Source organism: Phascolarctos cinereus, unplaced genomic scaffold (assembly GCF_003287225.1).
Source record: "Phascolarctos cinereus isolate Bilbo 61053 unplaced genomic scaffold, phaCin_HiC Scaffold_7;HRSCAF=346, whole genome shotgun sequence".
Taxonomy (NCBI): domain Eukaryota; kingdom Metazoa; phylum Chordata; class Mammalia; order Diprotodontia; family Phascolarctidae; genus Phascolarctos; species Phascolarctos cinereus.
In genome coordinates, this window is record NW_027556180.1 from 160,907,693 (window position 1) to 161,051,871 (window position 144,179).

Below are 144,179 nucleotides of genomic sequence, written 5' to 3' on the forward strand. Positions count from 1 at the left end.
GGTCTATTTTCCCCTTTGCCAAAAGGAAGCAGGGGCTTCCAGTGTCCACCTCCCCACAATCTGGCTATGGAAACTTTTGGCTGATAAATTGTTGGGACCATCAGCCAGTTCAAGAAGGCAACTAAGCCCAGGATGATGACGGCTCCTTTCACTTAGCTCTTTACAGAGCTGGCCTGTGAGCAAGTTGGCATAGCACACTCCAAACAGGGCTAAATAGCCAAGTATTCGAAAAGAGACAGCAGTTAACAAAGTTACAAGTCACAGAAAGGACAAGTTACAAGAAAATAAAAATAGAGCAGAAAGGAAGCAATTGGGAAGGGGAGGGAGAGGGAAAGTAGCAGAAATAGTAAGACAGCACTGAAGAGCCTAGCCAGTCATATCTTTTGCCTTGGGGGGACAGGTAGTCCGTGTGAAAAGGTATGAAAGATAAGTTGGAATCTACTTTTTCTATAAATGCTTGAATCTCAGTCAGTGGGGCTACCCAGATTGATTTTATACACACACATACATATGTGTATAAACAAACATGTATACATATATATGCATATACATACATGTGCTTATCTATGTTACATATGCCTCAGATGTGATGAGTCTGATGATTCACAATTTAAGACTGGAAACAAAAATTTATTTCAGTTAAAAGTGATTTGCTGCGGTTTTTTTGTACCTGTATATGTGCAACCCATCAGCAGTACCCATGATTCTTCCCTGCTTTCTTTGTGTGTTTGTTGCCTCAGAGACCTGGTCTTTATGTTTCTAAAGTCCTCTTTTCTTTCTCAGAGCATGGTCTCAGAGTGTGGGAAGTGTTCACACCACTTTTTATTAATTTACAATGGAAGCGAGAGGTAATCCACATGATTCCAAAGAGAAAAACAGCGATTTCTTGCAGGTGTGTGGGCAGAACTCACAGGTGCTGTTGGAAATCTAATCTGGGCACAAGGGTTTACCCTTGTTGGCACATAAAAGGCATATAATCCTTCAAGGGGTTCTTCACCTGATATCGCATTTGTTAACATTGCAAGAAACTGTTTGGCCCTTGGTATGAGGCTTGGCCAGGGCATAGTAACAATGCGAGATTATTTTACATTAGGGAAATCACTTTGATTACAATTACGGATGCATAATCTTAATAACATTGTGGAAGCCACTGCCCTATGAAAATATGTACTGAAACATAATGCTCCTGATCCAACATAAAAGAAGCTTTCACAGCCATTCACACACCTCTCTAGGTAGTTCCTCTTTCAAACTGTTTACAGTGATGAAACTAAGTAGGTTTGAGTCATTTACCTCAGTAGTCATGGCTAAATTAAAAGCAGTTTTTTCAGAAAATGGTGGTTTGCAAATTGTCCATCTGATCACGCTGATCAGATTCACTGTGGAATGATTCCATTATTCTTATGCCACATAGCATGAGGGTTACTAAGTGAAGAGTAAAACAAGCAAAAAAATTAATAAGAACCTCACCACTATACAAAGTTTTACGGTTTAGAGAATGCTTTCCCCACTACAACTCTGTATAAGGTAGCTTGCTAGTGCAAGTATGGAAGAACTGAGTTCCAGAGAAGTTAAGTGATTTGCCTCATGTAACATAATGAGTCAATGACAGAGCCAGGATTCAAACCCAGGTCTTTCTACTCCAAATACAATGTTCTTTCTATCACTCACACTCTATTGAACTGAGACATTTTGAGTTTTTGAAGTCAAGCATTTTCACAACATATTTTACCTTTTAAAGGGATGTATGACATGAAAAATCTAAATTCTTTAAACCTGCAGATCTTTTAGATGCCTACATATTTCAGACTCCCACATATTCATTTCCATTATGCATATACATATATTACATGTATATATATAGTTATGCTACAGTTTCAGCTATTCTAAATACAGTATAAATTTGCTGAAATACTGTAACGATGGCACCAATATATAGCATTTCTTTCAGTCAATTAAAAGAGTTTTGTGTTTACTTGATTCGTTTTTAAATTGTTCTAACATGAACACTTAGTCTAGAAAATAAATATAATTTAATAGAAGGAAATAACTTTCCCCAAGATTTAAAAAATAAAACAAAACAGAATTATCTAATATTTGGTATATTCCCAGGTTTTCTCTGAGTCAAAATTCTAAAATATTTTTTCACTGAAAGGTATTATATTCAGATTTTTTATCAAAATCACATTGTAAACATGGTATCACTATACTGGACTATTTGGCATGTATAAGCTTCTTTCCAGCTCTAAAATTTTATGATTTGATGGCTCTGGGGAAGAAAACTTATTCCAAGGTGACTTACTTACCAACATTCCAAAAGATTATCCTTATCACCTATAATCACAGAAACCCAGAGATGGAGGGACATTACAGTTAGCAACATTCCAGAAGATTATCCTTATCACTTATAAGGCACAGCAGAATCACAGAAACTCAGGGATGCGAGAATGTTCTAATTGATATCTGAACAGGAATCATCTCTGCAACATTCTAGATAATTTGTCATCCAGTCCTTACTTAAGTATCTCTATTAAAATATATCTCACTCCCTACTAAGTTAGCCCATTACACTTAGAAGACTGCCCTAATAGTTTTGAAGTTTGTTTCGTTTTGTTTTGTTTTTCCATCAAGCCAAATTCTTCTCCTCTGAAATACTGGATTCAGTGCTCCTGGTTCTTTCTTCTGGGACCAAGAACAAATCTAAATTCTCTTCCATATGCCAGCCTTTTATTTTAGTTTATATTATTGCGGACTTGACAAAATCATAAAATTAATATTTTCTCATATAAAGAACAGAAGGGGGAATTGTACAGGAAACTGTGAACCTATAATCTCTATAGCTTAATTTTTAAATATGCATTAAGCTAAACAAAGTGGTTCCAGCACTTCCTTGTTTGATTCCCCTTCTGGACTTCCTTCTGTTTTCTTCCATTTATTTTAATGTTTTAGTGATGTTCTTTTCTTCTTTTTTTATTAGCATTATCACCATTTCTCCATTCTCCCCTCATAACTCTACCAACCTCCCCCCCCCAAAAAAAAGACCTCCCTTATACCCAATAAGTATAATCAAGCAAAGTAAATCTGCTGGCCATGCATGACATCCTTTCCAGTGTTTGAATACAGTTTACATAAATGCTTATTCCCAAGGAAACAAGCATTTATTAAGCCCCTACTATATCAGGAATCAAGATTTACGATTATTCTACTTTTTCTGTGGAAAAATATTCCCAGTTTCTGTATCCCCAGTTTCCCTTTATGACATTCTTTCCAATTCCTTCACTCTCCTGGTTGTCCTCCTTTGGACACACTTAAGTTTCTTGATATGTTGTACTTAAAGGAGAACATAATTCTAGATAGAACTATGGCATTCCTCTCTTAATGTAGTCTAAGATCACAACAGCCTCTTTGGCTGTCGACTCACTGTTGAATCACGGAGCTCTATACTTTTCCCTATTAAATTAGATTTTATTAGGTTTGGCTGATCGTTCTAGCTCATCGAGATTTTTCTTTTTTATCCAGACTCTTTAATCCTTCCCAGATTCATGTTATCTGCAAATTTGACAAGCAGACCATCTAGGCCTTCATCCAAGTCATTCATAAAAATGTTAAACAGTTTTAGGCTGAGCACACATTCCCTGGGGCTACCTTTTTCCAAATTAATTTCAATAAAGGTAACTAGGTGAAGCCACCAGGTCAGAACAGCAAGACTTCAGTTCAAATCTGGAGTCAGACACTAGCTATGAGACTCTGAGCATGCCACTTAACCTCTGTTTGCCTCAGTTTCCTCATCTGTAAATTGGGAAAAATAGTAGCCTTACTTCCCAGGGCTGCTGTGAGAACCAAATGAGATAATAATTGTAAAGTGCTTAGCACAGTGCCAGACACATAATAGGTACCATATAAATGTTAACTATCATCATCATTGTTAATTTCTTTGAGTCTGGTCATCCAACCATTTCTCAATTCATCTAATTGCATTCTCATCCAACTCACATCTCTCCATTTGTCCTCAAAGTTAGCTTTAGATGTTTTATTAAATTACCTTAGTTACGATAGGCAAGAATGGAATTCCCTTGTCAGTTTTAAGTCAGGTTTTCCATTGTGCAGAATCTGCAGCAGTATTTCCCTAGTTGTTTATCACTGTAATGGACACTCACTTTGGATGCAAATTTATTTTGTTTTCTTGTGCCAATGAAGAAAAGTTAAGACAAGCAAATTTACACACAAATATCCTCTGTCTGGTTTCATTTGATCGAATAGGAGCTGATTATTTTACTTTAGGCTATGAAAGACAAAGCAAAGAAGAAGTGCAATGTGAGCATTAAAAAAAAGTTATAATACTAACAAGAGGACAGAATTAGAGTTAAATTTTTAGGATAAGAAAAGATAGAGATAGGGAGTCGACTTGTGGCTTCATTGATGTAATGAACTCCATAATTACAATGACCAAGTTTGTTAAAGGAAAGGTGTGAAATTGTGTCTTCTTCATCTTTGCCAAGGTAAAAGACTATGAGTGTAGAAGATTGCATATACTATCAGCCTTAGTTAATGAAGTGGTTAGTGTTGCTGAACTGTTTTTTTCCCCCTTCTCTTTCTCTGCCTTATTTTATTGTTGTTAAAAATAATAGCTACCATTTATATAGCACTTTAAGGTTTATAAAGTGTTTACATATATTATCTCATTTGATTCTCACAATGACCTTATTATCCATGCTATCTATAACTAGAAAATCTGAATAACTTGAGGGGAAAAAAAACAACCTAGAAAAATTGTTTCTATCAGCCTCCTCAGACCTCATTGCCCTGGGTAGGTAATTGTGTTTGGGAAAAGAGAAAGTGGGAAATGGCTAGTAGTTAATACTTTATCATTCAGAGAGGGCTTTTTCCTGTTTCCATATGAAAATATTTTAATTTAAAAATAATTCTTCTTTCATTCTTCCAATTATGTTGGCTTAGAACAGATGATCATTACTTTTTCTTCTTTGTTTTTCATTCCTTGTATACCAGCCCAATTTTTTCACCATGCTTCCAGTCTTTATTGCCAAACTGCTCACCTCTGTATTATGAGTTCTTTTGATATTCAGTGACGACTCTCCAACTTTTCCTTCCTTTCCTTCTGTCTCCTCTAAAGTTTATAACCAGCCACGCTGACGCTTCAGTCATGGGAATGATCCCATACAGTTTGGTTAACTCCACTTGCTTGTTAACACCCACATGGCTTGTTATAAGCAAACTATACCTCCATTCAATTCTTGCTGAACAAGAAGAGCTTGGATCTAGTCATTTTAGCATATGAATCATCTTTTTTAGTCATTTATTATTATTTTTTTTTAACAATAATTGCATCCTTCTTAATTTTTACTTTGGAAATGTCTCCAGAAGCTGGGGTATTTAGTGGTGATTTGTTTGGCCATCAACCCAGCACACTGGACAGGTCTTCTGAGAATGATGTATGAAAGGACATGAATAAGAAGAGAAAGCATGGATGGGTTGTCATCTGCACCAGTAAAGGGAGGGTCCATACTATTGAAATCGTGGATCCATTGAAGTATTATACTATAGTATTTTAACATATTATCAACAACTTCAACCCATATTAATGAATCACTCTGAAAAGAGCATGAAGAGAACTCTGTGTGCTCTTCTCTTTGTAGTTTCTCCAAATCTTACAAGTTTTATATAAAGTAAATTAATATTCTAATTATTTAATAAATATCATATATTCCTTTTTCATCATAGAAAATATTTATTTTACTGTTTCTTGAGCTTCAAAATAAGATAGTCTTCTTCAATTCATTTATTCATGGCTTGACCAAATAATTCTTTGCTCTACTTCATTTGGCACAAGAAAAAGATGAGAGAACATTAATATTTACCTACTCTGTGTCTCCCAAAATTATCTGAGTTGCAAATAATCTTAAAACAACTTTCAAATACTTTGTCCTCATTTGAACAGTTCTGGGCAAGGTGCTACATAACACCAGTTAAACAGTGATGTTTTTCCTATTTGTACCTGTTTTTTGGCACTTATTAGTGTTATTTGTTTTTAAGTGGACTTTTTCATAGAATATGTCCAGACTAGATATGAATGTGCTAATTGAAGTATATCAAAATGGGTTAAATTTGTCAACTGTATTCTTTGTTTGATTATGTTTTCCTTACCAAAAATGGATTTTTTAAAAATGTTGTCAGGAATGAAAATAGTAAAGAAAAAGAAATCATTGGCTACATATGGAAATGTATGTCACATCCCATTCCTGCAGTCCACCAACATCTGATAGGAGGCAAGCTTCATTATCAAATCCTCTGAAGTCACAACTGGTGTCTTACAATGTTGTTTTCCTTTTCCTTTTTATGGTCAACATGTAAAATGTCATTCTTGAATTACAGATATAGATGCTTTGCTTTTCACCAATTCATACAAACCTTTCCGAGTTTCTCTGAATTCTTCATGCTCATCATTTCTTACAGCATTATATTCATGTACCATAATTTGTCCAGACATTATACAATCAATGGGTACCCATTGATCAGAACTTGAAGGAATTTCAGCTCTTCGTTATAACAAAAAGTACTGCTATAAGTATTTTTTTATATATTGGATTTTTCCCTCTGTTTTTTGCCTCCTTGGAGTAAATGCCTGGTAGCTTTGTTTCCCAGGTAAAAAGTATGTATCATATTGTAACTTTTTCAGCATAATTCCAAGTTGTTTTCCAGAACAATAAGACCAATTCATAGCTCTCCCAATACCACATCAGTGTTTCTGTGTTCCCATAGCCCCTCTAACAATAATTTTTGTCTTTTACCATCCTTACCAATCTTGTTGGTGCTTGAGAAAAAATTCAGAGTTGTTTTAATTTGTATTTCTCTATTATTGGTGTTTTAGAGCTTTGTTTCATATGGTCTTTTTATACTTTATACTTTTTATACTTTTATACTTTAAAGCTTTTGAAAATTACCTATTGCCTATCTTTTGACCAGTTATCATTGGAGAATGGCTCTTATTCTTGTATATTTTCATCAATTCCATATATATCTATATGTCCATATGTAGATGTGTATCTATATATCTATCTGTGTGTATATAAATATATATGTATATAGATAAATAGATATCAGACCTTTATCAGAGATGCTTTCTGCAAATATAGAAGTATATATATGTATATATGTATGTATGTATATGCGTGTGTGTATGTATTTTTTTTTAACCAGGTAATTGCTTCTTTCCAAATCTGGCTGCATTGCTTTTGTCCATGCAAAATCTTTTCAAATTTGTGTAATCAAAATTGTCCATTTTATCTTCATTTATCTACTTTCTACCTATCTTATTTGATTAAAATTCTTCCTCTAGCCACAGTTGTGTGAGGTTACTTGCTCCATTCTCTAATTCACTTATGACATAATCATTTAAATTTAGATCATATATCCATAGTTAATTGTGGCATATGGTATGCAATGTTGATCTAAACCTAATTTTTAACAAATTGCTTTCTAGACTCCCCAACAGTTTTTGTTAAACAGTCTTTACTGCAGTAGTTGGTGCTCTTGGGTTTATCAAACATAAGACCAGAGGTGGGGAACCTACAGCCTCGAGGCCACATGTGACCTTCTAGGCTCTCAAATGTGGTTCTTTGATATTTGGATTCAATCCAAAGGCCACATTCAAGGACCTAGAGGGCCACATGTGGCCTCGAGGCCTCAGGTTCCCCACTCCTGCACTAGACTCCTACGGTTGTTGCTTCTTAGTCATGCTTACCTAATCTGTTCCCTTGATTGACATCTATTTTTTAATCAATATCATATAGTTTTGATGATTATTGATATGCAATATAGTTTGAAATCTGGTCACTTTGGGCCCCCTTATTTCTACATTTAAAAAATCATTTTCTTCAAGGTTCTTGACCTTTTGTTTTTCTACACAATTTTTTTTTAGTTTTATGAAGTAATCCTTTTGTCATTTTTATTTCATTATCATACTAAATCTATAAATTAATGTAGGTAGTATCATAATTTTTGTTTTACTGGTGTGATCTAACCATGAACATTGAATATCTTTCCCCATATTCATTTTTTAAAATTTTGACTTCAATATTTTCTAAATTCTTGCTATATATGGAGTACTATGTTAAGCAAAAATAAAACAAAGAAATAAGACCCTCACATTTCCCTTTTGGAGTTTACTATTTGGAAAGGAAGTATAACCCATAGACAAATAGCTAGGATACATAATAAGCGCATAAGAGAAGTACAATCTAAAAACTATATGAGGTCCAAGATGGGGAAGTTCATGACCAATTGAGAGGATAAATAAAGTCTTCAGGATGTTGGTGTCATTTGAGCTAGGCCTCAAAGAACAGGTAGAATTTTAAGAAACAGCTATAAAGGGAAGAGGACATTCTGGATTAAGAATAAAGAGACTTAAGGAATAATACCAAAAAAAAAAAGAGGCAAGAAAACCAGTATGTGAGGGAAAGGGGATGAGTAGTACAGTTTGACTGAAACATAAAGTATGTACAAAGGAGAACTGTGTTGAGAAGCTTAGAAAAAGTAGGGTGGTATTAGATTATAGAACTCTGAATGATAGTCTGAGTTTATTCACTAGAAAGACGGTGAGTGGTTTGAAACAAAACACTGGCGTGACCAGACCTATCCATAGAGAAGATTAAGGTGGGGACAGTACGAAGGACAGAAGGAATGTCTTACTAAAAATTAATGAATTTTTTTTAATTGAATTGTGTGGCATTTAGAGGGTGAGGGGAGAGAAAGATCTGAATAGGGGACTATTGAAATAGAGTGATATCTGAGAATACAAATTAGGGGGCAGATTTAAGAAATCTTGGGGAGGTAGAATCAATAAAACTTGATACCTTTATACTAAAAGTTGGGAATGAGAGACTTGGAAAAGTCAAAGGTAATACTGAGGTTTCAAACATGAGTAACTCTACCTACAAAAATAAACAAGTTTAGAAAAGAGAGCAAATTTTGAGGAAAAGAAAATAACTTTGGTTTGATACATTGTTGAGTTTAAGATACTGGTGGGACACCCAGGTAGAGATGCCCTATAAGAAGCATGAGGTGCCAATTTTAATATTTTTCTCTCATTTTTACTACTTTTGCTATTTCTGCCATTATCCCTAAAGCAGAGAGGCAGACTGACATAGTGGATAGATGGCTGCCTTAGACTCCTGAAGACCTAGGTTCAAACACCCCCCCTCTATATTACATGCTATATGCCTGGGTTAATTCATGTGATATCTCAGTGTCCCAGGCAACTCCGTAAGATTTGCAGAGAAGGTGCCAACTTACATTACGAGGGTTAGTTTCCTCATCTGGGTGTCTCCTATGTCAATGTAGTCACAGGTATAGTCCTTAATCCCTTCCCTTTCCCCACTTTAAAGTATTGGGATTTGTCAGGGCTAGAATATAAAAATGAGAAGCACAGGACATAAAAGCATCATTGATACCATGTAATAAATAAAACATTGGAATTAGAGTATTATAGCTTTGAGAAAGAAATGGTGCCTGTTTCTTCTGATGTACCTTATTTCTTATCTTACTTTACATTTCCTTCCAGGACTCCTTTTGCTTTATTTTAGCACATAATATTTCTTTTCAGGCATAGCTTCCTTTGTTCTACTATCTCTAAATTTCATTCTGGGACATGGAAAGCGAAGGATGGGTCTGGCCAGGACCGGGAAGGAGTGCAGCCAGATAAGAGTGGGGCTGACAGATAATGTAAATCAGTTAGGCCAGCAGTGACATCCAGAGAGATCAGTTAAGTCAGGAATCAGGTGGGTTCTGTGGATTAAGGTAGGCCAGATGTAGTTTAGATGAACACTTTCTCAAACTATAATAGTGCTGATCATACATTTACTGAGAATCATCAAAGGAGACAGAGATTGAGAGACATAATGAAAAATCGGATCCAGTAACATTCTGAGTCTAGATAACAGGTATCCTTGTAGATAATGAGGATCTTCCCAGGTCAGAGGACAGAGAACATCTTATTCCTCCCTGCCTCATTGCTTTTATCTTCAAAAGCTGAATGCTTCATTATTCTAGGGGGCTTTGAGACAATTGTCAAAACAGAGTATATGTGCTTTTTGTGCTAATTTCTAGATATTGCCACCACCACTCTATTTTGCAAACTTTTTTTTAATTCCCTCCTCATTTTCCTACTCCAATTCAAGTGCTTCTTCATTATAGAGCCTCGTACAGTAATAGGTACTTAGTGGAAGGTGAGGATGAGGTATGCCTCACAGTATGCCTGGGTAAGCCCACTCTACAAGAACGGCAAGTTGAGGAAATTCAGCAAAGCAGGGATACGGTACCAAGCAAGAGGCTTGGACTGGTACGAATCTTGGGTAACAGACATGGGTGGTCCAGCAAGAAAAATAGAGCTTCTTACTGACACAAGGGGGTTTGTAGGATGGAGATTTCTTATATGCTATCTGACTAGGAGAGGATGTGGTCTCCAATTGTGTTCCAAGTCCTGAGCCCTCAGTTGAAGGCAAATAAATTCTCTTGACTCAAGCAGAGGAATGAGAAGGTGGTGAACAAGTCAGTTTTTAAAATCTCTCTGCCTTACTTCTCCCTAATTTGGGTAGATACAGCCCGACTTCACAGAGCCATCAGATTAAATAAAGAACATAGGATAGGAGAGTTAGAGTTGAGCTTGACTTCAGAGATCATCTTTCGTGTAGCAGGGATAGCTAACAGGACAGTTTCAACTGGAATGGACAGCGTATGATAAGGAGCAATAGGAAATAAGACAGGCAAAGTAGGTAGGAATCAGGTTGTGGTCTGTAAATGTCAAGCTGAAGGCGATGTATTCTATCTTAGAGGCAATAGGGAACCAGATGTTTCCATTTTTCTCTTTGAATTAATCATGAAGCATTTATTAAATAGACACTATATATCTAGTGTTATTACACTAAGCTCTGTGGAAGACAAGAGAGAGGATACCGTCCTGGGCTTACTGTCTATGTAGGAAGACAAAACATATTGTAGCAGCTGCTCCAGGAGTATTTTCCCAACATTCACTTGTGCTTGAAGATTGTTGGGTCCCCAGAGAATGGCAATTACTTTCTGGTTAAAGCAACAGCCTGTGGGTACTCACTCTAAAAGTACAGCTCTTGAGGTTCCACTCTTGTGCTTAGCTCCTAGCAAAGGCATTTACCAAGATGTCATTTTAAGAATGTTAGCTACAAAACATTTCCCCCACAAATCTGGGGTACACACTTCCAAAAAATTGTAGCTGTTGCTCAGTTGTTTTGTTCATGTCTGACTCTTTGTAAAGAGTCCCATTTGGGGTTTTTTTGGCAGATTACTAGAGTGGTTTTCCATTTACTTTTTTAGCTCATTTTAAAAATAAGGAAACTGAGGCAAACAGGGTTGAGTGACTTGCCCAGGGTCACACAGCTAATAAATGTCTGAGGCCAGATTTGAACTCAGGAAGATGATTCTTCCTGACTTCAGACCCAGAACTCTATCCACTGCACCACCTAGCTGCCCTCAAAAAAACAAAACAAAACAAAACACATGTGTATGTATATATATATTTGAAGTACAATTGTAGTGAGGCACAATCCATAGAAAACACATGGTAGCCAGGTCCACTCAATGCCTTGTACTGCTCAGTGTTAGAATCTTTCCTCTTTGTGGAGTCCTCATCATTTTAACCAAGGATAGCTATTTTTGAGTCCACATTAACATCTCATCATCTGTGATTATATTTACTATTGGGGTGGGGGGAGAGGCCAAGGGAGAACACAGTGACAGACTAAGTTCCCGCCCTATACTATATTTCTATAAAACAATTAGGAAATCATACAAAAAGTATACGCCAAAGTGTTGAATTGAATGGGCTGAATAAAAAGTAATGTTTCAGAGAAGGGAATGGTCATTGTAGACTGTGTAAAGTAAGTAAGGTTTCATGGAGGAGGTGGGGATTAAAGATATGTATAAAATAAGGGTTAATCATTTTGACGCTATGAAATCTGCTTGTCATCTAATAGGGTTGGATGTGTGAATTTAGCCATAGACAGGTTTTTTTATTTCTCTCTAACCACTGTGTCTAAAATTCCAGTTGCTTATTACCAGATAAATAATGGCAACATGGACTCAGAAAACAGATTTTCCTTAGATGTATATAACTGATATTCACCTATACTTCTATACTTATACATTATAACCTATACATTTATATTAGTTGGAATTTTTCTGTGGAAAAAATATTTAATGAAATAGCACAAGTATTTGATTACCATATTTTGCTAGGTATGTACCAATTTAAAGATACAATATGGAGCAAGATTTAAAGATATGCCACCACTTAGGGACAAGTTAAGGATCTTCTCCCAGCAGATTTAACTACTTTAATCACTGCTTAATTTAACTCTGATATTCTTCCAGACCTACAGCAAAAACCTTGCTCTCCCCTTTCTTCCCAGAATCTTGAGTTTCTGGTGTAGTTTTGTAGATTTTTCCAGGTTCTGTACTTAAAGACTCCTGTAGATCTTTAACTATCTGTTTGTTCTTATCAGAGCAGAGATTTCAGTTTTCCTCTTTATTTCTGTTAATTAGCTCTGAAACCCAGAGGAGACTATCAGTCTACTACTTTTATGGCCAACAAAGAAACATCTCCCTGTGAGATCTTCCTTTATGGCTCAAGCCGAAAATAGAACCCCTAGTATATGGACTCAAATACGAGAAATGATTTTTTTCTGCGATGACTGGCTACATAACAATTAGGAAGAGGTTATCCATGGGAATCAGGTCAAAGGACCCTTTGCTTTCCTGTCCTAGTTAAGCTGTACAGCTTGAACACTGAGGTAATTTTGCATAGAGAACACTTCCTTCATCTAACCTAGCAATGCCGGGTCTGGCCTTCCGCAAGTTTTCGCATGCCAACATGTATGTGAACATCATGTAACACAGTGGGAATAAATATTTTTAAGCAAAATTATGTAGTTGTTTCCTTGCAGAAGTACACAACAAAAATGAAGTAGTAGGGGGAAAAATAACATGGTTGGGAGCTTGAAGCTTCTCATTTGCAAACAGCATGGATGCGCCGTAGTACAGAGAATAGAGACCTGGCTTTATAGTCAGAAAGATTTGGTTAAGAAGCTGCCTCTGACTCATGCTGGCTGCGGGATGAAAGGCAAATTACTCAACCTTTCAATGCCCCAAGCAGCACTTTAGACTTTGAGATGCTCATATGTATCAGTGGAGGGAGTTTCTACAAGGGTAGAAGAAATCACAGGTGAGCACTACAAAAAGAAGGTTGTCATGCTTTTATTGAGTTAAGAAATCAACAACCGCTCTTACAAAGAAATAACTTCTGCCCACTCCCAGTCTCAATCTTTTGTGTCAGAATGTTTTGTCAATCAATGTCTGCATCTGCCTCAGTTATAAAACCTTTGAGTCCATGAACTAGCTCAACAAACGCATTCCAGGGGAAGATTAACTGTCTGCTAGCAAAATGTACACAAATTGGGCACATGTAAAGGTTAAACTTCTGCCCTTGCTTACTAGTTTTAAAAATATGTGGATATATTCATCCTTCTATAATGCTTATCACCTTGATCCAATAATAAAGAGGACGAAGTTAGTCTTCAGTGCCTATCCCTCCTTTCAGCTTCTTGTACACTTCCACACCCCTTCATAGTATGTTTCTGTCCCCACTTCTGGGACTCGATGACCTCATGATATTTCAAACTGCCTAACAGGGGTGGGGAACCCCATCCCTGGTAGTACCTCAATACCAGTAGTATACTGATAGTACCTGAAGACCTCTACCAATCCTGAAAGTCCTCTCAAAACTCCAAAGCTCTCTATAAAAAACACTTATCATGCCATTTCTTATTCCCACAGGACCTTACCCTCCTTAGTAAACAAAAATAGTATTTAATATGTTAGTAAAATGACTGTTTTCTGTTAATTTGATGATTAACTAATATGCTTCTCCTATCCTAGTTAAAATGCATGACTCTTTTAAAAGGTCTTTAAGACATGGTGGTAATTCCAGGAACTTTGAACTCTGTCAGCCTGTTAAAAGGGATATTTTTTGATGGATGAATGGCTTTATATGCTTACTCAAACACTCACGGCCAGGTAACCAAGAACCTTACTGATGTTTAAGGCCAACTCATACCCTAGAATACTTCGTTTGGCTCCCATGTGTCCTGGTGCTCTGTGGGTGCTCTTGCCAGCCACTTCTCTATGCCTTGACCCAAACCTCTAGCTAGGTGATATGCTTGGAACATCTCTGCATGTACTTCTATGTATATCATTCTAGGTACAGTGTTGGAATAGCAGGAGCAATTAGTAGATATTAAATATCATAATAGTAGTAGTCATAAAATCACATTGCTCTTTGTATACTTCTTTATGCTGTTGTTGTTGCCAGGTTTATTATTTTAAAGAATAAACCTGAAAAACCAGTTCTAACTTTGAGCCTAAGCTAACAGTATTTTAGTATCAAGTACAAATTGGAGCCAATGATAAATCCAAAGAGGTGAATTTTCTCCCTTCTATGTTTTAAAAGAAAAGACAATTTTTTCCATTACTTTTTTGAATATACATGCAGTCTTGTTCTGTTTAGTTCAATACAGTGCAATGTATTCTTATATTAATTGGATTATCATTAAAATATAAATTTGTTTTTTAAACTTCTCGATAATTTTATTTTTTTTATTATCAACTTAAAAATCACCAACAAATACAAACTTTCTATATATAAAGAACCAGAAAGAGAATTACACATGAAACCATAAGTTTCTGTTAAGGAGGGATTTTTTAAAAGTGTATATTAAATTTAACAAGGTTGTCCTGTTTGTGAACCCTTCTGAACTTCTAAAAGATGTCTTGGTTATGAAAGTATATAGGCTTAGACAAGTTGATGGGGAAGGACAAAATGTGTCCACAAATAAAAGTATTGGTGTCAATTATTTGAAGCATTAGATTAGATTAGATAATGCACTTATAAAATGCTAACTAAATGCCAGACACCTTGCTAAGCCCTGGGAATACAAATACAAGTAAGAAGAAAGGCCAGCCCTGCCTTCAAGGAGCTTCCATTCTAGTATGAAAGGGAGTTGAAAAGCTGGGAAGGAGGGGCAAGAGGGAGAAGAGGTATCATCCACATTGGAGGAAAGAGAAAAAGTCCGGAGAGTCAGAAGCTGAGCCAAATTAGAAATGAGCATGGCTAGCATGGGTTATTCCCTCAAATGGAGGTTCCAGGGAGGGACTCACCATTCAGAAGAGGAGACCACAGGAGAGGAAGTATTTCCAGTGTGAGAAAGGAACTGGGCCATTTGTGGAAAAGTCTGGAGAGTCAGGAGCCAAGCAGGGTCAGGAGTAAACCCTAAATTACAGCTCATAAAAGAGTTAGCAAGAACCCTGTATTTGAAGTCATAGGATTCTAGATTTAGATCGGGAAGGGACCTCAGAGATCATCTCATCCTGTCCAATCATTTTATAGATGAGATCAACTTAAACCTTGTTGGTCAGTCATTTCAATCATGTCCAATTCTCCATGAACCACTTGGAGTTTTCTTGGCAAAGATACTGGAGTGGTTTGCCATTTCTTTCTCCAGCTCATTTTCCAGATGAGGAGACTGAGGCAAACATGGTTAAGTGACTAGCCCAAGGTCACCCAGCTAGTAAGTATCTGAGGCCAGATTTGAGTCTTCCTAACTTCATGCCCAGCACTCTGAAGCTTACAGGGATTTAATGACTTACGTCATATTCCTTTTACATGCCAGAGTTAGGGTTTGAAACCGTATCTTCTGATTCTGTATTCATCCTAGGGCTTGCTATGTGTCTCAGGAAAGCTGGGTTCAAATTCCAGCTCTGAGACTTATTACCTTTGTAACTTTGGGCAAGCTCTTTAATCTCTTTGGCACTGGTTTCCTCATCTTTAAAATGATTGGGTTAGATGAGATTATTCCATAAGGACCCTTCCAGCTTCAATTCTTCTGTATAAATTGCCATATGGCCACAAAATGGCATATATGAATTATCTCATTTTATCCTAATAAGAACAATATGAGGTAGGTAGGACCGATACCACTATTCCAGCTCTATAGTTGGAGAAACAGGGGTGACTGTCCTGCGTGAAACTGCTAATAAATAACTGAACTTGGATTCCAACCCAGGTCTGTTGACTCCAAGTCTAATGCTCTTTCCACTACTGTATGCTGTTTCTCTATTGAAGACGGGTGTTTAGAAACTGTGGATATGGTTTTGTATGTTTTGAAAGAATGTTTTACTTAACCAGTCTTTCTACACTAGAGACCAATAAAACACCTCTTAAGCGAGGTGGAGAGAGTATGAGCAACACTGCCATTGGTAGCATACCATCTGCTTCCTGACAGAGTGAAAAGTTTCATTGGGGGTGGTACCCATTGCCTTCTCTTGTAACATGAGCTTTTTCTGGTGTGTGTGTATGTGTGTGCATGTGTGTATGTTTAGTCAGGCTTGGTTTAAATCTCCCATAGTTCACATACACAGAACACATTTCTCTGGGAGCTCTTTTTCTGGCTTTGAAATTACCCAGAAAGAAGGAAAAGTTTAAAAGAAAATGAATGGGTATCATTTTTCTTCTTGGCTATCACTATTAGCTATTGATTATATGTGTGCAGAAATAATTAAAAGTCTATGCCCAGTTTCTCCATTCCTATTAGAGGAATGAGACCATAGCATAAGGGAGAAGGAAGACAAAAGAAAAATAAAGTATCCTTACCTTTAATCTTCATGAACTCTACAACAGAAACAGCATACATATAACAACATTGTGTTTTGAGGTATCTGAAAAGTATTTCCTATCTTTGAATAATTCTGATGTTGGCCTGAGGTGACTTGAAATTCTAGTGGGTAAAGGTAATAGAGGCACTCTCAGTTTACACTCAGAAGATTCCAATAAATATGTACTAGCATCTTTTTTATGATTCCCCCCAAAAGTAAATATACATATACATAGTACCTGGACCATATTAAGCATTTAATAAATGTTTTGGGGGGGTTTTTCCTCTTAGCAAATGCTTGTTTGCAAAACCATCTTGGAAACAGACTTTAGAAATCATTAGGTATACACACATCAGATTTATTCTGCAAATTTTATATTGGCCCACCTCAATTATCATATATAGCCTCTCTGTTAATAGGAGGAGCCTGATACACAATTGTGAAGTAGGCAAAGATTGTCTTTAAGCCCTTCTACCCCTTTTGTTAGCTTTTTTCCTCTTTTTGTATGAACCTTACCACAGACACTCAGTAACATCCCCCACCCCAACATATACATCACATGTGCTGGAACTGTACCACCCTTCTTCCTCCATTAAAACTTACCTATCCTTATTCCTCCAGGGTGCTATAGGTAATTTGTGGGGGGGGAGGACAAAGTTATATACACACACCTAATTCATGATATGGTATTAATTGATGATAAATAACTTGTCTCAGGTATATTTTTTATTTTAACAAGGGACTTCTTTTATTTTGCCCACAATCAATGCTCAACAAAGAATAAGAATAAGAATCAATATCTGTTGAATTTATTACCTGAATGTGACACAAAAGTAGTCAAAGAATATTAAGTAGAATAAAGTATAAAAGTAGTGCAAAGAATATTCCACTTACCATAAAGGAAAGTTGTTATTGTTGTTGTCCAGTCATATCTGGCTCTCTGTGACCCCATTTTGGGGTTTTCTTGGCAAAGATAGTGGAGTGGTTTGCCATTTCCTTCTCTAGCTCATTTTACAGGTGAGGAAACTGAGGCAAGCAGCGTGAAGTGACTTGCCCAGGGTCACACAACTAGTAAGTGTCTGAGGCCAGATTTGAACTCATGAAGAAGAGTCTTCTTGATTCTCAGCCAAGTATTCTTTCCACTGAGCTACTTAGGTGCCCAATAAGGAGAGTCTTGGGTTCGAATCTGATCCCTGACTCTTGCTCGCTGTGTGACTATGGGTAAGGTACTTCCTTGAAACTAAGTTTCCTCATCTATAAAATAGAGATCATAATACCTGTTGTAGTGGGCCTTTTTTGTGATGATGAATGGGAATGTCATAAAGCGCTTTGTAAACCTTTAAGTGCCATACAAATGTCTATTATTATTATTGCCTTACACGTGTATGTTTTACATTTCTCCAAATGTTAAGCACTCTCATGTTCATTACGTCATTTGATCCTTTATCTTCTTACACTAAAGGCAAGAATTCCTGATGATATAATTTCAGACATTGCTGCAGACCTGTGGAAGTGTTTGTTTTTGTTGTTACTTTATTAATTATTAACAAATTTGTTGTTGTTAATTATTTTGGGAGGAAGTTGTCCTTTGGTAGTGTCCACCAAATCATACCACATAGGCTATATACACACTGAACCTCCCCACACATATGTCACTGCTCCCATATTGCGATGTATAAAACGTTTGAGAATCATAATTTCTGAGTAATTGTTTATTTTATTAATTATGGATAGCAAGTAATTAATAAAAGGATTGGTCATCTGGCCATCTCTTGTGAGCCAAAGACAGATCATGGTGGTCTACTGACATTTATATGCCTTTGGAAGAGTGGGTGTCCTTGACAGATGGCAGTCCACTCTGATTGCTTAACAATTAATTAGAGCATGAATATTATAAATCAAGGTGGATCTATTTTAACGAGGGGTTGTTGGGTGACATGACTTTATGTCAGTCTACTCCCAGACTACTCTCAGGCCCTGGTAATCTAGACAAAGGCTATCCACCCTACTCCCATCCCTCAAGCCTGAGTAGCTTTATCTGTTGATCAGATCAGATCAGGTGAGTGGGGTCTGGACCATATTGAGGAGAACGTTAATCCAATCTGCCCTACTCTTCAGGGGGCTGATTTGACCTAGTAGAGAATGAGGAACTAGGAACCGGGAAAAAGTTAGAGCTCTCCCTCAGTAACAAATGGTTATTAATATAAGAGAGAAATAATAATTTCTCTCAATTTCATTAGATACAGGGAAGTATAAAGGAGGCAAAGACTGTCCTCGAGCTCTTCCACCTCTTTTACAGTGACCCTTCTTACTCTACATGATGAGAAAAGAAATAAGCCATGGGGCAGCTAGATGGCACAGCAAATAGAACTCTGGCCTTGGAGTCAGGAGGACCTGAGTTCAAATCCAGCCTCAGATACTTAACACTTACTAGCTGTGTGACCCTGGGCAAGTCACTTAAACCCAATCGCCTCACCAAAAAGCAAAAAAAAAAAAAAAAAAAAAAGAAATAAGCCACAGAACCTATACTGAAATCTCATTTTAGAATGGTTGCCTAATTCTTATTAGACCCTGTTTTTTGTTTTGTTTTGTTTTTGTTTTTTTTTAACTTTCTAAACACCAGGGAATATTTGCATGGTATAGGTAAGGTCGTCTTAAAAACTTCTAGCAAGAAATAACTTCTTTAGAGAAACTGGTCAATTGCTTCGTTAGCTTGGCTGCTACTACTTCCAAAATATTTACCTTAAACCTACTTCCTAACGCTTGAACCTATTTTTCCTTAATCTGCTGCATAGTCTCAATAGTAATAAAAATGGCAGCCTTCCCACATAGGTTAACTCAGGGCCCAGAGCCCAAAGTCCAGGAAAAGAAATGTCTCAATGGGGACTAGTTAGCTTAAAGCCTAAAAGTCAGGGTTTGGGGAATGGAATGCCTAGAAGGGATACATCTCCCAGAGCCTAGCATACAATAGCAGAGGATGGATCTCTGATATATAGGAATCCTGCTCAGTGGATTGCCTTTCATTATTATGGCATCATAGATTTAGAGTTGGAAGAAACCCTAAAAGTAATTGAGTCTAACTCCCTTATTTGCCCAGGATCCCTCTACCAGTAAGTGCCTGGATTTGAACCCTGGCTTTCAATACCTATTGTTTTTGGTACTATCCCATTATATCCTTTATATTTATATTATTAATATTTATGCTATATTCTTTATATTATACCCCACTATAACCTTTGATATTTGATTGTCGGCAGCACTTTTTCAGGACAACAGTACGAGATGGCAGACTTTGAATCACATCAGCTATTGCAATCTACAACAGAGAAAACTCCAATTTTAGTATCATACATAAAAACAAATTGGATTCCTACTTGAAAGATTTTTTAACAAAAAAACTTTTGGATGTAGAAACTTCAGAGAACTGGTCATTTTTAATGTATGTGATTTGTGTCTAATTCCTGGAGCTTGTAAAAAAAAATTCAGTGTACTGTGTTCATCCTGATCACTGTCCTTTAAGCATAATAGATGCTTTCAGCTTCTGGAGATAAGATGCCCCATGATATTTTCCCCTTTTCATTACCACTTACCTCTGTTGGATTCAGAGCACACCACAGGGTTGAAAAAGCAACTATGGTTTGTTTGATTTGGTAACAAATGCAAGGTACTGATAGACATACCAGAAGGATTATGGAAATGGGGTGAGACAAGAATTGAGTATTCATAGTCAAGCCCAGGGGTAGGGAGCCTGTGTCCTCAAGGCCACTTGTGGCCCACTAGGTCCGCAAGGCCACTTGTGGCCCTTTGACTGAATCCATACCTCACAGGATTCAGTCAAAAAGCTAGAAGGCCACGTTCAGCTTTGAGGGTACAGGGTCCCCACCGCTGGAAGTCAATTCAAGTCAATAAGCATTTATTAAGAAGCTACATGCCAGGCACTATACTAAGTTCTGAGGATCTTCTTAAAAAGGCAAAATAAACAAGAGAGAACAATCCTCATGATAGTCCCTGTTTTCAAGGAGCTCAATCCAATGGGGGAGAGAACATGGAAACACCTAGATATAAATGAGAGAAATATAGAATGGCCTGGAGGTCATTCAAGAGAGAAGACATCAACATTAAAGGTTACAGAAGCTATTAGCATTAAGGATCATTTCACCTCATTTTACAGATGAAAGACTGAGATTAAATAACTTTTGCAAGTTCACAGAGCTAGCAAAGGCATGATTCAAACCCAGGTCCTTGGCCTCAAATTCTAGTACTATATTCTAGTACTATATTTAATAATAGTAGAATAGTAGTAGAATCATAGCTAGCAATTCTTATTCCCAAGACAAATGTCACAAAAGATGGGGGAGACTTTATAGAGAGCCCTCAGCCCCCCATACTTAAGGAGCCTTTTAGTCAGCTCCAACCAACTTTTGAGAGCTGATTGTTAAAATTTCAGTGTGGGTATTTATACCTCAGAAATAGGCAAATGTTACACAATAAACCTTGACTTCTTGTTTGTTGATTGTCTAGACTTAAGAAAGTGATTGAGAAAGTATTAACTATGCAGATTAGACTTGTGTCTTACGCATACTTTTTCCCCTGCCAGAGAGGCAATTATTAAATATTTCTCAACACACTCCTAATGACCCAAGAAACTGCTAAGCTGCTCACAAAGGAGAGAGAATACAGAATAGAACCAGGTTGGGGAGGAGCCCGACCTAGAGTGTGGCTGCTAAGGAGAGAAAGTGCTAAGAATCTGGTTGCTTTCTATTTTAACTATTGTTTTTTAACCAGACCTATGATTTCATTAATATAGGAAACTTCTAACAAATAAATGCCATCTCCCAGGGCAGATCAACACCTGCTCTGCAACTTGTATTCTTAGGGAGTTGCTTAGGACACTGAAAGGTTAAGTGACTTGCTGTTCTATCATCCTTCTTGACTGAGTTTCAGCATAGCAGAAGAAAGGCAGTCCAAAGAAAGAAGGTAAAGCAAGAAACTTTTATTGAGGAGAAAAAACTCACAATACAAGGAAGGATGGAACTCAGTCAGGTCCACTGGCATGCCTGAGAGTATCAAGTGCCCAAACTTGTAAAAGCTCGCTGGGTTTTTATAAGGTTCTCATTTGGGTCCAGCAAAATCATACATTGCATGGAAGGAGTGGAGAACCTGGACCTGGTTCGAAGGTCAGAGTTCAGGGATTATAACTGATTCATGCTGGTGGGAACTGAGAAGACAGCTGATATACATACTCCTTGCTGGTAGAAAAGAGGCTTTCAGTTCAGACCTTACTTTGGCTAGATGCACTTAAAGATTTTGGGTTTCCCCCAGCTTTTTTTTTTTTTAAGCAAGGAGGTGAGGCTACCCAAAGTCCTTGAATTTGCCCAGGTCACATAGGTAGTATGTGTCAGAGAGGGCTTGAATGCAAGCCTTTCTGACTCTGAGGCCTGTTCTAGCCCTACTATCTCAAATTACTACTCGTTTATACTAATTATTCTTGCTGATTAGGTGGTAGGCTTAGTGTTTTCCACCTGATGAAGAAATATAAATAGTCGGTGCTTGCTAAATTTTGGTGACTAAAGCAAAAGTCCCAATTGCTCTACCCTAGGTATGGTCCTGACATTAATGTCAAAGAGAGAAAGAGAAAGAGAATGGTATAAAGAGTTGCAGAAAACTCATGGCAAACTGAAACTTCTTAAGTTCCCCAGCAGAGGCGACACAGAATTGGGAACAAAGATGTCAGTGCTAACTATTGTCTCAAAGTCCTTGACAAATATGTACAAGATTGTCAAGGAATTAGGTGTTAAGTATTGAAACTAAGAAACTCGTCAAGAGACTTACTAGTATGGAGGGATGGTCCACTGTGGAAGTAGCATGCAAAGGGTTTTTATTTAAAGCCATAAAAAAAAAACCCCAGGCAATCTTATTAAATACAGCCATGCTCTTTAAACATGCCTTAATCATTGCTGTAATCATAATACCTGCTTGTCTAGCAATCCTATTTTTAAATAATATTGCCATATTTCAAACACTTTTCTGGAAGCCATTCTTAATGTAAGCATAAACGCTTCTCTTAAAAGTAATACATGGGGGATGAAAAGCCATATGATTTTAATACATCCTCTTGTATGTCCTTGAGGTGGTGGTGACTCAAGGGTAAAATACGTACCTCCAGGTTAGTTTTTAGGGTGCAAGGTATGTTGGTAGTCCAGTTGCCACAGCTGCCTCTCCTCCTGTTGTTAATGATCATGGTACATACGAGTTTATAAGTTCTGCTAATGCTTTGTAATATAAAGAATGAATGTTTACCACATCTTGCAATTCTCAGCAGGCAGGCCCCTATCACCACAGTGTGGTGAGATGCCACTATAGGACCATCTCTGTATATTATCCACCACCTAACTCAGTACCACAGATCTTCCCCTTTAAGCAGGGATTAGTGTCTATATCATGCACAGAAGTAATTTTTAAAAAGCCAATGTGTGACTGTTACACACAATATGAACTTTCTAACCCACACGTTCCTGGAAACTAGAATGTACTGGTGTTTTCCTGAGAATCAGCCAAAAGCATGGGGAACAAAAAATACTTGGGTAAGTAAAATTCTTATGAACACAGTCCTCATTATTATTCTTTCAAATATTTAAGGGGGGTAGGAAGAGACCCTCATGCCCCTATTCCCTTTATTTTAAAGGATTTTAGCTGAGAAGGAAGTCAAGAGGGAAATGTCCCCTGTTTCTGTTGGAGAAGCTGCCTGTTAGTCTGAAACTTTCACACCACACGTAGTCATGTAGATCACATTGGCCAGTGTCCCAGGTACCCAGACTTCATTTTCCCCCCTGTTTTTAAGCCCAGTGCAAGCTGCCATAAGCATGCATGAAAGTTTCTGCAATTCTTTCCTCGGAACTATCTTGAAGAAAACTACCAATTATAGCCAAGAAGCAGTCTTTCAAACACACATACACATAGAAATGTGGGCAGGAAACCAATTGCAAACTTCTTGATTCTACCCTTTAAGGCCAGAGGCAGTCACTTAAGGCAAACTACCAAGGCATTTCAAAGAACAGATAGACTAAAATTAGCTTCCTAAGCAGCTTGTTGGCATATTTGTAAAGCAATGTAAAAAATGTCCTGATGCTCAGTCACTGAGGAACGGGTAGATGGGTGGAATGTGCAAGACTATTCTTAGTGTAAATACTTTTTTTAAAAGGTACTCAAGGAATATACAGAATGACAACAATTGCATTATTTATTTCCCTTCAGAAGGGATTCTTGGAGTGGTAATAGCAATAACTCATATTTCTATAGCTTACTTCTATTTCTTATAAGCTCCATTCAAAGCTGAGCTCAAATGTGCCCTTCCTCAAGAAGACCTTCCCTGAGCCCTATGTTTATTATAGTTTTACAATCCCTAACACCACCACCCTCCCCCCGCCAAAACTTTATATTTTATACGTACTTTATATATTTGCTTTATATTTATATGCATATACTATATACACTTAATTTACACATATTTTGTTTTTGCTTGTTGTGTATTTGTTATTTCCCCAGTAGACTGTAAATTCCATGAGAGGAGAGACTGTTTTGCTAACATTATGCAGAATACCAAAAGCACTATGCTTGGCACATTGCTGTTCAGTCTTTTTTCAGTTGTGTCTTGACTCTTTGTGACACCATTTGGGGTTTCCTTGGCAAAGATACTGCAGTGGTTGCATTTCCTTCTCCAGCTCATTTTACAGATGAGGAAACTGAGGCAAACCAGGTTAAGTGACCTGCCCAGGGTCACACAGCCATATTTGAACTCAGAGTCTTCCTGACTCCAGGCCCAGCACTCTATCTACTATGTCACCAGCTGCCCCACTTGGCACACAGTAGGCCCTTAATAAATGCTCATTGAATTATAATGATTGAATTGAATTTGTCTATGAAACGCTTTCCTCTCAATAGCCCTGTGATGAAGGTTGTATGAATATAATTCAGTTCAGCTAAATTAATTTCTTTTCAGCTCAAGTCAGTTCAGTTTAGTTCCTTTCAATTAACACACATTTATAAATCATCTGTAATCAGATCACTGAAGTAGGGCCTAGGGAAGATACTGAGTTTGGATGGAAGCTATAGTTTATTGATTTTTATTTTTCAGTTTGCATACTATCAATGTATACATACCAATACTTATCCTCAATTAGTTGTTGTTATTGTTTTGTTTTGCTAGGCAATCGGGTTAAGTGACTTGCCCAGGGTCACCCAGCTAATAAGTGTCAAGTGTCTGAGGCCACATTTGAACTCAGGGCCTCCTGGCTCCAACGCTGGTGCTCTATCCACTGTGCCACCCAGCTACCACCTAGCTGCCTCCTCAATTAGTCTTCAACAGATCTGTTAGCCTGCCAGACTGAAAGTGACAAGACAGAGCGATGGAATCTTTGTGGGTCCTGGAATATTAGTCCAGAACTAGCAAAGCCCAGATGTGCCTAGGCTTTGCCCTCTGACCTTTAACATCTTCTCTCTATTAGGGGCTTCTGAGCCACAGACATGATGCTTTTTGTTTTGGTTTGCTTTATGCCACTGAATTCAATGCATATCATTGAATTATACCTTAGGAATTCTTCTTAGCAAATGGCCAGCTCAAGGCCCCTGAGAAGATCTGTGACTTGCCCTCCATCACGCAATGAAAAGCTCCAAATTCAGGAAGCTGACCTATTCTCTTGTATGTTTCCTTTCACATTGTAAATTATGCTTCATTTAAAACATGCAAAAGAAACCAAACAGCATTGACACGTTCAATCAAAACAATAAAATTCTGATTTTGTAGGTTTGGAAAACATATTGTTTCTTGAGTCTACTAATTAAATATTGTTAAATAGAATGTTCAATTAGCCAGGTGGTAAAGGGCTGGACAGGATTAAATACTTAGAGGGGCTGAATGAAAGTTCATTGTGAATTTTTTTTTTTAGCTTTCATGATGGAATGTATGACTCAACAACATAACATAATATTACTCAGGAAGCTAAGAGGTATAGTGGCTAGAGTATCAGACCTGGAATCAGGAAGACCTGGGGTTTGAATCTAACCCAGACACTTAGTAGCTGTGTGACCCTGGACAAGTTGTTTAACCTCTATTTGCCTCAGTTTCCTCATCTGTAAAATAAGGATAATTATAGCATCTACCTCCCAGGGTTGCTGTGATGGAAAAGTGAGATTTACAAAGAAGCGCTTTGCAAACTATAACGTTATTATTGTATTTAAATATTTTTCTCTTACTTAAACATGGGCAAATTAGGTTTGCAGGAACTGAGAACAAAATGAAACTGGGGCACAATCCTTGTTACTCTAAAAATCAACATTCTACATCTCAAGCTTTTTTTTTTAAGATAAAATTTGCAATTAAAAAAAAAGTAGCCTAGTTCACTTACATACAGTAATAGATATATCCTGATGACGTTGACTACTTTGTCAGACACCCTGTGATCAGGGTTTGAAATAATATAAAATGAATTCCAAGACATCAGATAAGCAGGTCATGTTATGAAAAATCATTAAGCACTGACTAAAATAACATCAAGTGTGCCAGAATACATAATGTATTTATCTATGAGTTTTGAGGTAGAAGGAATAAAGAAAGAATAAAGATTGGGTTAAAGTTATGGGAGTTTCATCTGTGCTCACACAAGACTATTATACAATAGTTAGATGGAGGGGATCCGACGGCAAGATGACTTTGGCTAAGTCAAGGTAGGTAGATTCCAGGTTTGGGGAGAAAATAGTAATGAAGTAACAGGAGTCTTTCCATTCTCAACAGCTCCTAAAATTATACCTTGAGGTAGCTTAGGCAGGCCATTTTCCCACCAGAGTAAGAGGCTGGATGGCACCTTAGAGAGCAACTAGTCTAAATGCTCCCTTTGCAGATTGTTTAAGTAGGGGCCCAAAGACAACTGTGACCAGAGAGAAGGCTGTCTGAGGGACAAATTACAGGCTCTTCTTATTAGGTTCCTTATATTAGGTCTTGTATCCTCGGTCCCCATGTAACTAACTGATGGATTCCTGAAATCCCTGGGAGAAAAGCCTTTTCATTTAACAACTGGATATTATAGATTCTGAAGTGGGAATCTCAGTGGCACCTGACTGGAAAAAAAAAAAATCCCTTCTACAATGTGCCCAACAGATGATCCCAAGCTTACAACAGAATATTGGATTGAGGCAACCACTCACTTTAGTCTGAATGATTTTCAGTTAAAATCAATTCAATCAAGCAACAAATATAAATGACTAGTGAAACAGCTTACCCTGTTTGGATAGAGGTAGGGGGTAAACACAAGTAAGATAGACACTTCAGCCAGCTGAATACAGTGAGGCAGGGCAAGAAGGAAGCTAGGGACAAAAGCGAAGTTTGCAGATTTCATCACTTTGCCTAAAGTATGAGCCTGTTAATCTTCAGCTAGGGTAGACCAGGGCAAATAGGAGCTGTGCCCTGAGTAAGGTACTTTTGGCACGCAGCTGTAAAAGCAAGCAGCTTTGTTTTACAAGGTGTTTGGTTTGGTTTGGTTTGGTGGTTGTTTTTAAATGAGGCTGACTTCACATAAAGGAGCTTTCTCCCCCCCCAGGGGGTTCATTAATTGAGGCATTACTATACTGGAATAAGAAAATTCTGTAGCTAACTTATACCTGTAGCCTTTCAATTATAGTTAAATGTATTTGACCATAGCAATAATAATAAAAAAAAAAGACAACCAGAATGATTCTACCATCTAAATGAATGCAATAATGTATTATGAATAGATGCATTCTTTTTCTCCCCAGAATTGGTGGTGGAGAATCTAACTGGAATAAATGACTAGAGAAAAGTAGGGTTATTGTATTGCTTCTACAATCATATACTCCAGATCTGGCTCTCAAGTGGAGTTTATGACAAGTTATTAAAGCAAATATCAGAAACAAAATTCCAAAAAGTACTTTAAAACATCAAGTGCAATACTCTACATTTTTTGGTATAGTTATATCTATGGCTCAGAAATGTGGCTCCACATGAGCTTTTTGCAGGATTCAGAAGTTGAAAACATACCATTAAGCCAATGAACCACACAGTGCTATTCTACTGACTTCCACTCTGACCCCACCCCTGCTCCCCCATTTTTATGCTTAACTTCTTACTGAGCTTTTTTAAAAGCTTGGAAGGACAGCTAATCTGCAAAAAAAAAACAAAACAAAAAACAAAAAGCAAAAAACAAAAAAAACCCAAACCCAAGTCTTCATAGGAGTTTTGAAAAGTTGAATATACCTATGACTGACCAGCTGAGCCAGATACAGTATAGTGATGTTTAAAAAAGGGGTGGGCTGAGAGGGATGGTGTTCTCTAAAGTTTCACATGGAAGTGTCAGCACTTTGTTATCCCTCCTGTGACAAGGCACTTCTTCTCTTATTCTATGATCAACTCCTACTGTCCAGAATTTACGTGGAAACCATCAATTCCTCAAGGACTTATGCTTTCATTGCTAAGGAATCTCTTCTCCTGGGGCAGATCACAATTTATAACTCATTTGTGCCAAAGAAATTGTCTGAGGCTCAGGGGGACTAAATGACTTGCTTGTGGTCAGATAGTGTCTGAGGCAAGATTTTAACATGAGTTTTTCTGATTTTAACCCAGTAGCCTATTCATGATGCTTTACTGGCTGGTGTTTAGATGGACAACTGGAAGTCTTGATTTTACTTCCTATTTAATTAAACCCATCAACTTTAACTCATATTGGGAAACTTGGTTTCAAACTGAGTGTTGAAAGTATGGACTAGGTGGCTATTAGCAGTAAGGATATCTGGTACTTACAGTAAATAGTACTTTAAGGTTTGTAATTGATAGGATTGTAGAGGAAAGGAAGGTCAGAGGCCAAGTAATCCAACCCTTAGTTTTACAGAAAAGGACACTGAGGATCAGGGGAGTTGTGATTTACCCAGGACCCTACAGGTAGTATGTGTCAGTGGTGGGATTTGTACTCGGATCTTCTGACCTCAGAGCTCTTTGAACTATACACCATGTTGCCCTTTTACGCACAATACCTCATTTGATCCTCGAGGACATGGTGAGGTAGGTGCTGTTATCCCCATTTATAGACAGAAATTAGGTGACACATGCCAAGAGTCTTAAAGCTAATGTCAGTCAGGATTTGAACCTAGATATTCCTAACTCGAAGTGTATTGTTTCATCCACTACCCCATGCAATCCCTGATCCCAGCAATGAAGTGAAACTAGAAAGCACAATCAATAGCAATACTCCTGTCTTGTTCTTTTCTCTTTTTTCCCCTAGGGAGCCAGAACTTCTTGACAAGAAGTGATCTCAGAGATCACCTAATCCAACATCCATTTTTCATTAGAGTCCCAGGGAAGTTAAGTGATTAGTCCAAGGTCAACAGGCATATCGAGGTCCTCCTGACTCCCAAGGCACTGCTCTTTCTACTACACAATGCTACCATTGTTCAGCCACAGATGATAGCCATAGGCCAGGGCCAGCTGATTTGATTATGAGAGAAGCCTGAGAGAAAAAAAAATGCCAATCCATCACCACTGCTGGAAAACCAACTAGAACATTCCCCTAATGATGGTAGTTAGTTGCATTTACTCCAAATGTACTAGGCCTTGGGTTTTCCTAAGGAAATATGGCCTACACCAAAAGCAACTTAAGTGAACTAAAGAGGGTTACTTTCTGTAGTTACACGATGGCTTTCCCAGCAAGTAAGAAGCTGACGTGGAGGCAATGTGAGTAAAGCCAGTTAAACTCATCGCCAGCCTCCAAGCTTACCTCAAGTCGAGTATCAATAAATGTGCCTCAACAACCCGGTCTTCACCTGTAGGTTTACTCTTTGCCAGCATTAACTTGTCAGTCATTCCTCCCTAGGTTATTCAAAAAAGACAAATAATTTGACAAACGGGAATTACACAGCAAGGGCTGTGCTTAATAAGCAGTCTTTCCCAAGTGTAAACTCTAAGACAATTCAGAAGCAAAGTTAGGATGACTAAATTATCTCTCCCCTCCTTTCCCAGCACATTCCCATCTCCCCCCTCCCCCCCCCCCAGCAAAGCGCAGTGTCTTTGTGAATGATTATTCAAATAATGCACTTCTAATTAAACTATGGAACATTTTCAGAATGACTGGGTTTTAGAAAACTGAAAATCTAAAATTATTTTTTAAATGTGTGGCTAGTTGTTTCAGGAAATGGTTGTGAGTTCCTGACTGTGTTGCTGATACTGAGGGCGACGTAATGTACATGCCCTGCTTTGAAAAGTTTGTGCATACATATCTCCACAGAGAATGCTAACTGGTAAAATGACTAGCAATTACAGAGGAACAGACTAGGGTAAAAGAAAAGAAAAGAACCAAAGAAAAGAAAAGGAAAAAAAGAGGAAAGGAAAATACTTTGAAGGCACTTTTTCCATAGGAAAAAAATATTTTATTTTTTAAGAACAAATTCAGTTTGAAACAGACGTGGAATGTGATTTTTCACGGATTTTTCATTTTCCGGGGTGGGGTGGGGTGAGGATGGGGTGGGGGAAGGACTAACTGCGATGTGGAACTAAAGCAGATTTAAAAACCTATGACAGGCTATTAAAAAAAAAAAACAAAGAAAGAAAAAAATATTTATAACTCAAGCATAATACTGTGTTACTTACAAATTGGACAACAAAATTTTAAATAAATATTCATGGTACACAATTACGGCACAAATATGCAGCAATTTGGCAACCTTTTAAACCATTTTTCTTCCTCATTACAGTGCAAAGGGGAAAGACACTGCCTTTAAACAAGCTGTAGCTAAATACATTGCAAAATTCAAATTTTATACAAAACATCTTGCTTAGACTTTATAAAAAACCAACATTGCTCTATGTACACAATCTGGTTAAGAAAAGCCATTTCTGTCTTGTTTTCATGTGTATTTTATTAAAAAGGTGAATAAGGCTACTGTAACACCCCGAATCCATATACAGTATATCTGAACCTATTTACAGCATCTTCACTTTAACATGATGGTGCAAATTCCAAAGTCAGGTGACTAGGGATGATAATACAAGCAAGGCATTTACAGTAACTTTCCAAAGCTGAACCAACTTCAAATAAAGGAACAGTTGGTAGATTGTCATATTCTGCACCAGACACAAAACAGACACACAGTACACATTTTTCAATTGGTTGCAGGTAACTCTTCATCGATTCATCTGATTTTTCACAGTTTAGTACATGACCAAAACGTAGCCAACTGATGATACATAAAATTCGATTTCATTAAAATCAGACTCACTATTCCCAGGTTCCCCCTTCTCTTCCCTCTCCCCACCCTGAAAATAAAATTTTAATGGCTTACAAGAAAATCTTGTATGGATTCACATACGGAAGAAAAGGGTTGGGGGTGATGGAAAGAATTACATATGTACTGTGGTTAGTCACCATGGTAACATTCCACAGACCTATGATTATAGATATATATAATATATACTGCAGATATATATTATACATATATGTACACACACACCACACACCCATTCTCTCACACAAACACGCATTTTGGACCAACATCATTTTTCAGGTTCAGGAAATAGAGAGAATTACCATTTCTGTGACAGTTCATTTTTGCAGGTACTCACAGGAGGTTTGAGAACCTTAAAATGCTGTTGCTACATTTTTTTCCTTCCAATTCAGAAAGCAAAGTGTTACCATAGTAACAGGACCATATTAAAGATGTCTGTTTTGCATAGCACATAAAAAGTAGGTTTCGTGTTTACTTTTTTTTTCTTTTTTTCCTTCAGAAGGGAGGGCAGGGGAGAAGGAGGGGAGGGAAGGTGGGGGTGCAAAAGCTAAACTTTTAACTGGAACCCCCTCAATGTGACCTGCTGGATTCTAGCAAACACTTCAGCCATAAGGCAAGGGAAAACACAACACAGAAAATAAATGCCGGAACATCTTGTCATTGTTAAATATATGATGCAGCAACATCGATTTCCTGGTATTTTGGGGCTTGTATTTCCTAGTCTACTGTTCCATGAGATGCCTTCAGAGGACTTCTGTTATTTTTGTATTTGCTCTCATTATTGTTATTTTTGGAATGAAGTTGTTTTTCCCAGAAGTAGCTGTCCAATTTAAAAAAAAATTTCTTCTTCTTTTTTTAAAGCACTGAGAGGGCAGACCATTTAATTGCCACAAATGAATTTCACATCTTCTGGTGTGCACTCTGTGCAATCTTAAAATATATATTAGTAATAATCTTTCATTTTATATCCCTTGTGTTCTATACACCTATTATAAATAAGTCATATCTTCCTCCTCCCCCTCGACATCATAATTTATTTCAGTCTTGTGGACTCTTAAGAGGTTTGCCATATGTGCTTTACTTTTAAACAGAGCACCGGGTGAACTGCTGTGTCAAGTCACAGTACCTAGACTTCACCATGCAGCAGGGACAGCACCGCCATAAACCAAAGTGTCATAAGGCTCAATCTGGGTCTCTGTGTATGGGATGGGGGAGGGGGAGGGATCTGACCTACCTTTTATATATGAGAATTCTTTAATAATGTCAATGATGATGGAAATTACAGCCCATCTGACCTTTGGCTTTTGAACTTCTAGGTCAGATTTGGCTCTCTGCTATTCTCCTAAATGCTTTCCCTGTGTTTCATAAAATGTGATAAGTATAGCAGCTGAGTCTGCTTTAAAAACCATCCCAAAGCAGACTAAGACTTTCCTACAGCTTCAGAGCTGTGTCTCTTATTGCCAGTACCACAACAGTCCTGCCCTAATATTATCATCAGCGGCCTACTATTGTCTTTCCCTCCAAGCTTGTTCATTTACTAACAATACCCCCCTTTGTTCTATTGAACCAAAAGGTACTATTTTTTTTCCCCTCTCTGAACATTGCTATTTGATAACAGTGAATTCCTTCAAATGCAGCCCTAATCCACTGCGTGTGGTGTTGTGTCTCCTACTTGCCTCTTAAAACTTATCAAACCAAAGTGCTGTGCTACCTAAAAATGTTTTGTTTGTTTGTTTGTTTGCTTCCAGCTTCATGTTTCAGAGGCAGCAGCATTGAACTGCGATTGCAGTCAGCCCTTTCCCCCGCCCCACCCCCATCCACGAACTCCTAGTCTTATTCGGCGGACCTGGCCTAACTTCTGGCTGGAAGGCTCCTTATTAGCAAACACAATTTCTAGAAAATGTATTACCCATTCAACTATAGCTGCTGTAGCAAATGGAAGGAGCAAAGAACTCCCAACAACATTAACGTTCCATTAGTGATGCCGGATGTGGAGTGAAAGGAAATCTCGTGTGAAGAAGAATGGCAGGGCCCTGGATACGACAGAAGTGAATGGAACAGGGTTGAACTAAAAGCAAGTGAACTTTTAAGAGTCTTACTTAGCCACAGAGGTCTGTGGGACACATCCAGTGTGCGCTGAGAGAGAGATACACACACCGAGGCGGGAGGCCGCATTGCAAGCTTGAGATCCTAGAACACCTTCCCAGCACATCTAGAACTAGAATTGTCCACAAATCACTCCTTCTTCCCTTGGCTTTTTATACATGCCTGAATGCCTGCAGCATCACATGGCTTAGAGGATGATGAATGTAACAAGAGTACAGCAATCAGAATGGGTATCTTCTATATAAAGTCTTCCAGCTTCTAGTGAACATGTATTCACCAAGACAGAAATTCTACAGACTAGGTAAGCTGTCCCAGCTCAAGAAGGCTCTCTGCGAAGGGGCTTGGTGCCTTTCCCCCCCCACTGTGCTCTAGTCAATCCTAATGCACAATGTGTCATTAAAAACCCTCAACTGAAAGCATCTGACCAGTAAATTTCCTCTGGGAAATCAAAAGGTACCACCAGAGAGTTCTTTCAGACCTTGTAGTAAATGTTTGCCGGACTCTGTGGAGGCATTTCTTGGACTATGTACACTGGATGCCCATAATCTCCGCTGACTTTTTCATAGTGAGGGCAGAAAACACTGTCTGCAGTCCTTAATGGGATAATAATGTCACTGGGCTCAGAGCCATTGTTGTTGCCACTTCGCTTGGGGGTGGCTAACGTACTGAGGGACAGTGTCGTAGTGTGCTGGGGTGAATGCTTCCTGTGTCTTCTCCGGTACTTTAGTAAAAGAACCACTAGGGTGATGATGATGACAATGAAGATGATGCATCCTGAAGCAATCCCTGCAAATAAGGCCACTTCGGAACCAAGGATATTGTTCCCCGAATGTCCAGCACTGTTGCCATCTGTGCTAGAACCTAGAGAGAATCAAACAGAAAGAAAAACGGAATTTATCACGGCCCTGGATGCTGACAGGCCATTTCTGTGGCCCTTTAAAAAAATGTGAAAACTAAGCAGAACAAAAGAATTCACTGGCAGCTAAACTTTGACAAACCAATTACCCCGTTCGACAGCTGAATGCAAACAGCAGAAGTCAGCAATCAATAGGAAACAAGACTTTGTGTCTCTGGGTCTTACTTTTATGCTGCTTTCAAACCACAGTGTTTTCTTTTTATACATCACCATCCATCAGCAGCAAGGACTGGCAGTGACAGCCAGCTCTTGATTCATGCCTCATCTTTTAACCGAAGTTAGCTAGCCTGAGGCAGCAACGGGGGTGGGGGGGGGAGAAGAAAAAGAAAACGGCCAGTTCTCAGCTCAGGTTTTACTGTGCACATTGTCTTGCCCTGACGCCTTCCTTTAAGGGTGGTGGTTTCGTGGGAGTCTTCAAAATAGCTGGCTTCTAAGGAAATGCCCCGCCTACCGGTAGAACAGCCTTAGAATGTGAAAAGAATGATGAGAACCAGGAAAGCTTTCCACTCGTAACCCATTTTTATTTTTTGATTTGCACTTAAAATACAGTTGGAAGGCAGGAGAAACTCTCACATTGAACAGACTGCCAACCCAAATGTTAAGAGCTAAAAAAAATTGCCTGGCATCATTATATTATCCATTTATCAGTTTGTCACAAGAATTTGACACATCTTGTCATAGAAAGTTAGAAATAACAACTTCCCTCCTTGACGCTTGATAAGAGATAGGATATTGCTGTAGATGCTAAATTCACACGACTGCCCACTAGGCACACAGATCCCAGAGCACAAAATTGCTGACGTCCGCTCAGCAAGTGCTATGTTAAAAAATTCATTAGCGTGGCAACAAATATATAGCTATTGCTAGAAGAAGACTGTTGAGAAAATGAAGTCAAATGACAATCAGGTTTGCCTGGCAGTATTCTAAATCTGTCAGTGATCTGTTTGATTTTTATATAAATTTAAGATGCAAAATATTTTTTAAAGTGCTCTATTAAAAAGAAAAAACAAAAAGACCGAGCCTAGAAAGTAATCTTTTAAAACCCAACTATCTGAAATGTACAAAAGGATCAATTAGGCTCTTTGTGGGCTAGATATAATTAGATGAGAGATTAGAGCATTAATTATATATACATTAATGTAAGATTCAAACTGATGTGGAAAACCAGCTTGATAATGCATTAGGAAGGAAAAGAGAAAGACCGAAAATTACTCTGGGCTCTGCCAGGCTAGTGTTATAGACTAGCTCTCACAGCAGCTAAATAAAGCTATTTTGAGATGTGCATACAGCCCAAACTTCCTTGGAAAGAGATTTTATTCTTATTAGATGCAACTAATTCTAAATTTAACCAGGTGGAGGAGTGTGCTGGAGGAGAGATTATTTGTTTGTTTGACTGCTTGAAAAGCCTTTGATGGGGAGGGGGTAAAAAAAATATTTCTATTCCTAAAAGACTGCCTTCAGCTGATTACAGATGACAATATTTTCAATAAAACAATCAGCCAAACAGAAAACCTAATAATCCTCGGGTAACCGGGGGGAGGGGGAGGGGGAAGAGAAGTGGTCATGACACTAGAAAGTACCACCCCATAAGAGAATCATGCTTATCTACCTGGATTTGGTTTTACAAAAGGACTCGTTGTGGAACTTCTTCCGTTTGTGCCAGCTTCCAGTTCTGGACGTCTTGTTGGGTCATTATTCCTGGCTGACCCAGAAGAACTGGCATCTATATGAAAAACAAATGATTAATTACGGCTTAGACATCTAATGATATTAAGCTTTAGGAGCTGGATATAGATCTCATGAGGCATGAATAGCTCTGAACAGAAGATTCTTTATGCAAAGTACTGTGAGATACAAGAATGTAATTTTCCTTTTAAAGCAAAATGGTTATACTAGTGATTTCAGAGGTTTAGATTGTGAGGCCATCTGTGGAAACTATAGGGATTCTCGCATTTGGCAAGCAAAGCTTTGCAGATGACATTTCAATTTAACTGAGCAAGTTGACTGACTACTATACCAATTTCTAATTAGAAGAATAATTCTTTCTTTCTGTACAATAGGTTATCTATCTATGAAAAGACACCATGAACAAAAACCTCTTCTGTAGTCAGAATTCAGGAACGAGCAAAACTGTAGAAACATTAGTTTTCATTTGGTATCATGTAATTTTGAACCGTGGAGATATTTTGCTTTTGAAGAAAGAAAACAAAAATGTTGAAATGCTGGCTTCCTGGCTAGCCTTTCCTTTTAGAGAGATCTCCAATAAAAGATTCTTATTACATCGATTTGAGGAAATCTGTCAGTAGCTCATAGTACAGTAAAATAGGCTTTGCTTTCAAAACTCGGGAAGAATGAGTGAACTAGACTCTGTTGGCACACACTGGTCCACCCTATTATAAGAAGCCTGAACTCTAAGTGTGGGGACTGAAACAGATCAAAGGGATTTCATGAAGCAGCAGATGGTCTTTACCTTGTCCAACTTTCATGAGGATCTTCATGGCTTTTGTCTGGCACACCCCTCCCTCCTGGTTATCCAGGCCCTCCAAAGACCCATTTGATGTAGCTGATTAAAAATAAAATGAACAAAAAAAATAAAGAAAGAAAAATCAGGAAATCAATAAGCCAAGTTTACATGAACATGAAATGTCTGAAAACAATTTTAAAAAATAAGAATTCGCTCTTAGTCAGTCAAGTTTTCCAAAAGGGTTTGTTCCCCAAAAGGCATGAAATGCTCAAAGTCAAAAAGCAAAAGAAAACAAAAGAAAACCAAAAAAACCACAAAAAATAAAAATAAAAATGAACAAATCGGCAGGTTGTATATTTTACATAAACAGTGGTGTATGTATGTTATTAGGCTTCATATTTACTTAAGTACTTTCTTCTTCCTTGACAATTGACTGCCTAAGTACTATTATTCTAGATAAAAGTGATACTGCCTTCCAACCAATCAACGATTTCAGGGATAAGCTCAAAAGAGCAAGGTACTTAATACCGTAATTTTTTAAAGTGACAATCACCAAACAACACCTGCTTCCTCCACTACAGATTTCCTGTTGAAAGAACAATTAGCTTGATTCTCCTCCCCGCACTAGGGAATATAAATTTTCTAAGTGAAATACAGAGAAGGACCCCTTTTTGTCCCTCCCCTCAACCTCTCCTTACCCTTTCTTTTCCCTGGCTCCTGTACTGTATCTCAAAAGAGATTTATTCTCCTGTAAGCACAGTTACGGGTCCTGATGTCATTCTTTAAATAGAGACATCTACTTTAAAAATAGAAAATGGGGTTTCCTGCTAGTATGCTTTCAGAGATTCATAGCCTAGGCTATATCCTTCATAATAAGAGTCAGGTTTTGGGAAACATTCGCACCCACAACACTAACTATTCTATTTGCTCTAAAATACTGGAAGGAATGAGTGACTTCTATTTTAGATACAACCTGCCTCATATTCATCAATCTGGTGCATATGGGTAGAGAGTCCTATTCAAAGGTCATGGTACAGGTAGGTAGGTAGGTGGGTGTAGGCTTCTTCATTGTAGTCCATCTCCCCCCCCCCCCCGCCCCGAACCAATACTGTTCAAAGATGGGGGACTGACTAGACACTTGCAGTAGAAGGGGGAAAGGAGAGAATGTGGACACTGTGATGCCAGTTTAAATATTCTTTTAACTCTGTTAAAATGTAATGGCGGGTCCAGATGAGCCCTGTAGCTGAAGGTAAGCAGTTAGAAGCCTGGCTAGTAGGGAAAGATTGTATTTAAATAACTGGATTAGTAATATCAATTCCAGCCTCTGAGGACTAGAATCTGCCAGAAGTTGGAGGTTCAGAAGGAGAATTGTGTTTCTTTCTTCTAACTGCAGAGGGCAAGGAATGGAGTGTTTCATATGACAGTGGATTTTTTTTTTTGTAATTAAAAAAAAGGTCTCTGAAAATCAAGAGAACTTGACATAGAAAATAGCTTACGCACTTTTGTGCAGGTAATGGGATGTCAGGATTTTTCCTGGCATAAATGCAAAGAGCATTCTCCAATGGGGATACAAGAGTATGTTCCCTAACTATGGTGTCCAAGAATTAAATTCTACCTGATACTCATATGTGCAACTAGTCCTTAAACACTGAAAGCTAATACTTTTATGCACCAGGAAACAGCATATTTACTACCTTTGCTTTCTCGAATTCTCAGGATTCATTCTGCTTTCTGCCTAAGAAGATAAACAGGTGTTTCCCCTGTGTTCATATTGTTTTTTGCTTTTCCCAAAGCACATTCTGTCCCCCCCCCCCAATTCAATAAACTCCAGTGGCTCCCTATTACGCCAGTGACTCACTCTCTAACGTTCTAATATAAACTCTTCTGTCTGGCATATTAAGTTTGTCACAACTTTATTTCGTCTTTCTAGTTTTCTTACAATTTACTCCCTTCCACACACTCTGTGGCCCAACCATACTGGTCTACTTGCTGTTCCTCACATACAATGCTAAATATCTAGCCTCCCAACCTTTACACTAGTGGGCCCCATGATTGGAATCCATACCCTCTTCACTGCCAACTCTTAGAATCCCTGATTTCCTTCAGGACTCAGCTCAAGTGACACCTCTAAAGCCTTTCCCAAGCCCCACAGCTTCTGATCCCCTCCTTCCCAAACCTACTTTGCATGCATTTTGTATATATTCTGTATATATTTATACATGCTCACGTTGTCTCCCCTGCTAGAATGTAAGCACTTTGGGGACAAGGATAGCTTCACTTTTATCTCTTAGCCCCTGAGCTTATCACATTGCCTGACAATAATAATAATGCTTATGGATCAACTGATTGATGTTTATAATTCACTCCAAGTTGTAAGCTTTCTTGCTATAGCTAGTATTGAATTTTCATTTAACAGTCCTTAGGAAACTAAGTTAAATTCTAAGCTTAAAATAACTTTATTGTAACGATTTCCTTTTACCCAAAGCTCACATAAGACCACAGATGTAGAACTGGATAGGACCTTAGGCTGTGTTGTTCAACAGATGAGGAAACTGAGACCTGGAGAGATTAAGACTGGGCAGATAATGAGTGGCAGAACTGGGATCTGAACTGAGGTTCTCTAACTTAAAAAAAAGAAAAAAGTATTCTTACCCCTGAACCAAACATAGTCTCTCAGCTTGAAGGTCTACCGATAATATTTCTAATTGCATTATTTTAGTGATGTACCTGGACTCTCCACGTATTCTGAAGAAATAAGCAAATTATTTGCCATACTACTTAACAGCAACAACCCAATACTTAACAGTTTGAATGAACCTAAGCAATAAACTGAATCTTCATAGCTTGCAAGAATCCAAGTTTCATGAGTCCTTAGTTTTTCCCTTTTTCCTCTCCCTTCATCAAATTAAACCACAGATTTCAGATCTTCTCTATTTCTAATCTACCAATCAGTTCATCCATTAAAAAAAAAAAAGCAAACAAACTAGAAAACCATGTATTTTCTAAGTGGACTCCCATCATCTCTGAACATAGATTTAACAAGGTCCTCCTACATACATGGTTCAGTTCTTGATCCAAAGCTCTTTCCCCTTTTGACTAACTTTTTTTCCCAAATATAAGAGGTATCTGCACACTAAGGATGAAATGGAGAACTGTGACTCATGCTTAGATGATGACTTCACTTATCTATGTGCATTCCTCAATGCTTTACATTCATTGGACCGACTCTGAATTTTTTTTCTTCGCCCTATCTTACATTTCTACTTCTGTTATTGGCTAATAAGTAGTCTTTCAATATGTCTTATTCTGTGCTATAGAGATATATATGTATCCTTATTTACAGTAGTACCAAGCCCCACGAAATGAGTGCACTAAAGAAAAATTCGGTGCTCACGGTATTGCATGATCAAAACAAGATTTGAAGCATGCTTCCATGGTTTCCCCCAAAATAATGAGAAGAAATGTTTGCCTTTTTTACATCTGGGGGGGGGAGAAGGGAGAAATTCTGCATCTAAAATCAACCATGCGGGTGCCAAAAGGTTCTTTTTATGTACCAAAATGTGCCAAACTTTATATACCTTGTGCCAAAATTCAAGGATAAGGGGAAGGTAGAAAGGAAAGATGCAATGAGAAATAGAAATAATATTTTTTTAAAAAGTTAAACAGACATGTAGGTGATGGATTCTTAATCTTTTTCGTGTGTATCATGATTCACCTTCACAGCCTGGCCTATGGATCTCTTCTCAGCATACACTTTTAAATGCATAAAAATAAAATACATAGGTTTACAAATGATATCAATTACATTGAAGTAAAAGCTATAAAAAATCATTTAAAATAAGTTTGTAGACTCGTAGTTAAGAATCTCTAGTTTAGATAGTCACTCCTGATTACACCTGATTTGTGACTGCCTTAGGTTGCCAATATTTGGGTCATTTTAAAATTTCTTGTCTCCTGAATGACATTTCTGATATGTTGGGAACAACTGGATTTAGCCTAAACTGCAGTCAAACCAAACTCTCTCACTCACAAAATTTAAAACAAAACAAAACACAACAAATAAAACTAGTACCAATTACAGAGGTAACTTGAGTTAACACTTCAAGGGCAAAAGAAGACGATGGTGTGAGGAAAGCAGATCTATCTCGGCAGTGTTAACTATGTGAGATGGACCAAAACTACAATGAAGTTGATGTATGTTTATGTGTTTTTAATGAAGTCAAACAGGGTGTGTGTGTGTGTGTGTGTGTGTGTGTGTGTGTGTGTGTGTTAAACTTCTGCTAAGGACAGCTTTTGAAGCATTGATATTGGATGGATGAATGAACCTTCAATAGAATCCACTTTTCCTGCCTTCCAATGGTTCTTCTGAAGACACAGGATATTGCTTAGAGCCAGGGACTGGCTGCATACTCTGAGAAATGACTTTCAGAAAAGTTCTCGGCTCCGCTCCTCCCTTTAATTAAACTGATAATTAGCCAAGGTTACTTGAAGAAATTATTTCAAAAAATGTCATTAAGACTGTCAAAATATCACCTGATGTATTTGGCTATGGGGCTGTTTGGGTGGGGGTAGCTGAAACCCACTCTTCTAGGCTTCACAGTGATGAAGGACTTTTATTTTAGAAGGGAGGAATCATCTCCGATGTCAAAGAAAACACTGTTTCAAGATGTTAATACTTGCTGAAAGCTCAGTGCACAAAAGTCAAACATAATACCAAGTGCAAAATATTCCTTAATGTTTGCAGCTGGTTTTTACATTTGATCCTAGATGCAAATTACATCTACCTTGATCCAATCCTCCCTGTCCCCAACCTATCATATGCTCGTCTGGGGAAGGAGAGGGGATAACCATAATCTTGTCACCCTCTTACATTGGCTTTGACCACAGCAAAGATTTTCCTGTTAACACATTTTTTTCACTTTGTGGCTTTTGGTTTTTTGGTCATTATTGGTAGGGTTTTTTTTTTCAATGATAGTTTCAGCTGAAGGCTATGAAGAATTAAGAAATCATGAAATTAATGTCTGCATTTGAAAAGTGAAATACTCTCAGTCTTGTCTTCACAGCAACAACCACCAAGAAACCTTTAAAACAGTGTGATTTGAAAAAAAAAAGACATTACCCAATGCTTAGGAATAAAGCTTAGTAATAAAATTTTAGGAGCAAATCATCCAATGATTTTAGCATTTGCTTTATTTTTTAATTATTCTCATAAGAAAGCAAAAATACATTTATTCATTAATCCTCAATTAAATAATGGCACCAGAAATGGCAAGTATTTTTAGATTGTATTCTTCATTATAATCTACTGAAGCTACAAACATAAGACTGCTAAATGGATGAAACTATATTTACTCAATTAAATAGTTTTTTTTAAAAAAGTTTGATTTTGCCATAGCTTAGCTTCTGGTGAATGGCAAATCACTATGGGCTCCAAGAAAAAAAAAATATCCAATGGAAAGTTGCCACAAACAGTTTTCCAGGCAGATCTCAAAGTCTGATTTGCAGTTAAGTAAAGATCATTATTTAATCAAAGGTATCCAGAGTCCATGTTGTTTAACTGTCCCCAAATGTTTCTGAAAACTACACTGATCAGATTTTGAGTTTTCACAGTTCTCTTCTTTTACACTTACTTGCAGCCCTTGCTAACTATGTGTGTACTGCCCTGGCTATCTGTACAAAAAAAAGGCAACCCGAGAAAACCAGAATAAGCAGACGAGTATTTCTGGCTATGATTTTTATACAGTCCCCATGGAGAGGAAGTAATATTACATTTTAATATGTCTTCATTTGATTGTTATTACTCGGCTTCCCAGGAGGCTAAGCTGCTGCATGGATCTTGGCTGTGTCCAGCCCATCACGTTGGTAACATTGCTCTAATCAGATGGAGAATTAAGCTGCTGGATTTGTGCCTATATGTGGCTTTCCATTCACAAAGAGATTAGAAATGATGGCAAGAATGCAAAATCAAGGTTGTTTCACTCTACAAACTAAAAGAAAAACCCCTACTACCTTCATTATTTTTTTAAAAAATATTTAAACTATAACACTCATGAATATTCAAGCCTGGCCTATACACTAAGCCCTAGTATAGATGGGCAGAAGGGGAGAACTGAAACAGTTTGGTACCCTAAATTCAATAAAAGTATTCCTCAAAACAGAAAAGGTCAGTTAGAGAGAGAGAGAGGAACTGAGTAACAGTTGAAACGTTTTCTAGAGAAGTAAAAACTTGAACTTTGTGAAAAGCAAACATTGTTATCATTGAAATAATAAAATCCCATGGGATTGCTATAATAAATGATATAATAATCCCAAATCTCATTTAAGCAAATTCATTACTAAGTACAGGACTAGTGATTTCTTTGGTACAGGGAAGAAAGTCCTGGGTGAAGAAATGCCTTCTACCAACGTAGGCCAGCATCTTCTCTGTGACTTAAAGCCTTAGAAAGTTGCCTAAAGCACAGAGAGGCTAAGGTTAAGTGGCTTGCCCTAGATCACACAGCCTAGCTTCAAGGCTAGCTCATCCACTATTCTGCCTCTACATACTTAAAACAACAACAATTAACAAAGTAAATCCCATATGAATAGTCTCTTCCATGCACGTGCTTCTCTTCCACTATGCCATCATGTACAATCCATGAGAGCCTGAGGTTTCTTAGGTCCATCCCATCTCTATACAGAAATAGAGACTTTCAAGACAGATTTCTGACATTTCAATAAAGGGAAAAGGAATAAGCATTTAATAGTGCCTTTTATGTGCTAGATACTGTGCTAAGTGCTTTTTACAAATACCATCTCATTTGATCATATCAGAAGACTTCTATGTCAGAAAATGAAGAAATTAACACAATATAATCTATAAAAAAAAGTAAGGCAAAGTGATTGTTAAAAATGCAGATGAAATATGAACTAGATTATGTTTTTCCTTTTTACAAATCTTTGGATTTTCACTAGAAACAAAAAATGGAATGAGTTATGCCAGCCAAGGAGTACGTAGGTGGATAGATGTTAGGTTACTTAATATGAAAAGTATTGTGCAGCAAAATCAGGATACATCTATCTTAACTCACTGTCACCAAATGTTAACACATTCAAAAATATACTTCAAGAGATAAGGACCAGAAAAAGAATCAACTTCTAGGCATCAAAATGAAGGTTTGATGCCTCATTCAGCATTAACAACACATGGCTATCCTTTTAAGAAAGAGATAGTGGGGTAATAGAGACAGCCTTGTGGTGAAGCCAGACCTGAGTTCAAGTCTATACTCTTAACACATGCTGACTGTGTGATACAAGTCCACGCTTCTCAGCTCTAGTAAACTCTTTTAAGACTCCTCTGGGGAGAAGGTATCAACTTGAATGTCATGACAGGTGGAATTTCCTCACCTGGGAGTTTCCTATACCAATGAAAACACAGGTCTACTTCCTATTCCATCCTTTCAAGGCAGCTAAGGACTAAACATGGTCATGACAGTATTCAGGTAAAGACAAGCACTACTTTTGCTTTGTAGCCAATTGAATTCCAGGGAAAGCTTGGGACAAGGAAACAGGTGCACAAGCAGCAAAGAGCTTTCTAGGAGCTTTCGGAAAATGCCTTGAATGAAAAGCACAGCATAGCATGACTTTCCAAGAGGGCTGCTAGACGAATCTGTCAGTAAGAGCAAGAGTCATCAGCATCCTTTCAAAACTCTACCTAGGAACTTCTTCCCATGAAAGCAAATTTCACTCTCTTTTGAAGCAAACATTGTGGATGCTTCCATGTATTTTCCCTTTGCAGTTGTAAAGTATCAACTGATACAAGAATGAACCACTCCATTAGGAAACATGTAATTCAGCATTTCTTACCACTCCTTGATTTTTTTTAATCTCCCATCCATATTTTATTGGTTTTTCTTTACTAACATGAATAGGTTATTTCCACTTGTAAAACACTGTACTATGTTTGTGATTTTTGTATCAATGAAAATCTCATACAACATCCAAGTGTCAAGTGATTATTTCTGAAAGCATGAATTAAAAAAAAGTGTTCTAGCCATTTTAGACTAAAAATTCAAAATGCTAAGTTACTTTTTTGAGAGGTAAAAGTAAATCATATAAAAAACTAATTTAGATGGGATTATACTTCACACATGAAAGGACCTTCAGGGTCTTGTTTTAAAGATGGGAACTTGCCCAATGTCACCCAGATGGTAAGCATTATAGGCAGCATTTGAGCCCAGGTCTCTGACTCCAAGGTCCGCCTCTGTCTACTGTATCAAAGTGCTCTAGAGTAGCACATTACAGTTTAATCTTTTGGACCAGTTTAGCATTTCCCACAAACACCAAAAGGCTATTGCAGATACATTAGTTCTGAAATAAAAGATAATATGTAATGACCTACTTTCTCTTCTAGTTTGTGATATGTATTACGTATAATAATCTATCTACAAATATATTGGAAAGGGGAAGAAGGGGAATTTAGAGGTTTAAATTTTTTTTTAAAAGATACTTTTATTTGAACATTAACTCAGATGTTTTCATGACACCTATTGCTCCAGCCATTCTCAGGTGAGAAAAAAGGAAGAAATGCACAACTGAGTCAAGGAGCGAATACAATGCATGCGTCTTACCTATACATCCCTAGGTGTCAAACTCAAAAGTGCAGGTAATAGTAACAATTAAGAAACAGTAAATACATAGGATTCAGAAAACAACAAATTCCACCTCATCTTACTCACAGACCTGTCACAGTCTTTTAAATCCATACAGAATACTTACAGCTTAGACTACTTAATTTAATCAAATTGAGTACCAGAGGCCATCATTAACTTTGTTTAAAAGACAAACCTAGACTGTCACTTCCTAGTCCCTAGAGCAAAAACAATAGAGAATAACAAAGTGCAAAGTACCTTCCCAAGTGCCCTCCAACAAATCTTACTTTTCTCAGGAAGATCAAATAGTCCTGGCCATAATAAATTGTCTGCCTTTCTTCAACTAGAAGTTTGCTAAAATGCATGAAAGTTAGTATGGTGTAGTTTACTTTATTCTCTTCTATCAAACACTCTCCCCACCTCCAACCCTTCAAACCCCCCCCCAAAAAAACCCAACAAACTCTCTAGCTAGATCCACCACTGTATTTCCTGTATAATTAAGTTCTAAGAAATCAATTGTACTAGGGTGGAGAATCCTTTAACAAGCCCCAAATTCTATTGCTAAAAAGTTATAAAGACTCATGCTGGTGGAATATCTCATTAGGATAAGTTCTGAAATGACTTGGTAAAAAAGCTGCTCATCGGCACACTTTAAGAGATCTTGTCTTATTACCACAGTGATTCAAACAGGGTAAATTTACCGAGAGCTTGAATGTCAATAGTATAAAGAGATTTTGTCATTATACATGTGAGAGGAAATTTTATTATCGACAAAAAGCCATTAATTAAGATGAGCCGGAGTTGACTTAAGAAGGTAACTAAATGATCAGTTTCAACTGAAGTCAGTAAACATTATACCCAGTTGGCCTTCTAGAGACAGTGAGAAGAGCTTCATTATACACAAACAAATATAAATAGAGGGAAATGCTTCCCTATTGCCATGATGAGGTCTGCTTAACAAAACTAATGGAATTGGTTAACATCCAAGTGACTGCTATTTTCTCTACTGGCAGTTTTGGAAGGAAAAAAAAAGGAATCCATGGTATATATTATCTGAGGAAGCATTTTTTGTACCCTACCCTTCCCACACAGAAAACCCAAACTTCTTTTCTGACTGAATCTGCTGTTTAAAAAAATAAATTTTTTTTCTCGGCTTTTGTATAATGATGGAAGTGTCTGGTTAAGAAAGGGTTATAGTAAAAACTTCATAATGATAGAAAAAACCCAACAACCAACAAACTCACGAACCTCTTGCTCATTCTACTGTCACTAATTGCATGCAATGATATTAATGACCCAGTAATTGCCAGACGAGTGGCACTGAAGTGGAAAACATCATTTTGAGGCAGAGTTCATCTCTAGGTGGTAGGACATCACCACTGACTGAGTTAATGTCTACTGACAGTTTAGAATATAACACTAGAGATGAGAAAATGTGCCCCTCTGATGGTATAATAGTTTAGATGGACATGACATTATTTGCTTTGACCATCTAGAGACCAGCAGTAACCCCAATAAAGTGCTACTGTCTGAGTTTGCCCTATAGATGAACCTCATTTCTTTCAGGGGAGATGTTCTATACTATAACAATCTAAGCAATTTTCCACATGTTTGCTTCGATAAAAGAATACCTTCATCTCCTGATTTTACATCAGGCACAACAAAACTGGGCTTCATTGCAAACACAAAAAGCTATTTACAATCACATAACTATCCTTCAGTAACACATAGTTTAGCACCTCTGTAATTTGATCAATTATGATACTACCGGGGATTTGCCAAAAACAGTAGCACTTTTACTTGGCTAAGCTAGTCAGAAGTTTAATACATGTGTGAATATGCATGTGCATTTAGGGGTTGCTATTAAGGTAGACGGAGATGGTGTTTGTATAAGAATTCTATTCTACAGCATCTTTCATTGCAGGGTTTCACAAACTTATCTTATAACAGCATAGGTCTCCTGAAGAAATGGAGGTGTAGACGATTAAGTCACATGGCTGAGCTCCCCAAAGTGGTTACTAGGATGACTGTGAAAATCCAGATCTAACGAACTGCTGACAAAATCACAATAACATGTACTTTCTTGCATCTTTCTCCATCATTTTAAAGTAATAGTTTATTTAATTTATCTTTTGTGGGGTTAAGATCTTCAGTTACCAAATGATGCCAGGGACTAGAGGCCCAACATAATATAACCCCGGAAGTCGTTTCATGTTCATTTTCTCTCTCCCTACCTTTCACTTTCTCGTCCCTCTTCCTCTCTCTTCTGTCCCTCTCTCCCTCCTCCCCACATAACATGATATATATATACCCATATATAACACATACATATACACATGTGTGCATACACATGGATATATGTGACTATGTATCCTCAAATCTCTAGGTCTATGTTTTTTACCTGTTTTCTCTATTTCTAATATATGAGAGACAGGGTAATATAGTAGGTAAGAGGGTTGGACTTTGAGCTATGAAATTTGGGTTCAAATCCTACCACAGATACTTTTTAATCTGTGATTGTAAACAGTTCACTTAACCTCAGTTTCCTCATTTGTAAAATAAAGATAATATATGCGCTACTTCCCTCATAGTGTTATAAGGAAAAATGTTTCGAAAACCTAAAAAATAAGTGTAAGATGTTATTACTACTATATTGTTATAAAATGTGCTATTATCCTAAATGAGGATCTATTTGAAAAAAAAATGTGTGAATACACTATAAAAATTCAATTATAGGTAACAGTATGGTTTTTTTTTGGGGGGTAGGGGAGGAACATAGCTTCTATCTGACCAATGGAGATGTTTAAGCACATCCTCTGAAGAGGAATGTTTTCCTCAACTGCCTTAATTCTTTAGTTCAGCTTCTTTTAATTCTTATAGCACTGCCAACTTTACTACAGGGAACTTGGCATGAGGACTTGGATTTAGGGACAAATATGTGTGGCTTCTTAAAATTATGTAAATATGCCTCCATATAGTAATAGATATTTATAATGTCTTTCTACACCTTTGTTGGATATTCATTTTTAAAGCATTTCATTTTGCTTTAAACTCTGATCTGGATGATGAATATTTAAAGGCTAAGAAGAGAATTTGTTTCCTTTTTTGCATTAGTACCGTATCTCCAATATTGTTAAATCATTTATAAAGCTAAGTGAACTAAAAAAGGCTATAAATAAATAGTAGCTTGGATATTAAATCGTATCTTATGAAATATTAAAAGTAGTTTCATTCTGAGCAATTCCTAAATAATTTTTTTTCCTGCTAAGTAATCATTCTTCATTTTCTGTCTGCTTTCATATCCGTTTTACATATAATATCTTTAGTTTCTCTTTGCTCCCCAACCCCTCATCCTTTTAACAATCAAATAATCTTGTTCTTTCATTAGCTGCCCTTCAGAATAGAGAGGTGGTACTTACCAGTTTCCTGAAATACTACCTGTGTCTGGCTCTAAAGGTGATAAACCTTCACAACTACTCAGGTAATGCCACCGAATGTGAACCAATACCATCAATCTATTTTTGGCCTCATTCTCTTCCAAACTCCGTGTAGTGACAGACAAAAATCCCAGTGGGCCACAATTCCATTAAGCCCTGAGGCCACAGACTTTGTTTAGCCACTTGAAGTTATACAGCAGGCATTAAGACTTTCCTTCTCTAATAACATAACTTTTATGAGCTTTATTTATCTTCAGCCCAGCAAGTAGTTTTTGCTGGTACACACCCTGTTGGGAGCTTTCAACCAAGTCAGAAAGTGACCTTCAAACTATCAATCTACATTAAGAAATGATATACATGGCTTATCTAATATTCTGACAGAGGGGAAAATCTGGGTAGTAATGTACTTCCTTGGCCAGTCACATCGTCAAGGCAACTTTTAAACACTTTTTTTTAATCTACAGGAGAGATTTCAAACCACATTAGACCACTCCTAAATTTTCAGTTGATAACAGTCTTCTTTATGCAAAAACTTCTGACATTAGAGTTAGATGGAAATACAAGGTGGGGAGGAGAATGATTACACATATCTGGAGATTCCTCCCTGTCTGTCTCTTCTAGGTATTAAAAAGGATCTGCTAACATGCTTGGGCAGTATCGAGTCCCAGAGGATTCAAGCGAGCGTTTCTTGGTAACAGGAAACAGAGGAGAAAAGTACTTTATAATAACCAGAGAAAATGAGTAAGGGAGGCCTTATAATTGGATCATAAGTTACTGAAACTTATAAACTCCTTCAGGTTTTATTTTATAGATGGTTTGTAAAAGAAAAATTACAGGTTTACCAAGCCACCTTCCCCAGGCCCTCTAGTTTTTGAAAAAGGACAGTTGTGCCTTTGATTCTGTGGAATATATTGCACTGTTTAGGGCACCAAGTAAGGAGGAACGACAGACTCCTGTATGACAGGCTGGTGGGCTGAGGGGGTCATTTCCAAAAGTGATACATTTTAAGTATAAAATTAGAAAAGTTAATAGTAACACCTGGCAGTTACATACGTAAAACTTCAAGGTCTATAAAAGACTTTACCTATACTGCATTGCTTGAGACTCACTACAACCCTCTGAGTAGGAGTTATTGCTACTCCCATTGTACAGATCGAGAAAGTAAGGCTGAAAGAGATTAAAATGATTTATCTAAGATCACACAGCAAGTGAATGTCTCTGAAATAGGATTTGAATTCAGATCTTCCTGGCTCCTAGTCCTCTATACACTATGCCTCTTAGTGGAGTCGGTTAAAAGGATCATCAATCTACACATGATCCATCAGATAACAACAACAACATGTATATTTCAGTTATTGTAAGCAAAATATAACTACAATGGAAACTGTTGCTATTTCCTCATCTGCCTTCCTCCTCTCATCAAATTTGGCTATTTGAAATCTTGGAAGAATATCTGATCACAAAATATATGCAGTGTGGGGCTGGGAGGTTTGGGTTGTTGGTTGGGTTTTGCAAAGTATGCAACCCTCTTACTCAGACATATGACTATGCTTCTAGAAATCACACACAAAAAAAAGAAAATTTGAAAGGTTAAGTTATTAAAGCCAGATTACTCAGGAAAGAGGTTACAGAGTATTTCAGCATACACAAAAAAAGTAAATTCATCTATACTTAACAAGGAGACAGGGATATTAAATGCTCTCTTTTTTTGGTCTTAATACTTTAAACATACTATAGTATCCATTTAATCATTTTCATTCATTGTGCTATTCTGAATAGAAAAAAAAATAATAAATTGCTAAGCTTATAAGCTGGTATGAAATATCTATTCTGGGGAACTGAACCAATAAAGGTCTTTAGACTGTCTTATTCACTTAGGCAGTAGTGTTTCTTAAAGAATGTTTTACTATGGCATGGAATGTCGCAGTGTGGCTCTGGGAAATACCACACCCATGTATGAATTTGCTGGCCACACCTCAGTATATACTTTATTTAAAAAAAAAAAGTTCTTAATCAAACATAATCTTTGGGGCCTGGCTTTTTAGACTATTCTTTTGGGTCAGGAACTTGGTGGTTTCTAACAAGATAGTGCAGCAAATATAGAGGTATCAAAAGCCCCTACAAAGCCAGACCAAGATCTAGTCTCTTAATAGTGATTTCTTTGTCCACCTAACAGCTTTGTCACAGCTATTATTCACTGACTTAATTTTAAAAAAAAACTAATAAAATGGCTTCTACTTTTAATGCAACTTCTGACTCATGTAATGTTGGTCATACAATGAAAACCTCTTTATAATCCTTTCACATGTACTTTGGCTCGCTGCTTCAGAAGGTTGGATGGCCAATCCACAAACCATGAAGGGGTGGGTGTCCAGGATTGCCAAATCACCAAAATGCTGATTCATTCAGCTCTGGCTTACCTCCTTGAAACACAAAATTTAAAACAGGCATGCAAAGTGTCCAAACAGAAGCTCTATGGCATAGTTATAAAGGAAAACACCACATTTTACCAGAAACACTTTGCCAGTATTAGTTTGAGCACTCACTAAATCAAAAAGGATTTGCTTGCCTTTGGGAGATGGGCTACATATTATGGCACACAAGCAGTTTCTTTTTCACAACTGACATGAATTTGCATTAAATACAAAAGAAAAACTATTACATAGTTATTTAAAATTATTATTGTTGTTTTAAATCCAATGAACGTCTTATTCTGTTTAAGAGTAGGGGAATCTTTGTAGGACCAAAGAGTAATAAAGCACTTCTTCAAACACTCAATGTATATAATTTAAGACCAAAGCCAATTACTTGGGCAAGTCATTTGAAAAAATTGATATTAATTATTTTGGTGAGGGGATGGGTTGAAGTGACTTGCTCAGGGTCACACAGTCTCAAGTGTCTGAGGTCACATTTGAACTCAGGTCTTCCACTGCACCATCTAGCTGCCCCAGTGTTAAATATTCTTTAAACCCCATATATTCCGTTTTGCTGGGTGCCAAAGCAAATGTTCTTCTAATGTAAGCTATGACAATGAGGCTTCACATAGTTTCTGTAAGACTTTTCCTAAGGCAGTCTAATAGATACCTTATAGGTCTAATAGTATAATTTCAACTAATGAACATGATTTTCTTTTATCTCTCCAAACTGGCTAACTGTGTTTTATGACTTGGTAACACTTTAAATCAAAGATCTTAATTATAATGGGCCAGAAATTCTTTAATAATTTCACTGGAAAATTTTTAAAAATCTCATGTTTGGTTTACATTTCATTTGGGAGTTGTTGTATACTAATTAATAAATCAATTGATACTCTGGATTACACCCCCCAAACCATGCTAATCATATCCTCCTTCAAACTCATTTCTCGTCCTACCTCCATTGTAGAGAGTGAACAATCCTTTTCATTGTTATGGTATTTAAAACCTGGTTATTATGAAGACTCATAGAGAGTTAAGTATATACGGTACTTCCATTTTCACAATGCTGAGCATATTAAATACTCTTTGAATGAATGAATTAATAAAAAATCTAGGGTTTTAAAAGTCTACCTACTTCTAAAATACAGAGTATTTGCTCTCTAAGGATCATAAAAAATACTAATACAGTACCCAATTTGTGAGTGTCCTGATATCAGAAGCAATAATTTTAAAACACCTTGGTTTCCATGGAAAGTAATAATTTCTTATCTTAAAATTCTCCTTCCATTGCCTTGGAAGAATATGAAAAGGCAAAAGAATTAGCATTTAGATTTAGACTAGAGTTTTAAGTTGTTTTCCATCTACACCCCCATTTCTGTGAGGCCTACATAAAAATCAGTTCTGTGGGGCTGAAGAGGAATTAGCACCTATATATTCTCTAGCATATCAAAACAGAACTCAACAAATTCATGGTACCTACCTAGAAATCTCATCATATCGCCTAAGCTCCTTTCAATAATGTGTACAGATTTCAGTATTAAAATTCAGTCATAAACATCCTGAAATTAGACATTCAAAGTACCATTTAAGAACACAGTTCTTTCTGGAAGTGGAAGAAAAGATATCTCAATAACAGGCAACTGACATTCTCACCATGCATCAGCTGGACCTCTCAGGACCTTGGACACCAGAAGAACATATTGGGGAGATACATTTCTGAACGTATCAGGGCTCCACTGAGACCAGTTACAAACCACATCTCATTGAGTGTGGGGCCCCTGCTACAGCTTCTCTCCACGCAGGCCTCCCCCAAAACCACATCCAAATGTTTGTAGAATAGACGAATGAATGAATTTTAATGTCTTCTGCTTTTATGATTGATCTACTTGGTATTTTTCCCAAAGCAGCATTTAAACAACTGTATTTATTCTAATTCAACCAAATCCTGTGTAGTAAAGATATTACATTATGCATTATAGTTACTAGCAAACAAGTCCATCTCTCCTCCCCTCCCCCCAAAAGCAATGAAACTGAGTCACACATGTGCCTATAGCAACAACTTCTGCTTTCCAACCATCCTTTATATGACATGTCTTCCAACTCACAAAGTTGTCTGTTTTTAGTAATGGGTGAGGACTACTTCTTCCCTACTCTATATCCATATTCCTAAATTTGCTTGCTCAAAAAAAAAGATGTGGGCTGCAAGCTTGCCCCTTCTTGGATAAAAGTTCTACCTATCTATCTTATTGAATGTTGGAGGTAGGGGGAGATGCAATTCTTTTTATTTAGGGCAAAATCTCAATCTTTACTAAGGTTAAAATTTGAGATTATTTGTAGTGAGACCATAAGGGGGCTTGGGTGGAATACATTAAACTATACTTGTACATTTGAAAGTACTTTTTAATGAGACTTCCCTATGAAATTAATGTCATTCCTTCCTTTTGTATCTGATTTCTAGATCTAGAACAAATTTTTGGGCCCTGCCTTAAAGTTATTGCAAGTTCTGTAAAACAGTAGTTCTCACAATCTTACGAGGATAGCAACGAGATGGGGGGAAAACCATAAGAGAATATAACTTCCGGTTGCTTTAGCTTTTTGATGAACTTCAGAGCCTGACATACCTTCTCTAATTATTTGATATTCATATACTAAGTGGTGCACAAACAACCCTTCAGTTCTTTAAACTAGTTACTATGACCCCCTGCCACCGGGTTAAGAAATACTGAAGGCACATTATCATATCATTTTTATAGTAAGTTACCACTGCTCACAAGCCAATCACTCAGATAACAGCATCAACTCATAAAATATGTGTGTGTTTGTGTGTAATTCCTATGATCTAATAGTTCAGTCTAACATACTGATTCAAAAACTGAAATGCCATTGGTCTAAGTAGAACCCCATTTTTACCATATTAATAAAGATTATGTGACACTACTCACTTTTCCAGACACACGGGTGAACTAATTTTATTTACTTGAAAGACTGCAAAATCCCAACTCTGCTACTACTATCTATGTGATTTTGAGTAAGTTGCTTAACCTCTCTGGATCTGTTTCTTCATCAGCAAAATAAGGGGGTTAGACTAGATCGTTTATAAGGTCCCTTAATAGCTCTAAATCCCATGGCTCCATAAGTAACATTTCATATAATATAGAGTTTTATCTCTCTTATTAAATAATAAAGCTAATATAAGGCTTATCTACCCCAACTAAAAATCACCTGTAACAATTTTACTCATTTATTATGACTCAAAGGTCAATCGGAGAACAACATGCTTGTTGCTTTAAAGTTATATGGGTTTTAAAAAAAGAATTGGAGTGATCATGAGAATCATTTCACTAAATATTAAGCCCCCTAACTGGATTATAAACCTGGAGGACAATGCCATCATTTATCCATATTTTCTCCTCAGCCTATAACATAGTGCCTTAATACCAGGGTGGGAAATCATTACATGTTTGTTGAATGAATGAATGAATGGATGGATGCATGGATGGATGGATGAATTGTAATGTCTTCTGTTATTACTGGTCTGCTCTGAACTATTTACTCTAAGGCAGCAATTTTTAAAAAACTGAATTTATTCAAATTCAGCTACCTTTGGAATAGTAAAGCTGCACATTGTGCATCTGAACCACTTAGTACCAAACAGTCTTATTCCACCTCCCTATCAAAAGCAAACCAAACCAGGTTCAAACTGTCAGAGTAACAACAAATCTCATTTCTGAAGCATTAGTATTTTTACTTACACAGTAACTATATCTTACTTAAAAAAAAAAAGAATCCCTTGATGTTATTTTTATATGTTTCCTCCTTAACCTGATTATCTCATCCCTTAGGTTGATTTTCATTTTCATTTATCACAACTGTCCCTCTACCCACAATATCACTTTGCCCGATTTTATTTTGTGTGACTTGTTCTGATTGTATCACTCTGAATTACCTTGGTTTAAAAGCTGTTTTGTAGTATCTCTAGTATTACAGGTTCAAAAAGAGCCCAAGAGACAAAAACTACACAATAATTTGAAGGCAATTTTAGTACTGTTGTTCATTTCAGCTGTAAAATGTTTTGATGCTTTTGCTTTGATTACAACAAAATATATTAGGAAATATCTGTTATTTGCCAAGATTGTCCCAGTAGAAATTAGAATAACATCCAGTAGAGTATTAACTTGGTTTAGTAAAACGTGGTAGCCTAGTGGAATGAGAGAGCCAACAATAGTTTCCAATTTGATTGCAAAAAGTAGTTTAAGCACTGGGAGATTCTGATTCAACACCCTCTATTTTACAGACATTATAATACAAAAAAGAGAGAGGCATTGTAGAGTACAGATTAAGAGCCAGCCTAAAAGGCAAAGAAGACCTGGGTTCAAGTCTTGCCTGGGACACATCCTATATGATCCTAGGCAAGTCATTTATGCATTGGTAATGGGAGTTTCCTTTCTCAATTGTGTCCTATTTCAATGAAACCACGGGCCTGGTTCCTATCTCTTTAATACAATTAGAACCTTGTATATTTTAAGTTCTCAATATTTGTTGGTTTGATCAAAAGATTTACTAGGAGTTGAGAATAAAGACTTATGTAAGTTTAAAATTTAAATAATTATGTGTACCTCTCAAACAAAAAAATATTTTCAATATTATGGGAATCTCCAAAAAAAAGTATCTGAATAATTATTCAGATAATTCAGATAAAAATTCACTTTGTCAAAATTCCACAGACCCAGTTCAAATCCTGACCTTCTGATACTATCTTCTTACACAGCAGAGTGCCTCACTGACTTCAGGCACCTAATTAATATATGTTGATTTTATTAAATAGCTGCAAAGCTATTAATTTTATTAATTAAAACTTATTAAGAAAAGCAGTACCTGACTTGACCCAAGGATGTGAAAATTCATACTATCTGTGATCTCTTAAAGACTGTTCCATAAGCAATATAGCTGGCATTTCTGGGTTCCTATGATTTGCACTGTTTGTGTATAATTCTCCCAGTTGTATACCATTTGGTTAAGGCTCAAAGTGTGTCAACAAAAATAAAATGAATTATCTTAATGCCTTTACTTTAGCTCTCCATATCAAATATCTTAAGCCAGTTTTAACTAAAAGATAATCATGATAATCGTGGTAAAAAGCAACCACAAGGTCTAAGACAAAGACCCACTTATTTTTTTTCAAGACAAGATATTATTTGTGTGGGATATAACTATCAAAGATTCATAGGCAATCATTAAAATAGATTTTGTTAGAAAGAAAATAAAAATGTACAAATGTTTCAAGTAGCTACTAGTTATTAGGCAAACCCTTTTCTCATTTTATGCATGTATACAATCTTTATCTAGAAATACACATGTGCATTTAGCCAATATTATTATTATACTGCAATACACCGAACTGAGTTTCAAAGGAAGCATATGAACACAGATATCCTCAATGAAACAGATTTACCAAGAAATCATTTTATGAAAAATTTTAAAAGCATACCAACCCATTCAGCTTATCTTTAATATTATAAATCAGTATTAACATTTGCGTTTTGTACTTACATATAATGTAATAATCTTTGTTTTTTTGAAATTCTAAACCCCAGAGGTTAGGGCTGAATTCTTGAAACTTGATGGTAAATTTAACGTCTTGGTCTGGCTTGGCGCAGTTGAGCAGAGGTGTGTTTTCCTTTTTAATAGTGCATTTATCTGCTTGGTCTTTATCAACCATATAGACTTTATAATATTCATACTGGCCAACAGTTTTAGAGTCCACCTTTGGGCAGATTATATCCAGTTTGTCTCCTATCTGTGGGTATAGTACCAGTCCTTGTCCAGGTAGAAATCTAAAAGAACCAAAAACAGAAAAGAGATGACATTTGAGTTGAACTGAATAGCAATACTGCATAATGCAATATTTCTAAAATTGCCCACTGGGCAGCTCTAAACCCTCAATAATCAAATTTGTCCTATACCATGGCACCCTAGCATGGGATGGTCTACCACTATGGTCTTAGGGATCAAGATTTAAAGGAGTGGAAGGAGAGAGGAGTAAATACACCCTTTAGGAGAAGCATCTGTGTGTTCTGTCCTGCTCTAATTATTTAACCTCTCCCTCAGTCATAATGTTTCAGTAGTTCTTTGTTTAACTCTGCAAGAAATTTTCCTTCATGGTGAGTCAGACCTTCCCACCTGTTTGTTTTGTATGTGTGTATGTGTGTTCAAATGAATTGGCAGCTTTCGTGTGTTGGGAATTCCATACAAAGATCTCATCAATCTCAGAGAACAGTGGACATACTAACACTTTGTTGTCCTGTTATTTTCCATTTGCTGTTGATGTTAATTAACAGACAAGTTTCATCAAGAATGTTTCAAATTACTTATCATAATTAGTCAGTCACTGATCAAACAATAGGTTTTTTATATACTGAACAAAAGAAATGTCTTACAAACCCATAAAAGATAACTAGAAATAATTAGTTGTAATATTGATTCAGCTGCAAGATGAAGGGCCCTCCTCTTGCAGGGACAACAGCCACTGTCCTTCTGTACTAATCTTTTTTTTTTTTTTAGAGATATATTTGCTCCAATTACTGCTTAGAAGCAAGGCTTTGGAATGAAGGCTACTGATACAATATCCCTTAATGCCTGAAGCTAAAAGCTTCCCCCGCCCCTCTTTCTCTTTCAGGCCCTCCATGCTGCTGAAAGATCTTTCTTAATGGAGTTTCTTTGAGAAGCTGAAACAAGAGCTTCCTAATGAACATCCTTCTACAACTGCTAACATTAAACAACACACTTAGAAATCCCAGCTCATTCGCAGGCAGCCAAGCCTGCAGGCTCATTAAAATATTAAAGCCTGAGAACAAAGCCCTAGGTTTTGAATCCTTCCAATACAATCCTTTATTTAACTGAAGAAGCCCACCAGCCATGATTATTATTGGGTCATCATTCACTAATGAATATGGAAAAAAAAAATGGTTTAACACCCCCAATTTCAAATCCATATGGGGACTTGCTTGGTCCCATAAGCTTATGATTTATACTAATGAATGGCATTAATTTTCTCTGAAAGTGCATTATGTTAGTTCCGAAACAGCATTGTAACATGACAAAGAGAAATTTAATTACAGGTTTATTTTTTTTAAATGCCATTTTATGGCAGGAAAAATGTATGTTGTATACTACAGTATGTCACTCTCCCTTGGGCTTTTTTCATTTTAGAGCTAAAAAAACCAAAAACCAAAACACAACAACAACCCAATTTCCTCTTTAATGGCCTCCTTTATAGCCTATTCACATTGCTCAAAAGTAAAAGAGAAGTGAATCTAATATGGAAACCCTCGCTAACATAAAAATCAAAATATCCATTTGGTTATTATGCCGTTGTTATACTAGAGCTGTAAATTAGAAACAACTTTCTAGTTGTACCCACAATTAACTCATAGTTTTTCCAGAAAGGTAGATGACATAGCTTATCACAGTATCTTCTCTCTATTATTAGTATTATTTATTTTTTGCTGTATACATAGTATTTTCTTTGGAAGAATCAGTAAACTCAGTCCCCACTAGTTGGCTGCCTGTGATGGTGTCCCAAATAAATTTTCTTATGAGGAACCTCAGTCCTAGAAAAATAAGGGACTTCAATAAAGTCCTACTGGTAGTATTTAGGTTTGAACCCCCCCCCCCCAGTTCTTTTACTCCACATCTAGCACCCTCTCCCACACCTCACAGCTCTATAGCTTTGAGGTTCACCTGTGGCCTATATAGGAATCCAGGTAATTTCACCTATTCTGTAAAGGAAACAGATGTCTATCTGTTTACCATTAAACTTTCCTTCTGAAGTCTAGCTCCTCATAGCCTATTGTATACTACTCCTTCTCCTACTTACATAGCACCTACTATGTGCCAGGCAGGGTGCTAAGTACTTTGCAATTATCATCTCACTTGATCCTCACAATTCCAAGGTGGGTGGTGGGTGGTAAGGTGCAATTATTATTATTCCCATTTTACAGATAAGGAAACTGAGGCAAACAGAAATTAAGTGACTTCCCTAGGATCGTACAGCTTGCAAGTGTCCAAGGCTCAATTTGAACTCAGATATCCCTGACTCCACACCCAGCATTTTATTCATTGCACCACCTTCTATTCAGTGTGATGCCTTACTGTAAACTCAAACTACCAAGACAGACATAAAACTGTTTTCTTCTGTACATGCCAATTCTTCTCAAGAAGCAGGAGGCATGGAAAATGCCACTAGGCTTTCTTTCACTCGACATTAGCAAAATTCTGTGGGTTTAAAAAAAATTTTTTTTCCCTCCTAAAGCTGCCCTTTCCTCTCAATCACTGGAACCACATACACTACACTTTTGTTATGCTTTTCTGAGAAGGGGTTCACAGGCTTCAAGCAGACTGCAAAGGGAGTCCATGACACATGAGGTCTATGATCTTTTCCCAGACCACACTCCATTTCTAAATGACACTTGCCACACTCTCCCTTTCTTTCTTCATCCAAGAAGTTCCTGAACTACCTATTTCTTTATGAGAATTTTCCTGAATAAGTGAAGAGGTGGAGATTTCCTCTGTCAGAATATGTAGGCCTACAAACTCCAGTGAATTCTGTATTATCCACTTGATAAACTATGGTTTGCCTTTTTTTTTTAAACTCAGGCTATGTTTACACTAAGAAAACAAAAAGGAAAAACTAAAGCAACTTTCTAAGTAATTTGAGGGTTTTTAAAATTGCTTTTAAACCTTGATCACTTTTGTCTCCTTTTTAAAGTTTTATTGATATGTGTTGTTTTTACATTACAAACATTTACAGATTACACCCACTTCTTGAGAGGGCTCTTGTAAATAAGCAAAACAGTTAAGTAAAACAAACAATACAGTGACCTCATCTGAAAGTACATGCAACATTTCACATGCGTAATACCCTGCCACTTTTTTTAATGAACAGAAACCTATTTTCTCTCTTTCTCACTCTATACCCCATCAGAAAAAAAAAGAAAAAAAATTCCTGCAACAAATATCCATCATGAAAAACAAATTCCTTCAATATATGTATACAAATGTATGTTTCAGTCTGAACCCTAAATCTATCACCTTTCTGAAATGATCCCAATTACTTAGATGTTTGGGGGAAAGCATAGGGGAGTGGGGGGGATATGGTATTCCTTGTATCATCTAAATAACTGCCTCAATTTTCTAGTTCATTCTGCAAAGGTAAATTGATTAATATTTTAATAAATTTATCTATTCAATGTTTATTGAGCATCACTTAGTTTAAAAAATAAGCTCACATAAGATTAAGAGCACATTTATTTATCTGTCTTTATATAGGACCCAACATGTGAAAACAAGTGCATGATAATTTTAAAAAGTAATAATAATGGTAATCATGAAAATTAATAAAGCCAGCATCAATTTACATTTTAAAAGGCATGAAATAAAAAAGTAATGGTTTAATATATCAATTATCCAGTGTTAGCACTCAAAACTGAAAAATGTGTCATTATGTACTTTTTTTATTTACTGTTGGAGAAACTGGGCAACAGTTTAGTATGTTGGTCTAAAGTAGTGATTAAACAATTCAGTAAAAAAAAAGTAATTTATCTACCATTTACCAGGAAGATAAGATCCAATATCGTATATTAAATGATCCAAAGAGTTTTACAAAGTATTAAAAATCTAAATAACCACAAATTTCCATAAGAAAACTAGCCTACTTGCTTATTACACCACAGGTATATCAGAGAAACACATAATCTTAGAATTTGAAGGATTTAAGAGGTCATCTAATCCAACTCATACAAGGACAAAGAATTGGGAGCTCAGACCTGAGCCAACTCATTTTTTTTTTTAATAGCTGTAATGGCTGGGAGGTTTTCTTGTAGATCAAGTCCATAAATGAGGATTCTCATGCACTGAAAAATATGATTTCTCAATAGCAATGGTTGTTATAAAACTAAAACAGACTTCCTGATTCCTCTTCCAAATTCAATCTACTATACATGAAAAATTTTAAAATTAAACATTGACCTATCCACTGAACGTAGATCTCTTTTCCAGATGAATTTGTATACCCAGACATAGACAGCTCCTCCTATGTGTTAGGAACAAGTAAGTTGGGAGAAGTATAGCAAAGGAGCAGGAACTGAGACAAAGAGCCCAAAAATCATTATCAACAACAGCAACAAATATTAAATGACTACTATTCAATTAAGTTCAACATTTATTGAGCATTTAAGTGCAAAGCATAGTTCTAGGCACTTGTGCAAACAATGAGGGTAAGGAAATTCACCAACAAGTAAATATGGGGGGGGTGAGAGAGGCAGAGAGAGAGAGAGAGAGAGAGAGAGAGAGAGAGAGAGAGAGAGAGAGAGAGAGAGAGAGAGAGAGAGAGAGAGAGAGAGGAAAGAAAAAGAAAAGAGAGAGGAGAAGAGAAGAGGAGAGAAGAGAAGAGAAGAGAAGAGAAGAGAAGAAAGAGAAGAGAAGAGAAGAGAAGAGAAGAGAAGAGAAGAGAAGAGAAGAGAAGAGAAGAGAAGAGAGAAAACAAAATATATAAATGCATAAGCATTGTGAGGGAAACACTGAAGATGGTCACAGACTCATCTGCCCAAGACAATACAGTTGCGCTAGAACCCAGGTTTTCTAATTCTCAGGTCAAGGCTTTTCCCACACTATTTCACTTTCTCCTGGGTCCCTTCTAAAAGTTTATCATCTGTCTTGGAGGTAAGACACAAAGAAATACTATATACTAGAAGGTGGAGTATAAAGTTATGCTGGTGGTAACTACTATAGGAATGAGGAGGAATGATCATTCTAGGATAGTAGTTTTCAAGGAAAGCCAAACACGATGGTGAAATTTGAGTTGCACCTGAAGGCTGAACTGGGGAAGGAAGACCTTCTAGGCCACAGAAGATTGGCTGAAACCTTCCATCTAGTACTGCACTAGAGCAAGATTTAGGGGATAGTAAGGAAAAAGGATCTCTTTGTGTCCACACATCGTCCTAAGATGGAATTTAAGGCATATAATCTCCTCCACCTGTTTATAGCACATGCACATAATAACAAAAACTACAGAATCAGGGACAAATATGACGACTTCAGTTCAGCCCAAAGAGTCCCTTCTTTATGAACTGTCCTGTCCAGGCTGCTTCATCTTAAAGTTAGCATTAAAAAAAGAAACCGCTTCCAATTTGGGGGGTTTTTTGGATGCGCTTTTAAAGCTGTAAAATGAAGTCGAGGAAAGTCAAAAGAAAGGAAATAAACCACAAGGGCTCATAAGTGTCACATTAAGAGCCATGGGGTGTAAAGCTTCAAGCCAAGAGCACATTAGCTGTGTCTAAAGCCCCGAGGCTTCTTTTAAGGTAGACACCTGAGATTGTAGGACCATAAAACATTGCCACCTGGTATGTATACCTAGCCCCACAGGGGCCTATAACCCGAAAGCATGAATAAAACAGACTGACTGCACGGTTTTTTTTTAACAAATTATAATTGATATCCAAAAGCAAACAATCTCTGTTTACCAATGAGGGAAGTGAATACACAGGCAAATAACAGTGGTATACTTTTCTTAACAACAAAGCTATTTTAGACCATAATAGAGGTATGGTTCTTGTGTTCTTAGCATGATGTTAATGGGGTCCTTGGTGTTACTATAGGTCTGTTCTAGGGCTAGGCCTCCAGAGTTAAACCTGCTGTAGTGGAAATATGGTCTTAAAGACAAATCACTGACCTATGTTCAAATCTCAAATGCAGTGGGGTTATATAAGGTATTAAGATGTCAAGCTAAAACAGACCTCGAGAATTCACCTCCTAGTCTGACCATTTCGTTTTCCAGATGATGAATTTGCTGTCCAAAGTCACAAAAACATCAGACCCAGGATTCAAACCCACATCCTGACTCCAAATTTGTGGCTCTTTCTACTATACTAGCTTTGTGGTCATGAGTAAGTTACTTACCGTTTCTGAGTGTTTCCTTATCCTTAAAATAAAGATAATAATATTTGTACCACCTACCTCCCAGAGTGGTTATAAGGAAAGAAAGTACTTTCTAAAAAAGTACTTTGGGAGCTTTAATTATTTGTGTATGCATTTTGCTACCTACAGATCGTGTGTTTATGTGTATGTACACATGCATATTCATATTATTATATTTTTGAAGCTCAGATTTTATAGTGTAAAAAAGTAGTTCACTGGTCTCTTACACTGACTTTGGAAGAAAATAAAAGAAGTATAATAAGCCTAATGACAGTGCACTGTACTAAATTAATATGATGTATCTATATTCTCTAGGTTAAATGTGAATTTCCATTGAGAGATGACACTGTTGAATTTACTTCCAAAATAACAAGGTAGACCTCTTCTATAATATTGCTTCTTAGTTCTGTGCTTGTGGATATGACTAACACTCTTCTTAGAGGCTTCCTTGGCAATAGGTTTACTGTATATCTGCAGTTGTTATATTTGAGGGGACATGATTTGATCTGCCCTCATGGCAATCTGTATAATAACAAGCCATATCATGAACAAATTCTATTGTATTGCTAAAACATGGTAACTAGAAAACTGAAAATGACAGTCCTTACCATAATTCACCAATAAAAACCTGATAAATAAGATTAATTTATAAAAATCTATTGTTATTGAAACAGGAAAAATAACAACAAAAACAATCTTTGCCTTTGGACTCTGTTCCCCACTATGCCTGCCCTGCCCTCTAACCTCTACCTCACGGTTTTCCTGGGCTTCCTTCAAGACAGCTCAAACTCCACTTTCGGCAAGAAGCCTTGCCCAGATGCTAGTGCCTTCTCTTGAGATTATCCTACTCCAATATCTGATATGTGTACACACACACACACACACACACACACACACACACACACACACAGAGTAGATGACAGATATCTATTTGTGAGTACACATATACATGCATACAATATATGTCCTTATAGAGATATCTATCAGATCTATCTCTAGTGATTTGCATGTAATCTCCTCTGCTAGACTGTGAGCTTCCCAAAGACTAGATTTTTTTGCCTTACTTTGTAGATGCTGTGCTACTCCCTAGTACATAGTAAGCACTAAACAAATGTTTGTTGAGTGACTGAAACTTATATAGTGCTTCAAGATTTTAATATTTATTTTTTTTTTAAAATATACACGATCTCATTTTGACACTGCCCCCACTCTCTTCCACAACCCTATGAAGTAGGTGCTATTATTCTTGCCATTTTACAGAGAAGGGATACTGTCTATAGCAACCACTTGGTCAGTCACATAGCTAGAAAGCCTCTACAGGGAAATCTAGAGTCCATGTCTTTCTGAATCCTAGTCCAATGGTCTATCCACAACATTCGGGTGTCTCTATAAGCATGACCCAAGCAATGGAGTACCGTCTTTTTCCTCCTATCCTTGTTCTTATCGGAGATGAGTTGAGCTATGTAACTGAAACCATACCTTCCATCTCCAAAATCATAAAGAGCTAAAAAGATGTATGAAAAATCACTCTATAGATAGGAAGGGCCATTTGTCCTGCTTCCCATCTCCTCTAACACACATGGACCAATTAGGTCCTTAAACATTTGGTCAGATAGAGCCAGTCAAGACAGAAATATTTATCTGGTGCCCACTTGTATGTAGCAATAAACACTGTGGATTATAGGTTCATAGATCTAGAATCAGAAGAGATCTTTAAAGATCATTTTGTTTAATACTGCTCCCCTCCCCCATTTTACAGATTAAGAAACTAAGGCCCAGAGAAGTTAAATAACTGGATCAAGATCATATAGGTAGTAAGTAGGAGAGAGCTACAATCTGAACTCAGGCTGTGACTACAAGTTCATTACTTCTCCCACATGGTTACACTATTTAAGAGTCTAGAAAGAGAGGTAACTCACACATGCAAAAGCAAGCCATCTTAAAACACTTTAAAAAAGCAAGATGCAAATAAGGGTAAATCACTGCAGCGGAAGATACAAGGTAAAAGTATAAGCAGTGACAATAAATATTGACGGAGTAACAAACTTCTTTGTCTGGCCTTTCAAACTCAACTGACTGGGAAAGACACATCCTTACAACTTTAGAGAAAAACTGATGGTGCTTCTAGTAAATAAACTACAAGAACATCTTACTTTAAAGATGCCAGTTTCTCAGCTCTGTTTAATGGTATTCTCATAAATATCTTTTTAAAAAATGTTCATATGTATATATATTTATAGCATGCAGCATTCACCTGTGAAAGAGGGGCCTGTTAAATACTAGGGTAAAACGAAACAGAATCATACATTCTTGTTGCAATGAAAAAAAAACCATAAAAGCAAATTAAATATGTCATTGAATTTTATCAACACCATTCACTTCTAATTTATTTTGCAGAACTCAGTTCAAAACCTATAAAAAAAGTTGGCAGACTTCTATAACAATATGTTACACAATAACAACTAATTCTGATCTCAAGTCTGGTATCCTGAAGTTGGGAAAATATTTAAATACATTACCAAAAACTTTTTTGCAATTAAATTTCAAAATAAGAAGAGTACAAATTGTATTTTATTAGTACTGATTTTAAGTCATTTATAAATATTTCCTCTGTTAACAATATCAAAATGCTTTTGCCCAGATTTCTTGCCATCATTCAACCCCTATGTTTTTTCATTGGATACCAGGGAAAACAATACCAGGTTGCGCTTTAAATACTGCATGATTCAAAATTTCAAGACAATTGTTTTTGTTAGACCTATTTTTTAAAAATTACCCATATGATGTGTATTCTTAAAGAGACACACTAATGTATACTTCAACTTTTCAGTATTCTATGAATCTTAAGAATAATTACATAGAATATTGAGAATGTCTGTGCACTTTTAAAGTTTGGGGTGCTATCATTCGGTCTGCAATTTAATGCAACAAAATTACACCCATAGTAAGATAAGTCCATAAATTCCTGGAACCACAAAAGACATGATAATTCCAATCACTGGTTGTTCTCAATCAATTTGTTGTGTTTGATCTTTATACTCTCTGAAGACAGGAGCTGGGTAACATTTCTAGGAATCTGAATCCTCCCTCATGCATTTCACAACCCTAGAAACTAGCTAACCAAAAATATGCCCAGTCATAGATTTATTCACTAGTGACCTGTATATGTATTAAACATACTTCCAGTTCACTGTCTTTCAGGAGAAATGTATTTATTTCCTAAAATATTTTCCCTTTTTCTTTCTTCTTTTAATTATTAATTGCCAATGCCATGGGCCACTGGGAAGAACCCAACCTTTATAAATTATTCCAGAATTTCTGAATGAGAAAACACTCTGAAGGTTCACTGCAATTGGCTACTTTTTTCCCCCTAGTTAACTCTTGATAAATGATGCATGCTGCTCTGGATCAAAGCCCAACTCTTGACCTATGACATTACCACACATTTTGGTACTTCAACTAGAAGCCTCAACCTTAAAAGTTTTGTTTTGTTCTGGTTTTTTTCTGTAGAGATGTAATTACATTAATACAGAAGGAAAAGGAACTGTGTTCATTGGGACTACAGATTACTTTGGGGAACATTTTAAGTAGTTGGGAGCTACATAAATACTTTTGAAAAAGGATTTAGATCCATACTTCCAATTTGATGGCCCATTTCCTATATAGTCAAGATATTATATTTTGCATTGATTTAAATGCTAGATTGTTTAATGATGTAGTCTCTAAATGCCAAACAGAAGGGAAAAAATTCTTATTTGAAAATGAATAAATAAAATCAGAGAGAGGCCCAAGCATTACTACAGCCGTATTGGCTATAAAAAGAACCCTTGAAAAAAAATTTCCATTTTTGTGGACAGCCCTTTACTGCCCCCTTTTGCACTCTAACATTAGAACAGGTTTCTGCTTACACTTACAGTGCAAGCAAGAGAGACCAGTGGGGTGTAGCTATGGGGTATTGGTTTATACTGAATTAAGTTACCAGATACGACTCTTGGAGCATCAAGCAAATTACCTTAAAGCTTTCAATCAACCAGCAACACTAGACCTTCTCCTTGGCTTTAAACTGCCAAGAAGGAAGGCAGAAATTGAAGCTTTAACTGACATTTTCTATAAATGTGTATGTGGGTTGGGACAATTGCCTGTTTTCACAGGTGCCCCTTCTTTCACACTTTTCTAAAACAAAGGTCATCTGCAACTTGAACCTCGTTTATTCAAGGAAAAGAAAAGGGGCAAAAAGGATTTTTTTAAAAAAATTTGGGGCCATTTAAAGTGTTATGAATCTCAGAGCTAAAAGTGGGGGTGCATGCATTTCAAGCTTCACACCAACAGCAAGCACAATCTTTTTTTTTTCCCCAAAGATGAGAACCTCAGAGAATCAAATGCACTGTAAGTATATAGGCCAAAAACCAGTTCAGCAACTCTCCAATCCTGTTACAAATGGCATGGATGCATCTGTGTACATGTCATATATACACATATATGTATATATATATGGTTGAGAAAAGTAATAAATCTACAGTCCAGAGGCTAGTTATTTACAAAATGCTAATTCATAATGACAGAGCCAGAGGGCTCTCTCCTTGCTCCAATAACCTAAGCTTCCATTTGACAGAGACCATGTGCTTTTGTGTACACTTACATTTAAACTTAATCCATTTCCCTCTGTCATTCTACAATTACTGTACAAGTCACAATAATATTAAATTTCACTGCCTACAGCACTGCACAATCGAACCTTTACTGTAATGAATACTGACTCCCTTTGATATTAATGTTGGTGTTTTTCCTTATTTATCACACAATGCTTAAAAAACCTGATGCTAAATGAAAGCTTTATTTTTAAAATGCTCCTAAGAAGATTATAATAGTTTTTCCCCCTTCTCCCAGAAAAAAAATCCAATTATTTGTTTTTCTTTATATGTGTCTTGATTACACTGTAATAAAAACCTGATCCACAAGGAGGGTGGTCACATAGACTGCAAGAAGAGGATGAAAAACATATCTCTTGCTTTTAAAAGATACAGAACTACAGTGTGTTAATCGCCTGAAAACAAAGCAGACAAACTAAATCCATGTGTGTGATGTATAAAAATCCATGAGATGTTTTCTCTTTACAGGTTAACACAGACCAGCCCGCATGGACTAAAAAAAAAGTGAAACAGACCAAAACAGAAAACTCAACCCCACTACCTCTTTCAAAGTGAAAACTGAGGCATTTATCTGGGTAATTCTGTAGTCTCATCCCCTTTAAAACAAAGCAAAACAGTGCTTAAAGTTTCTGAAATATCCACAAATAATGATTGAAAAATTGGGGGTGGGGGTTTAAAAATGATTGATATGAAGGACAAGAAGACAGGGGAAAGCAAATGGATGATTTAATTCATGCCATAATGTACTATGCTGGCTCTACTGCTTTCCTTACTGAAACAAATATTTCATAACCCATAGAGAAAAAGAGTTTGAGTCTTCTCTTTCCCAACTGTAATTTATTCTCACCTGCATAGTCTTGTTCTAAACCCTGCTCCTAAGCAAAAGTCTATAAAAGAGGGTGGGGACTCTAGTTATTTATAGGTGAAGCACTAGACAACAGTGGCTATTTCTTATATTTATATACCTATAGATATATAAATTTTAAAGAGTATTTTCAGCTAGTTCTAAGGAAACTACACAGATGAAAGAATTCCTAAATAATCCAGTTAGAGACTGGGTTGTATTACTTATTTGAGAAAGTAAAGAAATGGGATTTATGTATGTGTGGGGTATATGTGTGTGTGTGTGTATATATATGTATATATCTATATATATACATATGTACTGCAACCTAGAATTGGAATGATGTATTTTCACATCACCACTGTCTTCTCCACCACAATTAAATATTTTTCCCATTTTGAAGCTCTTGAATTATATACAAAAAGAAACATTCATACCACTTAAATTTGTCTTTTTTTAAAAGTATGTTGTAAGATAGAATTCCCTGGACCCAGTTCAAAAGAGTGAATGCAATACTGTCCCTGAATATTGTCTCTATATAAGATGGTATTATAACCCTGGCAACAGTTTTCCAGGGATACATTAAAACTGGCACAATAAAGGTGCTGTATGGAGGAAGGTATTAGCAGTCCTTCAAAATCAGATAAGTGGCTGCTATGTAATCAGAGAATTCCAGGTCAGGTATCTTCCTTGCTTCTTCTGTCTCTCTATCTCTGTCTGTCTCTGTCTGTCTGTCTGTCTCTCTGTCCCGGAGCTATCCCCAGCTTAGGTCCTTGGCACTACTGCTTTGTACTCAAGCATGACAAGACATTCTTTCAGTAAATTAATGGAAATTATTCCTCTAAAGGCTTAAAACAGCTCACTGTTAACTCCTTGAAAGTAGAAAACTAAAGAAAAAAATATATATGCAAAAAGACTTCTGGATAATGTGTTATCCACCAAAAAAAAAAATGACGTAGTAGAACAGTGGACAGAGTCCTAGATACAAAGCCATAAGCCCTAGGTTCAAATCTCACCTCTTTGATGGTACTGTGTACCCTCCGACAATTAATTTAACTCTCCCTCAGTTTGTTCATCTGCAAAATGGGGTAGAGTTGGACCAAATAATCTCTAGGATTAAATGAGATAATCTCTTTAAAGTTCTTAATTTAGTTCCTGGCACAATAATGGATATTTTTAAAAAATCCCCAGGGCAGCTAGGTGGCACAGTTGATAGAACACCAGACCTGGATTCAAAAGGACCCGAGTTCAAATATGACCTCAGACATATGACACTAGCTGTGCGACCCTGGGCAAGTCACTTAACCTCATTGCCTAACCAAAAAAGAAAAAAAAAAGACGGGTAAAAAAATCCCCTTCTAGCACCCTTCCAGGCCTCAAAATCTATGATCTTACTTTGGGTAATCAATTCATGGTTAAATATATATTTTCTACTAAATATACGCCCTAGAAAAATATGATATGTGCTACAAAGCAATTTTGTGGCCAACATAGTTTTTCTCTCGCTCAACCACCCTTAGCAGCCTACAATTACCTTGACCAAAAAAAAAAAAAGTTAAGTGATGTGGAGTGATTAAAACAGGCTGCTATTTGAACTAAACTGAAGTTAATTGAACATGAAGAAAGCAAGTGAAGTGCAGACACTGGATGCAGTTGGGCTCCAGGGCCCCAAAAGGAGTCAAGATGTTCCTGACTCCAAATCTGTACTTTTTATCCAATCAGGTACAGAGACCCTCTGCTGCTCAGTCAATAGGTAAACAGATGGTATGCACCAGTGAAAATGCAAATTCAAAAAGATGCACTATTCTAAACTCTCAAGTACAGCAACATAGGAAGACAGATAGGTTCACCAGGATTCACTGCATAGCTTCCTTAAACAAACTGCTTCAAACTTGCAGAACATCAAAAGCCAGATGGGGTACATTGAATCAATCTACAGGCAAGAAGCCAGGATTCCAGTTTGCTGTAGAAATAGGCCTGGACTTGATTTGAGTCTTCTCAGCTCTGACAAGCTGGAAGCTGGCAAAGATCCCAAAATCCAAAATAAAATGGCATTTAATTGTGACTAGATTTTTAAAAAGATGTCATACTATCTCCTTAGCCTTTATGCAATCCAGCCTCTAACCAGCCCAACTCATTGCTCGTCTGACATCTTTTCTTTCCTCTAAACTGATCAATTCATAAAACAGATGCCTTTTAATAGACAAAAGAGTAATGTAAAATAAATGCATTATTACCATATATTGTAATAAATGGATATTTACCCTTTAAGGGCCTAGTAACTGCTTCTGGTTTCATCGGGCATAACCTTGTTATATTAATAATTAAAAAGAAACCATTCGGAAAGTAATATATATATTACAAAAAAACTCTCCATGAATAAAATAACATATAAAAATGATTAATAAAGCAACAAAGAAATTCTATCTACCTTTCAACTCTTGTTTTGATCAGTGTTTTAACCACAAGAAGTTCAAATTGGCTGGGAGGCAATTAACATACCCGCATATGAAAGTCTCAATGGATATTGGTTGAATGTGTTTTTTAAACAAGAGGGATAATACTGTAGAAATCAACTATATTTTCCATCCCAAAGACTAATTTCCATTTAACAGATTAGTTAATTTTCAGTAACAAAGAGCTGGGTAATCATTTGATATTTGCCCTTATGTGAAGTACACAGACATATTGGAGCATGACACAGATAGGTCATTCATTTTCGATACACTGAAGAAACCAGTGGTGGAAGCTAACTTAATCATGCAATGATGGGGGTATTGGGGGGAGGTAGAAGGAACAGTGGATTTGGAGTCAAAACTTGGTTCCAATCTTAGCCTGGCCACATATTTACTGGGTGACTTTGGGGAGCCTCAGTTTTCTCATAGTGGCAATGAAAGAATTTGACTAAATCTCTCATGTCCCTTCAGTCTCTAAATGTTATGTAATCAACTGTGCCAGGTTTTATTTTCTTCACATACACAGGAATAAATTTATTCTGACAGGCATTATTTTGAAATATTTTTAATGCCTTAGAAGAAAATCCCACTGTTACATTCCTAAGCTCTGATATTCTCAATGATTTCTAACACTATTTCTATGGAACTAATTACTCCCTAGCTCCAAACTTTATTTTGCCTGTAATGTTTTCACAGAACCAATTAACAATATTCAGTGGGATGTGGGTCACATCACTTATCATTAAATCTCCACCCTTTGTTGTCTGGATCATTTCAGTCCTATCCAACTCTTCCTGATCCCACTGGGGGTTTTCTTGGCAGAGACACTGGAGTGGTTTGTCATTTTCTTCTCCAGCTCATTTTATGTATGAGGAAACCAAGGCAAGCAGGGTTAAGTGACTTACCCAGAGTCACACAGCTAGTGTCTAAGGGCGGATCTGGACTCGGGCTTGGAGTCAGGAAAACCCGAGTTCAAATCTGACCTCAGACACTCACTAGCTGTGTGACCCTAGGCAAGTCACTTAACCCGTTAGAGGGGAATAACAGTACCTACCTTGCTTGGCTTAGTGTCTGGCACACAGGAGACACTACACAAATGCTTTTCCCCTTCCCCCACTTTCTAAAAAAGCCTTTTCCCCTCTACTTATTTCCCTTCACATGAATACATGTTTAAGCACTCAGTAGAGTATAAGTTCCTTGAAGTCAGGGACTCTTTTTTGTCTGGGTATTTCTAGTGCCTAGCTTAGTGTTTATTGAATTGAATTTCTTCTTTAAGTTTCCTGAGGGCCATTATCTAGGTGTATAAAATAGCATAGCAATAAGTTTATGGATGATAACCTGCACAGCCTATGTTCAGGTTAAACTATTACCACTGTTTTTTCACTAGTCTTGTCTGGTTTTTTCCCTTTCCTTATTTCTTGCATTTACCCATGATCCTCCACTAAAGCACTACTCTGATGCTTCATCGTGTTACGAAAATGACATTGTGCTGTTGAAGGCTAAGCTTGGGGAACACAAACTATGACCGTTCGGCAAATGAGAAAGGTTTCAACTATGGGTCCAATGAGTATGTGGCCATCACTTGACGAATAGCCTAGGTTAAGTCTAAAGAAAAGACGGGTTTCGAATTGGCCACAGGGGAATTAGTTTTTAAGATATGGCAACTTTAGAAAAAATAATAACTTGTAATTATATAGTGTTCCCAGGTTTACATAGCACTTTACACATATCACCTCATTTGATCTTTAAAGGTATGTGCTGTTATTACTCCCATTCTATAGAGAAAGAAATAGAGCTTCAAAGACCTTAGGTGATTTGTCTAGGGTCATACAACTAAGTATTTAAGATCAGATTCAAACCCATGTCTTCCTCCTCCAAGTCCATCCTTCAGACTACTAGTCTTCTACTTACTAAGACTACACACAGAGGTTATAATGTGAGTCAATGCATAGGCTGAAAACTGAAATCATAAGTTTCTTGAAATTGTTAAGTAACATCTACTCATAAGTGACAGAGATAAATTGAGAACTGGAAGGGACCTTAGAAAGCCATCAAGCCCAGCCCCCTCATTTTACAGAGAAACTGAGGAATAAGGAATCTAAGACATTTGCCCTTCATTATACAACTAGTAAGTATATGAGGTAGGATTTGAACCCCTGTCTAGAGCTAGGTTTTCCCACTGCTTACAAACTTTTTCTTAAGAATATGACAATACAATAATTGGCTATGCCTTTAAAAGTGGTTCATATAGAAGTTAGATCTCTAGAAATAAATTTGGTTTTTATGCAATATAGAAATTCCCATTATAATGAATAATCTTGTGAACACTCCTTTTTCACATATGTTTGGAATTAAGCCCATATTTTCACATATAAACATATAAATTGGGAGTTCCCAGGAAAGCCCCCTACAAATATTTACCTAGCCCTAATCTCACTATTACAGTTACCCCTTCCCCTAAAACTATTTGAAACACTTTTCTGCAGAGAAAATGCATTCTGAAAAAGGCATTATGAGTTTCCAGGAGTATTTAATACATATGAAATGTTAGCATTAAAAAAAAAATCCTCTAGGTCTAAACTTCCCCAGAGTTTCTGAACTGGAAAACACAGGAGAAAGACTCTGCCCATATAATCATTTACTCATATTCCTTTCCCCATCCCCCATACACATTGATCTTAACCTCACATATGCAGATAAATGTCATGGTTTAGTGGAGAGAACGTGAGACTAGGAGTCAAGATGTCTCAACTCTATAGTCTTAGGTCTGCCACAGTATGACTTTGGACAAGTCATTTAAATAAACTGATGAAGATGAGATGATTGATGATGATAAAAACCAGACCAGCCCCTATGACCACCATTGGGGGAGAAGTCATTGTGGAGAGGCGGCTCACTTTCCTCATTATAGCATCAACAACTGCTAACCAGCTGCCATCCACAGGTCCAAGAGTCCTGGGAGGGACAGTTCCCCTCAGACCACCATTTCTGCTTCCAGCCTACCTCACACAGCTTGTCAAATGATTCAACAGCAGAAACTAAGATTTTATCAGTGGAAATTGCACTGAAGAAAAATTATCATCTGCTTTGCCTCGGCACCCTAAGAACCATGGGATATTTCCATCTGACTTGCACCTGAAACCTTCCCTATTCCTCATTAGAGTGTGAGCTCCTTGAGAGTAGAGACTGTCTGATTTTTCTGTTTCTATGCTCAACATTTAGCACAGTGTTTTGCACTTTATAAATGCTTTATTCGTTTATTCATAGTAACAATTCGTTTTTGTAAAGCTTTAAGAGCTTCAAAGAACTTTTGATATATTATCATTTAATCAGGTAGTGCAAGTATTATTATCTCCATTTTACAGAGGAGTAAACTGAGAGTCAGAGAGAAGTTAAGTGACTTACTAAGCACTATACAACTGACTAGTTAAGAAACACTTCCCAAATACTGTGCTTTTACCACCACAATAAGATGCTTTGGGCCTCAGTTTCCTTCCCTATAAAATTAGGGAGCTGTATTAACATTCCCTTACAGCTCACATTTTTAAAATTCTGTAAATCTGTGCAAGAGAAGCAAAAGTGGGTGTGTGAGAAGGGTTTGTCTGAAGGACATGGATAAAATGCCTCAGGTCTAATGCAGACCTGCCTAGTGAGAACCAGAGGAATGTAGCACAACCTCTAATTAAAATTGGCTGCCACAGAAGTAAAGCAAAGGGAGAAATGTGGGTGATTGTTTTAATTAGAAAGAGAAAATAGAAAGGTTCTGTAGTATTGAAATACAATGATGGGTTTTCAGATCAAAATGGTGCAGGACACCTACGAGGTATTCATTCACTTAGAGCATTCATAATGTGTACCTTCCACTTAACTATTCTGAAAATCCACATATTTAGTACTTTGGAGAACAGGAACAGCAAACCAATTAACACTTCATTATTGCCACTTTTCCCATCATATTTTGTTTAGAAAACTACTAAGAGCAGGACAGACTTGTTTTCCATAGTGAGACTTTTATTATGTGCTTCTATTTGAAATCTGCATGGGACGCATTCACCAACTGCAAAATTTTCTGGACGCTAAGTATACCTTTAAATTTATATACAAAAATGAATAATATTTTGATAGCATAGGACCTACTACATAAATACTTATGTGGCATTCAGTGCATAGGAAATATTTCATAAATGATCACCTACTCTTTCCTCTGTTTTGCTAGATAGATACACTACCCTTATCTATAATATTTCTGAAACATGTCAAGGCAAGTAGGTTGGAAAGCTAAATGGGGGATAATGGTAAGCAAACAAATGAGGTTGCTTTTTGCATTATTTCTTTAATCACTTTAACCCTAGTTCTAACTGAAAGCATAAGGCCAGAGTAATTCAGCTACTTCTTTTGTCATTTGCCTGCCATAAATATGCACCAGTCTGCATTTGAAAAGCTGAAGGAGGCCGCAAGCTTGCTGGACATTTATCATGCTCTGTTCCCTGTTAACAAGCAAATACTTTAGTTGAATGGCCCATTAGCAATCATTGTCAAATGCAGAATGCAAGGTGCTTGGATGTGACCAGCCTGTAAATTAGAAGTGGGTATCCGTTGGCTTAGCAGAGTCTGGATAAATGAAAAACAAAATCTTTTGATACAGACTACTGAAGGTTAAGTTAGGCAGAGAGGTAAATGCATCAGCACTCCACAGGCACTACCTGCTTCTGTGACATTTTGTAAAACCAAAAACATCCCAGAAACAAAACCAAGAAGGCAAAAAAAACCCCTTATATTCTAACTGAAGAATAAATATGATTATCAGCAATTCAGATGTGTCTAGGGATTAGGTTATTAGGGTAAAAAACTTCAATAGAAAATTGAGCGTCTAATTAAGATCTTTCATAGGCCAAGTGTAGAAACTTAGAAAGCTGCCATAACCAAGGAAGGCCTCCAAGAATTCAGCACTTAATTCCACTTTGTCCAACACATCTGAAATTTACTTCCTCCCTCCAGATACACCTTCAGTATTTTCTTAGCGCTTAAAGTGTAGGCTCACTCAAAGTAATGGTATGATCTTTCCTAGCAGCACAAAATGACAGGCAATAAAGCAAATAGTTCCTTTGGGGCTTGTTCCTATAGGATGTTAACTCTGCATGGAACCTAATGATAGGTTCAAAGGCCTTTTTTTTTTAATGACTAAGTTGTAAGTGTGGAGAGCAAAAAGAAAAGATCAATGTCTTTACAAGGCTATTCAGGATAGGTGCAATAAAAGATGCACGTAGAAAATGTATGCTGGATCTTTTCTTACTTCAAAGCTAAAGACTATTAAAATTGTTTCTTACAAAATCTTCACAAAGTCAAGTACAGCCCGTCTTCCTTAAACTCAGAGACTGATTTTGACATTTCAGAAGTAAAATATCACCTGGATTAGCCACATCATTTTTGGCATATTGGATTTACTGCTAATTTGAATTAAAAGTGGATTTCCCCCTTTTATTTTTGGTAGGGTGGGAAATGCAAAAATGGCAGAAGAATTATCTTGCTGAGGGAAAGGGACAATGTGTAATGTTTATCTTTGCCTCTCCCATGCAGTGTGAGAGTGAGACCAGTCTGAAAGATGGCTGAAATCAAAAGGTCTCTGTTTTCTTTTCAGATAACCCCAGCCCTACCTATCCCCTCTGGTCTCTGTTCCTTCCCAGCATGTCCCTGCCTGAAGCCCAAATAGATTAAGGAAACAGACCCAGAGTGCAGCTAATCCTACAGAATGGCTGCTGCTCTTAGGCCAGGAGTTAAAAAGGAAAATCTTCCAGAGCCTAAGAACTGCAGTGATCTGAAGTTTTAATCAGCCCAAATCTCCCCCAAAAGAGGGGGAGGGGAGAGGGAGGGGTAAAAAGAAAAAAAAAAAGGCCAGTAAATGAAATCTACCTTTACCATATTATACACCACCAATGAGCAAGAACTGAGCAGCTTTTCTTCACTTCTTTAACCATCCCAGGCCACAAGTAGGCCTTTCATACTTTCTAATCCTAGTTTCCAAGTTCTGTGCAGTTCTCACATAATACCTAACAGCCTCGAGCAAGGACCTTAGTTTTCTACACCCTTTTCAGAGACATGTCATTTTTAACATCAAGCTAATCTATATGTTGCCATGGTATCACTCTTTATCTGCCTTTACATCTTATGAACTGCATGGATTTACCACATTATTTTTATCTGAAAGACAGAAAATGGTGGTTTTATTGCCATACAATCAGATTACTGCTGCTAGTTTCTCTATGCCTTTTTACCATACTTCAATCAAAAGGGATCAGTTTCTTTATACTCTGCCCTTGATTTACATTACATCTGTAAAGACCTAGTCTGGGTTGTAATCCCCTTATTAACTATGACCAGGGTTGATTTGCCTAAAAATAAAAGCAAATTGTGTCAGACCCTTTCACTTTGTTTTTGATTCGGAACTACAAAATGGATTACTAAAGAAATCTTCAGAGTTCACACGGCTGGTATAGTGCTGAATTTAAAATGAGAATTAAATAAGTTAAGCAGGGAAGCCGTGTCAACGGTTTACATTTTCCATCATGGGAGAAGGGCTGAATTGCTTACATCTTTGTATTCTCTGCCTTTATAGAGACAATGAAGCCACAGGAGTTTTTCCAAGCTGTTCTAACGCTGTCCCATTTGCCATCCTTCCTTCTTTGCTTTTCATATATGCCATGTCTCTTTTAATTCTCCTCTCCAAAAAAAAAAAACCCCTCTTCCCTGAAAGAACTAAGTCCTGGCTAGAAGCTTATAGTTCTATGGGTTCTGCATATTTTAATCAAAATATTTTAAACAGCTGAACACTCCCATTTAAGTCTCTACAAGGCTCCACAAAGGGTGAGCTCATAAGCAAATCTATGTAGATGTATGATAAGTGACCTGAAAAACTGGTTCTTTATGTCAGCAGCAAAGGAAGGCAGAGATTAGCCACACATGAAGGCCATTTTAATCACGATTTTTCTCAGAAGACCACTTTTCCTAATTTGTAATTAAGAATTATAAGAATAAAGTTTTCATTTAAAAAAAACTTTAAAAAAGTGATTAGGGCCTATCATATGCGCTCATTTTCCTTACCACTCCCATTTCTGTGACTCATCACTGCTGCAGTCATCTAGGGATTTCAAATAGTTTCTCATCAGGTGAATGTTCTGTGAAAAGGTGGCTCTACGTTATGTGTCACACTGAGCCTCAATGAGCTCACTAAAATATATCAGTGGAGAGTTGAGGTTAAAAAAAAAAAAAGATTTCATCACTTTCCTGCAGTGCCAATGGAAAGGTAATTACTATACTACCCAACTGCTTGGACTTAGTAAAGTTTACAGATAAGAGGCTTTTCGATAATTACTATAAATAATATGCCAATTATACTCCAGTTGATCCTGCTCACACAAGGCCAGAGGAAAGCATTCCAAAATTCTGCTCTTGCTGGTCTAGAAGTCTCTTGCTAACTCACCTGCACTAATAACGCCTCAGAATAGGTGTCAGGAATACTTATTAAGGTTGGAGGCACTATTCGAATTTCTTTGCATTAGCATGGCAAGTGTCAACAGCTTGGCTTTGTGGAAGATTTAAAACCAAGTGCTTAACCAGTCAGTTTAACCTCTAGCTCCTATTTCTGAAGCTTGAAGTTGTAATGGCTTGAGGTTAAAAAGTGCAGTCCCAAGACACAGGATTCCCAAATAAATTCTACCCTGAAAAGAAGGTAACTCAACATGTTGGGAGATGTTCTTTGTGTTCTAGTTGGCTCAGTTGTCCTGTGAAACGACGACTGTCCATTACCTACGGTTTATCATCCTGACAAGATGTGAGGAATGTGGATGTGAAAGCACGAACAATTCCCACCCCCGGTGCTTTGTCCTTTTTTTCTCTCTCTATTAAAACCGACAAGATTAACCCAAACTCAAACGGCAGAGCATAGTTCAAGGGGCTATTCAATCAGCAGTGAATGCGCATTTGTTTACTTACAAAAATAAGAATTTCGGATACAATGGGGGGGGGAGGGCGCAGGCTGGCTTATATATGCTACTGAATAGACTGTTTAAACAGGACCTTCCATTGTAGTTTTAGTTTATCAATCTCTGACATGTTCGTATTTATTCAGAAGTAGACTCTAGTAGAGTCCATGTATTATAGGTTATCTGCCAATTACTCAGCCACTCTTTGTTTTTCTTGAGTCAATCAATACCAGGAATAGAGCATGGTGTAGAGAAAGATCCCATGGAGAAAGAAAAATGCTTTGTTAACCTGACATGTGGTGTGCACGGAATCACAACCTCAGACACAAAAAAGCACTTTTTCTTGATAACCGGGCTACTGTAACATTTGGCCAAAATCATCAATAAAGCAAACAGAATTCATTCTGAAAGGTAATATGAATGCACTGCCATTTCCTGGGAAGTGAACTTGTAGAACAGAATTGGGGTGGACCGTTTTATCTGAACAAAAACCCTGAACTGGGGGTGTGTTGGTGGGGGTAGTAGGAATAATCCTTGACTTAAGCATGTTAATGAAGTAATAGAAGCTATGCTTCCATAGTCATTCTTGAATTCCCCAAAGGAAGACTTAATAGCCTCAAATGCTACCATTTACCTAAGTCGACTATAAAAGGTAGCAAAGCAATTTATATAATTTTACAGGGTAGTTACTATGTTTCATTATGTGACATTCCTTTTCATTAATTCCTGAATGTCCTGGGATTTGGGGGGGATAGTGTGATGAAAGTAGCTATGGAGACGGTGAATTTGCAAAGGATTTTCTGGACCCTGTGTTCAAACAGCTGCTGCATGCTCCCTATGCCAACCACCTGCTAAAAAAGATGACCTCCAAACTAAACAAAACTGATTGCATTTATATATGTTTTAGGATAAATCCATTTAATATTTAAATTATATTTAAATCACACTTTATATTAACCTGAGACATTAAATTTCAATGTATTTGACTCGTTCCCAGTAACACCAGACTTGCCAATTAAAACTTTTCACTGGAAATAAATATGCAACTTCCACAAATAAACTGCTTGACACTAAAGGGTTGCAATTATGATATTAAGGCTAAAAAGGGGTCCTTTAACATCACTATCTTAGTTTCAGGTGACCGCAGGAAAAAAAAATTCTAATTTCTCAAGCTAGCACTCCTCTTGTATTCTCTGTGAAGATGACCTTTTCCAAGGGAAAAATTATTAGGAAGAAAGCCTTCTCTTGAAAAGTGGAGCAAACACACCAATAGCAACATCAGTAATATCAGCCTCTTCAAAGTACAGGCCTCCAAGTGGCCTATAAATCAATGACCCCAACAATAGCAAAAAACTAATTTTAACAGTGTGCTTCTTCACAATGGTGATGACCTTTCAGTGGCTCACTCATTCCATCCCAGAACACATTTACATAAATGAAAAGAATATGTTTCTATATAGTTTCTCTTTAAATTGGAAAAAAAACCCATTATTATCTGAAGGGGTTTTTTTTGAGTGGGACCTTTCCATATCCAAAAACACGAGAACCAAGAGTGTTAATGCTGACTCAAAAGACACAGTGAAAAAACTAAAGTCAAAGGATTGTAAATATATTCTAATAAGGGTTAAATATAAACATTTCCATCATGAAAGGAAAAATCAACACCTAAGAAGAGCCTATTAGTGAAAGTGAGAAGTAAGGGCAGCCTAACTAGACAGGGTAGAGAAGAGGTCCATTCTGTCGAGAGTATTACGTATTGGAAGAGTGACCTCTGTAGGAATAAACTGCTCACTAGCTCCAGAATACACATTCGTTTCTCCAGTGCAGTTATGTGCAACTACTCTCAGCCACAACAGGCCTACCAGTGCATCCTGTTCCTTGTACCTATTAAACTTTCACACTCAATTCAGCTGGCATATTGCATTTTTGGGTGGTAGGATTTTTTAATCACTCCTTTCTAAGTTAAGGAAAAATAATAATTAACATATGTTTTTAAAGAGCATGTCCAGACAGGTAGGCTAAATCGAATCCTTAAATTAACTTCTAAATTATGAGCAAAATGTTTAGGTATTGTCTAGTAGCACTGAAGATTTTTGAAAATTACTAAAATCATTTTTCCTCTTTTGAATAAAGAAGACTTGGGTAACTTTTTGGGTGAATGTCTGATCTTAATATTCTTGAGAATGATTAGAGAAATCTATAATAAATTTTCTTCCTGAAGAGTATAAGGTAAGTTCTTTAGTTGGGAACATTATTTCTAAATCAGACTGATATTTCTTACACTCCTAAATCTAACTCAAACTTGCTTTAGATCTGGCTTAGACATCACTGATCTGGCTGGTAGTACAAAGCTCCTAATTCAAAAATCAGTCTAAATCACTTTTATCATAGGCTTCCCTACCTGTCTTTATGCTGGGATTCCATAAAATAAAGTTTCATTGGAGCAGGAAGTGATACACAACCCTAGAAAGGTTTACTATACAATATTGAATTTACATGTAAACACATTTGCCTCATTAGTTACGGCTATTATTCTTGAAAATGTGTTTCATTTAAGTCTCAGTTTTATACCCGTCACAGAAAGTTATTCTCTACAAGACCTTTCTTCCAAATAGCCTAGAAATAGAGGTGGCTAGGGTTCGAAGGTAGGAGGGAGGTGCTGGTAAACCACCATTTCTCTAAATAAAGCTTTGTTTAGTTTAGATTTAGTAAATACAACCTAGATTGAGTTCTTGTCTTAATAAAACCCATCTGAACATCGTACCTTCCAAGGAAGCCGTCACCACAAAGGAATCCTTTCCAGAACATCTGATTCAAAATTCGAATATTAAGGATGCAAATGTATGCAAGCCCCCTTGCTTTAAGTAAGACTCTTTCAATAAAGAGCCCGCTATTATGACCACACATAGCACTCTTCCATGGCTTGTTAATGAAGAGAAGCAGAGTGGTATAGAAGCAAAGATACGTATATGCAATTTAAAATTCGATTTCTCTGGGGGATGCGGGGTTGGGGTGGGACGGAGATACAAGTTCGCCGCCCAAGTTCTATCTTTGGATTCGCGGTAGTAGCTGTCTGCAGTCCCCATGGTTAGTATTGCCCCCGGTTGGCTGTCCAGATGAGGTAGTGCAGGGTTGCCTGTGAGAAGTACCGACGCTTAGAAATGGGGAGTTGGAGGTGGGAATCAAATGCGGTTTCTGTTTGTTAAATCCTGGGGATTTCTTGATCTTTCTCCTTTCCACCTCATCACCACCACCCTATCACACGCACGAGATCCCAGCTATTACGCTTCTTTATTTCACCTTGCAACCAAATCAATTCCTATGGATAAGAGACATCTTTCTTGTCGTTCCACAGCCTCGCTTCCACTCCCCGCCCCCGCCCCCCCACCTCTCCAACGCGTAATGTTTGTGGTGGCCAGGGTTCCCCCCCCCCCTTAAAGAATTGAGGATCAGGTATAGATAATCTGACACCTTTCAGTGGAGTGAAAGATGAAACCAAAGGCTTTTAGCACCGGAGAACGCTTTCTTTGCTTTCCTTTGGGGGATGGGAAGAGGAAAGGGAGGGTTTGGGTTTTTTGGTTTTTTTTTTCCTTGTGGCCCAGAAGCTAGGGGATGCCGCTGCTCTAACAGAAGGCTCTAAACCAGAGGAGGGAGTCTCCACCTAGTGAAAAGGGACTAGAGAAGGAAGGTTGGGGGCGGGGAGTGAGGAGAGGGGAAAGGGTTAAGCCTCGGTGGTTAGATTAATAAAAAGAAGACGTGATCCGAGACGGCGGTTTCAGCGACGGCCGTGCCACCTTCCTCTGGGAGAAAGCACTTGAGAATACCACACTAACCCCGGTGGAGCATAGTGCCCCTGGCGAGGGGGAAAGTGCGCTTTGAATCTCTAATTCTGTTTTTACGATGTTGACACCGATAGAAATACAGGAGCGGCAAAAGAGGATGCGAGAGAACGGAGGGAGAAAGGGAAAAGGGAATTAAATGGGCGAATGAAACTTACTTGGAGTTCGAGGAATTCCAATATATCGGTTCTAAAACTATCGATCTGGAAATTGCAGTCCTGAATAAAACCATCCAAATTCCCCAACAGTACTTCCAAACGGAGTCCCTCCTCACAGCCATGCTCGAGCCGCTCCAAGTCCCTTTTTGCAAAGCCTCTCCCAACTCCTTGAGATTTCCGTACCTGAATAGGACCAAGTATAGCGCCCGTAATTCCAACTCTTCCAATTAAAACAAAAATAATAAAAAACCTAAAGCAAAAAATGATCTGTGCACTTGGTGATTGCTGCAAGCCAATTTACTGAGTCATCTGAGTTACACTGGACCTTCGAGCGCTCCTCCAAACGTAAACGTATGATTCCAGAATCCGGCTATACCCCCAAAGCAAAAACTCTCTTTGAGTCCCCCACCCACCCCCCGCCGCCCGCCTGCTATCTCGGGGCTCCGGAAAACAGCTCAAGATGCAACTCAAACGGCAAACTCCCGTGGGGATCCAGTGTGCCCGGGCACATTCACGGCGTTTAATCTTTGAAGGTAAAAAAAGGAAAATTAAAAAAATAGTAACAAAAGCTGTAGAGCGCGCGAATGACCAAAAAAATAAGTAAAATCTTCGGAAAGGCGTCTCGCCGCCTCCAATTTTCCGTCCCACCCACCCCCAACCAAGCTTGCACGGTGTAATCCCCAGAGGACCGGCCCGGGTAGGGCTCTTGAGAAAGGCAGCTTTGGTCTATAAATCCAGGGGGAGGATCAGCGCCCGAAGTCCATTAAAGCCACATTTGCAAGATTCCATTTCTCTCCCTGGGAGCGGGGTTCGCTGACTCTGCTAAAGAGCACAGAGAAAATGGGGGAGGGGGGAGGCGGCGTGCGAGAAGACCTCCAGATCACATCAAAATCTCTCCAAGGTTCCTCCTCCTCAAGCTTGCAAGCAGGTCTTGACTTGCGGTGCCGTGAACCAGCAAACAGTGTCAGGGAAAAGAAAGAGGAAGAAAGAGCCTTCCTTTGCTTTGGGTGTGGGTTTAGCTTGCTGCCCCTGCCGCCGTCGCCGCTGCTGCCGCTGCTACTCTAGCCCCTGCTGTTGCTTGCCTGGTGTGTGTATGTGTCTGTGTCTGTGTCTGTGTCTGTGTCTGTGTCTGTGTCTGTGTCTGTGTCTGTGTCTGTGTATATGTATGTGTACGCGTGTATGTGTATGTATGTGTGTGTATGTGTGCGCGTGTACGTGTGTGGCTTTGTGTGTGCGCCTGTATGCGAGCAGCAGCAGCCTCTTCCTCCTCACTCCTTCAGGCTCTAAAGTCGCTACTGCTCGGAGTCTTCAGTGAACGAAAGTAACCGCTTCCAGCTCGCTGTCATAGCAATATAAACTCAGCCCATCCGCCCCTTCAAGCGAAGCTCATAGGGCTGCTGTCTTAGAGCTCGACTCTGGTTGGGTGCTGCCCGAGTCCATCACACACCTCCAGCAGCCGACATTCGATCTCTGGGTGGGGCTTGCTGATGTCTGACAGGTAAATCCCCCACCCCCACCCCACCCCCACGTCCCCGAGCACCGCATCCCAGGTCCTAACGTTAATAAACTGGACCACAATACTGTAAATTGGAAGCCACTGGGAAAGAAAGCATCCCCAGTGATTTTTATATTCACGTAACGATAATGGTTTCAACAATGAAATACACCCTGCATTTTCCTTCCGAGTCCTATGTGATTTGGGAGAAATACAGAGGGGAGAGAGCGAGCGGGAAAAAAGAGAAAGGAAAGGAAAGGAAAGAAGAGGAAGGAGAGAGGAGAGGAGAAGAGAGGAGAGGAGAGGAGAGGGGAGAGAGAGAGAGAGAGAGAGAGAGAGAGAGAGAGAGAGAGAGAGAGAGAGAGAGAGAGAGAGAGAGAGAGAGAGAGAGAGAGAGAGAGAGAGAGAGAGAGAGAGAGAGAGAGAATGACTATTAACGTAAAGGGATTATTACCCTTTCTTGATCTTTCGCGGCTCTGCCTTCTACAACCGAGGGTTTTTCCTATCCGTTCCATCCTCAAAAATAAACTATTCTAGAAGTCTGGCATGCTTTCTTTCCTGCAGAATTTTCTGTTTAAAACTTTTGTGTATGTAGGTAATATCAGAAAGGGAAACAATTTATGATGAATCGTTTCGTAAGTCTCTTTTCCCAAGGTACACTGAAACCTCCTGAATTCGCCGAGGCACCTTGTCTCACCTCTATTGTTACTTGGCTCTCTCCAACATTTCCCACGATGCCTCTTAATAATGGGTTTCAAAATTTATTTTGTTACAAAACAATTAGCTAGGGGCCTTCTTAAGTAAACAGGGCATAGAAATGCAGAGCAACTTCAAAAGGATGTGGCGTCTGAATATGCTGCAGATAATCAAGGGGCTCTCAGCTTGGGTGTGAATTTCCTAGCTCTCCCTATTCTGACGGAGTTAGTGCCACTTTCTCCCCTCCACATATTTCTTGTGATCGTTTTTCTCTCTCCAACTCCTCACTTTTCTTGGGAAAACAACGTGTAACTTTTCCCGGCAAACGAGAACTTGTGTTAGCGTTCTTCTTAATTAGCCTTTCTAAGTGAATAAGACACTTTCCCAGGTGACCAGGAAATTTAACCAAGAGGATGTGAAAGAGATAAATAAATACATTAGAAATGCAGGGACTTATTAATAGAGATTGAAAGGACCCAGGTGAAGAGGTAGCAGGAAATACTTCATGGCTTTCATTCCTACTAAATGTGTTTGCAGGAAGCTCAATTTTGAAACACTTCTAGGGTCCAGAAAGCTCTCTCAAACTCACTAGAGCTCATTTCCACGGAGCCACAGCGCCCACTTGCGGCCATTTCTCACTTTCTTGTAGTTTAGTGAGTAAGAGAGACTTGTGTATTCACCTACCTATCAGGGCTAGTAAACTAGGCGGAATCCAGTCCCGACAGAAAGTCGAAAATATTTTAAAGCAAGTTTGCCAGCAAGACGCATATGGAAAGAATAAGACAATCAAAGTGAGTTTGGAATGATCCATTGATCTGATTTTTTAAAAGATTAAACAAATATTATACGCTAGAGATCTATAAGAAAGCTTTTTAAAGAGGGTGATATGCTATCCACAGAACGGAAATCTTCAATACCCCAAAGACCTTTAACGGTACAAATAAGACCCTAACCATACTGCATATTGGTTTTCATATTTGTCACCTCATTTCATAGGGGAAAAGTAGTATAGTTTTGAAACTTTGTAGATAAAAAAAGGGAATCTTTTTCTACACTTCTTTAAAAAAAACCACATTAAACAGGAGATAAAGCAAAATTTCCTTTTCCTTAAAGGCTTAAAAGAAGCATTGCTTTTGTTATGTCATTGTATATTTTAATTTGGAATTTAGAACAGAATGAAATGAACAAAAAAGTAAAACAAAATTCTATAAATTTAAATACTGGTGATGATTCATTATGCTTTGAACGTTATCTCCTGAAGAGTAAAGAACTGAAACGCTCCAGTCCATTAACTGAATATAAACCCTTAATTTAAAATATAAGGGAATCGGATCTGGTGCAATTGTTTGGGGTTAACCGGCAGATTTGGCGATGCGATCTTAGAAAGAACTCTGTGTATCATTCAGGGTAAGGCACATCTACCAAAAATAACTTAGTGGTAATGGAGAAAATAGTTGTTGAATAAACTTTTAAAGATGTTTTAGGAATTCACTTGAAATCTGATATCAACAGTGAGTCTTAAAATTTAACTTTTTAAAAGAGATTCATGAAGACTAAAATGCCTGCATTTCCCCATTTTGCTGTAAATTCATTTCTGTGAAAAAGGTTAGCAAGTTTTCTAAGAGTTGTGAGGTATAACCTCTTACCTCTCTACATCCCTGTTAATCGAGTAATCGAGAGGAAACGAGACCTGTATTGTCTGAAAATACTTCTGGTTTCTAAATATATTTTAAGCGAATCAAATGTTTTAATATCCATCAGTAATTATCTCACTACCTCGATGAGTTACAAAATCTTCTGACGTTCCCTTTTAACTATTTAAACGATGGGCACAATTTATAAAAGACGTATTTTTTGGGGGGGAGGGGTTGGTAGCTTCACTGCTTAGAGTAGTGCCTAGTACACAGTAAGCACTCAAAAATACTTGATGACTGACAGTGAAAGGTTGTGAACTGTATAAATGGGATATGGGTAATTCCTAAACTGTAGCATAGCTGAGAAAAAAAATCTGATAAGTATTAACACAACTCCAAGTTATCAAAATTTTAACAGCTTCTAAAAAATGTACATTTAAATCTTACAAAGTATAACCTTGAGCAGATTGATTTCCAATACTCCTATTTACAATTTTGAACATTATGCCAGAAATGAGGTCTTTTTAAATATATAGATATTTCCAGGTGCCCTAATATAGTGTACAGAACTAGAGAAAACGTACTAGGAAATTCCTTAGTAAGGATTTTGCTAGCTTATTTTAATCCAAAATGCAAAAATTTAACTAGTCAACTTCTTTTGATTACTTTCTATAATCCTTGCTTTATCAGAACAAATTTCAAGGAATCAAGAAGTTTAGGGAAGTCCATTTCTGAGGAATCTATGCCAGGTTTGAGAATTTCAAAAAATTGAAGCTTTGGTTCATGTTTGGGATGGATGATGTGGACAGAAATGACAGAGTAGACACAAGCAGTGGAGATTATCTTTGTAAGGAAACTAAAATTAAGAACCATTCTGCTTAAGAAAATATCCTTTCCCATACAATACAGTAAAACCAAGGTGGTGGTGTTTCGTTGTTTTTTTTAATGAGATCTTCGAAAGTTTTCTTAAAAAACTGCCTGAACACCAAAGATGAAGTGACTTCATCAAGGTCACATAGCCAGTGCTATTGGAGGCAGGACTTAAACCCAGTTCTTCCTTCAAGACTAGCTCTCTATTTACTCCACCAACCAGATGGAAGTAGCTTTTCTTAAAATTCTACTTTCAGAACTTGCTTTTCCCTCCACTCCCACCCAGTAATTTACAAGGTCTTTTAAAGAACTTTCATAGAACTCAAATAGATAAAATCACAATTTACTACAGATAAGGAATTACATAATTGGATGTCCTGTCACATTTTTGAATCTCTAGACAAGAGTGGCCTGATAGAGCTCAAACCCCCTACTAAACCAAAAGGGGTTACCTACCAGAAAAAAAACTGGGAAAATACACATTTTTCCTCAATAAGTTAAATATTTAAAATACTCCAGTGACTCTTCTGGGGCTTTTAATAGGACTTTCATCATTCTCAATACATTTGCTGAAGAGATATTATGGTATAGTAGAAAGAGCAATGGATTTGGATTTACACTTGGTTTGGAGGGTGGGCTGCTGCTACGTGACTGTGGGTGAATCATCTGACTGATCTAAACTTGTTTCCTGTCTGTAAGAAAATTCTTACATGAAATACCTCATAAATTTGATCAGAGAAACTTTAGGTAAACTTTAAGATTAGAGATGTTAACATATTCTAATTTGTAGCATATTTAATTCTTCTATTAGATTGTAAGCTGTTTTGGGAGCAAGGAGCCCATCTTATTCATCTATGTCAATTCACAGAAAGTGCTGAACTCAAGTCAGGAAAGACAGGTTTGAATCCACCCACACTTACTATTAGAGTAATTCTCTCTTTAGACCTGTAAAAGAGAGAAACTTTCTACTTACAATTTTGATGTGAGGTTCACGTGAGATAATATGAGTGTTTTGGAAATCTTCAAGTGCTATATAACTCTCATTACTCAATATCATTTAAATAAAAGTTTTGGTAAAACATCTTTTAAATGGAATTAGAAAATCATGTAGTGAAAGCTTAAAAAGAAAAAGTACCCTGTCATTTCTCAAATTTAATTTTCCTATATTGAATTTTCTTAAAGCATTACATAATCTTTTAAAAAACCTGCCAGATAAAATGTTTTAATTTTATTACTCATTTGCTGTTTGTTAGTGGTCATAAAGGTCATGTTTTCATATGAAATACTAACATGTCAACTTTTTACTCCAGATAAGCTAACTCTTTAAGCTTTTCTGCTTTGAGCTCAACAGGTGATCAAATGTTCAGCAATGCTAATTTGGCTTAGTTTATTTTATAAGAGAAGTTGATCTTCTACATAGGTACATTCTCAAGGAGGATATACCAACCTTCCTCACAAATGACAATGTACACATACCTAACAGAAAGTAAGCTTTTTGAAGCTAGGGGCTTTTTTCATGTCATCTTTTATAGAAATGGCAAGTACAGTAAGTGCTTAATTCTTGATAGAATGAATTCCATGGCCAGAAAACTAAATGACATTTTATGGCCTAATACCAAAAGGTCTTCAAGTTTAATGACCGACAAAGTCTTCAAGTCTCTTAAGTCCCGGTCATCTGCAAGCACCAAAGTAAATGGAAAAAACAAAAACAAAACTATTATAGGTATATCCTGGTTCCTCATTCTCTGTAATTTACTTAATTTGAAGAAGCTATGGTAATATACAAATAACTATTACTTTCTAAATGAATTATATATAGCAGCAATAACTTAGCCTACCTAACTCCAATGGGCCATGATTTTAGAAATGACCTACTTTGTTTATATAAGAATTTATACTAGTAATAACTATTTCGTGTATGTAGACACACTGTTACCCAGTAGTAGAGAGTATGAATGAGTGACAAGATGTCAAATAAGTTTGTTAAAAGGTAGAGTTAAGGTATTTTACATATATGATTATGTCTGCCCTAATGCTGATAACATACAAAAAAAGAGTACTTAGAAGAGTAAGCTCATCTTCTTTCTTCTCATCCATTCCACGTGAAAATTGTTTTTTTTATTGACAGAATAGTAATTGTCCAGATGTCAGTACCCTATAATTCATTTAAAACATCCAAATAATAGATTGTAACATAATTGCACAAAGGTCACCAAAACAAGCGCTGATACTGAAATAATTTTGTACAACCATAGTAAAGATCTTACTGTTTAGAAAAGTTGAGTACTGAGCTCTCAATTGTCTACATACCAGTGATATTTTATGGATTATCCTAAATTATTTAATCCCAAATCTTTTGCCATTTGTTCCCAAAGGATTCAGCTTCCCAATTATTTAGTAAGCATGGGCTCAGAACATTGATTATATATTTGAAGCAAAACAATCCAGAATGCAAATCTGCTATAAAATCACATTCTATTACAATGTCAAGTAGAAGCATCTTTTGGATTACCTACAATACTGATCACCAGTAACAGCAATGAATAATTGAGTAGGCAATAAATACAGAACTAAAATATACAGAACTCATTTCCATCTTATCCAAGTAAATTTTAATTGCTTACAGGAAGAGGAAAGGAAGAACTGAACTCACAGAAGAGGATACAATGAGGTATAATCCCCATTCAAGGAGAAACCTACACTAGTACAGTCAATTGTCAATTGTTTGAAAATCCAGTTTGAAAATTACTTAGACCTGTTTTTTCTTTTACTATTAGCAAGATTTGTTAAGGTTTTGTTATGTGAAAACTTCCAGATGATGTTCACAACTAAGATAAGCCAATTTAGCTATGTTGACAGCTCTAAACTCTTGGTTGTAAAAATGAGATACAAGAAGCTGTATAGAATTCCATTACCTGCGTTAAACTACGTCCATTTTATCCTCATATATTTGTTTACAAGTTTTTGCATTTTAAGAAATACTGATACTTAGTGAAAGGTTGAGTATGTTAGTAGCAAAACATGTTTGTGTCACATTCACTCATACTTTATAATGAGCTCCTTGGATAAGGGTTAGAAGCATGTAGCTTGCTCCACCAGATAGGAAACTAAAATGATAGAAACTTCAATTCTAAGTCAGTAATATTAAAATGGGAAAAAGACTCTTTCAGACATTAAAGAGTCTTCACACAAAGCTAATTTGAAGGTTTTCTTTATACAACTGGTATTCTGCAAACTTCATTTTAGGTCAATAGCAATGGCATTTACTGTATTTAAGACATTTCAAGTTAACAAAAGTAAACAAAAACTTATAATTCAAATCATTCTAGGATGCACTGAAACTTAAAAACAAGTCTAAATTTAAGAGACCAGATTGAATCATTGTACATTCTCAATTGTAGATAAAATGTGATATGATTTTATAGTATGTTTAACAAAGGCAGTGGATACATAACCGTAAAGGAATTACTACACTGTTGCAGCACAAATAAGGACTTAGTATATATTATTTAACATTTATCATATTCTCTTCCCCGCAGCCTGGCAGGAGAAGCAGTATCTTTTTATTGAGCACATGAAATATTTCAAAATCTATAGTCTCAGACAGCAAGCAGATATAATACAAATAGACATTTGTCAATATGCAACTTACTGTGATTTAACCATATCACTTGTTGCAGTAAGAAAACAGGATCAAGAAGAGGCATGAAAAGCTACCTATAATAATGTAAGCCCAAGCCATCTCTTTATATATAGTGCTGTGAAAATACATTTGTAATTAAAAGCAAAATAGGATTAAGTTAACACAGTTCCCAAAACCTAAATACAGAACTTTACAGCAATTAATCTGCATAAAGGATTGTGTAGACATTTACACTACCAATAAACCTCCCCCAAAGCAAAGACAAAATGAAAACAAAAAAATAAAACCCAAGGGTTAAGAAAAAAAAAAAAAGCAAGTGCAGCAATAATGAAAATATTTGGATCCTAAATTGCTTATCCTTCATCTGGTAAAACAAAATAACTTTAAAGCCACTGACATCACGTTTGTTTAGGAGCATGGCTCTTACAATTCATGCCTATTTTTAATTATGTGCCTTATTTTAAAATTTATTTTGAATGATATTTAAACTGATCATGTAACTTTTACTTTACTGCCACTATCTTATCTTCCTCCACAAGATAAGAATGGAAGTAAGCATGCAAGGAAAAGAAGTCTAACTTTTAGTTACCCTGGCCTGTACTGAAATTTCCTATGAAATAATATTAGCATTTTCTCACTTTAACTCCATGTTTCTCTAACTTGAGTAATCACTTTTTTGTACCCAAATCATTTTCTCATGTTTTAATATCAGTAGGTAAAAGGAAAAAAAAATAAAAACCCAAACATAGACAAACTGAGGGCATCAGAATTTCTGTTTAAAAAAAGACGACCATCACATGCATAAGAAATTTTTAAAATTCAAATATATACTTCTTTAAAATAAATATATGCATGTATAAAAAAAAAATCTGAAAACTTTCTGAATAAACAAATGCTTAAACTTTCTGAATTTTGGAAGAAAAAAAACCCAACCCAAACCCCTGCCTTATAATTTTAAAATATTTTTTCCTAGTTTTAAGAACAATCTGTGATTATAATACTTCAATCCTAATTGTTTTAGAGGCACAAACCAGAGGGGATTAGAATTTAAATGCCTATCTGGGGTCCTGTAAATGATACAGTCAAACATGAATACTGAAGCTATAATCATTCTATCATTATAAAGCAGATATTTATGAAAATAGCCATTAAATATTAATTCATAAGCTTATTTTAAATTCTATATTAAAGGTATAAACTGGGGAGAAAAATTAGTGATCTGAAGTGTTACTAAACTGTTGACTGACGAAAAGTTTTTTTAAAAATAGAACTTAAAAAAAAATTACTTAAACATATGAATTTAAGACTTATTTTATTCAGCAAATTGATTTATTTACACAATGGGGAATGCTGGTTGGATTTAGTCAATGTAAGAAAAACAAACTGAACAGAGACAATACTGAACTATATATATATATATATATATTTATATATTTATAGCAGAGTTGACCAATTGATTCCTTACCTGTATCAGGAACATCAAGCGCAACAGTGGAGCAGTATCACAGGACACTGATTTAACAATACACCACCTAGGTCCAGTAATACCCTGGCAATTTACCAATGCAATTACCAACTTTTCCCTTTTTTTTGTGTTTTTTTTTTCTTAAAAAAAAGAAAAAAGAAAAAAAAAAAGTCGGCAAAACCAGCATTATGGTCTAATAAACAGAGTATAAACTCTGAGGTGAGTGGGTCAGTAAAAACCTTATCAGACCATCCACAATTTATATAATGACCTGATTTGCTTCAGACCACTAATACAGAATTAAAATGGGTGAAAATATCACTCTTTAGAAGACAACAATGATCTGATAAGGATTTGACTTAATGGAAGTTAAAAAGGAAAAAAAAAGTTGCAGAGCACAGCCCCTATTAGAACAAGCTAACTTTCCAGATTTTCCAAATTAAAAAAACAAACAAACAAAAAAAAACCCCCACTTCAACATGAAGCTACCATACAAAGTTTTTCCATTTCTCTTTGTAAAAAGTTCAGAGTTTTCAATTTAATCCTGGGTGGTTTTTATTGAGAAGGACAGTTTTGGCCTGGACTTCCCCTTGCCCAGGATAATTTTTTGCTCTTCTTTTTGTTGACGTTGTCTCTCTTGTTCTAGTTTCATCCTTTCCTCATGAATCTTTCTTTGTTCTTCAACAATTCTCAACTGTTCTTCAGCCTGTAAGTTAAAGTAAAAATAACTCTAAATTTTACTGATTTTCATATAAAATTTTTTATTCCAAAAATACATGTAGTAAACCTAAACAACTTCATACACACACACACACACACACACACACACAGACGCACATATAAAATTCTTGACATTCTGTATTTATGAGGGGACAAATAAGCTAAAAGCAAAAATTAAAAGATTTTTTTTTTAACAAAAGGTAATTAACTTCCTGGGTAAGTGCTTGTTGATTGCTGACTGAGGGTGTGTTCTGTCCTTGCAAGTCAGTAAGATCCTGTTAAAGCTATGCCTTCTAAATAGGATGAAAGAAGTTCATAAATTTTAATTCCAAGGCATTAGAAGAGCATAAAAATAGATTAAATTATGTATCCACATTGATGAAATCATTGATTTTTCAAAGTACTCTGCTTAAATAAGAACATCTTAATAAATCTTAGGAAGAGTTTGTTTTGTCCCATTTATTTCTGGTTCATCCCTAAACTTCCTTTTTTTTACTATTTCCTACTGATGGGACATGAAAATCATGGAACCAGTGTGACCTAGCCTATAAACTCATGCTAACTTCTAATGGGCACAATATTGCAACTCATTTTATTAATGCATCTATTGATTGCTTAACACAATTACCACATTTGGCAAGTTCTTCAATTATCCGTCACCAAACTCAAAACCTTTACTCTCTAGGATCCCACACTTCTTCAGTCTTGGCCAAGCATTTTCCCCCCAACTGAAAAAGTAAAGTTTAAAGTACAAAGAGAAGCTCCCTATTTTCCTCTCCTTTCTAATTTCAACTCTTGTCTCACCTATTTTGTCTTTCTTTTTCTATCTCTCAATAAATAATATCCTTTCTTACCTTCAAGGCCAACCCCTCTATCTATTTATCTTTTACCCCATCTACTTCTGCTTTCTTATATCCTTCTCAACTTGACTGTTTACCTTCTCTATGCGATCTTTAATCTTACAGTCAACCAACAAATAAATTGCACATATACCCCTCTTCTAAACTCAGAAATTTTGTGATGCCGTCCACTATTCCTGGGACATTTCCCTTGACCTTATTGGTTTAGCTACCATTTGCTATTAAGAAGAGCAGCTGGTCCATACTCATTGCTTATTTTTCTAAAGTTACCAATGTCAAATCAATTTCTCTATTAACCTTCTTGACATCTTTACAGTATTTTATACTAATACCAATCACTTTTACACCACCTCCTTTCTATGTATTCTCTCCCACAAAAATTTCATCCATTCCCCCAGCTACATCTTCTACAAAGACTTTGCTGTGGAGCACCAATGCTATATTACCAATGGCCTGCTGATCACTTGTAACAGGCTATCCAAAATGTCCCTAAAATCTTAAAACCTATATGACCTCATGTAATCTTAATCCCTAATCTTAACTTTCAGTACTCACAGACATGAACCCATGCTCTAACCAAACTGCCCTATTCATCATGGTCTGACCACACCTGGGTATTTCCTTTAGCACGTGCTTCCTTCTTTGACTACAAAAAACACATGGATCAAAGTCTACATTAAATTATGCCTCAAGATCACTGATCACTTTGGTAAAAGTGACAGCAACACACCTGCTCCCCCAATTATATATATATATATATATATATATATATATATATATATATATGCAACTCAAATGGTACTTAGCTCATTCTGCCTCATATTGTAGTCCTGTTTATCTCTCACCCAACTAGGACTGTAAACTCACTAAGTAAGAGACAGTGTCTTATTTAACATTTATCTATCTATATTTACTAGTATAAGAGTGCTAGGAGATATTCTGCCCTCTAAAATTAATGTGACCTAAATAAATAATAAAGGACAGCCTTTTATTTTTCACACACCTAACTTCACTAATGGTCTGAATAATAAAAGCAGGAATGAAATCACTGCCAGCCTTTGGGCTGGCAGAAAAAAAAAGGATAATTGAAATAACTTCGCCTAATGTAGTAACTGTGCTAAGCAATCATCAGGAGGAAAAAAAAAACCAACCCAATACTTCCTTATCCACCCAAATCCATTCACATTTGGGAGACAAGCTCACTGGAGGCAGAGAAGAGACCAAAGAACAAAGGCAGCAAAGACAACCTTTACAAACCAGGGAAAGAACTCAACCTGAGAAAGACTCATCACAACCAAAATGGACATTCATGAACTGGTCCCTGATTCTCTAGCCCCATCCTAATCCTTAATTAAAAGACTTTTTGTCTTTATGTCTAAGCCTATTATAATTTGGCCAAGGTAATCTAGTACATATGTCTAGCCAAAATCTAATGTTGTAAGGTCTCAATGCTGTACTGTCAAATGTTTTTACTTCTTTCACATCTCCCTGGCATATCTCCCAGAAGCAAGGAATAAAATTCCTCCATTCCCCCCTCAACCTAATGTTTAGAATAATGTTTACAGTATAAGAGTCATTCAAATATTTGTTGAGTTACTGAAGGAGACAGTTAAGGGACACAGATTTAAGTCAGGAAACTTATGGGTTATGGTCCCAGTTCTGTTACAAACTAGCTATGTAATTGGGTAAAATGTTTAAATACCCAGTGATATAGTTCATTATTTATCTATAAAACAGGAGGATGATGGAACTTTTCTTCTTAAATATGTTGAAAGAAAACATAAATAACATCCTGATGTATGTGTTAATAATGAAGATAGAAGATGGATAAGTAAAACTTGTGATAAAAACAATGGAAATTAAGCTCTTTGAAAAAATATAATTATCACATGCAATAAATATCTTTGAGGGTTGGACCTGAAGTTAAGAAAACCTAGGTTCATATACATTTACATTGTGACCAGGGTGCAAGTCATTTAGCCTTTCTGAGCCTCAGATTCCAAATTAATAAAATGCAAATAATAGCAATACTCAAATAAGATAATGCATTGTATATTACCTTGCAAACCAAACTTTCAAGTGCTACATAAATGTCAGTCATTAATAATTTCATTAACAGATTTAAAGAGAAGGAATATCACTAACATTTAAATTCATTTACAAAACCCCTATGTTCATATAACATTAAACACCAGAGTAACATAGACCACAAAGCATGGAAAACACTCTAAAATTTAGTCTATGATTCTGTGAATCAATTTTCAACCAGGGCCTATAACCAAACAGTCTCCATTTTACAAGTATATTAACTGGTTTTCAGAAATAGTATAGAAAAACCACTACACTCAGAATCCACCTAAAACCTATAGAAGACTCATCGGTTCCCAGAGACAGTTTGTCTTCAATGCTGTATCTTATCAAAATTTTCTGCTCTTTGGCTTCCAAGGATCCAATACCACTCTTAATAGTGGAAAGGGGACAGACTCTGCCTCTGACACGTATTGCCTGTGTGCTTTTGTGTAAGTTACCCAACCTCTCTGGGCCTCAATTTCCTCCAATGTAAGGTTAAGTACTCTCTGGGATTCCTTGTAACTCTAAATCTATAACTTATGCTTCAAAATTACCTCTCATTCCACCTTTCCCCTCAATATTTTATCAATAAATTAAGCATACAAACTAATTTAACAAGATTAAGGTGTGACTATTTCCTCCCCCATCCCATGAGGACAACTTGCCAAACTGTCAAAGCTGAGGCTCTGAGTATCCTGACCTATCCAATAGTCTGTGACATCCCCTTGCTAAGACTTGCCAATGACTTGTATCACAAGATTCCAAGATTTTCAGAGGCAGCAACTTCTGCCTTTAATTCAATAAACATTTATTAAATGTTCATTAAAATTTATTAAAAGCAAGGAATGCTGCTGTGTAAAGGATATAAAGATAAAACATAACCTCAATAATTCCTGGCCCATAAGGAGTTCAAATTCTACTAAAGAAATGAATGTGATGTGTATAAAGACAAATATAATAAACAAATATAAAAATGTGATGGGGTCAAAGAAAAAAAATCAAACAACAAGCAGCATTTATTAAAGGTCCTATGTACCAGGCACTGGGGATACAAATTTAAAAAAAATTAAGTTAAAAAGCAAACAACCCTTACTTTCAAGGAGCTTACCCGGGGTAGAAAAATGTATACAAGCATATATAAAATAAATATAACCAACACAAGTTAGGAGAGAGACCAGGAAAAGACTTGTGTATAAAGGATTCTCTGAAGCAGAAATGAGGAAAGAGTGCATTCCAGGAAGAAGAGAGAGCAGTGCAAAATCAAGAATATATGTGATGGGAGCACTTTGTTCGAGGAAAGAAGAAAGTCCAGTTTAGTCTGGACAGCACAGGAAGCGCACAGGAAGTATAGTTATAATCAGACTGGAAAGAGAGATTGGGACCAGGTTGTAGAGCTTTAAAAGCCCAACAAAAAATTCCATAATTAGTTCTAGAGGCAACAGGGAGCGAGCACAGGTTACTGGGGAGTGCTTTGGTCAAATATAGTCTTTGAACTGAAGGGAAAGAATATTGGTAACAGTAGGAGAGTCTGGATTAAGGGGGAAGAAATTTGAGGTAGAAAGAAGCATGAGTCTACTGAAGTAGTGGTCAAGAAAGTGATTAATAAGGTGACAAGATTATGGAATGAGATGTGGAGGTAGAAATGACAGGGTCTGACAAGTGAATGGATATGTGAGGATGAGGGAGAGTAAGGAGTCAAGGACAATGAAGTCAGGAACCTGGGAGACTAGGATAGTGCTGCTTTCAACAGAAATAGGACATAGAAAATTAAGAAACTGAGAGATCAGGATGTTTTTAGATCAACATGAGGAAGATAGTAAGCCAGGTGCTAAATGCTTTAAAAAGACAGGGAGAGTGAACTGGGGGGTCAGGGTCAGGAGACAATAGCTACCATGAGCATTATAAGGAGAAAATTTTTAATGGAATTCTGAAGAAGTTGCTGAGTGATGATTGCACAGGGAGAACTGAAGTGGCAATAGGGAGCAAAGAGTATTCTGACACCCTCCAAAACCACTATCAGAAGTTGAGATAAGAGAAGGTAAAGCCAGTGATGGACTGTAAAATCTAGTCTCCTTACAACTTAATCTCTGATCACCTACTCTTCAATCCAATGACATTGGTATCCTTGCTATTTCACACCACAGCTCTTATTTCCAGGCATTTTCTCTAACTGTCCGCCATGCCTGGAATGCTCTCCTTCTTTTCTCCTCTGCCTACTAAATTCTTCAAGTTCTTTAAGTTGCAACTAAAATCCCATGTTCTACAGAAAGCTAGTCCCAAACGTTCTTAATTCTAGTACCTTCCTTCTGTTATTTCCTGTTTAACCTGTACATACATAGCTTGTTTATAAATATTTGTCGTCTCCCCATTTGACTGTAAGTTCCTTTAGTCCAGACACAATCTTTTGCCTCTTTTTGTATAAGGAGGTGGCTGTGAGTTGAGGAAGATGGGGATGAGAGAAAAGGAGATACGTAAACTCTCCTTAAGTTTACTCACAGGTTGCTGGGCAATCAATTAGGTAACAGGGAGAATAAACAGGTGAAAGATGTTTGCTAGACACCGAGGTAACACTGCTGAGTCCCCAGGGTAGAGCTATTAGTCAAAGGGAAATGGGGTGGGAATGGAGAACAGGATGACATGATTGCCTGCCTTTGCAGGAAGAGATTAAAATAAAAACTCTAGGAAAACTTGGAGAGAAAATACTTGCAGTCAAGCTCAATTTACCCCCTCACTCTTTCTAGCTAACCATAGCAATCTTCATCCTATCTTTAGGTTGCTCAGCCATTCTATCTAGTCAAACCTGAGATTCACTGTTTCTTTATTCTCTTGCTGGCTATGACTTACTACATAAGTTAAACCAGGGTAAGGTCTGTTCTCTCCTCTAGGGCCCAATACCAACAAAGCTCCTCTTGATTCCAGTTACATCCTGGGATCTGAGATGACATCACAGGCACCTTTTCAAAGATGCAAGTTATTCACAAATTCTCCATTTTCTTTTCTTTTTTCCTTTTAAACAGAATATACTTATTTTTACCTTATGTGTATGGTCATCTACTCACTTCAGAAGTTATATTCTAGTCTTGATTCCTATCATTAAAACTAGCTGTGACCCTGAGTCTCACTGGATTCTCAAGATTATTTCCCTGATAGGTACTTCATGCTGAATCAAACACTTAAGTGGAAACATTTTTAAAAGTACAAAGCACTGAAGAAACGTTAAGCTATGTATCAACCTTCCCCTTTCTTACCAAATAAGAACCTCCAACAGAATTTTTTTTATGTTTTGCAAATTTTCATGACTCTACAAAAGTGCTCCATATCCAGCTATGCCCAAAGAACACTGATCATCAGCATCTATTTTATTAAGATGCATCCTTCTGCTACACACAACAGTAAAAAAACAAAATATAAAATCACAGGATCCTCAGTCCAGTTGGCATGCAATACGTCATCTAATGTTAAGTTCATGTTTTCCCCCTCTCTTTAAAGTACATAAATGAGTACTGTTTATAGACAGACTAATTTAATATGCTTAAAGAACATCAGAAAACTTGGAAAGTAGGAAAGAAATATTACTTTTATAACCCAGTATTTTAGAATTTAGCTTTTTATGGCTTCAAGCCGTTTAGATATTATTTACAAGCAGACTGTTAAAAAGCACAAAACCTCTTAAGAAAAACTAATAGAATGTTTATAATTTAAAAGAGATGAATAACAGATCTTTGAGCCACCAACTCAGGCCTTTTGCTGGTTCTTTTTACTACCACACCATCTCTCCTACTGGGTTATTCAACCATTTCTTTTCCCTTTCGTATGATCTATTTTTTACTACCCACTTCTAGTCAAAAAATGTAGGCCTTTCCTTACTGTCTAGTAAGGCACCCTCAAGGACTTGCCTCTAACTCACTTTTATTCCTTCTACCTTCTCTCTGAGAAATCAACAAGTCTCTCAATGGCAGCTAATGAATTTCTTGTGGCACACTATCACATCTCCAAACCACTACTATACCCCCTATTTCTACTATATGAATATTCTGGAAAAAGTGAAATCATATTACCTGAATTTTCCTAACAACTTCTCATGTAAGGATAGTTGCTCATAAAGATGACATGAAAAGGAATGTTCTACGCACATTTAAAGTACTTAAAATGCTCTGAGAACCTCAGAGGCTAAGTCTAAAGCAAGTTTTTTAAAAGAAAATTTATTTTAATGTGAGATACAGCAATTGATATTTACCATATTAGAAATAAAAACACCCTAGTATTATTATGGACTTTTGACATCACAAATCCCCGAATCACAGTTTGAGAACTGCTGTACTATAGCATGTTAGTCAAAGTAACAGTAATCTGAATCTTCCTTTACTAGTTAGGGAGACCAGCTACAACTAGCCCAGAATGCTTGCCTACCAAATACAACAGACAGAACAGATACGGAAGAAGAGGATTTTTACTAGATTTCTGGGGACCAACTTAAAGTATTCTGCTGGACATAATCTGAAAGTGCTAGTTCATTCCTGTCACCAGCCACTGATAATCAGTACAAACCATGGGACACTTATTAATTGTGTTGGGTGTCTGCCCCTCCAATAATTGTGAATATCTATACATGGCCATCAGCAAAATTTCAGCACTAAACTGACACACTAAATTCCACCACCTGATGCCTCAATTCTAAGTTGTTTTCTTGGAAAATGAAAATCATTTGGGTGTTTCAGGCTGACTCCTTTTCTATTATTCTTATTCCCATTTAATTCTTTTTCCTCCTCCCCTATAATTCTATTTTCTCTTTGTCTGGTCTGATCAGAGTTGGAAGAGACCAAACAGACCATTTCGTGTAATCCATGGTCATTCAACTTTGTCTAAAGACCTCAAAGACAGGGGAAGCCCACTACCTCCTGATATAGTCTATTATAGTTTTGGACAGTCCTGTTATGGAGTTTTTCCTTCTATCAAGTTGGAATCTCTTTGTGTTGCTACTCAGTGCCCCAAGTTCTTCCTGCTTGGGCCAAACTAAAGTTCCTCTTCCTCATGAAAGCCTTTCAAACATTTGAAGAAATCTATTATGTCTTCCTTAAGTCTCTTGTCTCAAATATAAATGGTCTTAGAGCCTTAGCATTTTCAGCATCCTAGTTGCTTTCCAGCAATCAGATATAATAAATCCCTTCTAAAGTATAACAATAAGAACTGAACGTAATTCAAATATTTCCTGTATGCAAGACATCACTGTACTTTGTGTTTTATGTGTATACTTAATTATGATTATATGTTAAAACAATGCTAGATACCTACGGAACTTATACTTGGCAAAATATGGTTTAGCTGATTTATAAGATTTAATGCAAACTCTGATGTTAAACAATATAAAACAAAACCAACCTAGCATTTTTTTTCTAAAAATGTCCTATAATTCAAGCTGGTGTACACCCTACTAAAATAAATATTTAACTAAAAATTTAAATGGCACATCCACACCTCTTTTTTCATATGTAAAACAGAAACAAGGTATTTATCCTCATGATAGTTACCTCAAATATCAAATGAAATAAACTATATTAAAGAGCTTTGAAAATTGCTACTAAACTAATTCCTACTAAACTGCAAGGTTTTTAGTAAAAAGACTTAGGACTGAGTTTATGCAGGGTAAAAAGTTACACCATTTCAACCAACTATGGAAGCTAAAAATTGGGGGGAAACTCCTAAAAACAAAACTGGAGGTGAGATAAGATAGGGAGAAAAACTGGTGACCTCTCCCACCCATCATGGTACTGACTTTACACTATTTTTCCTACCTTCACAGCACATTGCAATTCTGATAGCAAATATTTTCTAGATGTTGGACTTTGGACCAATCACTTAACCCACTCTAAAACCCTTGTTTTCTTTCACATGTGAAATGTTTATATTTGTACTAGCTACTTCATAGGGTTGCTATGAGGAAATCACTTTGTAAACACTATCTAAAGGAATACAGTAACTCACATATTACAGGAACCAAAAAAAAATTTTCTGAATGTTTATGGGAGACATTAAATTTCATATCCAACCCCCTGATTTCAGAGTTGATGAAACAAACAGATTTAGTAATTAGGGGCTTGTCTAAAGTCACAGAGATGAGCCAGGACTAAAGAACACACAAAGATTATCACAATTTTTATATCCCCTTTGCCACCTTGGCCCCATGGCTAAAACTTCCATTATTTTGCCTTGATAATATGACAGATTATTTTGCATTTTAGGAAAATCTAAATCTATGAAAGTAATAATAAAAGATAAATGAGTCATTAGAGCAGTTTCTCCAAGTGCATTTGGATCTATCTTTAAATGCAAAAAAACCCCTGAGTTTTAACTGCTTATCAGAATTTATGATAAAGCACATAGGCATGACAGAGTTTCCTAATATATAAAGTAACTGAATATGGATCAGAAATCAAAGATCCTTATGGTGGCTAACATCTACTTTTTAGTTTTCTATTTAAAATCACTAAATCAACTTTCACCCTTCTTTGCTTAGCTGAACTCAACTAAAACTCATCTTTCAAGGTTCTGTTAAAATTTGATCTTAAAATCATACAACCTTCTTTGACAACTCCAGCTCGGTAATCTCTTTCCTATAAACACCCATAGCATTACCAAAACTACTTGACCCTTTTCTCATATATAGCCTTACAGAATAAAATATTGTTGTTCAGTTGTGTCTGACTCTTAGGGACCCCAAGGACCACAGCATGCCAGGCCCTTCTATCCTCCATTATCTCTTGAAGTCTGTCCAAGTTCATGTTCATGTTTCCAATACACTATCTATCCATCTCATCCTCTACTGCCCCTTTTTCCTTTAAATATATTGACTCCAATTAAATTGTAAACTCCTTGAGGGAAAGCTCTTTGTATTCTATTTCTCTGTAATACCTACAGTAGCCAGTATGATGTTCTTTATATAGTAGCCATTCATATGTAAGCTAAGTCATCTCTGAAATAAATTAATAATCGATCTCAAGGTGGAAGGGTATTTCAATTTTAACACAGCTTTTAAAAATCTACCATATCAAGGAAGGTTTCTACTGCCTGTTAAGTAATCGTGCCTCCTTGCAATCTCTGACCTTTTACTCTCTGACATATAGCTAGTTACATGTGGGCTTTGTTTTTTAAACATTCAGTCAGCTTCTTATTTACTGCCAAATTTGTTCTTTTATTATCTCTTTTCTGGACTACTACACTTCTAGGGACATGTCTTCAGAGTTCTTCACAGAAGAGTTTTTTTCCTCTACTTGAGATTTTGAACACTCAACACTACTTAAGAAATTTTCCCCCTTTTACTTGAGATCTTGACTATAATCCCCAAGACCTAGATCACGATGCTTTTACTGATTAGACCAAACTCCACAAATGCAATCCCTAATTCCTTAATCAACTCTTCTATTTAAAATGAAAAAACAAACAGTCTCTTACAGTGCTCATTCTTGATCTAGGATCCTATATTTTTAGTCCAATCTAAATTAAGCACTTTATTTGGCTAAGCAAACCTCAGGGTTTCTTTTACAAAAAAACCGATCACTACACACACTTCCCATCATTCTACCACATTTACCTAAATGGAAAGGAAGTAACTTGTCTGAACATGCAGTTCCATTTACACTTACCACCTCTATGAGTACTTCTAAAAAGAGGCTAAGCATAGAATTCACTGCTTAATATAAAATTATGTACACAGTAGGGGCTTAATAAAATTCTTGCTGAATAAATGAATGACATGATCTAAAGGGACTCCACAGAAAATCTGTGTACCAATCCATCCCATGCTTAGACTACATTCCCCCAATCAGTCTTCTAGTCTTTGCTTCTAATTACGGGTCTAACAGGACTAACCTACCTAACAAGGTGTAATAGGACTAATCTATCTACCAACCCAACCTGATCCCCACCCCCACCCCTATCAGTTTTCCCTAAATGGAAGCAAAGCTTTCCTTGGTACTTGATTAGATGCATGTGGCTTCCTGGGCAGTTCCACTCGTAAAAGTCTGATTTCCTCATTGTTCCTAGTTGATTTCCTCTCTAGCCCTCAGCTTAATCATGTGCAAAACAGGGTGCTGGACTAAATGACATATAAAGTCCATTTCAACACTTTAAGTGCTAAGATACTAAATCCACCCTTATTTGGTTAAACATCGTCAGTTCTTTGCCTACCAAGTTCTGATATGATACAATATTCATGAAGTTAGTTCACAATCCTGGACACTTTCCTCTAGATATGCTCTAACTTGTGAAAGTCCTTCCTAAGGAAGGGAAAGACTTTCATCTTCCTCACTCTGAACACTGTATACATTTTGGGGGAGCTAGGCCATACTGTTTATTCACATTAACCTTATAGTACATTAAAACGTGCAGTTTTCTAAATGTTCTCAAGGAGAGTTTCCTTTCAACTGCAAAATACAACCACTGTAAATCTTCCCTCTCGAGGTTAATCTTTCTTAAACAAATCTCCATCCTTACTTGGGCTGTTGTAATTTTTTAAGCCCAACTATGATTTTACATTTATCCATATTAAATTTCACCTAATTAGGTTTAGCTGACATTTCTATGCTGAAATGTTTTGAATGTTTAATCTACCCTCCAAAGTGACAGAGTAGCACCAGATTTGGGTTTCGGAAGACCAGGATTCTGATCATATCTCAGATACTTAACAGCTGTGTAACAATGAAGCAAGTCACTTAATTTCTCTTAGTCTCAATTTCTTCATTTATAAGATGGGGAATAAAAATTGCACTGATGTCAAGGGTTGTTGTGTAAATAAAATGTGCTTTGAAAACCTTGAAACCCTTATAGAATTGTGAGCCATTATTATTATTCTCATCTATCCTTCTCCAACTTTCTCTCACCTATAAATCTGAATAAAAGTTACCAGCGAACAGAGAAATAATATTAAATATAAACTTCTAAATTGTCATCATTCTTTTAATTATTAGCTTCAGACTTCAAACATTTAAAGGACCTGGGTTAAATTCCACCTCAAACAGATGGATCTAGGATCCTATGACTCTGGTCTAGTTTCTTCTGTCTGGTTTACAAGGTAACATTGCTGTCAAATGCCAGATACGTTACATGACATTTTAGTCCCTTTTTTTGCGCAGTTAAATTAGAGAACCATTCTTAAATTGGTTATCTGAACCTGATCAAGCAAAGTCTTTGTGCCATACTTAAAAACTTTAAAACTCAACAAGACTCCAGACTTATCTACTTTTACTTGATGCCTAACGAAGGAATTCTCCATACAACTAGCCATGATAACAAGGTAGTCACAAAACCTTTGCTTGAATGATTCTACTGACAGGAACTTATCATCACTTAACAAGGCAACTTATTTTCTTTTCAGATTACTCTTACTAAGTTCTTTATATGAAGCCAAAATCTGCTTCACTATAAGTTTCTATTAAATGATCTTCAGGAGCTTCATTTTATCAGACCAATCTCTATTCTGCACTATAAGGTATTAAAACAGGTACACCTACTTGCCTAATAAAGACTACATGCCGACCAGATATATACACAGCAATGTCCTTTATCTTCTTCAGCTTCCTATTATCTATCACCTGTTCCTTCCATATAACTTAAATTAACATTTCATGCAAGTGTCTTCCAAAAGTAAGAGTATTCAAAGCTAAGTTACAGCAGTATAAACCTGAGAGTAAAAAGGAAAAAAAAACCTAACACCAAGAAGAAAAGATATAGAAGAGAGAGCAGAAAAAAATACAAGAGATAAGTTATAAAAATCTGGCTTTGAATCTTTTCTGATTCAGTCATATAACTCAAATGTCTGTAAAATGAGGATAATACTCATACTAGCCATCTCACAAGGTTGTTGTGAGAAGAGATATCATTACTCAGAGGCTTCCTTCAAATTTCTATCCCTTACTTTTTGCCTTTCTTGGTATCCCCAGCACCTAAGCACAATTCCTCATACTCAGGAAGCACTTAAATAAACTTGACTGAGGCAGCTATGAGGATAGAGCAGCAGGCCTAGAGTTAGAAAGACTCATCTTCCTGAATTCAAATCTAGCAGCAGACACTCATTAGCTGTGTGACCTTGGGAAAGTCACTTAACCCTGTTTGCCTCGGTTTCCTCATCTGTAAAATACAGAAGGAAATGTCAAACTACTCTAGTATCTTTGCCAAGAAAACCCCAAATGGGGTCACAAAGAGTCAGATATGACTGAAAACGACTGAACTGAAGCTTGATTAACTTACTTCTCACACATCTTCAGCCCCATTTCTCCAGCAGACAAAAAGGATACCTTCACTAAAAGATCATGCTATCAAACTCCGTATCTCCTCAAAACCATTAAATTTCCAGCGCTTTCTTCTAGGGCTATATCCCAAAGAGATTAAACAAATGGGAAAAGGATCCACATGTACAAAATTATTCCTAGCAGCTCTTTTTGTGATGGCAAAGAATTGGAAATAAAGAGGATGCCCATCAACTGGGGAACGGCTGAGCAAGTTATGGTATATGAATGTAATGGAATACTACTGTGCTATAAGAAATGATGAACAGGCTGACTTCAGAAAAACCTGGAAAGACTTATATGGTCTGATGCTGAGTGAAGTGAGCAGAACCCAGAGGACTTTGTACACAATAACAGCCACGTTATTCAATGACTAATACTGTTAAACTGAACCCTTCTCAGCATTACAAGGATCTAAGATATCTCCAGAGGCCTCGGGATGGAAAATGCTGTCCACATCCAAAGAAAGAACTATGGAAGTCGAATCGCTATCATTTATTTTTACCTTCTGCTGAATTTTGTCTCATCTTTCTGATGGTTCCTCCTATTGGTTTTAATTTTTTACTTACAACTTCACTAATGTGAAAATATGTTTAATAGAATGTAAATGTAAAGCCTATATCAGATTGTGCACCGTCTTAGGGAGGGTGGGGGGAGAAAAATTTTCAACTCAAAAGAATATGGAAGTGATTGTTGATAAACCAAAATAAATTAATAAAATTAAAAACAATAAAAACAATAAATTCCCAGTGCTTTGTACGGTGCCTAGTACATAGTACAGGAGGTATTAACTGTGTCAACTACTGATTAACCTCTATGTTAGCTGTCAATGGCACCATCAATCTTGCCAGTCAGCAACTTAGGAATACTCTTTTCCTTATAGCAAACAAGCAGTCACTCCACCTACAAGGGTGGGAAACCTGTGGCCTTCTAGGTCCTTGGGTACAACCTTTTGACTGCGTCCAAGTTTCACAGAACAAATACTTTTATTAAGGAGAATTTGTTCTGTGAAGTTTGGATTCAGTCAAAGGGCTGCACTTGAGGATCTAGAGGGCCACATGTGGCAGGGAGGCCAAAAGTTCCCCACCCCTTTTTCTAAGATAATCCCTCAACTTCAAGCTTATTCTCTTACTTCCAAATCCCAACCTCTCATTGCCTTATCATGCTAATACTGATAGTCACTCTTGGGTGGTCTCTCTATAGCTAGGCTTCTCCTGTTTAGTACACAGACCACTTATTATGTAAGACATTAAACCCAAATTCAATCAATTCAATAGGCACTGGAGTGTTTCAAACTGTTCAGGCTGTCACTCCAGACTCTCAATCAACTATTTCCACCACATCTCCCCAACATTCTCTTAGTATATTCTAACAGTCTCTCTGATCTGACTACGTTCTTCTAACCTCATAAAAAGGCTTTTCCTTAGTTTCAACTAAAGGACATAACTCACATCCTCCCTTCTAGAACATTTTCCCAATCTCCCAATTCAATCTAATTCTTGGCCATCTTTCATAAAGCCCAGATTCAGACTGGTACTATGAAGCTTTACCAAACTAGAATCCTGGAAGAGTGACCCTTCCCTTATAGTGACTTCCCTAAACATTAATAAATAATAATAATAATACACTTTCTCATGAGTTTTCCTTCTCTCATGTGATAGATGTATAGGTTTGCATGCGTGTTCATGCGAGTGTATCTGGAACCAGCCCAATTCTTGCTCTACTCAAATAAATCAAAATCCTAAGTGGTAGGAAGGAGCAGGAATCACATCTTATTAAAAAAAAAACACTACAGGAATTATTACAATATTCATAAAAGATTCTAAATAAGTGCTTGCTGCATAAGCTCTTGAAGCAAGCTATATTCCCTCCTGATTCCCAGGACTCTAAGCAAAACACAAAACCCAAAGGAATGGTACCTAGGGAACCAGATTTGGTGCACAGGTAAATTCCGATTAGTGAGAAAGAATCCCCTGAAGTACTATAGTCACATTATTTGAATTTACACTGTGTACTTCCACTGGGTTGGAATCAATTACCATATTTTACATAATTATAACTTAGAAAAACATCAATTCAAATACATGCAATCACATCAAGGGATTTATTATTCACAATAATCTGGACCTAGTTGTAATAACAGAGTGCTAGAATGAGAAGATCAGGGTTCAAGTCCCAGCACTGTCAATTACTTCCTCTATAACTTTAGGGAAGACAGTTTCTTCATATATGAACTGAAAATACTAGATTACATGATCCCTAGAAGTCTCTTACATAACATTTTTGTAATTTAAGAAATTTTCCTTATTTCTCCTGCTTTATTGTAAACTCAGAAGAAACTTGGGAACTAAAGTTGCACATGTCCTATACCCTATTCAAATAAGCTGCTGCTCTAAGTTCCTTTCACGGCCAACAATGTAAATGTGCCCTTTCTGAGCTACTCTGGTTTCAAATTCCAACTTGCTATTTAATGGTAGACTACGTGTGTACCCACAGGCAGGAAACCTAACTTTTCAGAGCCCTAATTTCCTCATATGTAATGTGACAGAGTTAGATTAGGTAATTTCTAAATTCCCTTTTCTGTCCAATGACAGGATTTCTACTTGAGCCTGAGATAGCCCTCTCATGTCATCAGAGCAAGGCATTTTCTAGAGAAAACACAGTCTCTCCAAGACTAAAGCAAATGGATTATATTTATAGTCCTAAAATAGTTCTCATGAACACTCTGAAAAATTAGCCTCTAAAATTTCAATATCCAAAGGATTAAGAAACATATTTTTCCTTAAAGATCACTGCACTGACTTTTATAAGAGTTGTCTTATTTAGACTCAAACTATCAAATGATAAAACAAAAAGAAAATGTAAAATCTTGGTATCCTATAATGAATAAGTTAACTACTTTTGTTTTGTCCCTTAGAAGTTGCTTTTAACATCTTAAGTCCAACGAGGCCTCAGGATTTAGGTTAAGAGAAAGTAATCTATTCTGAATCCAGTAAATTCTTTGCCTGATCTCAAATTACACAGATTACTTTGGGAGGGGGGGAAGAGAGTTAGATGCTTGGACTAGCGGCTGGCTGAAACCTTAACGACTGTCCCCTGCTTAAGGAACTTCTAGCCATCAAAAGCAACTAGGTGGTATAGTGGAAAGAGTACCAGCCTGGAATCAGGAGAACCTCAGTTTAAATCTTGAATCAGACACTAGCTGTGTCTGTGTCACAGCTGTGACCCTGGACCCTCTGTTTGCCTCAGTTCTCTCATCTGTAAAATGGGGATAATAACAGCACTAACCTCCCAGGGTTATTGTGAACTACTGATTGTAAAGTGCTCAGAACGGTGTTTAGCGCACAGTAAGTTCTATATAAATGATAGCTATTATCATTATTATTATCTGAGTCTACTCCAAGCCTCTAAAGCCTTGGTCAAATGTGTCAAATTATAGGGAGCAAACCCTTACCACAAACAAAAATGAGCATGACAACTGGTTTGGAGCCCTATAGTTTACAAGTCATAAGCAGTCTTTCCATTTATGGATTTTTAAAGGTACATACCAGTTTGGCTTGTGCATCTGCAATTTTTCGATTATTCTCTTCCAGTATTCGCTCTAGTTCCTCACGTTTTGCACGCTCTTCCTCCTAAAGGGGAGGACATGGTAAGATGTTAGAAAAGTAAAGTATTTTTTATTTGTGCATCTTTACTAATCTTCCTCTGAATTTTTTTGTGAACTGACTTACAGGGCAGCTTTATAGCCACCTTTTGTCTGACAAATGGTAAACTGTGCAGCCACTAAAATTGGTTCTAGTACTAAATTTAAAGCATCCCTCCCAGTCCAAACAGCAACCAACTAAACCCTCCCTAATCATAGATTCCTGATAGTTATTACTAATACTTTAATATCACACAAATCAACAAGGACAACTACAAAACTGGATAGTATTTACCAAATTAAAAAAATAATATATAAAATATAAATAAAGTGAATATTTGTCTCACCAATTATGTATACCTACGTATTCTTTACCTATACTCCTTTAATCAGCATTAAAAGTTGAATATTTACTGTCTTGTCCAGTGTCCTGCAGAGTGTGCTCCTCGGCTGCCATACACGCCAGCTTCCTCTTTAAAATGATTTGTACTGTTAGCTTGGCAATACCTGCATCAGCAGCTCAACCATTTATAAAGAAACAACATACAAGGAAGGCTGAGCTGAGGAATGCAGATGTTTATGGTAAGAAGGAACAAAAAATGTAATTCATCATTCCTAAGGCAAACAATTAATAAGAAAAATACATTTACTGTTAGTGAAAAATACAAATGGTAATCCATACTTCATGGAACTAAGGGCTTCTTCCATAGGGAAAATGGACTTAACATTCAGTATGTTGACAATTTCTTAAGGCAGCTTAAATTGTCATCTACAGTTTGAACTGGAATTCAGGAATCCAGGGGAGGCATGGTCAGGAAATAAAGTTCTGTAATTTATTTTTCTTGGAGAATTTAATGAAATTTTGTTATGCAAACTATATGAATACTGCATGATGGTTTGGGCAGTGTTCAGTTTACAGCATACATGATTTTAATATTTGGGAAGACTGTCAGAGGATTGTGTCCGTGTGAAAAAAAATTGTTAATATGAAACAAAGCAAGCATATGAAGAGAAAAAAAATCTTACTATGATTAGTAACTCGCTACAAGACAGCACTATTACTCCAAAAACATCTTCTTATTAAAAGCACTGATATATACCACATTTAACAAAATTTACGCACATAAGACCTATGGAATTAACTAAAATCCATCGTAAACAGAGAATTGTGTGTTTATCTTGGCAAAGTTAACATGAGAAAACTTAAAATAGCCTTTTAAGTTAAAAGCAAATAGGATTTGGTATTCTATTGTCTATAACTAGAAAACATTAAAATTAAGAGTGACTATTAGTCACAGAAATTTAAGAACAAACTACTACAGTTTCCTGTAGTAAACAAGTCATTTGCATTTCTGCCAACATAAGTGGAGTATCACTCAGTGCTATAGTTTTGCCTCAAAAGTCTCAGTGACTTTTTAGAAGTTTTAGAAATCTGGAGTAATTGGTGCAAACAAGCCATAGAGACTTCAGTAGCAAATTACTGTCTCACAGAAAGACATTTTCAACTTCTGCTCCAGCTGCTGATAAAACAAATCATGTGTTTAGCTTGACTCCAGACAAGGACAACCTGTTCCTTCATAACTCTCTAGAGAAAAAAGGAGTTGTTAGTAGATACTAAAAAAAAAAATGGATAATAATCTGGACATTTTTCCTAAAAAGATTCTTTGAAACACATTAGGACAGTGGAGGGCCTTAAGGATCAGAATGCCAAGAATTAATCCATTGTGTTGAGGCAAGATTTGAAGGGTTTTTTTTTAAAGGGAAAAAAAGAAGAATAAGAAAACCTATTTGTCAAAAGCAGGTGCTGTCGCTCAAAGCTGGGCCCTGCTCTTTTTAAACTGACTGAAGGCAAGAAGCCTCTCACAGTCTAGGTAAATAGAATGATAAAACAGAAAAGAAGAATACATAACCACAGGTGGAGTTTAACCTTTTCCCTTTACCAAGTCTCCAACCCTCCTCTTCCCCCGCCCCGAAAAAAAAGAAAGGATTGGTTGTAGGTCCTGCAGCCATGGCAAAAGTTTCAAACACTTCTCAAATATGTAGGCCAGTTCCATTAAAATCAAGTATCCTTGAATAGGTTTTAGGAGAATAACTGTTTAAAGCATCAGTCAGCTCTTCTGAATAGGCTAAAAATTAACTTCCGCAGCAATGCAAGTTTATATGAGAAAGGAATTAGATAGTCTGTATTCCATCTCTTTCTGAACTGAACAGGAGGCACAACCCAACACTGAAAGTTTTGCCATGGACTGTCTCTACTTTCCAAACGACCGAGCGTTACCTCTCTAGCTTTTTGTGCTGCAAGCTCAGCTTGTCTCTGTCGCTCGAGTTCTTCGAGCAACTGCTTTTCCATGATGCGCTTAGCTTCTTCTACCCTTCGGAGAACTTCTCGCTCAATTTCATCTTTCCTTTTCTCCAATTCTTCCTCTACTCGTTTTGCCACAAGTTCTTCCACTCTTCTCGCTGTTTCTTCCTCAATGAGCTTCTCTTCTATTTCCTGCTGTCGACTAGCAAATGAAAGGAAAAAAAAACCAATAAAGCATGTAGTTTGAAAGATATAGTAGCATATATTTTGTCCCCAAATTATCATTTTGTTTTTAGATTTAATAAAACAAGAGCAATTTATAACTTCACAGCACTATAGGATTTATAAAGCATTTCCCTTGCAACTGTCCCTTAGAATATTTCCCTTACAACAGATACATAATAGATAACAACTATTATCTTGTGCATTGCACAGTTAAGGAGAATGAGGCTCAGAAAGGCCAAAAGGTATCAAAAACAGGATTCACATCCAGATCTCCTGATTCCAAATCCAGGGATCTTTCTGCTTTAGCACTGAGATCAAAGAAATACATCATAGACTATGAAGCTGAAAGGGACACTAAACATTATTTAGTCTAACTCCCTCATTTTACATAGAAATAAAGATTCAGTGACTTGCCTAGGTTACACATGAGCTATAAGGTGGAATTCAAACCCAAAGAAATGTTGAATCTTTTTTAAAAAACCTCAGAAAAGAACTCTTCCATACAATGTGCTTCTAACAATACTGAGACTTTATGTAGATACAAAGAAATCATACAGAAATTAAAAATGAAGAGACCCAGAAAAACTAGAAAGGAGGATTTAGAATTGAGTCCCATCTGTGCATATCCTGGTTCGGTGGCCACCACAGAGTAGTAGAAAGAGTAATGTACTCAAGTTGAAGGATCTGTATTGGCATCCTAGTTCTGCTACAACCCACCGGACTTTGAGGAAGGCATTTGGCCTTTCTGGGTTTCAGTTTCCTTATCTGTAAAATAAGAGGAGCTCTCTAAGGTCCATTCCAACTCTAAATCAATGATCCTATTAAGTCATTTGTTCCCAGTTCAATAAAGAAGAAATATCCTCTGACTTCAAGTCAGTTTTCCCTATTCCTTATAAAACATACAGAGAAAGCAGATGTGCTAGGCATGGCTATTTTATGCTAACTGGTTTTTGCAGAAAATTAAAAGGTTTTTGTCCCTTTGGGAAACCTCAAGGGATAATTCTGTCAAATATAAAGAGATCCACAGAGTGGGTTAGCAGAGAGCAGGGTAAGTAGGGGAGCATGGACATTATTTCTTTCTTTCTTTTTTGCTTTTTGGTGAGGCCATCAGGATTAAGTGACTTGCCCAGAGTCACATAGCTAATAAGTGTCAAGTGTGTGAGGACAGATTTGAACTGAGGTCCTCCTGATTCTAAGGTCAGAGCTCTACCAGAGCTCTACCCATTGTGCCACCTAGCTGCCCCAAGTTGACATTATTTCTTGCTCACAGCATTTATACTAAAAAAAAAAAATTAATGGAATTAAAATGAGAAAATCACTGGTTTTACAAATTTTCAGAAAAATGTGTCTCATCAACATTTATTAACTAACAAACTTTAGTCCATACCATGTAGCAAATAATCTAGTCAATTCTCCAAATCTTAATACATTCAATTGACATTATATTCTTAAGAAACTGTGATACTACTCTATTCTTCAAAGTATTTTTAATGTGTACATAGTGTATGTATTAGAAGCTTATTTAATTTTGTTTCAAAAATTCTTTACAACTCTGAAGGATTTGGGATGCCACAAGCTGTGAACTAGTGTTCATTTTGTAGTATATGAAAATGCCAGTGTTCCTAAGTCACAAAGATAGTCCTTAACAGATGCAGTGTAACAATCTAAACTTACTGGTGGTCATTTGAGCAGTTCTGGATGTTAGCTATATACTGTACCAGTTCTTAATAAGTGCTAGTTGACTTGATTTGCAACTACAAAATATTGAATGCCTTTTAAGAACCATGAAGATAGCCACCACCCACTTTGTTACTTTGACTTCTACCTTTCAAAGGCAAGTGTTAAATTATGGAATTATCTATATTCCTGTTTTTCCCTTCTCTTTTCTACATATCCATTTTTTCTACCTTTCTTCTTAGAAAGCACTCTACAGTAGGAAATCAAGTAGTGTGCTTAAGATCATCTACTTCACAAGGTCATTAGGAGGAAAATCCTTTGTAAACTACAAGGAGGTGGATTTACAATTGGATGGATTCTTGGAGGTGGTCACTAGGATCATAAATCTAGAGCTGAAAATGAACTCTGAAACTATTCTAACTCTCCATATAACTTTAACAGATAAGAAGACTGAGGCCAAAGGAGGATAAATTACTTGCCTGTAGTTGAAAAGGAAGCATGGGAACTACAACAATGTATTTAAGACATGCTAAGGAGCAGGAGGGAGGGAAAGAAAGTCTACAACCAACAAGACTTGGGAAGGCAGCAAACTGGCAAAACATAATGGAAGCTGGCAAAACTGTAATACTTATTTTCAAGGCTGCTTTGACTCCTAAATAAGACAAGATACTGACATCTGCTAGAGCCAATTAAGAACTGGCTAAAATAAAGAGTACTGGAAAGATCTGACGGAGTCCAGTCTGGTGAGCTTATACTACAATAAAGTATCGCTATAACTAAAAATCAAGTGTCTATGAATTACAGCATTATGCTTGATTGTTATTCTTTGCCCTTAAATGCTCCTTCAACCTCTTGTTTGACCACCTCTTACTGCTTTATTTAACAGCTTTACCAGTATGGGTGAAAATTAAAGTGAGTCAATTTTTCTATTTTAGAGGCTCCCACTGGAAAAAAGACTTAATGGGGACAAGTTAGTAGAATTACTGGTTACAAGGAAGCTTTCATTCAAAATGATAAATTTGTTCACATCAAGCTGTTAAATAAGCTATGCTACACATACAGTTTTACTGATATTGGGGGAACAAGACGGGCAGGAAGAAAATCCTTCGAACAAAGAGCCAATCAACATTTATTAAGTGCCTACTACGTGCCAGAAACAGTGCTAATCAATGGGGATACAAGAAGAAAGAAAAGACAGTCCCTTGCCCTCAAGAAGCTTACAATCTAGTGATGGCGACAATACGCAAACAAACATATATAATCACAGACGGAAAGGCACTAGAATTAGGAGGGATTAAGGAAGGTTTTTAGTAAATGATACAATTTTAATTGCGACTTGAAGCCAGGGGGGTCAGTAGGCAGAGTAGAGAAGGAAGAGGTTCAACACATGGGAGACAGCAGCAGAAAATGGGCAGAGCTGAGAGATAAAGTATCTTGTTTGTAGAATAGCAAGGAGGCCAGGGTAACTAGATCAAATGTTGGGGAGTAAGGTATAAGAAGACTGAAAGTAGAAGGGGGCTAGGTTATGAAGAGCTTGGAATGCCAAACTACTATTCTATATTTGTTTCTAGAAGCAATAGGGAACCACTGGATTTTTTTGAGTATTAAGGGATAAACAGACCTGCATTTTGGGAAAATCATATTAGTGGCTGAATGGAGGATGGATTGGAGTGGGGAAGAGACTTAGGGAGGCCAACTCACCAGCAGGCTAGTGCAATAATCAAGGCTTGAGGTGATGCACAGAGTAGTGGTATTATCAAGAAGAGAAAGGGGTGTATTTGGGAAGTGTTGCCAAGGTGAAATTGGCAGGCCTTGACAACAGCTTGGATATGAGGGGTGAAAGATAGTGGGGAATCCAGAATGACTTCTTCGTTGTAAGCCTGCCCTCTACAGTAATAGATAAGGTGGAGTTGAGGGTATGGGGGAAGGGTTTAGGAAGAAATTAGATAATGAATTCCATTTTGGACATACCGAGTTTAAGATGTCTACTGGACATCCAGTTGGAGAGGTCTGAAAGGCAGTTGGACATGCAAGACTGGAGGTCAGGAGATAGGGTGGGGTAGAAAAGGTAAATATGAGTTAGCAGAGAGAAGTCATTAAATCAATAAACAATACAGTGGAAGAAGAGAGCGCAGGACAGAATGCTGAGGAACACTATGGTTAGAGGGCATGATCTGGAACAGGATCCAGCAAAGAGACAGAGAAGAAGCAATCAGATAGGAGGAGAACCAGGAGATTGGTATCCTGAAAACCTACAGGAAAGAGAATGTCAAGGAGGAGAGAATTATCAACAGTATCAGAGACTGCAAAGAGGTCAAGGAGAATGAGGACTGAGAAAAGGCCACTGGATTTGGCAACAAGAGATCATTAACAACTTTGGAGAAAGAATTTCAGTGGAATGAGGTCGGAAATTAGACTGCATGGATTAAGATAGTGAGAAAGAGAAAGTGGAGACAACCCATTGTAGACAGTCTTTTCAAGGTATTTAGCTACAAAAGGCAGAAGGGATACAGGATCATAGTGAGGGTTTTTTTGAGGAGACGCAGACATGTTTGTAGGGAGCAGGAAATGCACCAGTAGAGGGAGAGATGGAAAATAAATCAGAGTGGGGTAACAGAGAAGGAAATCTGTTATGGAATGAGATCATTTGAACAAGCAGAGGGGCTTACCGTGGCAAGGAGTGACACTTTATCATGTGAATCAAGGGTGAAGGAGGAGAAAGTGGAAGAAGGCATGAGTGATATGAGGAAGAGGGAAAATAAGAGAATTCATAGATAATAACTTCAATTATTTCCTGTAAAATATGAGGCTAAGTTTTCAGTTGAGAGAGTAGGGGAAGAGAAACCATGTGAGATTTAAGGAGGGATAAAAAGAATCACTATAGAGAATGGAATAGTGAGTTGATAAGGGAGGCAAAGTAGGATTGTCCAGCAGCAAGTGAGGACCCAGTTGAAGCTTCGTAGCATAAATTTGTAGTGGAGCACTCAGTCAGAATGGCTGCATCATTTTCTCTATCTTCATTTGATAGCAACAGAATAGAAGCAAAAGTGGGGGAGATGGAAGGCTGAGGGTTGGCTGGGCATAATCACTGACATGTCAGGCAGGATAAGGACTCAAGGGAGGACAGTACAGAGCTGAATTAGTTCATGAAGGGGTCAAGATGGGGAGAAGAGTGTGGCTAGTGCTGAGGAGATGGTCCAGGAGAGAACTGAGGGGTCAAACTACAGATGAAGAGCAAGGTTATATAAGGGAAGGCAGAGGGAAAGGGGAAAAAACCCAACAGATTATGGTTGGATAAGGGAGTTTCAGAATTCTTGAACACAGAGATGGTACATTTGTGGGTGACAGCAAGATCAAAAGTATGACCATCTTTGTGTGTGGCTGAGGTGAAGTGGAAGAGTAGGTCACGGGAAATGAGCTTTTTAAGGAACTGAGTGGATATTTGAGGGAAGAATCAATATGCTGAGGTCCTTTAGAATGAGGGCAGGAGTTGAGAAGGAAAGAAAAATCATGAGCTGCAATGTACAAGCATGCCAAATACAGTGCTAAGTTCTGGGAATATAAATACAAGCAAGAAAAAAAAATCTCTGATCTTTAAACATTCTAATGGGGGAAAACACATAAAAAGGAGCTGAAAAGGCGGATGAGGAAGAAATCCAGCAGGAAAGGGGTAAGCTTGGAGAGGAATGGAAAGAATAAGTATATGTGCCAAGCACTGTGCTAAGCAAGTATTTTGGAAATAGAAGTGGGCACTATTATGATCCCCATTTTATAGTCCAAGGAAACTGAAACAGAGATTAAATGATTTTTCCAGGAGTCATATGACTAGTGAGTATCTGAGATTGGATCTGAACTCGCACCTTCCTGATGCCAGGCTCAGGACTATATCCACTGGGCCACCTAACTGCCTGGGCACTTCCTCAAAATAAGATTCCAGGAGGAACTAACCAGAGAGAGAAAGGGACTACAGGAGCAGGGTGAAAAAGCCTCAGGATAGAAGGATTTTCCAAGATGAGAAGACAGCTGAGGGCTAGTTGTTGACTGGCTTGGGCATTTCCTCAAACTGGAGGTTCAACTCTATATTCTAGCACACAGCAGGTACTTAATAAATGTTTACTAACTCCCACTATCCCTTTCTATTTTATTCGAACTATTTACATATAATACATGAATGTCAATAACCATATAAATTTAACTGCAATACTAAACTAAATGAAATGCCTTTGAAAATACAGCATTTTCAGGAGACAGCATAGTGCAGTAGAAAAAGCATTAGATTTAGAGTCAAGAGGAATTCAAGTTAACCTCTCAAAGCCTCACTCTCCTAAACTGTAAAATTAGAAGGCTAGTAGATAATTTCTAAAGTTCTTTCCAGCTGTAAATACACTGTCCTATCATCCTATCTACACAAATTTTTCTTAATACTACTACTGCTCAGAGAGGAGTTATGAAAGTCTTCACTTGGAGTCAGAAATTTCAAGGTCTGGCTCTGACATGAACTAGCTATGTGACCCTGGGCTAGTCACTTATTTCACTACTCAGTGCACCAAGCAAATCTAACTATAAATTACTTAACTGTACAGGTGGAAGAGAACTTGACTTCACTAATCAAATTTTACACTTGAAGCAAGTCAGTTTTTGTGGTTTTATAATAACAAAGAAACACCAATGATTTATTTGAATCAATATGGCAGAAACAATATCTTAACCATTCCTCACATGCAGATTAGGCTAGTTTTTCCTTAAAAAAGCATCTGAGGCATTACTTAAGGTTTGGTTGACTCAGGTGACTAAGGGATCGAGACTGTTGATATCATTTACTCAGCTCCTGAATATAAAGCAGTCACAAAGGACTCCTGGGGCCTTCAGACACTTAGCCAGTAAGTCATAATGGGGGCTTCTCTCAGCTTAAATCAATCCAAGGTGTTTTCAATTCCTATCCTTGCTGAATATCCTCCTGTTCTGACTAAGTTTACCTCCTTGTTAACTGCTGAATGACCTATAAGCATAATATTTGGTTCCAATATGGAACCTAGGGGCAGCAAGGTGGCACAGTGCATAGAGCATCAGCCTTGTAATCAGAAGGACCTGAGTTCAAATCCAGTCTCAAGACCAGACACTTGACACTTACTCTCTGTGTGACCCTGGGCAAGTCACTTAACCCCAACTGCCTTGCAAAAACAAAAAAACAAAACAAAACAAAAAAAATAAAACCCAATATGGAACCTAAACTACCAGAGGACAGGCCTGACTCAGGCCCCACGCAACAATATAAGAAAAAATTATGCAGCTTAAAAAAAAAAAAAAGACACTACCAAGCCTCCAAAAAAAAAAAGTCTCCATCACTTGGCAGATAGGTAATGGATTAATGGTGCAGAAGGAAATATAAATTTTCAGACAGTGAACATACTATTTTGTTTGAATATACGTATGTAAAAACCAACATATATACACACACACACACACACATATATATATATATATATACACACACACACACACACATATATATATATACACACACACACACACACACACATATATATATATATATATATATATATATATATATATATATATATATATATATATATATATAATATATATATGTACATATAACACCTATACCTATTAGAAGAGAAAACTGCTATTTGGGGGAAAGGGAAATTGGTATACAGTAAAAGTAAAAAAAAAAAAAAAGGAAAAATATAAACAAAACATTAAAAATGGAAAAGAGTAAAGTTCAGAAAGAGGACAGAGTAACAGCAGTTTTGTTACTAGTATGTTAAATTTAAAATACATGTTAAACCGTAATAGAAATTAAGTTTTACATATATTCTGTTTACACACTGGAATGCTGACGTTTGTTAAGTTGATAATAAAAATTACTGTGAGTTCTTAAAAATTATCTATTATAATGGATAGCTGTTGCATAGGGAAAATTCAAAATATACTTTAAGAATATAAAATAGCAAGAGAGCTAGCAAGGCAAAGCAGTACAAAACCACATTTAACTTCCACCTATGTGCTTTTTTTTCACCTGTTAAGTTTGAGGGTTGAATGAGATGCCAACTAATGTTCTGATTTTTAGTTTAAATTCTAATTCAATGAATTCCTGTTGTCCTGGATTTGAAATGAAGCATAACTTTAGGGATCCACAAACAAGTCCCTACCCTCAAGGAACTTACTATATCACTGTATATAACAGGTATAGAAATAAGTAAATGCAAGTTAACCAGTAGGACAGGCTGAGTAAGCCAGAGGGACACAAAGGTAAACACATTCTGAAAAACTAACCCTTCCTTCAGGCTAAGCTGAGAAACTACAATTATCCAGCAATATCCTAACTTTGTTACCCTCAGGTAGCCCATGACTTTGAAATTATCTTTTAGGGAAGTTATTCACCTATGCTCTGCAAACAAATGGGAAAGTATGCTATCATCACTTAATACATGTTTGAATAACTCCATTGAAAACTGATCAAATTTTTAATCACCAAAAGTTTTAGTTCACAAGTGTCTGAATTAACAAAGATAAATCAACTTTCTTATTCTGATTAAACTTTAGAGCACATAATTCACAAAGACCTATCAAATTAAAAAAAAACCACACATACAACACCAAGTCCAACAAAAATATTGTATTGTATTGTAAATGGCCCAGAGGCCAGCCTGCTCAAAAGTGAGTTCTGCAGACAAAAGCCCCAATTATACGATATCCTGATTTGCTCTGCCAACTAACTCTATCTAGGCTTCTAAAGCTCTATCTGAGCCTGAAATCTCAAGCATTTGCTCATAAAATGGTATCTTTTCAATGGCCACCTATAGCTTTTTTCATTAGATAATGTAAGCTCCTTTTAAGGGCAGGGACTGCCCTTTTGTATCTCCGTTCTTAGTACAGTTCCAGGAACATAAGTGATTAATAAATGTAGACTGGTTGATATAGACCAATGTGTACGTGCTCTAATTTAACTGGATCACATTATGCTTTTCCACAGTTTTAGATGACTACTTGCTAAAAATAGGCCCCAATGTTACCCAAAGGCCAGGAATGTCCTGCTCAGGGATCCCTCACCTATGCTAAAGGAAGAGACACAAAGTTCTTCCCAAATTCTAATGTTATAAAGGATATATGAATCAACATGAGTACTGAACTCTCAATATTTTCCTGTGTCCTTTCTGGTTATGTGCAAATCTTATGATTAGATTATCACAAAATCGTGTAATTCTGCCCTTTTCCTCTCCTTGGAAGAAAAATGGAGTCAAACCTAAGAGATATATTATTGTACAAGTCTCTATGGCACAAAGGGCACTACTCTTTGCTCCATGTACATAGCACCCAAACAATGCTGAACACTACCAGTTCGCATGTTTTCGACATGGCATACTGGTACCTGCAAGTGTTACTTAAGTACAATGGATGAGGCTGTTTTCACTTCTTTCCCAGCCAAAACTGCATAATTACTGTTTTGCCTTGGTCATGGACATGTTGTCTGTGTCTGTTTTCCTTTTAATGTTGTTCTCTTCCATTTATTTTGTCTATTCTATCTCATTTTTTACTTTTCTTGACTTTTACATGAAAAAGTTGGCCTTTTACTTATTAGGGAACAGCCAAAGTTCTTTGCCCCTGCATAACAAACACAGAAACCAAAGCAAATCATGTTGATTTTAGGGCCTTTATTTTTTTCTCAGTTATATTTACCTATTGCTAGGTACTTAAGGAGCGTTTTTTTCTTTCTCAGCAAAGTCCGTCTTTACCAGATACAACTCACAAATCTCTATCTCTCTGCATCTTACCATGCTTTCCTAATCACAATACCTGGACTATAACCAGAGAAGACCTCCTCTCAACTACATAGGTAATTATGTTAATAGGTAAGGAAAGAACATTAAGGACAACCTCACAATTTAGAAAATGAAGGACATATAACATTATTAGGGAGTCCTAAAGTAGTATATATTGGTAGTAAGTCTTGAACAAAGTCTAGACTGGAAGGATCTACACTACTGAAAAGGAAAACATTAATGTAGCAAGGTGGGAAGAGGGAAGAAATGTGGGCATCACGGGCAAGTGAAAATAAGAGGAAGGAGAAAAAAGTAGCTAAATAAGATAAAAAGTAGGCCTATGGGAGGGAATGGCAATTGCATCCTTAAAAATCAAGTAATCAACAGATATTTTATTAAGGGCCTATTTTAAGCCAGCACTTTTAGGGGATAGCTATACAAAGATACAAAAATGAAGTAGTCTTTGTCCTTTTGGGGGCTTACAATCTATAGAGGTAATACCATAACATGTACCCCCCCCAATATAATAAATACACATACACAAAATACAAGGTAATTTACATAGGACTGGGAAGCAGGTACTAGTAATGGCTTCTGGGGCTCAGTGGTATCAGTACTCTAGGACAGCAAAATTTCAAGTAGTCAAAAAAGAGAAAATACATGTAGAACACTTCACAAACGTTTAAACGATGTTAATGCTAATCATTACTACTATTGTCTACTGCAAGTTACCAAGGGTAAGCTCTCAAGAAAACATGACAATGTGTGTGTGTGTGTGTGTGTGTGTGTGACACACACATACACATGCATATTCCAAAGCTTCATTCAGCACACTACTAAGTCCCCAAAATTGCATGAACTTCCCAAATGTGTCTTCAAGGGCTCTGCCCAAAGAGGCACTCAGCAGCATTAAGAAAAAAACTCAAACAGAAATAGGAATGCTACAATGGACAGTACTCTGGTCTCTAGTTTGAAAAATGAAACAAAACTAAACTGAATTCCCAGGGCATCAGAGACCTTATTCAAAACAAAAAACAACATTCCAAAACCAAAAATATCTTTTAAAAATGGTTTAGATCATCCCCAACACTTGAGTGATCTCCTATTAAGGATTCCTGAATGAAACTAATTTTATGTGGACCAATTTAAAAGGCAGCTTGATGCAGTTGAAACAATCCTGGATATGAAGTCAGGTACCTGGATTCCAATAGCGGCTGCCACGTCTTGTAAATCACAACCTCTTTTGGGTTTCAGTTTCCTCATTTATAAAAACGAAGGGTCTATATCTTAATATTCCTGACATATGCTAGCCCTATCTATGATTGTGGGCATTTTCACCTTTATGAACTTCAATTTCCTCATAAGTGGGAAAAACAATATTTGCACTATTAACCCATAACACTGTGCTAAGAAAATGTTTTTTAAACCATTACACTATATTAATGTAAGCTGTTATCTCATACATTCAATAGGGTAGAGGTAGTATAGGCTGTTCCATACACAGGCAGCCAAACTCAAATGCCACCTCCTCTAGAAAGCCTTCCCAATAGCAACATGATTTAATATAATTGTTTTTCCACAAAACATCTCCTTCACATAATCCTGTAAAGCGGTAAAGCGGTCAGAACCTGAGTATGGTCTCCCTCCATTTTTCAGAAGAAGGGGAATGAGGTTCCGAGAAGAAATTACAGACTAGATTCCAGGTCACATGGCTAGAACCCAAATTCAGACTACAAAGCTCTTTCTACTACAACATATAGCCTCTTATTCCACCTCCAAAAGTCCATAATAACCTTCATTATCTCCCTGTACCTCACTAAGCAACATTTGTATCTTTCATACACTTAAGTATTATTTTAATTTTTCATATACTTAGGTATTATTTTATTATACTTATGGATTATTGAGATATTTTTTATTTCCCACATACTCTCATAAAACACCATTTTACAGATAAGGGAACTGACGTTCAAAGAAATGACTAGATTCAAGGTTATTAAATAGCTAATATGTGTTAAAAGTCAGAATTCAAATTCAGACTTTCAGATTCCAAGCTCTTTATGTGTTGTCCCTTCTCCTTACTCTCCCCAAGTCGATAATAACCTTCACACTCTCCCTCCACTTCATACAGCACTATTTGCACCTTTCATATGTAGTTATGTTATTATTTTGTATTTGTCAGGGGTGGTTAGGTGGGGCAGTGGATAGAGCACTAGCCCAGGAATCAGGAGGACCTGAGTTCAAATCCAGCCTCAGACACTAAACACCTAAGTGTTGTGTGTGACCTTAGGCAAGTCACTTAACCCCATTGCCTAGCGTGTCCCCCCCCCATTTTGGATTTGTCACATACTTTTATCAAGCCTCACGAAGGCTGGAACTCATCTCATCTATGACTTTAAAGGGTGCTCTGCACACAGCTGAGTCTTTAAAAATAGGGATGATTCTTACAAATTATTTCATAGGGTTTTCAGAAGGCACTCTGTCTACTAAACGCAATACAAATAAAAGTTTAACTCATCAAACTGCTACATTCAAAAAGAAGCTTTTCTCTTTCCCTCCATATAATTCCACATTTGGCAACAGTATATGAATTATGATTAACCTGTTCTCTAAACAATCAGTAAAAACGGAAGGTACTATAGTTGTAACAGGAAAAGCTCTTAAAAAATGTAAACAAAACCTGAGTTTTGGTAGTATAATTGATCTCATCTGCACAATGAGAAATGTGGGCAAGAAAGCTTAGAAAATTTTGAACCTTTTAGAAAAACTCTTAGAAAAAAATGTAGACATCACAGGTGGATTTCATCTGCACAATAAGACGGGCGGACAAGATGACCCCTTAAGGTCCCTTACCATTTATAAATCTAGTATCCTAAAGTTCCAAGAGAATAATGAATAACCTAATATTTAAAATATCCCGCTGAGCAAGGAAATGTTCTACTTCCTTTCAACAAAATAAGTACTGCTTCTTAAATTAATCGTCCGTAGAGTGGAAAAAAAAATTTAAACAAAAAAAAATTTAGTTAGCTGGGTTTTACATTGCATCAGTACACCCCGACACCCCAATTCTCATAAATGCAGGGCCATCCTGGACGTAACGTAACTCTCCCTGTGCGATTAATCTTTGCAAAGAAAAATTCAGTGCCCACTGGGCCTGCTTCCCACATCCCGGACAACCCAATTTCCCCGCCTCAAAATGATTACCCCTCCCCCTCTCCCACTGCCCTCCCTCTGAACTCGGGCCTCCCAGCTCCCGCCCCGCGCCAAAATAGCATTCTCCTCTGCAGGCCTTTCTTGCCCTGAACCACATGCTTCCCGATTAGTCCAATCGTCGGTGCGGGAGGAATCCTCTCTTCCAAAAAGCTTGAAGGGGCCTCGGTGTTCGCGCGTGGAGGAGCCTTCCTCCCTCTCCCCTCCCCCCTCCCTCCCCTCCCCATCCCTGCCGCGGGCTCACATCTTTCGCTGCCGCTCGAACTCTGCCTTCTTCTCCTCCTCCTCGCGTTTCTGCTTCTCGTCCAGGCTGCTCCGCTTGCTCACCGTGCGCCCGAAGATGTCGATGCGGTCCGGGGGGGACGAAGCGCGCTCGCGCTCCCGCTCGCGGCGGGACACGGCCGCGTTGGTGGAGCGCGAGCGAGAGCGCGACTCCCGGCGCCGGTTCCTCTTGCTCTCCCGGGACTTGGAGCGTTTGCGAACCCTTTCCTTATCCCGGGATCGCGACCTCGACCGGCTCCGCTTTTTGTTGTGCTTACTGCTCTTGGTGTGCTTGGAGCGGGACGAGCTCCGACTCCGGGACCGGCCCATCTCTGCGGGCCGACGACGCTGTTGGCTCGGCCGCTTTCGCCTACGGGCCCCTCTCCCCCCCGCCTCGCGCTCCCTTACTTCTCTCTCCCCGGTGTCTCCGGACACTGCCTGAGAGCTCCGCCGAGATCGGAAGTCCGGGAGCGGGCCCGGTAGGCCTTAGACCGATCTTCCGTGTTCACAACGGCCACGAAGGACTTCCCCCCCCCCCAGACGCGAAGGCCTCAGCTACAGGACTTCCCTAAAATGGCAGCGACGGCACCGGCTGCCCTTCCCACAATGCAATGCGTGGAACCAGCCGTCAGCTTAGCCCCGGCCCCTTCCGATTATTGCGGAAGTAGCTGCGAGGACAACGAAGGCCTTCGGCTATTTCCGGCCGCTTGAGCGGAAGTAGCTAAAAGGGTAACGAAACCCTTTGAGTATTCAAGTGCTCAAGCTCCTTTGAGTTTTAGTATGATCTGTGGAATTGTAAGATAAAAAAAGATTCATTCCTTAAGTCCTTGTCTTTAGGATCATATCCAGAGCGAGAGAAAGAAAAAGAAAGCAAAGTGACAGTATATGCAAACTTCCAGTTCATAGTTTTGCTAGGGGATTCCCTACATAGTGAACAGTGAAGTTTGCTGTGCCTCAATCTGATGCATACTGAAACCTAAGTAGAATTTAGTTCACTTTCCAACGTTACTGCATGTGTGAGCTACAGCCATCCCTCTGGGGGCATATGACAGAATAAAGTACTTTGATTTTAAAGGTCATTCTCCACCCCACTCCCCCATTCAAATATTTATTAAGCTGCTTCCATCTGTGAGGCTTGCACAGAACCCTTCCTCCAGGTCTAAGCATGGGGAAAAGAATTAGGAGAGAAAGGAGTCAAAGAGACCCCCCCCCAAAAAATCCTAAATTCTAAAAAAGTCCAAAAAAGTAAAGAAACCAGAAATAAAGATGGAGGAATCAGGACTGAGAATGAAAAAATAAGAGCGTCTTCAACAATTATAGCTTAGGACAAAATCTAGCATATTTATGTGCCATATAAAGTGTTAACTCCTTAAGAATAGAGACTTTTTGTTTTTGCATTCCCAGCACGTAGTGGCCCCCCCCCCCCCGCAGGGAAAGAGGGGGGGAAGGGCAGCTAGGTGATGCAGTAGAGTGCTGGGGCCCAGAGTCTGAAAGACTCGGGTTCCTGAGTTCAAATCTGGCCTCAGACACTAACTAGCTGTGTGACCCAGGACAAGTCATGTAATACTGTTTGCCTCAGTTTCCTCATCTGTAAAATGAGCTGGTAAGTGAAATGGCAAAGCATTCTAGTATCTTTGCCAAGGAAACCCCAAATGGGGTCATGAAAAGTTGGACAGGACTGAACAACAACAAATGTTGAATTGACTAAATGTTGAATGAGAGACCAGAGCCTATGCAGTTCTAAGAGCAGGGAGATGAAAGGAAAGAGCACTGATCTGGAAGTCAGGAGACCTAGGTTCTAGGCATGCCCAGTTTCCTCTGGTCTCAGATTTCCTCATCTGTAAAAATAAAGTGCTTGGATTAAACTACAAAGATCTTAAAATTTTAAAGCTCTACGATTCTGTGTGAGAGGAGAGGTGAGGAAAGGGCCAGCCAAAGAGGAATCAAGACAAGCAATTCTTTTCCTCCTGTGATTAAATACTTTATTTCTCTAGTGAAATTTAAAAGATTCTAATTTGTGTTTTTAGGATTGGCCATCAGGTTATGGGTTTCTTTGGGGCCAGTGAAACAACTTAAAAAGCAAGGAGAAGTCTAAGCCAGGGAAGGGAGTGCCCCAGAGATAAAATCACATGTCACTGAAATTTTCAAGCCTGGACAGTGATGGAGAGAAGGAACATGGGGAGAGGGGAGTGAAGGGAACAAGAGACTTTACCTTGGACTTTGGCCAGGTCTTCTCCCCTAGCTCTCTTTTGGCCGCATGATGACCTTTTGAGCTTTATAAGGTCTAGAAGATATTGGACTTCTCATCTTCCCATTGGTGTCCCAATGGCATTCCCAGATCACCTGTGGCCAAGTCTGTTTCAGGAGTCAAGTATAGAGTAGACATATATTCATGGCTCCACAAGGAAGAAAGCAAATTGACTACACCATGCCTAAGGGGACCTTCTTGGGTACCACACAAATGGAGGAAGGCTTCTAGCATTCGTCATATGATGGCAGCTTAGGGGCTTAGACCTGAGTTAAAATCTAGCCTAAGTCATTTATTAGCTGTGTGACCCTGGGCAAGTCACTTAACCCCAATTGCTTCACCAAAAAAGAAAAAAAAAGCTTGAGTTCCCTTTCCTTTGGACTTTATTCACCTTCGGAAGAGTGTGTCACAGACTTTTGGCTGGGATGTTTTTATACTAATTCTTAATTGTACCAGATTAGAAAAAATTTGTTTCTAAAAGTTACTTAAGGTTGGCTAAAATGCTTCCCAACTGGTAACCTTGGTGGGGGCAAGCACACTTGTGGGAGGTTTGAGTCACCATTGTCATTAAAGAGTCACCCCTAGCTCCTCGAGGGTACTCCTGGAACCATGAAGGGGAAGTGTGCCCTTGTTCCAAGACCTATAGCTGTTTTGGGATAATGGTTCTCACAGCCTATAATAAACAAGCCTTACAAATCTCCATGTTGATCATTAAGAACTTATATTCTAATGAGGAAACATAATACAGGGGAGCTGGAGTTGGAACGCAGGGGAGAGTAGTTGGCCCACACAGTAGGGTCTGGGGCTGTCTGGTGGTAGCAAGGTGTCTTAGTGCTGGGCAATATAAGTTGAGAGTTCGCTTATCAGAGCACCAGTGTTCCAGGATCAGTAGTTCAAGTTCTGATGCAAGGTGTCAACAGGAAATCACAACTTCACAAAACTTAGGTAAAAACTAGGTTTATTAGGAGAGGAAAGAACATACTGTGGAATCCAAGTTTACAAGTCACACAGAAGTTTATAATTTACAGCAGTAGAATAAAGGAAGGAGGAGAAAACACAAATCTCCTCTTAAAGAAGTTGGCCTGGGAGAGGAAAGGTTCAGTAAAGGTGGGAAAAGGATAAAACCCCTCCCAGAGGGGAGGGGCAAGGCTATGCAAAAGCAGCATTCTTTTCCCTTGGGAACTGCTAGACCATGAAGATATCATGGTCTGCTTATCTACAAGGGTCCCAGCTGTACAAGCAGTTTCTCAGCTTAGTGGGGACTTGAGTTCCAAGGACACACAAGGAGTCCAGTTTGAGATGCAAACAAGAAATTATGTCATGGTGGGGGGGGCAGGGAAAAGGCTTTGTCTTTGACATATTCAAGGTCTCCTGAGAACTCTGGCTCCAGTATTTCTAGAAAATATGGCAACTCAAAAGGACAAGTTCAGGGAACCCCTTAACATTCCTTAACAAAAGTGGAGGAAGACAGGAGTAGTTGTGGCCTAGCTTAGAGCTGTCTGGGAAGACACCAAACCCATGAGGGAGCAGAAAAAAAAAATTAGCTCTGAGGAGTGTGACCCTTGGCATTAAAGAGGGCCACTATTGATTCAAGAGGGAATTAGCCCAATAGAGGCACCATGCCCTGGAGGAACAGTGTAAGGGCACCATGAGAAAAGAAAGAACTTTAGAGCACTGTAGTACTAGAGGAATGAGTTAGCTGGGCAAGACATATTACCTCTCACTGAGACCTGGCAGCCTCTTCATGGCACAACCTACCTGGATGCTCTTTGGTTGAACTCTCATTCATTTCCCTTGAGTAAATGGTCAAGGCAGGGAAGTAGGAACACTCCTCGATATCCATTATCATTTCCAGGTTCTATTCCTACCACCATCACTCAGTAACCTCTTCTCCTTTCAGTTCCATACAATTCACATTTAATCAATCAATCAAAATTCTGATCTTTCTCTCCTCTCCAACTCCTACTGTCATACTAGGGGACTTCAACATACATACTGATGCCCCTCAAGCACCTCTAACCTCCCAGTTCCTCAAGCTACTTATTTCCATGACCTACTCTTCCACTTTACCTCAGCCACATAGAAAAATGGTCATTTCTTGACATTAGCCACAAATACATCACCTCCATTTCAAGAGCTCTGAAATTCCCTTATCTGATCACAAATTTTTGATTTTTTACCTCTCTTAAACCAAATCCTGCTTTTCATGCACACTATCACCTCCAATGCCTAAATTCCTCTGCATTAACCACACTATAATCCTTTCACATCTTTACCCCTCATGAACCAGTTGAACTGTATACTGTCCTCTTCTTGAGTCTCCAGCCCTCTTATGTCACCTGTTGAACCCTGCAAAGCCTTAGCTTTGGGTCACTTCCATGATCCGCTTACTTTCTTCTTATACATGTGCTGCTGAATGAAGGTGGAGAAAACTCATCTGAATCTACTACAAATGTATGTTATATAACTTCAACTGGACCATTACTGGTCCTAGTCAATTCTTTTATACCTGTCTTATCAACTCACTATCCCAGTCACCACAGCCCTTCTTCCAAATCTTCTCATCCCTCTTCAAACCTCCCATGGCTTCCCCCTTCCCTCACCCTTTCAGATGAAAATCTGGCCACATATTTTACAGAAAAATTGAGGTCTTTTACTGTAAGCTCAATCTTCTTTCTCCCTCCTCCTTTAATATTATAACTCAGATATCTTCTGCAACTGTCTCTTCACACTTGTCTCTCTTTTTTTGCTAGGCAATAGAGTTAAGTGACTTGCCCAGGGTCACACAGCTAGTGTTATATGTCTGAAGCTGGATTTGAACTCAGGTACTCCTGAATTCATGGCCAGTGCTCTATCCACTGCACCACCTAGCTGCCCCTTCACACTTGTCTCATAGAAGAAGTGATCCTTTTCTTTGCCAAAGGCAAATCTCTATACCTGTACAAATGATCCCATTCCATCCTATCTTCTCCAGCATATTGGTCCTTCTATCATCCCCATTCTCTCCCTGATATTTAATTTCTTCCTGTCTATTGGATACTTCTCTGCTGTCAACAAACATGTTCATGTCTCCCCCATCTTCAAAAAACCCTCACTTGATCCATCTATCCCCTCTGTCAACCCATAAGTCTTTTGTCTTTTGTGGCTAAACTCCTTGAGAAGGCTGCATACAACAAGTATATCTATTTCCTCTCCTCTAACTCATCATTCAACCAAAATTACTCTCTTCAAAGTTACTAATGATCTCCTAATTGCAAAATTCAGTGACCCTTTTTCAATCCTCATTCTCTTTGACTTCCATGAAGCCTTTGACACAGTTAATTATCCTCCACTTTATACTCTGTCATTTTTAGGTTTAACTATGGGTGTCTTTCAGGACTCTGATCTAGGCCTTTTTCTCTTCTCCTACACTACTTCACTCAGTGTTCTCATCAGCTCCCATGGATTCCATAATCACCTCTCTACTTACTCAGCCTGAACCTCTCTACTGACCTCTAGGATGTAGTTCCTTTGGGTCAGGTGACTTGAATTAATCATAGGAAGCTGGATGCTCTCTTACTATCTTCTTAGCTACTTTGGGTATCGGCTCCTTGCTAGCATTTTTTTTCCTTTTATTATTTCATCCCAAAGGTCATTATCCTTAGTAGAGAAAACAGAAGCAAAATAAAAATTAAGTACCTTCTTTCTCTCTGTTGCCAGTTAGGAGTGTCCCATTCAGTCCAAGAAGTGATCCTCTTCCTTTTCTTATCTTCTTGACATAGCTAGGGGGAAAAAAAATCCCTCTTGTTGTTCTTATCTTTCTCCACCAGCTTCAGATCATTCTGAGTTTTATCCTTCCTGATTTTCTCTATAAGACTGGGCAATACTTATATTCATCTTCTCTTACCAACCCATGAGTCTACGCATTCCTTTTAAAAATCTAATTTGGTTGTTGATTTCTTTATGTATTTATGTGTCTCTTTAGACCGTTGTCATTTTTTCCCCAACTCAGCAGAATTGTTTCCCTTTAGAATTTCATTCTTGAGGATTTCTTATCCCCCTTGGGATGACTTCTCCTCTCTAATTTTAGTCTATGAGATTCTATCTCCTGTTCCTCTGAGATTTTTAAAATCTGCACTCCAAAAAACATAGGCAGTAAATGAGGTTATGTCCAGCTTCTTCTCTATCACAAGTAGTTACCTACCTAGAAGTTCCCATTATTTCTATCTTAACAATCAATTTCCACTTCTTAGTGAAAATCAGATCTAAAATTGAATTTCTTTGTTGATTCTTTAGCTTTTGGAAGGATAAAATAATCATTAAGTCATATCAAAAATTATAAAACTGCTCTGCTTTTGGTCTGGAAAATTAAAACCTCCATCACTCTACCACTACTGTATTATGCTTTTGTGCCAGGCTTGTAATCTCTTTAACTCTTTATCCATTTCCTCTTTCTGCCCAAGCAGTCTGTAGTGTTCTCCAATGACAAGGTTGCTTCTGTTTCTCTTTCTATTTATTATCACCCACGTTTTCTATCATGTTTCTATCTTCTTAATGTACTATATAATATGCCTTATATTATAAACATATAATATATATAATATACCTTAATATACCTGAATGATGTCAAGCACCTACTGGTAGCCTGGTTATGTTGCTATGGCAACATAGCTATAATAATAACTGTAAATGCTAGCTAGACTGCTGCAGAGACACAAAGTCCTTTCTCTTCCCTTCCCCCTTTGGGGAGTTAATTTTATTTTAACACATGACCAGTTCATCTTTTTTTTAAATAATAATTTCTTGATGACATCTTTATTTGTTATGGGTTGCAATCTGTTGACACCTACCACAAACCTCTCCACACTCTCTGAATAATATTCGTTTTTGTTTCTTCAGTCATTGAAGTATTTCATGACTCTTAGTCATACAAAAATACTGGTAGCATGTTGGCATTAAAAAGATGGGTCTTTATTTCTGGAGGAAGTTTGGAATGCTTCAAGCTGAAAAAAATCCAGCCAACTGTATACCTACTGCTTAATTCTAGATCCAATTAATCATTCATCTGTATTGTCTGTCTGAGATATATTATATTATATTTTGTATATATGTATATATATATATGTGTGTGTATATATATCTATATCTATATCTATATATATATCTCCTGATACGTGAGTTCTATAGGTTGTCTATCTAACTGCATGTCATAATCCATACAATTAGACATTGTTCATCCACTTGGTATTTCCTGTGCATATACTTAGGCCAAACTGTTGAGTGGTTACAGACCTTTTCCAGATGTCTCTGCAGTGTTCCAAGGCTTGATGAAAATAGTAAAATGTATTCCCAAACAGCAACATCTGGAGCACCAGCCATAGGGAATTCCTTTTCAGCTTGGACTCTATATCAGATCTCCTGCATAATAATGTCAAACACCTTGACATAAAAAAATGCATTTATTACATTTTTAAATTGTATTCTAGTTATTTCTGTAAATGTCTTATGACTTTCTGTAAATAATCTGATATCTGCAATCATCCACAGAAGCACTGATATTGTCTACTAGATTATAAGCTCCTTGAGGTAAAAACTATACTATTTTTCACCTCTGTATACATCTACTTGAACCATGCCTTGAACAAATTAATTGAAAAATCAAAATAAAATACCTGAAGATCTTTGTTTTCTTTTCTTTGTTCCTAAGGCAGCTTCCTAAACTGACACTCTGGGATTCTCAGTGTCTCCCTCAGTCTTTCTCTGTATTCCCTTGCCTCCCCGATGATGATGAGAAACTTAGACTCCATTGTCGTTTTGGCTCTGAAAAATTTTTTCTAATAGCACTAAAAGTCTATTAACCTCTTAGTAAGCTGAATAGTCAGCACAATTTGTAAATCAATTGATCTTTCCTTTCATTTAGGAATTCATAAAGAGACAGAGGTTCTTTCCCATTAGCTTTGTATAACCTCCAGAAAATACTGTCTTGAAATTATTATTGAACCTTTCAGAGAATCCAGAAAAAAATTTTAATTTACGCACACAAGGTCTTGCCTAATGTCATGTGACTTTCTTGAAGCAGAGACAGCCTTTTCACTCCAGAAACTAGTAAGATCCTAGCATAATCACTCTTGACCACTTTATCCTCGTCAGAGAATATAATAAACATAACAAGAGCACTGAAAGCTGAACTCTGAATCATGCCTTCTGAGGTTCTCATTCCTCCCTAATAGGCCTATAATCTCAAACATGTCTGGTGCTGCATTTCTTACCAGAGACCTTGGCTTATAAGGGTAATTTGCCCTTTGTACTTCTCTAGTCAGGCAATAAACATGTAAGTGGCTACTTTGCTCCAGGCTGTGATAAGTATGTGCTGAGTATACAAAAAGAGGCAAAAGATAATTCTTGCCCTTCAAGAAACATATCATCTAATGGGGGAGACAATGCACAAACAAATCTATACAAAGCAAGTTATGTATGGGATAAATTGGAAATAATTAAAAGAGGGAAATCACTGGAATTAAGAGAAGTTAGGGAAGGCTTCCTGTAAAAGGTGAGATTTTAGTTGGGATTTAAAGGAAGCCAAGGAGGTCAGTAGTCAGTGCAGAGAAAGAGTGTTCCAGGCATGGGGGTCAGCCAGAGAAAATTATCTGGAGCTAAGAGATAGGGTGTCTTGTCTGTGGAACAGCCAGGAGGCCAGTGTCTTTGGATTGAATAGTATGTTGGAGAGTAAGGTATAAGAAGAATGGAAGGTAGGAAAGGGCTAGGTTAGGAAGGGCTTTGAATGCCAAAAAGCTTTTTTCATTTGCTCCTGGAGCCAATAGGAAGCCACTAGTTTATTGAATATATGTGTGTGTATGGGGGTGGGGGGGAGAGGGGAGACATGTTCATTAGGAAAATCCCTTTAGTGACTTAACGGATGATGGATTAGGGTGTGGACAGATGTGAGGAAGGAAAACCTACCAGTAGGCTATTGAAATAACCAAGGGGTAAGGTGATGAAGTCCTGCACTAGGGTGGTGGCACTGTCAGAAGGGAGAAGGGAATATATTTGAGAAGTGTGACAAAGGTAAAATAAGCAGGTCTTAGCAATCGCTTGGGTATTGGGGTGGGGGGGTGAGAGATAATGAGGAATCTAAGATGACTCCCAGGTTGCCAACCTGAGGGTCTGGAAGGATGGCATTGCTCTTTACAATAACAGGGAAGGTAGCAGCAGGGAAGGGTTTTGGAGGAAAGATAACGAGTTCTGTTTTGGATGCTTTGAGTTTAAGATGTCTACTGGACATCCAGTTCAAGATGTTTGAGAGGAAGTTAGAGAGATCATAGATCAGCAGAGAGATTGGGGCGGGAAAGGCAGATTTGAGAATCATCAGCGTAGAGAGGGTAGTTAAATCCATGAGAGATAGCAAAATCATCAAATGAAGTAGTGTGGAGGGAGAAGAGAAGAGGACCCAGTACAGAACCATGAGGGACATCTATAGTTAGAAGGAATGATTGGAGGAGGATCCAGCAAAGGAGATAGAGAAAGAGTGGTCAGATAGGTAGGGAGAAAACCAAGAGATAATGAAGTTCCCAAAACTTAGAGAGAAGAGTCTGTCAAGGAAGAGTGAGCAATAATATCAAAGATTGCAGAGAAGTCAAGAAAAATGAGGATTGAGAAAAGGCCACTGAATTTGGCAACTACGAGAACATTAATAACTTTGGAGAGAAGTTTTTTGATGGAATGATAAGGTTGGAAGTCAGATTGTAAGGGGTTCAGAAGAGAGTGAGAAGAGAGAAAGCAGAGAGGCACTTATTGTAGATTACTTTTTCAAAGAGTTTAGCTACAGAGAACAGAAGAGACATAGGATAATAATTAGCAGGGATGGAAGGTTCAAGTGAGGGTTTTTTCAGGATAGGGAAGACAGGGGTATGTTTGTAGGGAGTAGGAAATAAGTCAGTAGAGAAGGAGAAATTGAAAATGAGCGAAAGAGGGGCAGCTAGGTGGTGCAGTGGATAGAGCTTTGGCTTTGGAGTCAGGAGAACCTGAGTTCAAATCTGCCCTCAGACACTTGATAATTACTAGCTGGATGACCTTGGACAAGTCACTTAACTCTGATCACCTCACCAAGAAGCAAAAAGAAAAAGAAAATAAGTGAAAGTGTCGATGACAGAGAGGGCAATCTGTTACTGGAGATGAGATGCAGTGGGATCATTTGAACAAGTAGAGGGGTTAGCCTTGGCAAAGAGTAAGGCCACTTCATCATGTGAAGTAGGGATGAAGAAAGAGAAAGTGGCAGAACGCATATGGGTGATAAGAAATGAGGAAGAGGAGAGAAGAGGTAGTTCATGGAGAATGGCCTCATTTTTTTTTCTGAAAAACTATGAGGCAAGGTTCTCAGTCTACAGAGTGGGAATAAGGAGAGCTGTGGGATGTTTGAGGAGGGATGAAAAGCTTTGGAGGAGTCATTGTGGACAGTGGGATAGTGAATTGATAAGGGTGGCCTTGTAGGATTGCCTATCAGCTGTAAGAGACCAGTTGAAATGATGTAACATAAATTTGTGGTGAACCCAGTCAGAATGGTTTCATGATTTTCTTCACCTTTGTACAGCAGCACATGTGTAGGTATGAAGGAAACAAATTGTGAAGGTGGTTTAAGGCTGAGGACTCTCTGGTCATAGTCAGTGATATCATAAGGGGGATAGGAATCCACGAAAGGAAGATAGTGTAGAGTTGAATTGGGAGTCAAGATAGGGAGAAGAGAAGAGACTAGCTAGTGCAGGGGAGATGGCCTGGGAGAGAATTGGGAGGTTAAGGGACTGGAGGCCAAGGTGTGGATGAAAAGAAGAGTTATATAAGAGAAGACAGAGGGAGAGGTGGAAAGTCAATAGATTGAGATTGGCTAAGGAGTTTTTCATATTTCTTGACCATGGAGGGGGTGCATTTGTGGTCAATGGCAATATCAAGGATATGACCATCTTTGTATGTGGCTGAGGTGGGGTAGAGGAGTGGTTCATGGGGAGTGAATTGATTGAGGAATGGAGTGGTTAGGATATTTGAGGGAAAGTTAATATGTATGTTGAAATCCTGTAGTAAGAGGGCAGGAGTTGAAGAGAGAAAAATTATGAGCCGGGTATCAAAATTCATTGAGGAAGGAAGGGGAGTGACCTGGGGCTCTAGAGACAACAGCTACCAGGATTTTCATAAGGTGGTACCTATGAATAGCAAGAACCTCAGAGGAAGAGAGGTTACTGAGTGATGGAGGAAGGGCAGAACCTAGAATTGGCATTATGGAGAAAGAAGTATTGAATTCCCTTCCTTTGAGCAATGAACTGGGGAGAATGAATGAAGGTGCAGCCAGTATGGGAAAAGGTGGCCAGGGAGGCTGTGTCATCAGGGGAAAGTGAGGTTTCAGTATGAGCTAATAGATGTAAGGAGTGGGAGAGGAATAGATTTTAAATGAAGGCTATTGTGTTGCCTATATAAAAGGCATTGCAGAGAACATAGTGGAAGGGTTGGATGGGGTTAGGATACAGTTTTGGGGTGGGAGCGTTGAGGGGGATAGGAATGAAGAATCAGGTGGTAGGGGATGTGGAATGGGTTTGGATTATGATCTACAGGAGTTTAGAGTCACTGGGATGTGAAGGGTACAACCAGGTATGAGAATGTTCAACATTGAGTAGAGGGTACCACTTTTCTACCATCAAAGGACAAGTACATCAGGAGACGGAAGAACGAAGTTTGAAGGGAGGGTTGATCTTCTTTGCCCTGTAAGTGATTCATATCTTAGTTGAGAGATTGGGCTGGCAGCAGGAGGTAGAGAATGCCTTGTCCTGCTATAGATGGAAATGGTTGCTTTGGGGCAAATGGAAGATGCCTAGCCTGACGGCTAGCAGCCTTTCCTTAGGGATCATGCTGGGCCCAGTAGGAGATGGAAGGCTCAGTACACTAGTATACCCTTGGTTTGAGGTCTTCTTGCCTGAGGAGTATGGCAATGAGGCTGTAGCAGCAAGTGTGACCCTGCCTCTAGCAGCTTTTCCTCCAAGGTATCTTGCATCCTAGTGTACCCATGATCATTTTTCTCTGGCTGTCTCCCATGCCTGGAATGCTCTCCCTTCCCTTCTCTGAATACTGACCCCCCTGTCTTCCTTTAAGTCCCAACTAAAATTTTACCTCCTACAGGAAGCCTTCTTCAAACCCTCTTATTTATATCTCTTGTTTTAATAACATTCTACTTATCTCATATATAGTTTACTTTGTATATATCTGTTTGCATGTTGTTTTCCCCATTATTATGTAAGCTCCATAAGGGCAAGGACTCTCTTTTGCGTTTTTCTGCAGCTCCAGCACTTGACACTATGCCTGGTAAATAGCAGGCATTTGGTAAATTTTTTTTTATGAATTTGGCTTTAAAAAATTGATAACTCTACTTTGATATAATTGTTTTTCTTTATAATTCCACATATTTTATTTTATCCATTTGAAAACATTATTCTGAAAAGGGATCCATGGACTTCAGGAGGCTGCCAAATGGGTCTATGACACAAGGTTAAACTAATAATTTCCCTATGTTAGAGGAAATTCTAGTTGTTTTTATGAGATGGTGATCTCCTATATGAGGTAACCTTCTGGGATCTTTCTACTGTAGTGGTCAATGACAAGGCTTTGAGAGGTTTAGTGGAGAAGTAATTATAGGATCACATATCTAGAACCAGAAGGAGCTACTGAGGCTATCTAGTTCTACCCCTTCATTTGACAGTAGAGGACACAGAAGCCCATGAAGGTAAAGTGGCTTTCTCAAGGACTTACAGATAATGTCAGGGGCAGGAGTTGAATTCAGATTCTCTAGATTCCAAAAACATCATACATATCAAAGCAAAGCTGGTAGAGCATTGGGAAAATACCTAATGAGGAATCTAGTCATTGCTTTGGGCCATCAGCATCATCACCTGAGTGATAGTGAGAGATCTTACCATCTCATCTGCATTTTAGGAAGGTGGTATTATAGCCAGACCTAGACCCCTACCCTGCCCAGGGGTGATTGGTCTTCTTTTTGTACACCAACTTGATTTCTTGCAGGCCACATAACCCTAAGATAGTGATTATAGGGATTGTAGTGTGAGGAGTGAAGACCAGGGGGGAAAAAATGAAGATGAAAGCTATAGTTCATGTAAAAGACCATGTTGTGGGTGGACAAGTGGATTAAATTTTAACAAATTTCCTTGGTGACTAGGAGGGCTGTGATCATGATTAGTGTTCCATGGTCTGGTTCTTAAGCTGTATCTACATCACACAGGTAGTGAGTGTTAGAGTCAGGACTTGAACTCAGATCCTCTTAACTCCAATAGTGGTGCTCTTTCTATGGTACTGTATAAGCAAAGCTGATAGAATATCAGGAAGATTCACAGTGAGAAGTTTCGTCATTGCTAAGGGGCATGTGGAAGAACGTTCTCATGGCAACATGGAATTTATTCATTTCTTTAATGACCTGCTTCTGTGGGTCTGAGTATATCAAGTCAGGATCTGTGGTAAACTAATTTCTTTCAGACCACAGAGCCAGAAGGGATCTTAGAGATCACTGAGTCCAGTGCTTTCTGTTTGTATATAAAGAAAATGAGCCCCTAGAGCCATCTAGTGACTTCTACAAGATCTCACAAGTAGTAAGTAGCAGTATTTGAACCCAGATCCTCTGACTACAAATCCAGTTCTTTTTTCACTAAACCCTACTCAAGATGTTTCAGAAGACTGGCAAGAGGTTTACTAGGGTGGAAACGAATTGGTGGTTATACCCCATAAAAGAGGCAGCTTTGGAGAGTGAGTACCCAGGAAGATCTAGATTCCAATCCCACTTCTGATATCAGTTATAGATAATCCTGGGCAAGTCCTCTAACTTCTATGTAACTAAGGTAACTGCCTGTGAATTATCTACTAAGCTATAAATTGATTGAAGCCTATGAAGAGAGCCAAATTTGTTGATCCTTATGCTGACAAAATTAGTCATCCTTCTCGTATTGGGAGCATTAACCCGTGATGTAAGTCTTGTGCACAGGTGGAGAGTCCCTATTTCAGTATGGCTTCTATCTGGGGTCACTGATTTCATTTGTTCCAGAAAGTCCATCTATTCCTTCTCAATTGGACAATTTCTCCATTTTAGCAAATAGCCAATGTTGGCATCAGTACTAGAAGGCAGCTAGGATAGTTCAGCATACTAGGTGAGGTTCTGGGAGTATATGAAGCTATTAGTGAGATAGATCACCACTTCCTGAGGCAAGAGGTCTTGGCATACAAGATTCATGAGCATTTGAAGAATTATGGGGGATATAGTACAAATTGAATAGCAGAGCTGAGTATTCCTACCTACTATAATAGGGCTATAAGGAGTGTCAGTGTATACTTCTGGGAGATCTGATTTGGGGAGTTAGAGGAATGACTCTGCCAAATGGCTGATTAGGGTTAGAAGGTATTGGCCCTAGCTTCAGGAATATGTAGCTGTGGTAAAGTCATGATTTCCTCATTTTGTTGTTGTTATTTGTTTTAAAGTAAATAGTACTGGTGTTCTGTTAAGGGGATATTTTCAATTCTCTTCCATGAACCCCTGAAGAACACTATGTGGTCACTTCTTGGTCAATGAATAGCTCCATTTGGACAGGACTGGGGAATCCCAGAACTAGGTTGATTGCATAATTGTATATCCTATATGGATTAACATTGATTCTGTGCTAAAACATATCAATAGTCCAGAGTACAAACATAAACTAAAGGGAAGACTGAGTCTGGACTCAGAGTTGCTCAAGATGCCAAACCAATCAGCTGAGACATGATGGAGCTCTGGTTTGAAGTCTGCCTGGAATTATCCTCAGATGTGGCAAACACATGTTCTAGAAAATGCATTCAGCAGTCCTGATAGAGGAAGGTGATCTTTTCTAAGTACAAGGTGATGGCCATATTATGAGTAGCAGCCAACCAATCCCTGTCATTATTGGAAGAAGGGAAGTGAGCTATATTTTGGCTGAATACTCCAAACTGTTTTCCCACTTCTCTTGAGTCACTGATCCAAACAAAGACAGGTGCCCATTGATTAATTCAAATCTCACTCGTGCAGTCTGGAATTTCTAGGCTACTTCCTCTCATTGGACTAGAACAAATCCATAAAATTCACTGAAGTCTCTAAGCCTACCATTGCTAGGACCCATACTACTTGGGAGCTAGGCAATTCCAACTGAAGGGTCAGTAACATGAGGATTAGTTGGCCTCAATATGGGTTGGGAAAGGATGCTCTCATGGCTCTTCTACCTGTGGTAGTAGGCAGCATGAACTCTGGCTAGTATCAGGTTGAGGCATTCCTGGCACCCCTTAAGGTGAAGGGGTGATGGCCTAGGAAAGAATTAAGGGGCTTAGGGATTGGAGGTCATGGTGGGGAAAAAAGACTGAGTTTAGTATTGCAAGGCAGAGGGACAGGTAAAATGAGGACAGATTGCAATTGAATAAGGGAATTTCAGACTGAGTTTATGAACATGGAAATGGAATATATTTGATTGATGGCAAGATAAAGATATGACCATCTCTGTGTAACAAACTGAGGAACTGAGAGGTAAGTGTGTTTGAGAGAATAACAATATGTATGTTGAAGTGGACTAGTATGAGGGCAGGAATTTAGAAGGAGAGAATGATTGTGAGCCAGATAGAGAAAAAGATTGTGAGCATGAACTCATTGAAGAAGGAAGGGTAGTGTACTGGAGTTTAGAGACAACAACTACCAGGATTTTGATTGGTTTCTAGATGTGAATTATTTGGACCTATAAGGAGGAGAGTTTACTGAATGATGGTGATAGGGAGAAAACCTGGAAATGGCATTGGAGAACAAGGAATATTCCTATTTCTCTGCCTTGACCATTGAATCAAGGAGAAAGAGTGAAAGTAAAGCTAGTTCTAGAAAAGGTAGCCAGAAAGGCTCTGTCATCAGGAGGGAGTCAAGTCTTAATGAGAGCCAGAAGATTAAAGGAGTGGGAAAGCAAAAGTTTAAGATGAAAGCAAATGTGGGATGCCCACCAATTGGGCAATGGCTAAATAAGTTGCGGTATATGATGTGTGCTGTAAGAAATGATAAACAGGTTGATTTTAGAAAAAACATGGAAAGACTTGAATGAAATAATGAAGAGTAAAAAGAGCAAAACCAAGAGATCATTATATACAGTAACAGCATTATTGTTCGAAAAAATGACTATGAATGACTAAGTTATTTTGAGTGTTACAAATACTCAAATCAACTACAAAGGAAGATGCTGTTCACCTCCAGAGAAACAACTGATAAATAGAAGTATGCATAGTACGGTTTTACATACATACATACACATATATATATATTTATATAAAACTGTTTCAAATGGTGGCTTTCTTTAGTGTGAAGTGGGGAAGGACAGAAAGAGTTTGGAATTTAAAATGTAACAAAAAATAAATAAAAATTTTAAAAAAGAAAGCAAATTTGTTACCTGTGAAACAAACATTCCATAGTAGTAGGGGTAGGTAGCTTTAAAGTGTGATATGGGATGTGGGAGGGTTGGGTTAAGAGGGATAGAGGTAAGGGACTGGTCAGTGAGGGATGTGTAGAATGGTCTTTGAAGCTGGGGATTCACTGACACAAATTCAAATAGATCATTAACATTATTAGAGGTACTGCCTCACTGCAGTGTCATCTCAGGGTGTCAGGTAGCTCAGGTGAGGAGATCAGTTGAGGAAGCATTGTTTGGCTACCTCATCAAACTGCTGAATAATATTATAGCTTCAGTCCGCAAAAGTTCCTATATCTTTTTCACATCCCCTGTTTTCTGTCCATCTCTACATCCTGTACTTGTGTGGCTTATTTGTTTTTATTCAAGTGTGAAGCATTATATTTATCCCTATTAAATTTCATCTTATTAGCTTTTGCTTTGTTTTCAAACCTGTCAATTTTTTTTTGGGGGGTGATATTGTCATCTAATGTATTAGAAAACCATCTGAACTTCACATTTCATCCACAGATCCGATATGCACTTAATTTATTCTTTCATCCAAGTTATTGATAAAAATATAAAACAGAATTGGGTTAAGGGGCACCTCACTGGGAAACCTCTATCCATGTGTTGACATTAATCAATACTCTTTGTTTTCAGTCATTTGACCAGTAAGGAATGTACTGTAATTACCTTTACTATTATCTAGCACACTACCGTCTATCACCAATGTCTCTCCAAAAGGATATTATGAGAAAGGAAACCTGGTCAAATATTTTACAGAAATACAAATATACACATTATGTTGGCATGATTCCTTCTCCTTGATGTGCTAGTCTAATAGCCCAGTCAAAAAAAAGGAAATATTAATCTGGGTATGATTTGCTCTTAGTGATGACTTGTAAACTCTCTTTTTATATGCTTACATACTCTTCACTTAATAATCCATTCTATCATTTTCCTAGAACTTGGCATCAAATTCACCAGGCAATTTGAAGAATTCTCTTTCTTTCTTTCTTTCTTTCTTTCTTTCTTTCTTTCTTTCTTTCTTTCTTTCTTTCTTTCTGAAAACTGAGTCAGCATTTATCTCTCTCCCATTCTGAAGTCTTCTTCCTGGTCTCTAAGATTCTCCAAAGGTCATTAATAATACTGCAGCAAATATATTTGCAAGTTATTTTAGGGGGTATAATCATTGGTGTGCTTGTTGATGTTTAACAACTGACTCTCCAGGAAAAAAAAATGTGCATGGCACATTTAAAAAATTTAATCTTCATAATTAACATTTTTCTCTAGACAGTCAGCAAAACAATAAATCAAGCCTGTTTGTAGTGTTAACAAATTTCTTAAGTGTAAATGTTCACATTTGAAAATTCAACAATCTACTTTTTGGGTTTGAGCTGGCCTCAGTGCACCCCTGGATGCAGGCAGTTTAGGCCTGCTAACTTAAAGTTATTAAGGGCAGTCAGGTCCTTACTATTTCCTTACTTAATTTGGATTTTGGTTTCCAGTTAATCATTGTTGTTCTATCCTTCTTGCTCTGAAGTTTTCTCCTTGACAGGGGAAGATAAGGAGATAGGAGCTGAATAATTCTGCCTTTCCCTTGGTGCTCATACCTATAATATTAGGCTCATAGATTCAGAGCTGTAAGGACTCTTAAAGGTCATCTAGTCCAAACTGCTTATTTTACAGATAAAGAATCTGAAGCCTAGGGTGATTAAATAACTTCCCCAAGGTCACACAGGTAGCAAGTAG

General features: G+C 37.5%; 2 protein-coding genes across 2 annotated transcripts; both read right to left on the minus strand.

The window, feature by feature from the left end:
• Positions 1-31,264: 31,264 nt before the first annotated feature.
• Positions 31,265-83,313, minus strand: EFNB2 (ephrin B2). Its single transcript, XM_020970072.2, has 5 exons — positions 82,901-83,313; positions 56,553-56,836; positions 36,528-36,620; positions 35,667-35,780; positions 31,265-34,002 (listed from the first exon to the last, which is right to left on the minus strand). The coding sequence occupies exons 1-5, from the start codon at positions 83,020-83,022 to the stop codon at positions 33,614-33,616; spliced, it is 1,002 nt and encodes a 333-aa protein (XP_020825731.1). The 5' UTR covers positions 83,023-83,313; the 3' UTR covers positions 31,265-33,613.
• Positions 83,314-92,533: 9,220 nt separating this feature from the next.
• On the minus strand, positions 92,534-126,334 carry ARGLU1 (arginine and glutamate rich 1). The gene is made up of 4 exons (XM_020970071.2): positions 125,719-126,334; positions 112,555-112,780; positions 110,182-110,265; positions 92,534-93,409 (listed from the first exon to the last, which is right to left on the minus strand). Exons 1-4 carry the CDS (start codon positions 126,063-126,065, stop codon positions 93,242-93,244), a joined length of 825 nt encoding a protein of 274 aa, XP_020825730.1. The 5' UTR covers positions 126,066-126,334; the 3' UTR covers positions 92,534-93,241.
• Between the last annotated feature and the right edge of the window lie 17,845 nt (positions 126,335-144,179).

What these genes read in the sequence shown, in the direction of transcription:
- EFNB2 (XM_020970072.2), bottom strand. Translation starts at nt 83,022, where the DNA reads ATGGCTGTGAGGAGGGACTCCGTTTGGAAGTACTGTTGGGGAATTTGG. An exon ending in CCTCATGAAAGTTGGACAAG is followed by an intron (nt 35,781 to 36,527) that starts GTAAAGACCATC and finishes TTTTTCATATAG; the next exon opens with ATGCCAGTTCTTCTGGGTCA. An exon ending in TTTTGTAAAACCAAATCCAG is followed by an intron (nt 34,003 to 35,666) that starts GTAGATAAGCAT and finishes GATTCTCTCTAG; the next exon opens with GTTCTAGCACAGATGGCAAC.
- ARGLU1 (XM_020970071.2), bottom strand. Translation starts at nt 126,065, where the DNA reads ATGGGCCGGTCCCGGAGTCGGAGCTCGTCCCGCTCCAAGCACACCAAG. An exon ending in TTCGAGCGGCAGCGAAAGAT is followed by an intron (nt 112,781 to 125,718) that starts GTGAGCCCGCGG and finishes TTCATTTGCTAG; the next exon opens with TCGACAGCAGGAAATAGAAG. An exon ending in CAGCACAAAAAGCTAGAGAG is followed by an intron (nt 110,266 to 112,554) that starts GTAACGCTCGGT and finishes CCTCCCCTTTAG; the next exon opens with GAGGAAGAGCGTGCAAAACG.